The sequence below is a fragment of the Hippopotamus amphibius genome, chromosome 2, assembly GCF_030028045.1.
Source record: "Hippopotamus amphibius kiboko isolate mHipAmp2 chromosome 2, mHipAmp2.hap2, whole genome shotgun sequence".
Classification (NCBI taxonomy): domain Eukaryota; kingdom Metazoa; phylum Chordata; class Mammalia; order Artiodactyla; family Hippopotamidae; genus Hippopotamus; species Hippopotamus amphibius.
Genome location: NC_080187.1, coordinates 51172322 through 51275169, shown reverse-complemented (window position 1 = coordinate 51275169; position 102848 = coordinate 51172322). Strand labels below are relative to the sequence as shown.

Sequence of the window (102848 nt, the reverse complement as noted above, 5' to 3'; positions counted from 1 at the left end):
TCAAAATAATTTTGTTAGATTGTTTGTGACAGCTGTCATATCAGCATACATTTAAAAAAACATCAAAATGGTGAATTTTTCTGTAGCCAGTTTAATATTGAAGGTGGAAGGAGAAAAAGCAACATTTTTGGCATATTATGCTTTATTATTTCAAGAAAGGTAAAAACAATTGACATGCAAAAAAAGATGTGTGCAGTGTATGGAGAAGGTGCTGTGACTGATCGGACATGTCAAAAGTGGTTTGCGAAGTTTCGTGCTGGAAATTTCTCAGTGGATGATGCTCCACAGTCTGGTCGACCAGTTGAAGTTGATAGCAATCAAATCAAGACATTAACTGAGAACAGTCAATGTGATACCATGTGGGAGATAGCTGACATACTGCAAATATCCAAATCAAGCATTGAAAATCATTTGCACCAGCTTGTTTATGTTAATTGCTTTGATGTTTGGGTTCCACGTAAGTTAAGCGAAAAAAGCCTTCTTGACCATATTTCTGCATGAGATTCTCTGCCTAAATGTAATGAAAATGTTCCATTTTTAAAACAAATTGTGACGGGCAATGAAAAGTGGATACTATACAATAATGTGGAATGGAAGAGATCGTGGGGCAAGTGAAGTGAACCACCACCAACCACACCAAAGCCTGTCGTCATCCAAAGAAGGTGATGTGTGTATGTGGTGGGGTAGGAAGGGAGTCCTCTATTATAGCTCCTTCTGGAAAACTAAACCATTAATTCCGTCAAATACTGCTCCCAATTAGACCAACTGAAAGCAGCACTCAACGAAAAGCATCTGAAATTAGTCAACAGAAAATGCATAATCTTACATCAGGATAACGCAAGACCGCATGTTTCTTTGATGATCAGGCAAAAACTGTTGGCTGGAAAGTTCTGATTCATCTGCCATATTTGCCAGACATTGCACCTTCAGATTTCCATTTATTTCGGTCTTTACAAAATTCTCTTAATGGAAAAAATTTCAGTTCCCTGGAAGACTGTAAAAGGTACCTGGAACAATTCTTTGTTCAAAAAGATAAAAAGTTTTGGGAAGATGGAATTATGAAGTTGCCTGAGAAATGGCAGAAGGTAGTGGAACAAAAGAGTGAATATGTTGTTTAATAAAGTTCTTGGTGAAAACTGTGTCTTTTATTTTTACTTAAAAATCGAAGGCACTTTTTGGCCAACCCAATACCAGGAAACTGCAGTGGAAGACCAGAACTTAATCCCCCCAGGAAATGCTAGTGAATGGTATGAAACATGTGCCTCAGAGTTTTCCCACCCAGGTAGGAGGTGAGGGGCGGGGGGCAAAGGAGAGTGGTCACCAGCTGCCTTCAGACGTTGAGGGCTGCTCAGTGCAAGTATGCTTGCATTGATGGGGGAGAGGGTATCCTGACCCTCCTCCCTCTCTTTAATCCCTCCCCCCCCCCCCTTCAGACAAAGAAATGCAGAGGCTGGCAGTAGACAGGCTGGAGCAGGCAGCAGTGCAAGTCCTGAGGAGCCCTGACTGTGTGTATGATGATGCTGATTGGGGTATGAGTCTACTGAGTCTTCCAAGGTGAGGGAGTTTTTCTGTCTAGTGTCTTAGAAAGGGCTGGGAGAACATGAGAAGAATGATGAACTATCCCCTAGGGAGAGCGGAGGGGGAAAGCCTACATACCTGTATTACTCAGGGTTCTCCAGAGAAACACAACCAGCAGGATAAGTGTATACAAATAGAGATTTATTTTAAGGAATTGGCTCACACCATTGCAGAGGCTTGATAAATCCCAATTCAGCAGGCTGGAGGCCCAGGGAAGACGTGTAGTGTGAGTGCAGAGGCGGTGGCCTACTGGCAGAATCCCTTCTCGTTCAGGCAAGGTCAATTTTCTCTATTCAGGCCTTTAACTGACTCGATGAGGCCCACCCACATTACAAAGGACAGTCTGCTTTACTCAAAATCCACTGATGTGAATGTTAATCTCATTCCCCAAACACACAGAAACATCCAGAATAACCTTTGACCAAGTAATCTGGCCACCATAGCCCAGCCAAGTAGACACAAAATTAATCATCACAGTATCCTTGTAGGCTCCCCCTGCGGCCGTACGTCTTGTCCAGTGTGAAAGCATGACTGGATGAACGAACGGATGAATGAATGAACCAAAAGAAGGAAAATTACATAAATTTACACATCTTTATAGATTTTATATGATATATATTCACATATGCATATATTATATATCTGTTTATATTTTGTTTTAAATAAAGAGTTAATAAGTAGAAAAGCCTTAAAAATTAAGAGAAAACGGAATTCACTGGTGGTCCAGTGGTTAGAACTCTGCACTTTCACTGCCTTGGCCTGGGTTCCGTCCCTGGTCAGGGAACTAAGATCCCGCAAGCTGTGCAGTGCAGCCAAAACAAAACAAAACAAAAAAACCCCCAAATTTAAGAGGAACAAAAATGAATAAAAAGGATTCAAATAATAGAGTTGAGAAATCCCAATAAAAATAGAATAGTTGATGTTTTAATATGTAGTGAAATAAATGAGATTTAAAATAAAAGGCTGAATGACAATTAAAATGTGTGTAAATAGAGAGGGAGTTAAATACAACTCATCTCACTGTCCTCCTACCTTGTATTTTTTTAATTTTTACATTTTTTTATTATTTCTTTTGGCTGCGATGCATGGCATGCAGGATCTTAGTTCCCTGATCAGAGACGGAACCTGCGCCCCCTGCAGTGAAAACACCCAGTCTTAACCACTGGACTGCCAGGGAAATCTGCTGCCTTTTATTTTAAAACACATCTATGTATACATAGGTATAAAATTGGCACAGTCGACATTCTCCAAACTAGGGATTGCAACGGAAATAGTATTTTGGTATTTATTTTGTGCAGGAGAAAGTGAGATGTGGTTTCATTACTGCTGCCCTGTCCTCAGATGCTGTTCCAGCTCAGAGAGGGCCAGAGTTCAGATTCCTCTGTCCTGAGCTTGAGTCTTTCCAGGAAGGATGGTTGGGGAAAAGATATTGACTGATATAAATCATCCTGGGAGAGATGTTTTGAGTTAATGAGAGTAGATCTGTCTCTGAGGACAAGAGGAAAGAGGAGTAGAAAAAATGAGTACCTGGAAAAAATGAGGGGGAAGGGCTAGAGCTGGACTAGAAACTTTACAAACCCCCTATCTCCTCCTTCCCAAATCCCCTGCTGAATGCTCTCTTTTCTCTCTACCTTTCCCACGCCCCACGCCCCGGCCACTCTAAAACAACTCCATTAGGGACTACTGTAAATATAGATGGACCAAAGGGTCTGTGGGAAACAAATGGTGAATACATAGAAACCTCATTAGAAGCCCAGGAAGAAGGGATTATAGCAAGATACTTTGGAAAGGTTTGAAACAGAAGGATGGATTCTGAATCTTTCCAAATGAATGCACATTTGAGCCAGAATGTAAATGACTCAAACTTCAGGCATTTAAAAATATTACAGTGATGTCTTATACCAAGAAACAGGCATTTTATTACTCAAAAATAGTATGATGGCCAGGATATAAAGTCACTAATCCAGTCCCTTCTCCAAATCAACTGTTAGTTTCCCCCAGAGATGGTTCCCTTATTATCCCTGCCCTGCTGAGATAGCCCATAAGAGGTTATGAGCTCAGATTCTGGAATCAAAATCAAAATGATTTTACCAGTTTTGTCAGATAGTGGCTTGGAACCTTGGGCAAGTTACTCAATTATCTTAAGGCTCAGTTTTTGCATTTATAAGATAGAGATAGAAAATTATAACATTGTATCATGGGTTTTGTGTGGCACTTTAATCAAATGATATGCATAAAATATTTGTAATAGTAGCTGGCACAAAATAAATGCTCAGTAAAAGTAGCTAGTGATATTTTAATTCTCAGTGGTTTTCCCATATCAACTTAGAGATCTGAGTGGTGTCTTTGATTTTCTTACTCTTCATCCAAATGACCTACTTTATTCTACGTTAAGAACTATTTTTGTCTCTCTGTCCCTTTTCCCACAGCCACTACCCTAGTTCAGCTGGTTGTAAACTCTCTAATCCTCTGCTAGCTAACAGGCAGAATCATCTTTCTAACAGATCTGAGACTGTCTCCCTGCTGCTTAAAAAAAGTGGTGACTTCTCCTTGCCTAGAACAAAGTTTACTTCTTTCATTTTTTTATTGAGATATAGTTGACATATAACATTGCACAAGTTTACAGTGTACAGCTTGTTGAATGATACATTTACATATTGCAATATAGTTAGCTAACACCTCTATCATATTATATAATTATCATTTCTTTTTTGAGGTGAGAGCAATTAAGATTTAGTCTCTTAGCAACGAATTTTAATCTTTATCATGGCATTCAAGTTTTCCTACTATTTGTTCCTGTTGAGTCTGTTCTTCACCCCTCTCTGAACCTATGTTCTTTGTTTTGTGACTTTACAATTCCTTCCACTCCAAGAGTCAGAATGTATCTCCCCATGTGACTTGGATTGACCATGTGACTTGCTCTCCTGCACTTCTGCCATCATATGCCAGGGAACTCCTCAGGCTACCTTCTGTGTCCCAGGCAGGGTGAGAGGGATGTATAACAGAAACATTCTAATTGAGCCCAGCTTAGATCAGCAGATATATGAGAAATATTACACAAGTGTTTAGCCACTGAGTTTGGGGTAGTTTGCTTTTTTTTTTTTTTCTTTAAGAACTTTTATTGGGATACAATTGACATACAATAAACTGCATATATTTAAAGTGTACAATTTTTTTTTCTTATTAGTGATGTATATATGGCAATCCCAATCTCCCAATTCATCTCACCCCAATCCCTCCCCCTGCCCCCCTGCTTTTCCCACTTGGTGTCCATGTTTGTACTCTACATCTGTGTCTCTATTTCTGCCTTGCAAATCAGTTGATTTGTACCATTTTTCTATATTCCACATATATGTGTTAATATACGATATTTATTTTTCTCTTTCTGACTCACTTCACTCTGTATGACAGTCTTTAGGTCCATCCATGTCTCTGCAAATGTCCCAATTCTGTTCCTTTTTACGGTTGAGTAATACTGCATTGTATATACGTACCACAATTTCTTTATCCATTTATCTGTTGATGGACATTTAGGTTGCTTCCATGTCCTGGCTATTGTAAATAGTGCTGCAATGAACATTGGGGTGCGTGTGTCTTTTTGAATTATGATGTTCTCTGGGTATGTGCCCAGTAGTGGGATTGCTGGGTTACATGGTAATTCTATTTTTAGTTTTTCAAGGAACCTCCATACTGTTCTCCATAGTGGCTGTATCCATTTACATTCCCACCAACAGTGCAAGAGGGTTCCCTTTTCTCCACACCCTCTCTAGCATTTACTGTTTGTCGATTTTCTGATGATGCCCATTCTAGCCGGTGTGAGGTAATACCTCATTGTAGTTTTGATTTGCATTTCTTTAATAATTAGTGATGTTGAGCAGCTTTTCACGTGCCTCTTGGCCATCCATATGTCTTCTTTGGAGAAATGCCTATTTAGGTCTTCTGCCCATTTTTTGATTAGGTTGTTTGTTTTTTTGATATTGAGCTGCATGAACTATTTATATATTTTGGATATTAATCCTTTGTCTGTTGATTTGTTTGCAAATATTTTCTCCCATTCTGAGGGTTGTCTTTTCTTCTTGCTTATAGTTTCCTTTGCTGTGCAGAAGCTTTGAAGTTTCATTAGGTCCCACTTATTTATTTTTGTTTTTATTTCCATTACTCTAGGAGGTGGGTCAAAAAAGATCTTGCTGTGATTTATGTCAAAGAGAGTTCTTCCTATGTTTTCCTCTAGGAGTTTTATAGTGTCAGGCCTTACATTTAGGTCTTTAATCCATTCTGAGTTTATTTTTGTGTATGGTGTTAGGGAGTGTTCTAATTTCATTCTTTGACATGTAGCTGTCCAGTTTTCCCAGCACCACTTATTGGAGACGCTGTCTTTTCTCTGTTGTATATCCGTGCCTCCTTTGTCATAGATTAGCTGACCATAGTTTATCTCTGGGCTTTCAATCCTGTTCCATTGATCTATATTTCTGTTTTTGTGCCAGTACCATATTGTCTTGATTACTGTAGCTTTGTAGTATAGTCTGAAGTCAGGGAGTCTGATTCCTCCAGCTCCATTTTTTTCCCTCAAGATTGCTTTGGCTGTTCGGGGTCTTTTGTGTCTCCATACAAATTTTAGGATTTTTTTTTCTAGTTCTATAAAAAATGCCATTGGTAATTTGATAGGGATACCTACAGATTCAATGCCGTCCCTATCAAATTACCGGTGGTAGTTTGCTTTTCAACACCTAGACCCCCAAATCCTTTTTCAGATAACTTTCTCCTGCAAAGTCATGTATCTTCTAATTTCATGGGAGGACATGTCCTCACTGCATTTCTTGAATTCTCCACTAGGAATACGCTTCCCTTTTCTTCACTGTTTTTCAAAATCCTAGGCATTTTTCCAGATTCAGCTAATATGTCACATTCTCTGTCAGGCATTTTCTGATGCCCCCAATCCAATTTAACACTGACTCCTTCAGTAAGTCTCCATAGCCTTTCATCTGTATCCTCTGATATTCTAGTTATCAATGTGCAGAACTGCTCTCCACTCACTTCTAAATGCCCTTAAAAGGAGTGTGTGTGTGTGTGTGTGTGTGTGTGTGTGTGTGTGTGTGTCTGTTATTCATCTTTGTATCCTTTTCAGTGTCTTGCATATATTCCAGAAATGTTTGTTGGAAAATGGAATGAATGAGTGAATGAATGAAGAAATAGATTGAAATGCAATGTCTGTCTTTTGTCACAAAAGCATATTAGTGACATAAGATTTTCTAACATTGTGCCCAGTTTAAACTTCAACACTGATAGCACTGATATAAACTGGAGGACATTAGTAAAACAAGTTGAGAAAAACTATTAAGAACTTAGTTTGGGTAGCAAAAGACAGACTAATATCAAAGTATAGTTTTCCAAAGGATAAAATTATGATTCTTATGTAAATATAAAATGAATCCTTGTCAGAGATTTTTTTCAGATTTCTTAATGAGGGAACCAGTAAGATATTAAGACTGGTTTAAAGAGCATCTGAGACTGGGTATAGATAAGCAATTAATTAAGAAATTTAGAATGAGAATTCAGAGTTAAATAAAAAAGCTGGTTAATATTCTACAGAATAGGAAATGATAACCTTTGTCTTTATCTTTTCTACCAGGCAGAAATTATTTGCATCTCTACCAAACAAAAATCTATACATTAGTGTGTAGTTTGACAATGTCTGGGAACTTTGATCAGTAGTTTTAGCACTCATCAGTCACTATGTGAATTCTTATGCTTAATAGTCACACAAAATATTTTGTAGATCCTTAGAAAGATTAGTTCTCTAAATTTGGATTATAGCAGGAATTTTGGTAAGCTAAGTCAATGAAAAATATTTACTGAGTGCCTCTGTGTGCAGATAAACACAGGCACTATGTACTGAATATGAACTATTCTCTGCCTTTCAGAAGTTTACATTGCAAATTACTTTATTTACCTGAGAAATGCTTAAATTGATAGTCTGATTTGTTCTTTGCAACAGCCCTGCATAGGAAGAATGGCAGGTGTGGCTGTGCCAGTTTTATAAGTAATCTATAACTTAGTCGTATAACTTGTTCAGAATCTTTCAGCTGATAAAAAAACCAAACAAAAAAAACACAAACATGTATAGTTTAGATTCAATACAGAGTTTTCTGCTTCTGAGTCCAGTCTTCCAGTCTTTCTTTCTAGAGTCCCTTTCTATAGGATCTCTCAAAATGATTTGTTGATCATGTTGTATTGTTTTCTATTTACAGTTTAAAAAACAAAAAAACAACAAAAAACCCCCAAAACACTTTGAAGCTGAGTCAGCAAATTGCCAGAACCTATGGGACTAATCTGGTTCATAAACATGTTTTGTTTGCCCTGCACAGGGTTATGACATTTTTTTTTCATTTAAAAATCAGCAGGTTTTACCTACAAGTCCAGATTGCGGGTGTTCCATTTTAAAATGGTAGACTTGGCAGTTCTGGGCTCACATCTTTATGTGACAACCATAGGCTGGAGCTGGGTGTTTGCTGCCCCCTATAGAACCCACCCAGGCTCATTTACTAATATGACCTTCATAACAGGTGAGGGCATTTAGTCTGCAACCACCCCCCTCACCTCTTCCCTGCATCCCCTCCTCCCGTGGATGCTGACTGTGCAGCATCTACACAATTAAAAGAGATGCCAGCGTTTTGAACATGCAGAAGGAACTTTTTGCATGTTTGCAACTTACTCTAAAACATAGGCCAGAAATTTCACCTGCCTCTAGAAAGAACTCATGAGGATATCCCTTCAGGTTCTGTTCTCTGTGGCTACTACAGTTGAAATGTGTTGGAATAAGAAATAGAGATTTGGGAGAGGGTGGAAATTATATTTTTGTTGCTTAGAAAATTAGCTCCCAAAACTCTGCTGAAAAGGACCACATGGGATGTCAGAGGGATGGCTGTCCACCTTCGTTAGCAGGATACATGCAGAGGTCACATCTGTGGACCTGGTCTGGGGAAATGCATTTTGAAAAATTCTCTATAGAAATAGAATGTAGTCCAGGACATTACAGGAGATTAGATAATAGTTTCAGGCCCAGCTGCTGGACCTGTCCCTGGGTCTGTATTCCCCTTCAGGACTAAATGAATTAACATTTCATAAATTAGTCAATACTTATCCATCAATAGATATGCATGTGACAGAGGGGACTGGCAACCAACTCTCTAGTCTTATGCATTTGTACTAACTGGGTGGAAGGATGGTGACGTTCATTCTGTGGGACAGGAAGGGGAGGCAGTGCCTTCTCTCTATTTGTCACTTTCTTATCTGCTGCACAGATGTTTGAGCTGAGAGAGGGAAAGGGTCCTGTGAAAGAGAACCTGAGAGGCTGGGGTGGAGCTAGTCATATCCATCCTCAGTTCAGAGCAAGGGCTGATGTCTCAGCTGATTTGGCTACAGTGACTCACTGGTCCTGGGACCTGGGGTAATTTGCCTGAGCCTCAGGCTCCTCATGTACAAAATAAGGATTGTAGTTGTTCCTTCTACAAAGTGTGGTGTTAAGAATTAAATGAAGAGGACTTCCTAGGTGGTGCAGTGGTTAAGAATCCGCCTGCCAATGCAGGGGACACGGGTTCGAGCCCTGCTCTGGGAAGATTCCACATACCATGGAGCAACTAAGCCCGTGCGCCACAACTGTTGAGCCCGTGTGCCGCAACTATTGAAGCCCACGCACCTAGAGCCCGTGCTCCACAGCAAGAGAAGCCACTACAGTGAGGACCCTGCGCACCACAATGAAGAGTAGCCCCTGCTCGCCGCAACTAGAGAAAGCCCGTGTACAGCAACGAAGACCCAACACAGCCAATAAATAAATTAATTAATTAAAAAAAAATTAAATGAAGAATCTACCTAAGTGACTGTCCCAGGGTAGGTACTACAAAAACGTTAGCCCAAACCTACCACCAGTGTATGTTAGCTTCCTTTCTTTTTCAACAAAGCTTAGGGAGTAGACTTCCTCTGAAGGCACTGAATTCACAAAGCACAGTGGTTGAGGATGGTGGCTCCTGAGTGGACTACCTGTGTTTGAATCCCTCTCTGAAAACTACTGATTAGTGACCCCGGGCTAATTATATAACCTCTTTGTTACAGCCTCAGTTTTCTCATCTGTAAACTAAGCATAAAAATTGCATCTATCTCAAGAGGTTAATTGTGAGGGTTACATGCTATAATACAGGTAATTTCTTAGCATGGGACCTGGCATATGGTAGGTGCTCAGCAGAGGTAAGCCTTTTTTTTTTCTTTTTTTGGAGTATAACTGCTTTACAATGTTGTGTTAGTTTCTGTTGTAGAACAAAGTGAATCAGCTGTATGTATACATATATCCCCTCCCTCTTGAGCTTCCCTCGCACCCCTCCCATCCCTCCCAACCCACCCATCTCGGTCATCACAGAGCCCTGAGTTGGGCTCCCTGTGCTCTACAGCAGGTTCCCACTAGCTATCTGTTTTACACATGGTAGTTTATATATGTCAATGCTACTCTCTCAGTTTGTCCTAACTGTGTGGAAGGACGGTAATATTCTGTCTGTGGGACGGGAAGGGGAGGCAGTGCCTTCTTCCTGTTTGTCACTTTCTTACCTGCTTCACAGATGACTGAACTGAGAGAGGGAAAGTATCCTGTGAGAGAGAGCCTGAGAGGCTGGGGTGCAGCTAAAAAAAACCACAAACAAAAACAAAACCACAAAACAAACGAACAAAAAGAAACCTAGATGCAAAGTTCTTTTTAAATTGAGGTAAGATTCACATAACACGAAATTAACCATTTACTATTCTAAAGTGTACAATTCAGTGGCAATTAGTACGTTCACAAAATGTTGGACAGCATCAATTCTATCTAGTTCCATGACATTTTCATCACCCCGAAAGGAAACCCTGTACCATTAAGCAATTACTCCCCATGCATTCCTACCCCTAAGCCCCTAGCAGCCATGAGTCTGCTTTCTGTCTCTATAGAGTTGGCTATTCTGGATGTTTCATATAAAAGGAATCATACAGTATGTGACCTTTGTGTCTGGCTTCTTTCATTTAGCATAATATTTTGGAGGCTCGTATGTGAATGGAAATTGACTGAGGGGCTGTGCCTCTTCGTTGCAATTCATTCAAGTCTCTTCCCAAGCCTAAAGATTTTCGGCTTATACAAATCAAATAAGATTTTTGAAGGCTAGCCATCTACATCACCATGATCAACTAGCCTATGTCAAGAACTTTGCAAATCAGGTTGCTGACTACTGATCCACTCTTGCTGCCTGTTACCATAGGCACACCCACCATGTCTTTGAGTCTTACCCCGGGATCCCATCATTTCCCTCTCTGAGAAGCCCACCAGCAGGGAAAGGACAAGAAATTACACTTTCTAACTTCAAAAGAATGTCTGAAGGCTCGGATATAGATGTCTGGGTATTGATAGAATATAAATGTGTGAGTTAGTGCTCTCAATCTTTTTTTTTAAAAAAAACCTTCCTTCAAGTCAATAAGGAACGCTGAAAGCTGAAAGAAAAATGGGCAAAGGATAAAGTTGCCTTAAAAAGCAATACATATAGTTAATAAAGATATGAAAAAATATTCAACTCCACTAATAATGACATGAAAAATAAGACAACAAAGGGATACATACTATTTTTCATCCGTGGGGAAGGAAGTGGAGACTTAGAGTCTCATTTTTGAAACTGGAGTATAAATCAGTACACATTTTTTGCAGGATGACATAGCAATATACATCAAGACCCTTCAACATGTTTACATGTGATAAGCAGTTCCACTTCAAGAATTTATACTAAGAAAATAATAAATTAAATGTATGCAGATAGCTGTTTTTGTGAGCAAAAACTTGGAAACAACCTAAATATTCAATAATAGGAACTTGCTTTAAATAGATTATGGCAGGGCTTCCTTGGTAGCACAGTGGTTAAGAATCCTCCTGCCAATGCAGGGGACACAGGTTCGAGCCCTGGTCTGGGAAGGCCCCACATGTGGTGAAGTAACTAAGCCCGTCGCCACAACTACTGAGCCTGTGTTCTAGAGCCCATGAGCCTATGCTCCACAACTACTGAAGCCCACGGGCCTAGAGGCTGTGCTCCGCAACAAGCGAAGCCACCATGATGAGAAGCTTGTGCATGGCAGCAAAGAGTAGTCCCTGCTCTCCATAAATGCAGAAAGCCCGTGTGCAGCAATGAAGACCCAACATGGCCAATAAATATAAGTAAATAAATAAATTTATAAAATAAATTTATAAAGTAAATAAATAAAATTAAAAAATAGATTGTGGTATGTACATGAAATATTATTCAGACATTCAGTCATGTACTCAGTAAGCACTCACTGAGCATATACGTTGTAAGAACATCATTGTAAAATCTAGGGACACAAATGTCTTTTTATGGAGCTTACATTTTCAGGGTTGGTGACCTGGAATAAATAGATAAAAGCTTTTTTTTTTTTTTAAGATAGGTCGTGTAAGTGCTATGATGAAAGTGAAAAGGGTGTTGTGATAAAGAGTGATTAGGGACGGGGCTACTTTAGACTAAGTAGGAAGCCTGACTGAGATGACATTTAAGTAGAGCTTTACATGGCAAGAAGGACGTTAGAAATCACTATTATGTAGGCCTATATTTCTTAACCTGAAAAGATATTATAGTCCCTGGTTTGTTTGTTGGTTTGTTTCTTCATAAAACCATACATGTGGGGGTGGGGTCGGGTGTATGTCAGAAAGAAGTCCAAAGGAACTGCTATTGATTAGAATACTTTCCCAGCTGCTAGCTGCTAGTAACTGAAAGCCCAAAGCTGATTTAATAAGGAAGTCAGTTGATTCCTGGGACAGAAGAGGCAGGGTTTCCAGGGGCCCAGTGACATCCTGGAGGACCTGGTTTCTTTCTCTCCTGCATTCTGTGGAGCTGCTTCTTCTCTCATGATCCCAAGATAGCTGCCAGCAGTCCCTGGGGCCACATTTCCTCATTCACGACCAGTAGAACTTAGAGTGCATTTTTGTTTCGGCATCCCAGAAAGACACACTTCACTGGGGTTGGTCTGGCTTGGGTCACATGACCACTCCTGAACCAAATTCCTTGGCCAGGGGCATGGGCTACAGTGGTGAACTAAAGCCATGAAGGACTGGACAGTGGACCTGAGAGTGAGGCAATCCCTAACCACCAGGCTGAGAACTAGAGGAGAGAACAGGTGCCAGAGGAATTTGGGCAGACTTTTCCTGGAGAAAGAGGGAAAGTTTTGGGTAGCAAATACCAGTTATTTACATACAACAACAACAAAACTCATCATAAAGTGAATAGTGTTTGTATCTCTGAGCTTTGGATAATGCAATTACTGCTAATTTTTACTTTCCTTTTTTGTACTTTACTGTATGTCTGATTTATTTATTTATTTATTTATTTATTTATTTATTTTGGCTGTGTTGGGTCTTTGTTGCTGCACGCAGGCTTTCTCTAGTTGCTGCGAGCGGGGGCTACTCTTCATTGCAGTGTGTGGGCTTCTCATTGCGGTGGCTTCTCTTGTTGCGGAGCACGGCCTCTAGGCGTGTGGGCTCGGTAGTTGTGCCTCATGGGCTCTAGAGCACAGGCTCAGTAGTTGTGGTGCATGGGCTTAGTTGCTTCTCGGCATGTGGGATCTTCCTGAACCAGGGATCGAACCCATGTACCCTGCACTGGCAAGTGAATTCTTAACCACTGCACCACCAGGGAAGTCCCTGATATTTTTTTTTTACAATGAGAATATATTGATTTTATAACTGCAAGACAACAAAGCTAGTTCCACGTTTTAAATCTGGCAAAATGAAGAAAAGACATTAAATGAGTAAAGACTCGTTTTGGTCTTTGTGTACTAGCTCTCTACTTTGAGTTTGTTTCTTTTCCCCTAAAACATTGTTTTTGCAACAAAACCAGCTATTCCAGCCTTCTCCCTGAGTGAAAAGGAAGGCCTGGTGACCCGGCTCTCTGTGTCCACAGACTCTCCCTCCTCCCCACCCAGTTTCTCTTAACACTGTAGCACTGTGCCTGCGGCGTGCTCTTCCCGGCTTCAGATGTGCTATTCTGAGCCACTGTAATTATTCAGCCAGTTGAGAGTTCTCTTCAGTGACAACTGAGATACCTCAAACTAAGAATAGGACTCTGACCGATGAAGGAGGGCGACAGCGATGGGGCCGTGAGGAGCTTTGCTTGCTTCCAGCCAGGGATTCCTTAAGACTGAAAACTCAGTTTTGTTCTTGCTCCTAGGTTTTCCATTGGTCTGTGGTTTTGCTGTCCGTGTATTTCTGTGAAATCTTGTCAGCTGCATCATCACAAAAATAACATGGGCTGGAGAGGTTTATCAAGGGTCTCAGAGAATGTTCCTTCTCAGCCAGCCTTCCAGCTGGGAGCCCTGGGTGTAAAGTATGCCAGACAATTCCTATTGTACCTTTGCGGACTTTTTCCTCAGAGGCCTTTTGATTTGAGGCCAAAATGATAATTTTGCATTTTCTAAGAGCTTCTGAGACAGACAATGAAACCCTCTGCCCTCTTTGCACAGTAGAAGCTGTTCTAAAGTGGCAAAGGATTTTGAAGTTAGAGGGTAGGGCTCCACCTCTGCCTAGCTCTGTGGCCTTGGGAAGTTTAAGCTTTTTAAGCCTCAGCTTTGTCATCTATAAAATGGGGATTATTAAAACCCGCCTCACGGTGTTGTCTGGTGATTAAGCAGTGTTTGGAAATACTATCAGTGCGCAGCAAATGCTAGGCAATATTATTCTACAGTGGAGAAATCCTGTGTGCTTCTCAGGAAGTGCCATGGAATCACGCTCCACGATCTGGAGTAGCAACTTCAAAAATGTACCCTTTTATTAGTTTTCCGCCTTCCAGATTTTTCTCCCCTCTCCTTCCCTCTGGCTCCTGGGATCACCTCCCACACAGACCACCTGCACGCAGGTCCTTGTCTTGGGTTCTGCTTGGGCGACCCAGGGTAAGATAGCTGCAAAATGAATAAAAACAGCAGAATATTCTCAAGTGGTTTAGAGTTACACTTTTCATAAGGTTAAGCATCATTTGGTCATATCAAAGATTGTGATGACAACAACATCGATAATGATTATGATGATTGAGAATTATTGGGGGAATTGTTGATGATGCCACCACGATTGGGTATGCAGCTCATTAAATGCCATTAAATTCTGTTTTTAGCAAACTAAGCAATAAAGAGTAGATATGTATGAACAGGAGAGGGGCCTTGGAGGGAGCCAAAAAAGCTGGAGGTAATAAGGCCCAGGGGAATGAAATGATTCAAACCCCCACTGCCCACATATCTTCTCTTCTTTCTTAAAAAAAGTGGGGTAGGGGCAACTATCAAATACCAATGCCAAAAAATAGAGTTCTAGCAAACACAGCATCAGGGTTAGAAATGGTCAGGGTTGCGTAAGTTACATCCTAGACACTGTACAGTCAATTCCCAATTATTCTTATGCTTCTGCAGGTGTCTTCCCATTTTCCATGTCTTTGCTTCCCTTGTGGCTGGCTGGCTGTGGCAGCAGGACTGGTGCGTTGCTACTGTGACACAGGAAGAGGAGGAGTCTGCAGATGCCAAGGTAAGGACCTCAGAAGGCTTCACATTTTATGCTTGGTTTGCTATCCTAGTTACTCTGGCTCTCTAATAAATTACCGTAAAAATGAGTGGTAGAAATAGCCACGTATCCAGCTCATGGATTCCATGGGTTAGGAGTTTGGACGGGGTGCAGCAGGGACAGGCATCTCTGCTCTGCAGTGTGTGGGGCCTCAGCTGGAGGCCTTGAAGGCTGGGCGCTGGAATCACCTGAGGGCTCATCCACACAGACGTCTGGCAGTTGATGCCGGCTGTTGGCTGGAGCCTCAGTTCTTCTCCACGTCAGCTTTCCCATGTGGTTCCTCTGTGAGAGTTGGCTTGCACTTCCTCACAGCAGGGCGGCTGAGTTCTCCAGGCAAGCACTCCAAGAGAAGGAGTCGGGAGGAAGTTGTATCTCCTTCTCTGACCTAGCCTTACAAGTCGTGAAACATTATTTCTACCATATCCTATTCACTGAAGCAGTCACAAGTCCCATTCAGGTTCAAGGGGAAGACTAAATAGAATCTGCCTCTTCTTGGAGAGAGGCAAGGTTCTGGAAGAGTGTAGGACTGGACATTTTGCTGTGACCTTTTTGGGAAAATACAGTCTGCCACAATTACATATAGGTCACTAAAGGAGTACAGTAAGTCCCCTACACACGAACCTTCCAGTTGCGAACTTTCAAAGATGTGAACGTGTGTCTGCATGTCCAATCACGTAAGTTAGTTCACCTGTCTGGCGTACATTGTCACGTGTGTGCATCCTCTACAAGTGGTTGTGCTTTTGTGTACTTTTACTGTACAGTACTGTATAGAGTACAGTAGTACAGTATCTTTATTTCAAGCCCAAGGTGTCTGGAAGCAAGTGTAAAAGCAGCAGTATATAGCTGATTGTGTTAGTTGGGTACCTAGACTAACTTTTTTGGACCTACGAGAAAATTGGACTTATGAATTCACTCTCAGAATGGAACTCGTTCGTATGTAGGGGACTTGCTGTATATACCAAGGTACTTCCAAAACTGGATAATTACACCTGAAAAAGGGAAATGAGGTGATGTTGGAAAGGAGTAATGGCTGGCTCTTCTGCGACAAACAAGGATAGATGTTTGATCTACGTTTCCTGTGAGACCCCTGAGAGAAAGTCCAAGAGAAGGAGGGCCAAAACAAAGAGCCTAGGTAAATAGTGTTTACTAGATTGGTTGAAACACACTGCCCCAAGACAGGGACCTTAAGTTTAAACAGTTGAATCTTCTGACAAACTTGCAGGACAAAGCCCTATGAAGGCAGAGACTAAGTCAGCCTCATTGTAAGATGTGTTCAAAGAGCCGCACACATACAGCTCTGGCAACGTGTGTGGACAAGGGGGCCCTGGGGAGGGCTGGGTGCTGGCGAAGATCTAAGAATAAAGATTGTGTCCCTAGCAGGGTTACATTCTGAATGTCCTAAGGGAGGACTCGTGCTGTCAATGTATTGATATTCCAGAGGTCACACAAAGATTGCAAACCTCTAAGGTGCTCTAGGAAGAGGACCCTCAAGCCTTGTATGTACTTTGGGGCCCAATTCTTCATTCATGCCCATTTCCTCAGGGAGGGGCCTGAAAGTTGCAGAGATTCCATGAGATATTCAGTCCCTGCTCAGAGGAAGCAGGATCGATTGCCTGTATTCACATACTCTGAGTGGACTTACTGGGTGACTCTTAGGCACCAGATGTTGGATATGGGGAAGATTGTGTTTCACTGACTCTGGAGCCTGAACAACGCTCTAGAGTCTGACAGGAAAATGCTAAACAAAACAAGGAAGAACGAGAGACAGGCAGGGTTGGGGAGAGGTGGCCTGAAGGAGGGGGAGGAGACTGAGGCTGAAGCTTCTGCTCCTTTCCTTTTACTAGGACTTCTGGGCTACCCCTTAGCGAAGAGTCCATGTGGAAGTACCCAACACTGTGACTCTCGGGTAACTATCTGCTGAGAGCAGCCAGGGCCTAAAAGTAGATGAGGGTGGTTGGATGGGGAAGGGGTGCTTCTCTCCTGGAGACCCAGGCTTTACAGACTTTTCCTTCCTGGCACCTGCCCTCTGGTCCCTCTTCATTCCTTCCTTTATTCCTGGAATATGGACACGATGTCTGGATCTGAAGCAGCTATATTATACCATGAGGCAAGAGTTATGTGCATAAAATAGTAGAACAACAAGATCAAACAAACCTGCATCCCTGATAACTTCATGATGCTATCTACCATCCTGTACAGGCTGCCCCTGGAATTCTTTTATATCTCAGAGAAAAAAACTTTTAGCTTGTTGAGCCAATGGTATTTTGGATTTTCTGTTAGCCATTAAGAGCACTGAAGATGTAGCACTTATTAAAGGAGCGCTCAACTATTGATTACAGGATTTTTTGGCTAAGTTTCTGACACCCATTTTGAGAAGTTTCTTAGTATGTGATGGGCAATTCTTTTGCATGCACTTTAGTCACAAAATATAACACAGTGTTATCTAATCCTTTCTTAGGTCTCATAAAGCACAGATATGCAAGGATACATCTATCTAATTAAGGTCATTTCTCCAACAATGAAAATTTGTCTCACTAATATCAATTTTCTATGCAAGTGATCTATTTCATCACCTTTCTCAGTACACAGTAACTCCTCATTTCCATGCGAATTTTAGTGCAATCTTTTTGAAGATCACTTAACACATGCATACAATAATGCATTCTCCTCAGCTGAGGTGATGATAATGTGAACAGCCATGACCAAGTTCAGTCTTGTGAAGGTAACAACAAATATGTTCTGACTGCTGCCTGGTGAAGAGTAATTCCACAATGTCATAGATCATTAGATCCATGCAGCCTAATTTCAAAGATAATAAAATGTGTCTTAGGACCAATGACATACAGTAAGTTTTGATATCTAACAGAGAAAATCCTTCCATCTTAATCGTTGTTGTTTTAAATTACTAAATTTTGGGGGTGATTTGTTAAGCAACAAAAGCTTAGTGATACTATCATTTGTGAGAATAACCAGGAAATCCATGTGTCTCTAAAATTACACAAATTCCTCATTAAATAAAATTAGACATGTATACAGCTTCAGTTCTTGACCACACATTTTCTGTGCTTATGATAAAAGGAGAAGTAACTTCTTAGCCATTGCCTTTATTTAAATGTCAACTTGTTCTTTCTGTAAACAACCACCTGTGTTGGAAAAGTCACCCAGATTTAGGGCAGGGAGGAAAGACAAGTAAGCTCAGATACACCACGAATCACATTATGGCTGAGAACTCAGGCTGATATTTATGATCATTTATAGCAAAGATTCAGTCATTGAAAAATATGTGCTTTAAATGATGAGTAATAAACCTTTCCAGAATTAAAAGGGTTCTTCTTGCTGTCAGCTCCATTCTGATTCCTCTTCTCTCCTCCAGAGGAATAAAGTGTCGGATTATCATTTGAGCGATCTTATGCCTACATTTTAAAAAGGAGTACCATTTTGCTTCTGATAGTCATCGAAGCTGGGTGATGGGCACACGGGGGTGGCTTGTTCAATTTTCTGCAGTCTGTAGCATGTTTCAAAATTTTTATAATAAACATTTCTTTAAAAGGCCACCACTTTTAACAAAGCTTCAAACAATGATTAATATCCAATGAGTACCCGTATTGGGATTTAATAGTTAGGCACTCACAATGTATGTTACTTCCTAAAAAATATCTGGATGATTTCTGCTAGAAGTAAACTCTGAAGTATTTGCAAACATAATGATAGGTGTCCGGGGTTTGCTTTAAAGTATTCCAGTGGTAAAAGGAGTAGAGGGTATGAATACAACAAGACTAGCCTTGGGCCAGTAGTGGTTGAAACTGGATGATGGGTACATGGGGCTGCTTAGACTGTCCTCTCCACGTCTATGAATGTCAGACACTTTCCATAATAAAAATATTTTAGAAAGATGTGTCTATGAGCCAGCTCTCCCACTTCAAGGTATATACTCCCAAAGAATTGAAAGCAGAGACTTGAACAGGTATTTGTACATCTATGCTCGTCGCAGCGTTATTCACAGTGGTCAAAAGGAGGAAGCAGCCCACGTCCATTGACGGATGAATGGGTGAACAAAATGAATCACAGACCTGTAATGGAACTTTATTCAGCCTTAAAAAGGAAGGAAATTCTGACATATTCTACAACATGGATGAACCTTGAAGACATTATGCTCAGTGAAATAAGCCAGGCACAAAAGGACAGATTGTATGATTTTACTTATTTGAAAAATCTAGAGTCTTCAAATTCCCAGAGACAGAAAGAAGAATGGTGGTTGCCAGGGGCTGGGGGAGGGAGAATGGGGGTTATTATTTAATGGGTATAGAGCTCAGTTTGGGAAGATTGAAAAAACTGTGGAGATGGATGGTGGTGATGGTTGCACAGCAATGTGAAAGTGCTTAGTGCCACTGAGCTGTACACTTAAAAATGGTTAAAATGATAAATGTTTTATATATATATTTTACCATATAAAAAGACATTTAGAAAGATATGCCTAGTTTTAAAGAATGATAGAGAGAGAAAAATGGGAAGTATATAATATGAGTGTGATAAGCATTGCTTGGTCCTAAAAGCAATGGTAACCCTTTCCATCCTCACAGACACCCATCCGTTCCTTGTACAGATGCTCTGGGTTGCTCTTCTGCTCTGACCTTCTTCCCCTAAAGTTCCTGTGTTTTGGAATCAGGAGATGAGATGTCGCACAGCACCCGTCACAGACAAAACTGTACAAGGAAGCTCTCCTCCGCCTGCCTCTCAACTATGCTTTCCCTGTCCCCTCAGAGGGTGCTCTGGGCTCTTGCTGCCTTTCTCTCCTCCTCACCAGACCAAACCACCAGGCAACTCTCCTTATTCCTCTGAGGAGAAACCTGAGGCCCGGAAGAGGAAGGTGGCCCATTCACTGTGGCCAAAGGAAGGAGGCTGCAGGGAGGGACGGACACATGTGACCTTGTCCTACTTTCTGCAGATCACACATGTGACTTCAGACCTCTGGGTTCTTCCCCTCAGCTGTGCTCACATTCCCCACTGCCCAGGTTTGTCGGTGCTCCCTGGGCCGATCTAGAAGTCTGTTTTTTTGTGGAAAACACTCCAGAACTCAGTAGAAGCTCTCCATGACACATCATTTGGAAGGAGTTCCATTGTGGGCATAAATACACCGAAAGTTAAAAAAATCAAGATTGTTTAAAAACACTTTCTACACCTCAGTATGGAAAATATTGGTTTGTAAACAGAGCCATCGAAAGACAAGGCAAGATTACCAAAAAAAAAAAAAAGGAGGTGAAACTATTTTAAAACAAGTTGTTTCTGCCAATTACTTGTCCGATTTGTCTTTTCCCTTGTTCATATCTCTCCCTAGCAGAATGTTTAAAGTGGCTGGCAGAGATGTGTAAAGTAAAATAGGATTAAAAAAACTGTCAGCACCATCATGCTGAAGAAAGCCTGGTGCAGGAAAAAAAAGATGGTGCCAGGGATGACTTGGGTATACACACTGCATGCCATGGGATCCTTCACTCTCTGCTGGTGATACAATACCAGCTGGATTCCGCACGACTCGGCAGCCAAAACAAAGTGGGCCGTGCCATCAATAACAAAAATCACCCAATCGTTAAAAATAAACCAGCGATTCAGGAGAGGCAGAACTTTTCCTGGAACTTTGTTTCCTACAACTCCCAGGAGACCCTGCCTGATGTAAGGGACAGTATCCGCATGATCACCCCACAGCAGAAACAGTAGATAGTGTCAGTGTGTCACTGAAACACATTTGTATGTGTGTTCTGTGTGAGAAAGGAGTGACACAGAGGTGAAAGTTAAGGAACCTCCAGAAGTGGCTGGAAGGGTGCAGTCCAGGTGTGTAGCTCTCAGATGACCGGATGCAGGTGAAAGTCAAGGTTAACTTGTGGCTATCAAGTGCACTGCAAATAGTGTAACATTCCTATCATCCCCCATAATAAAACCCTTGGCAAAAACTGGACAACAGGGAGACCCATCTGACGGACTCTGGAACTTGTCTATGGAACTCGCTCCTTGCCTGGACCCTTCCTCTGGGTACGGAAAGCCTTACATTCAGCTTCTGTGACCTGGTTCTCTGTCTTGCACTCTGTACTGGCCTGGGCCCACCCACACCCTGTGGGGTGAACCCTCATGAACCCAAAGTCCTGTCCCTCTAGTGGTGCTGGGCTGGCAGCCCTTGCATTGCTCTGATCCTCTGTCGACTAGATACTCAAAGATGCTTCCTAGGGAACGCTCAGCCTCTGTATCCCTTGATTTGACAAAAAGGTTCGTGCCAAGGTCAAATCTACTTCCTCCACTAGGCTCTAAATTGCTTTGTTATCTTCCTGGCAGTGGAAGTGATAAAAGAAAAGCCTTCTGATTTAGAACTAGAGCAGATATGTTTACGGGAGTGAAAAACTATAGGGTTTTTTTCTCCTACCACTGTCATCAATCTAAACAAAAAAGGTTACATGCAAAATCCAGAACAGAAATAATAGTTTGTTTTGAATTTTGATTTAATTGGTGTTTTATAGATCAGTAGTCATTAACAAAAACTCAGCCCAGGGCCACACTTGGACCATACTCAACCCTGCACACTTGCTATTTTCGTGGGCCTGATCCTGTGTGTCCCATGTGGGCTCTGAGTGTTGGTGGGGGGAATGACCAGACACCATCCATCACCGGGAGGTGCTGGAAGCAATAGGCTCTCTGTGTGCCAGGCGCAATGAAGGAAGAACATCTTCTGTAAAGGATCCCGATCCTGGATCCTAAATAGCCCAGACCAGAGAAGGCTCATCAACAGGCACTGCCTTGTCTTTGGAACTTCCAAGAGCTGAAGGGAAGGTCTCAAAAGGGGGTTTTGCCTCCTCAACAACAGATATTGGGTCTAGTCAAAGCACACACAACTGGCTTCTGGCAAATGTGATGGGCTTACGGAGTCCCTCACAAGGAATAAGGGAATCACACTATGCATTGGTCCCCTCTCAGCCCCCTTCCCGACGTGCTCGCATATGGGGCTCTGCCCCTCGTTCTTTGGGAGGGACGGAGGGTTGGGAGTGGTCAGGAGGGAGCTGTGCAGATGAGTCTGTATGCAACTTTCCTCAGCGCTGTGCATGGGCGCATCACTTAGATGTTTCATTGTGGTAACTTCACAAAACCACCAATTTTCAAGAAAAACCATTTATTTGAACACATGAAAATTTTGGTACATTTGCTTTAAAAATCTGTAGTCACAACCTTCAGTATATTTAAATAGGTACAACTCTAACTTGCTTAATAAAAAAGTTGACTTTTGATATGCAACCCTATTATTTTCCTATCTTTATTGAGGTACAATTAACAAATTTAAAATGTACACATTTAGGTGTACAACTTGATGTTTTGATATGTGTGTACACTGTGAAATAGTCGCAGCCATCCATCATCTCACATGCTTACCATTTTCTTTTCTTTTAACTTTTCTTTTTTTTCTTTTTTTCCTTTTGTGTGTGTGTGTGTGGTGAGAACACTTACAATCTATCCTCTTAGCAAATTTTAAGTATACAGTGCAGTGTTGTTAACTGTAGTCATGTTGTTGTACGTTACATCTCAGAAGTTGATCACCTTGCACAACTGACTCTTTGTACCTTTTGACCAACATTTCCCCATTTCCCCTCCTAGCAGCTGCTGGAAACCACCATTCTACTCTCTGCCTCTGTGAGTTTGACTATTTCAGATTCCACTTATAAGTGAGATCATGCAGTATTGTCTCTCTGTATCTGGCTTATTTCACTTAGCCTCCAGATTCATCCATGGTTAATGTCCTCTGGGTTTGTATGTGTTGTCTCAAATAGCAGGATTTTCTTCTTTTTTTAAGGCTGAATCATATTCCATTGTGTATATATCGATATATATATGTATATATACATATGTATATAATGTGCATCCTGTGTATCAAAATGCCCATTGTGAGTACCTATACAAACGCAGTCATATACAAATATATATACATATATGATGATATATAATGTGTGTCCATTCATCAGTCAGCGGACACCTAGATTGTCTCCCTATCTTGGCTATTGTGAATAATGTTGCAATGAACATAGGAGTGCAGGTGCCTCTTCAAGATTCATCATTTTCTTTGGATATATTTAGAAGTGGGGTTGCTGAATCGTAACACAGTTCTACTTTAATATTTTGAGGAAATTCCATACTGTTTTCCATAATGGCTGTAACTATTTGCATTCCCTTCAACAGTGTACAAGGGTTCCTTTTTCTCCACATCCTCATCAATATGTGTTATCTTTGTACTGTTGTCAGTTTCTCCCTTCAGATCCGTCAATATTTGCTTTATATATTTAGGTGCTCTAATGTTCAGTGAGTATATATTTATGATTCTTATATCTTCTTGTTGAATTGACCCTTTTATCATTATATAATAACTTTTTTGTCTTTAGAGAACTTTTGATTTAAAGTCTGTATTGTCTAAGTGTAGCCACTTCTCTCTCTCTCTTTTTTTTGCTTACCATTTGCATAGAATATTTTTTTCATCTCCTCACTTTCAGCCAGTTTGTGTCCTTAAATCTAAAGTGAGTCTCTTGTACACAGCACATCACTGGATTTTTTTTTTTTTTAGTCCATTCATCCATTCTATGCCTATTGATTGGGTTGTGTAATCTATTTATGTTTCAAGTAATTATTAATAGATGAGGACTTATTGTCATCTTGTTAGTTGTTTTCTTTTTTGCTGTTCTCTTCTTTTTTTGCTGTCTTCCTTTGTTATTTGTTTTGTTTTGCTCTTCATGGTGATTTGCTTTGATTCTTTTCTCTTTGTCTTTTGTGTACCTGCTTGTAGGTTTTTTCTTTGTAGTTATCCTGAGGCTTGCATTAAAATAACTTGTAGTTATAACCATCTATTTTAAGTTGATAACAACTGAACTTCAATCACACACAAATACTGTTAAATCATGGTTTTTCTGGGGGAATGAGGTCTGGGACCTCCTAGCCTGCCATCTTGCTGATGTCACCTCTGTGATATGTGACTTTAATTTCCTAAAGTATCTTGACACTTTCTGTCCAATCCTTCCTCTCCTCTGCTGCAAAACACCTGGTAATTTATACTGTGGTCATTTTGTCTGTCCTTCTCATGTGTGTATTGGTCATGCATATATCCTCTTCCATCAAATGTCACCTCATGTCTTCTCATTTTCTAATTGGATTGTTTGTCTTTTCAATGCTGAGTTTTGAGAGTTCTTTGTGTATTCTAGATATAAGTCCTCTGTCAGATATACAATTACAAATTTTCTTCTCAAATTGTAGCTTATCTTAGCATCCTCTTAACAGATCTTTTGCAAAAGTTTTTAATTTTAATGAGGTCCAATTTTCAAATTTCCTTTCATATATTGTATGATTTGTGTCAGAACTAGTAATTCTTTACCTAGATTTAGATTCCAGAGATTTTCTCATATTTTTTTCTGAAAGATTTATAACTCTAATATTACATTTAAACCTGTGATCTATTTTGGATTAATTTCTGTGTAAGGTGTGAGGTTTAGGTCAATGTTCTTTTTTTCCCCTTCCTTCCTTCCTTCCTTCCTTCCTTCCTTCCTTCCTTCCTTCCTTCCTTCCTTCCTTCCTTCCTTCCCTCCCTCCCTCCTTCCTTCCTTCCCTCCCTCCTTCCTTCCTTCCTTCCTTCCTTCTTTTCCCCAGGTATTTCCTATTGCCCCACCACCATTTGTTTAAAGGATCCTTACTTTTATTTATTTCTCATTCACAAACAGGAGAGGAGACCAACAGACAGAGAAACAGATTTTAATGACATAATTGGGTCTAGGCTGTGGCAGGTATAGGAACACTGGGATAAAGATGATAATTAGGTAAGAGGGAAGGATTGCCCAGGGAGTAATTAGCTTAGTTATATGCTGTTAAAAACTAAGGAAAATAGGGAGACATTTGATCTATGTGTTTACCATTTTTAAGGGGGAGAAAGATTGGTGGGAAAGAGAACAGAAGAAATTGATCTGCATCTTTGTCACTAGGTGAAGTAGCAATGTTGGGCTGTCATCTAATTCCATGGAGTAAGGAGGAAGGTGGGGAGTAAAACAGTAGCATCCAGGTGGGTGTTTGAGGAGATTGTATGCAGCTGATTAGAACTTGGAGGCGTCGCACAGACTATAGCAGTGGCAACACCTCTTGCAGGACACCCTAACTCTTTAGGGCATGGCCAAACTTGGTATCTCCCTGGAGAGGAATGCCGGGGCTGCATCTAACACTCTCCTCACTGCATTTGCCCTCTTCAGCTTCCTTGTGATATTGGAATGTAACTACTTAAGGACTCAAGAGCCTTCCACAAGAGACAGGAAGGTTTTGCATTCCGATGCTTGGTTCCCTGCCATGTAACCGTCTCCAAAATTTTCTGTTATTTTTGGAATGGTAAAACCAAACATGATACAGCTTCTTTGGAAAAGCAAGGTGATTGCTCTTCAGCTTGTTTTCAGAAAATAGACATTCTGGATGGTTCTTTTCAATAGAAATGTAAAATTCAAGAAGAGTGAGGCTGTGAGGAAGAAACTATTTTGACAAAGTTAATTCTGTGTGTGCACTTTGTTCATGGTTGTAGTGGCATTTGGAACAGAACATAACTAAACATTTTGGCACGTATATGGGAGGAGCAAACAATAGGATGGGTGATATAACTCACTTAAAATTTTTTGTTTAAAAAAAAGAAAGAGCCACCTGGTTAACTGATTAGCTCTGGGATTCTTCCAGCATGAGTTATTAACATGAAAGAGGAAAGGATGGGACTATCTAAGTTGGTAATGGTTTATTTTCTGTCTTCATTATACACCAGACTGGGTTGCACCTGTAACATACATTCATTCCATATGATTCTTTCACAGTTTTTCTTAATGTAATTTCTTCACATTCTCTCTAACACTTATTATTGTCTGTCTTTTCTACTCTAGCCATTCTGGTAGGTGTGAAGTGCTATCTCATTATGATTTTTCCCCAATGTTGAGCATCTTTTCATGTGCTTATTGGCCATCTGTATAACCTCTTTGGAGTAATGTCTATTCTGATTGTTGCCCATTTAAAAATTGAGTTGGTTGTCTTTATTATTGAGTTGTGAGAGTTATCAGTGAGTTCCTTAGCATACCAGTCAGATGTGTTATTTGTGAAAATTTTCTCCCAATCTGCAGGTTGTTTTTTCATTTTCATCATGGTGTCCTTGGAAGCTCAAAATTTTTTAACTTTGATGAAATCGAATTCATCTGTTTTTTCTTTTGTTGCTTATCCTTTCAGTGTCATATCTAAGAAATCATTGCCTAACTCAAGGTCAGGAAGATTTACTCCTGTGTTTTCTTTTAGGGATTTTATTGTTTATTGTTTTAGCTCTTACACTTAGGTGTATGAGGTAATTTTTGTGTATTGTGGAAGTTTAATATTCCACACACAACAAGCAGCTTAAATACGAGTTTTCTTATTGCAGAATTTCCCAAAGCTGTTCATTATTAACAACTTAGTGATATTGACTATGACACAACTCTTCCTCTGTGGGCTGGGGTTTTGCTGCTATACAGCTCTTACCTGAATTTGTCAAGGTCCCTGAGAAGATTGAAATGTTTGTGTTGCCAGGGGCAGAAATCCAAATCAAAGTAGCCAGAAAAGGCAATTTTGTTGGAAAGATATCAAGGTACCTCATTGTAACTGAAGGAAGAGTTGAAGACCCTGAATGCAGGAAGTGTAAGGTACAGGTGGTCCTGTGGAACAGCTGGAACTAGGACTTGAACACCACTAGGAAAATTCTCTCTCTCTTGCTCTCTCCCTCTCTACCCTTCTCCCTCTTCTCGCTCTCACTCTTGTTCTTTCTCTGGGTCTTATGTCCATTTCTCTCTGCCATCAGCTCCACTCTCCAGACAGGCTGGGTTCCTCTATGAAGCCCAAGACAAGCCTACAGGCAGCTCACAAGACCCTGGACTCCAAGCTCACACCAGAGACTCGTTTTTTCCCCAGTTCCAGTTTGAAAAATTCTCAGTAAGATCTCTGATTGGCCACTTGGGGTCATGTGCCCCTCTGGACTGTCAGTGCAAGCTTTCTGGTAACATTGAGGGTGGGTTTTATGTGTAGAAAAGACTCTTCAGAAGTTTACTTTTGGTTTAAACAAGTTGTTCGCAATGTATTATAGCTCTAGTTCTTACGGAACTTTTATTCCTATTTATAATCTTGCAGTTGTTAACAATCACACTTTAAGTGACTTAAATATTGTTTGGTCTGTTTAAAACTCAGTTAATGAAACTCTTTCAACGTTTCAAACATCCTTTATCAGTTCAATATATTTGATTTTCTTTTAAAGTATTTAAGTTGCTTGACCAAACAAGCCAACTTTCCTGAAGAATTAAATAACTCTTATAAATGCAATAAATTAGCCTTATGAAAAAGGGAAACCTAAAATTCTCTTAAGCATTCCAATCTTGTGTGTGAACTTGGTAGGATTTCAACATAGTATTGTAAGTCTAACTTACTATTATTCAATTGAATGTTTTAAACTGGAGTTACAAGGCTGTCACTCTAATAGACCAAATTTTCTTCAATATTACAAACATATAGGATATCAAATCTGTTTAGAGTCTTTCTAAACACCAAAGTATTAATACCATGGTTCTGATCCCCTTAAAAATTTTAATGCGTAATTTAAATCCTCCCAGAATTAAAACCTGATACTTATTAAGGAATACTAGTAGAATTCCAGAAAGCTCAGAATATTTAATTATTGTTTAAAAATTAATTAATTAATTTTTATTTATTTTTGGCTGTGTTGGGTCTTTGTAGCTGTGTGTGGGCCTTGGGGCTACTCTTCGTTGCAGTGCAAGGGATTCTAATTGCTGTGGCTTCTCTTGTTGCAGAGCACATGCTCTAGGCTCGAGGGCTTCAGTAGTTGTAGCACACAGGCTCAGTAGTTGTGGCTTGAGGGCTCTAGAGCACAGGCTCAGTAGTTGTGGCTCACGGGCTTAGTTGCTCTGAGGCAGGCGGGATCTTCCTGGACCAGGGCTCGAACCCCTGTCCCCTGCATTGGCAGGTGGATTCTTAACCTCTGCGCCACCAGGGAAGCCCAGAATTTTTAATTCTTAATCCTCCAGGATTAAAAGATGCTCATTCACTAAGGAAATTTCATCTTATTCTAAGATGTGTGCTTTTTTTAAAAATTTTAACGTCACTGAAATTGGGATGTGTCTTATAATCAATGGCACCCACTTTAACTGGCAGTTAGTCTTTCTCAATGGTACTTAAAATATTGGTGTCTTAAATTAGGTGAGATACGGTACCATCTCAGTTAACTGGGATTACTTAAGCCTAGAAATGAAGGTTGCGTGTGAGGCCAGGGGCTGCAGACATACAGTGCATTTCTTCTCACCCACACCACCGTCACATTGAGGTTGCTTTTTTTGGTTTTTGTGATTTGACTTCCAAACTTTAAAAAGAAATGTGGCTCATGTAGACCACTAGCTGGATTCAGTTTATCCAAATACTTGAGTCTCTGCCTGCTCACAAAATCCAGGAGTCCAATTCCAGATGATCATTTGATTGGATTTGCACTTCTCTGATTTTAGTGTCTTTTTTCCGTCCAGCCTCAAAACTGATGGGAGTCTATGCTATTTAGTTTTCAAAATTTAACTTGAAAGATATTTGAATGTGATAGATTCTTTTATTCTTTCATGTTCTGAATATTTAGGGTTATCCTACTTTGTCCAGGTATGTCATGTATTTGAAATCATAGTAATTATTCTTTTTTCAAATATTTGTCATTGCTTAGCTAGAAAGCTAGAAAGTGGGGAACATGGACATTCTTAACTTTTTCTTAAGTTTAATGAAATTGTTTTGATGATGATTTGAGATAGATGTAATTCTAAGAAATTGTGCCATTTATTTTATTAAGAGATTAAAAAACCAGGAATGGATTTTAAAACAACTTTATTGAGATATTATTCACATACAGTATAACTCACTTGTTTAAAATGTGCCATTCAGTGGTTTTTAGTATATTCACAGATATGTGCAACCATCACCACTGCCATGTGCAACCATCACCACTGCCAGAACAATTTCACCACCTCGAAAAGAAACCTCATACTGTTTAGCCTGATCCCCATTCCCTCCCAGCTCTGAGCAACCACTAGTCTACTTTCTTTCTTTATAAATTTGCCTTTTCTGGACACTTTATATAAATGAAATCATATAATATGTGTTTTTTTGTGACTGGCTTCTTTCACTTAGAGAAATAGATGCTGAGTTTGATCAAACATCTTTAGAGGAAATATTAGAGGGATATCCTACTTTTATTTTAAAATTTATTTTATTTACTTATTTTTATTTATTCATTTATTTGGCTGCATTGGGTCTTCATTGCTGTGCGCAAGCTTTCTCTATTTGTGGCGAGTGGAGACTACTCTTCCTTTTGGTGCATGGGCTTCTCAGTGTGGTGGCTTCTGTTGTTGCAGAGCATGGGCTCTAGGCAAGTGGGCTTCAGTAGTTGTGGTTTGCAGGCTCTAGAGGGCAGGCTCAGTAGTTGTGGTGCATAGGCTTAGTTGCTCCAAAGCATGTGTGATCTTCCCGGCCCAGGGATCGAACCCGTGTCCCCTGCATTGGCAGGCAGATGCTTAACCACTGTGCCACCAGGGAAATCTGCTACTTTTTCCTTGGACATTTCATGTGGATTTGTCTGACTTGCAATCACAATGATGAGGTCATTCTATTGCAATGGACCAAACAATTGTGGACCTGAGAGGAGGTTCTGGAAGGGCCCCCTCAGGTCAGGTGCCTGCCCCAGACCCAATCTCCAGATGGGGGTGGAGTCAGGCAAGAACATGGCAGCCCTGACTGGGAATGTATGGTTGTGGTAAAGCAAAGAACAGTCCCTAGAAATTAGGATAGATAGAATTGAAGATGGTTTCCTTAATTCAGCTCTTTGAGGGCCCTCTCCCATGTTTTCTGCATCATAAGTAATGTTGTGCACAAAATATTGCTGTGGTGTACTGGGAAAGGGACTGAATTAGAAGTCAGAAGGCCTAGGTTTTTGCTTTGACTTTGCAGTTTGACTTTAAGGAAGTCACTCCGTATCTCTGAACCTCAAGTTCTTCGTCTATTTAAAGAGTAAAAATTTACCACCCAGCATGGTTGTTGGTGTATTATATAAGATGATGTAACTGAAAGATTTACACAAACATGAGATGTATGAGCGTCCAGTGTCTGTCTTCTCACTCTCTCTGATTCTTGGTCTCCTGCAAGCTTGCTCCATAGCCCACTGCTTCCTGGAGCTGTTTCAGGTTCAACTCTTGTTAAGTACAGCGTCTACCCCTCCACTTCATGTTGCCATTGGGGGTTGTCTGTTTATAAGGCCTCTAGGGTCCTCAGAGGTTTTCCCCAGGCTGCATCTGTCCACCACTTCCAAGAACACTGAAAACCATGCACCATTGCCCCCCACTCCCCACCCCCACACCACTCCCACCTTAGGTCTCCACTCACCCACAGCAAAGACAGTTAGGTTGTTAGTTTACATCAGTCCCCTCAAAGGTCTGTCATAGCCAAACTCATCCTTAGTCACATTCTAAGCTGCAAAACCTGTGAGTTGAACAGGGGCATAGCTCCTGCTCTCTGGGCTAAGTTCTGAGGCTGACACATAACATAGCCACCACGAGTGGGACACCTGATATGTGGGTGGCAGGTAGCCTGACACCAGGGCCATGGGGCCCTGGCTTGTCTTTCAGCTTCATTCACACACACACACACACACACACACACACACACACACACACCCCTTTCTTTGTACTTCCCCATTGAGATGATTCATAATCAGGATTTTCCTCTTCAAAGGAGACCAATGCACCTGGAGAAGAGAGAAATTCTACATGATGGCATTTAGAATTATGTCAGAACTGAAAAGGACCGTGCGCACAATCCAGTCTAAACCCCTCCTCACCCACCCCCATCCCACTCCCCATTAATGGAAAAGACTGAAGTCCATTGAGGTGATGTAACTTGTCTAAGATCACACAGCAAGTGAGAGAAAAAGCAAAGATCATTCATTCATTCAATAAAAGTTTGTTGAGTCCTATTTACTAGGCACTGGTCTAGGAGATGAGAATACAGGCTTATTCCACACAAAGTCCCTGTCTTCATGGAGCTTGTATTTGTCATATCACCATGGAGACAATAAACAATGTAATGTCAGATGGTGATAAGTACCAGGAAGAAATCCAGAATATGAGGATAGGGAGTGAAGGAGGAGGGGAAGTGCCTCATTTAATAAGAAGGTCAGGGATAATTTCTCTAAAAAGTGAATGAAATAAGGGGACAAGACATATCTGGGAGAAGGGTATTCCAGATAGAGAGAACAGCATGTGCAAAGGCCCTGGTACAGTAAGGAGGCCAATAAGACCAAAAAGCCTAGATTCACCATCTCATCTCATCACCATCCAGAGCTTCTTCATCAAACCACACTGCCTCCAAGTCATCAGGGGTGTCCCAAAGGTCTTCAGGTCACATACCATCCAGGTTTGAGGATGACTATATAAACCCAGGATCACCATGCTGCCCAGGTTGGAACACAACTTGTGTACAACATTGACCCAGGACCTCAGTGTAGCATAATGAGCTGGAGATCAGGAGACCTGTTCTCCCATGGAGCAAATGATCTAGGTCAAGCCCTCTTGCAAGATCAGATTGCTGTTTTTAAAATTTAATGTTTAGTTTTAAAATGAGTGTATACCCAAATTTTTCATGTATCCTGACCTTTTTTTGTTGTGGTTGTTATAACTAAGTACAGAGATACACACAAATCTTAAATGCACAGCTTGGTGAATTTTTATGCATGTATATATCTGAGACTCCATTACTCATATCGAGATGTAGAGCATTCCAGTGTCTCTGAAGTTTCCTTTATTATGTGTCTCCCCTTACTCACCTCCACCCACAATACACCACCCTCGCCCTCTGGCAAAGATCATCATCTAACCTCTCTCAGCATATGTTAGGGTTGTCTGCTCTTAAACTTCATATGGAAGGACTCACACAGGATGCATTTTTTTTGGCCATGCCACATGGATTGTGGGATCCCAGTTCCCCAACCAGGGATCAAACCTGGGCCCCCTGAAGTGGAAGTGTGCAGTCCCAAACACTGGACCACCGTAGAATTCCCAGGATGCATTTTTGTGTGCATCTTTCACTCAGCATTGTGTCTTCTTTCATTCAGCATTGTTTTTGAGATTCATTTATGTTGTTAGAGTAGCAGTAGCTATTCTTTTTCATTGCAGTACAGTGTTCCATTATATGAATATAACATATTGTATTTTTCCAGTGTCCTATTAATGGCCATTTGGATTGTTTCCAGTTCGGAGTTCTTTGTTTTTATATGTGTGTGTGTGTGTGTGTGTGTGTGTGTGTGTGTGTGTGTGTGTGTATTTATTTATTTATCTATTTATTGGCTGTGTTGGGTCTTCATTGCTGCACATGGGCTTTCTCTAGTTGTGGCAAGTGGGGGCTACTCTTCATTGTGGTGCGCAAGCTCCTCATTGCGGTGACTTCTCTTGTTGCGGATCATGGGGTCTAGGCAGGCGGGCTTCAGTAGTTGCGGCACTTGGGCTCAAGGGCTCTAGAGTGCAGGTTCAGTAGTTGTGGCACATGGGCTTAGTTGCTCCGAGGCATGTGTATCTTCCTGGGGCAGAGATCGAACCTGTGTCCCCTGCATTGGCAGGTGGCTTCTTAACCACTGCGCCACCTAGGAAGTCCTGGTTTGGAGCTCTTACGAAACAACTGCTATGAACGTTCTTGTGCACATCTTTTGTTTAGACAATAAGCACTCATTTCTCTTGGGTTTATACTCAGAAGTTGAATTGTCTGAGCTTTTTTTAAAAAAGTTTGAGTATTTCTCAGAAAATCATATGACAGTAGCTATTTTTAGTATCTGTTAACCCTAGATCCTGGAGTCATTATGCTTTTAATGACTTTATTTTATTAGTTATGAATATACCTGTGTACATTTGGAAAAACAACCATATGAAACTCTTTTTATTCAGTCTTCAGATAAGGCATGGTGTCCAAGTGGTTCTTGAGCTACAGGTGGAGAATCATGGCCTTAACGAATGACTAAGGTGTCCTTGAGATGTAATCCTCTATGATTCTAAAAGGCAGTGTTCCTAAAGGTACACATATAATTTGATTCTCAATAGAGCTTTCTCCTCTTGAGCTGTAGGCTGGTACTTAGAAACGGGGCTGCATGCTGAAACTGTGTGGCCTTTTGACTCACAACATTATTCTAGTATTGAGTGATGAATGTTGAGTGATGAATGTATTTTCCTTTAATCAGGGACCTACTGATCTCCAGATTAGGTCCAGAGTGCCATGGAAAGGTCCAGCGAATATAGTATGCTAGTTTATTCTTGGGGATCAGCAGGGAGTAGGGGCCCCTGAGACATCCTGTGACCAGGGTGATGCTCCTCAAGGGGTGTGATGTGCAGGTTTTGCTGAAGGAAGGACAGATGGCAAACCTAAATGACAGCAGACGGGCTATGCCAAGGTTTGATGTGGCAGTATGGAAGCTACTTGTTTTGTTTGTCCAACACATTCCATTCTCCACTCTCCATTTCTAGTACAGACCCTACTTCCTAAACACAAAGTAGGAACGTGACCCAAGATGACCAATTATAGTCCTCGATTTTCCTGGCCTCACAGATTGGTCAAAGAATGGGCAGGTACGCTGTGTTGCACCAATCATGATCCTTCTAAGGACTCTACTCACTAGAGAGATGGGAGGATTCTTCCTTTTTTGGATGTAAGCTGGAAAGATGAGATGCCAGAGTTCCTGTAGCCATGTAGCACAAGCCTGGTAGAATGACAAACCTGGTAGAGAGATCGTCCTGGCAGGTTGCATCCCTGTTTCTTGTCTCTGATGGCCAAAATGCACCCCCTTTCTAATCAAACTGGTATGGATTAGACTGTTGAGCTTTGGTGGAAAGAATCTGAACAAATACACAGCTAACTCATTTATAACCAAACCTACTTCTTAGGAGATGGCCTGGGTGGACTTAGGCTTGAGAGCTGGCAAGGAGAACACACATGGCTGGCTCTTCATTGGATAATCACTGCCGGGGCTGAGCAGAAACAGAAGTCCTCCCATGTTTCAAAAATGATCCTGTCTTGACCATTGCCACAAAAATATGAGCTACCATTATGGAGTGTCTCCCACATGCAGAGTCTAGACAGGAATCTAGGCAAGAAGTCAGGTGATCACAGTATGGTGTGGCGAAGACTGTGAGGGGAAGTAGAGAGTGAAACAAAACACGAAGCAGACTCACCTTACCTGGCTTCTGGGCGGCCTTGCGGGGAAGTTGAAGACAAACTTCTGCAGCAAAGGAGCTCCAATCTGTAACCTGGGGATGAGTAGGAGTGTTTTGGGAAAACGTGTGTGGGTAAGTTGGGCACCAAGGAGGTAAGCATGGAATAATATTTTTGGCAGAGGGAACAGCACATTTAAAAGCCCAAAAGTAAAAATGAGCCTGGAATAAAAGACTGATATATGTCAAGATGCCAGTTTATAAAATCAGAGCAAGGTGTGCAGGCAAGCAAGTGAAAGGCTATCAGATGCACAGAGCTCACATCTGCTATCAAGGGCAGCCTGTTTCTCAGATCAGAAGAGGTGGGAGAGTGATTTAGTATTATACCATTTCATGGAGAGCAGCTTTGTTTCCGTGCTGTGGACTGTTGAAAGACAAATAGTGACTATGAGCACAAGAGGCCCAAAGGTGCATACTGCTCCTTTCATTCCTTTCTCTTCCTTTTGGGACCAGTTCAGCCAAGGAGCTACCTCACAGAGATGTGAGTATTACACATAACACATGCAAAGCCTGGTCACAGCAGACTGTCAAGACCAGTAGCTAGTGTTATGAGAAGGCTCAGAGAAAGCACAGGGTCGATCCTCTTCCTACATCTTAAGCTCCACGTTCCTCGTGCTCAGTTCCTGTTCGAGGTGCAACCTCTCACTGGATGACTGACAGCAGCTGTGCCCTCTCCTGGCAGGGGAGACCCCATCTCTTTCTCCCCACCACTACTAAGTGGTCTTCCAGTGGGTCAATGGCTAACATGTTTTAAATCCAGTGAATTTGTACATTGCCCATAGTTAGTCAGTCTTGAAAAACCCAACATATGGGGACATCTACAGCTCAGTCTACATGGGCTGTGTCAAGCCCAGGTCAAATTCCTCTCATCCTCTCTCCTCTAGTTTGACGGGCAGGAACACCCATCCTCTGATTCTCTTTCGGAGCCCAAGTTTTTTGTCTTCTGTGAATAGTTGCTAGAGAAAAGAAAACATGGACACACACACACACACACACACAGATGGAGAGGTATATTGGTCTCTGAGACATAGCATTTGAGGGTATCTCTAACCTCTGGGGAATTTTACTAAATATATATGCAAGGGCCTTTCCCCAACACACACCTCATAAATCAGTATCTCTGTAACTGGGGGCTTAGAAATTATATATAGAATTAATTATTTCTTTTTTGTTTTTATTGACGTGTAATTGACTTACAATATATTAGTTTCAAGAGTACAACATAGTGATTCAGTATTTTTACACATTACAAAAATCACCATGATAAATCTAGTTATCATCTGTTACCACACACAGTTATCACAGTTATTGACTCTGTTTCCTATGCTGTACATTACAGTCCCTGTGACTTATTTATTGTATAACTGGAAGTGTGTACATCTTTTTTTTTTTTTTGGCCACGCTGTGTGGCATGCGGGATCTTATCTCCTTGACCAGGGATTGAACCCATGCTCCCAGCATTGGGAACTCAGGAGTCTTAAGCACTGGACCACCAGGGAAGTCCCAGAAAGTGTATACCTCTTAATCTTCTCATCTATACAGAGGTGGTTGACAGAGGGGAGGGGGGATGTGGGATGAGTGGAATAGGCGAGGGAGAAGTTAGATATATATTTTTAAGCTCTCTTGGTGAGTCTGACAAGCACCCCAGGCCAAGAGCCCATTAGTGGAGGATATGAACCCTGCTCACATCTGGCAAAGACAGCCTCTCTTGTTACCCTACAGCTTTTTCCTAAACATCTTTGTTCCTAAAGGGTCTAGGCTTCACATTTGCATAAGTAAAAGGCTTGTTCAAGAGATTTCTTCAGAACAAAGGAATGGTCTCTGCTCAAAGGTGTAGAAGTCAGCTTTGACTTGTATAAAAACTTGAACCTGCAGGAAGCTCTGATATTACAAGATTTCTCACACACACACACACACACACACACACACACACATGCGCGCGCACACACACACACACACAGTCTCTCTCTCACACACACACACACTTAAAAAACACACTTTATTACATATATATGTGTAGCTTATCTCCCCTAGAAAGTTATAAGCCATAAATAATTTTTAGGGCAGTGGAGTTGTATTTTGTGAGATTTGCATAATATGAAGCTCTTCAGTATTGAATTTAACAATGAGAAAAGTATGCCTGTAGCCCTTCTATTTAACACATAAGTCTGTCTTGGGGCCAGTGGCGTCAGAAACCCTTAACAACCAGTCTGCACCATTATTTCAGAAAAATGGAGTGCCCAGTTTGCCCAGCCCTGCTCAGGGTTGCTTTCTTTCCTTCCATTCTCTCTCTCTCAATCTCTCTCAAAAAAATTCCACAGCTCTTTCCTTGAAAAGTGAATTGTTGTAATGGAAGTTGCCACTCCATTTCCTGGAGACAATCCTTGTACAAAATCCTACCTCATGGAAAAATATGAGACCATGGAACTTGAGGCCTCACAGTTTAGAATGAAGGATTTTTCATTTTGTCCTGGCTATATGGAGTCTGAAAGTTTGACCATTCTGCACCCCAGTTCACCTCTTTTCTTGGTCTCTGCTCTCTTGCTGGTCACCTGACAAATCATGGTGATGAGAATGGCTGAATTTCAAAATTACAGGCCTTGGGATTTCAACTGAGTGCACGGTCCAACCAACCTCAGGCAGATGAAGCACTGCATATTTGCACTTGACAGATGAAGCAATTAAGGCTAGGGAAGCTCAGAGCTAGCTCAAGATCACAGAGTGGAGGCGGGGCTAGGGCCTTGGATGTCTGGCTCCTAACATGGTCCCCAGTCCATTAGAACCCAGTGGTCCAAGTCCTTCCTGTGCATAAGAATCACCTGGGCAGCAGTGCCTGGCTGGGGACCAACAAAACCCCTCCCTCCAACATATTTACATCTAAGTTTGTCTTCAAGCCAAATCCTCTGCCTTCCCCTTCCAGGTAATATGGTACTTCCAGTCCCCTCCCATATAAAAATCCCCAGGTAAAGACTCTTAAGTCTGACTACTACCATCCATTAATGTTTTTTAAAAATTTGTTAAAATGCAGGTTTCCAGTCTAGAAAGCCTGTGAACCTGCATTTTGACCTGCTTCCCACGTGGTTCTGTAGTCCATGGACCAAAGTCCAGAGTCACCATATTAAATGAGGACTTGTAGATTCCACTCTGCCTTACTCAGAGAAGCTCTTCTCCTCCTAAAATGTAAGCACTGGAGGCAGGGTGCCAGGAAACATGTTTTGAGGAGTTTCTGTAGCAGCCCCCGCTCTAACGGAGAATAACCTCCTGCGATTAGCTGGACAGGTTGCGGCTTCTGAGAAATGGTGGGAAGAACTGAAGAGTTTGTATAAAAGCGTCCAGTGTAACCTGAGTGAAACAGCCTGAATTCCTGGGCGGTAAAGGCTTTGAGTGTGGGGAGTGGAAAATGAGGTATGGGGAAGGGAAGAGCTGATGGAAATTTCTCCTTGGAATTTGGCATTGACATTGAGGAAAGCTGGCAGCTGGGTTCCATCCAACAATACACTACAACCATTGTTTCCTTGAACTTTCACCTACATTAATGAAATGCCTGGTCAAATTTTCCACGTATTCTTTAATTATTTTAAATATTTTTTGGTAAGGGCTTTATTGAGAGATAAAGATAGATTCACATGTAATCTTTATTGAGATACAATGCACCCATTTAAAGGGTTCGATTCAATGGTTTTTAGTATATTCATAAAACTGTGCAATCATCACTATAATAGATTTTGTGTATCCATTCATCCATACTTGGGTTGCTTCTACCTTTTGGACTATTATGAATAACGATATCTGTGTACAAGCTTTTATGTGGATGTATGTTTTCACTTCTCTTGGGTATATACCTAGGAGGGAATTACCGGGTCAAATGATAACGCTATGTTTAACGTTTTAAGGAAGTGCCACACTGTTTTCCAAAATCCTCACTTAATTTTTTAAAGCCAACCTTTAATCAATGGCTCCGAGTCGTTCTATAAGAATTTAGTTACATACAACTCAGCATGGTCAGGTATAACTAAGGACTTACTGTAAACAACTGTTTGGGGGATGCAAAGAATCAAGCTTGGGTTATAAAACCCAAAGCTCAAATCCTCAAGAGTGCTATCTGGCATAATCTTAAAGGTTGGGGCAATGTTTCATGGATTTGTGTTTATGAAAAAGGATCTCACAGCTATAAATGTGGCCAGTAACAACATAAAATTACTGAACAACAACTCAATTAGCAGCTCTGAAAAAGGTTTAGTGGCCTGAAAAAATAAGTAAAGCTACTGGATAAAACTATCTATGGATTTTAATTACCTCTGCTATCATCTGTTTCTGTATAGGGAAATAGACAAAAAATGCAAGGGTAAAGTACTTAGAAATACTTTAAAGTCTTTAAATATAAAATGCAGAGAGATGCACAAAATGTAACTCCATGAATTTTCTCAAAATGAGTCTCACTCATATATAACTGGCACCCACAAGCAAGAAACAGATCGTTAGCAGTTCTCCCTTTCCAGCCATTAACTATCCAAAGGAACAGAAGATGGCTGACTTCTAGCACCAATTTACCTAGTCCCAAAGAATACATTTTTGACAGTACATTTCAGGTGTCATTGACCCACCAATGGAATAGATTTGTTAAGCTGACAGAATTTCTCAAGACTCAATCAGACATTTTTATATTGCACCATGTAGTAGAATCTTAAAAATGAAATACCTTTAAGCTTGTGCATAAAATAAAATGTGCGAACTAGCACACAAGAAGCTTTCAATTTAACATAACTTGCAAATTAAGAATATGTACTGTAAGATGTTTTAAAGTGCTTGAAACAACATACATACTTTAAACGTTTATTTTAAAAGACAGCTCTTTTTTTTTCTCTAGGATTTTAAGTTTATTTCCAAGAGGAGTTTGTAAAAAGTCCTTGGGACTATTAATCACAGGTGCTTTAATAATTCAAAAAGTGTACACGTAGACACACATGCACATTGGCAATGCATCACATTGTGGGTTGAAGTAAGTAATCACCAAAATAAATGCAGCCTTTGCAAGCAGAGCATAAAAACGGATACACATTTCCTTCGGTTTACTGGACAGGAGGATATAAAATATCCTCACCTTATTGATAAAATGAGAAGCCTAATACAGAGACTGACTTACTGCAAAGCGACACTGCTGTGCTTCTTAATCTGGAAAAAAATCTATTATAATCATTTTACATATAAGAACACTTTCAACACATAAGAATTCTTCCTTGGGAAGGGTAGCCTATTAGGCAAAATCATTTTACAAAGGCGAATCATTTTTTTAAGCTCTAAATATATCTTATAAATTACCAAAAAAAGATTAGGATCTTATCAGGGTATTTCTCTGGAAATCTGGGATTCTACGTTCTACCAGGTGACGCCTAATACAGCTCAAGAGTCAAGGTGAGGCGTCTACAGAGTGCAACCCTTGCCATACATTCTGGTCCGCTTCCGGTTCTTTCTTTCTGGATGCTGGATACTTCCAAGATAACCTCGGGCTCCTGCTCGCTCCTACTCGGGTGCCGGGAAAGCACCCCCATCCCCCACCCCCGAACTTCCAGGCGGAGGGGCCACAGCGCGATGTCAGCGCCCAGAAGCCCCACGCGAACGGTGACTTCGCTCTGCGCTGTCCTTCCCCGAAGCCCCGAGGCTTGGACTTTTCCCACCAGGTCACCCACAGCTCCTCTTCCTGCCATTCTCCCTCCCTCGGGGGAAAAAGTTTAAAGCCGGGCTCGCTTCGTCTTAAAGGTTGCCAGAGTCGCTCTCTGGGCTGGACCGACCGGAAGAAGACGAGGGTCCACAGCACTTCGGCGGCGCGCCTGTCCCGCCCCAGCTTGGCGGCTGGGGACATTCTCAGACGGTCGGCTGCCTGGACCTCCGCGCCCAGACCACCGTTTCCTCCTAGCCCGACGAACCTATTTGAAAAATCGGGGCAAGGCACCTTTCCCGGAGCCGCGGGAGCGAGCGCGGGTTCGGCCGGACCCCAAAGGGTGCCGGCGCTGTGCGGCGGGAGCGCAGGGCGCGCGGGTGTGCGCGGGTGGGAGTGGGGCGCGCCTGGGCTGCCGGAGGCAGGCCGGCCGGCCGGCAGGTGGGTGCGGCCGGCGGGAGCCGGGGCAGTGGCGGCGGCGGCGGCGGCAGCAAGTGGTTGGGCCGTGCGCATTTCCTTCCCTCCCCCTCGGCCTCGGAGCCCGCCCGCGTGCCCAGTGCGCGGCGCCCGCGGCTCGGCTCCGCGTCCCCTTCCCTGCCGCCACCGGCCGCCCCTTCCCCACCCGCCCATGTCCCTGCCCGTGGTGCTCCCGGGCTCCTGCTGCCCGGTGGCCGGGCTCTCGGGCGGGCCGCAGGCCGGGGGCCCGGGCGCCGCGGCCGCCGCCCAGGAGCCGCCGCTGCCCCCGCTACGACCGCGCTGGTCCCGGGCCGCGCTGCAGCCCCCGGCGCGGCCTCGCTGCGCGGCCACCGCCGCCGCCTCCGGGGTGCTGGCGGCGCCGCCCGCGCTCTCCTCCCGCCGGGCCGCCGCCGCCGCGGCCGCGGCTCCCGGCTCGGCGCTGCTGCCCGCTCGCCCGCTGTTGTCTCTCGGTCTGCTGCAGCTGATCCTGGGCTGCTGCATGGTGGCACTCAGCTTCGGGGCGCTGTCGCTGAGCAGCTCCCCGCAGGTGAAGAACTCGTGTCCGTTCTGGGCCGGCTCCTCGGTGAGTGCCGCGCGCGCCCCGCTCGCCTCGGTAGGGCAGGCTCGGGGAGCACAGGGGGCTCAGGCCGGTCGCCTCCACTGCCCTGTGATTGATCTCCCCAGGGCTGCACTTGGGGAGCACAGCCCTTAAGGCCAGTTGAACTTTTTGGAGGCTTTGAGGCTGGGAAAAAAAAAAAAAAAGGCGTAAAGAGAGTGGAGTTCTGGGGTGAATCGGGTTGCACCTGGACAGTGTCTGTTCCTAGTAGGCTAAAGGGTTTTGTTGGTCCTGTCAAACTAATGGAATAAACCCGATTTCCAGCTCTTTGGGAGATGTGAAGGATGGGAGTGGGTAGCAAAAAAGCGGGAAGAAAATGAGTAAACTTCTTTCAGCCATTGAGTATTTACTTCGCTGACAACGTCCGCACGGGGAGGGCAGGGATCTTGATGTGTTTTGTTCACTGATATATGAACAATGCCTGGCACATAGTAGGAGTATTTGTGGGATGGATGAAGTGACAGTTTGGGGCATTTGTTTTTATTCCGCACTAAGGTACAAGTAAATGTGAATTATCTGGTGTAGGGTTGCTCCACTGTATTTGGGGAGTTCAGGAGGTAATAACAGGGTGTGTAAATGCACCCATGTACTTGGTCATTAAAAGAGGGCCCTAAGCCCGCACTAGGTTCCTGGAGCCACGCAGACTGCTGGGCAGAATTTAATTCTCGAGAACCCGAACCCATCATTGTGGATGAGCTTGCCAAAGCCTCAGCTAGCTGGAGATGTCTGCCCCGCTCAGACAGGCCCTACTGGCCCTGCCTTCTCCAGCAGGGAAGGCTGATCTGGGGCAAAAGGCTGCTGCCCTCGGGCATTTACGGAAACTGGTGGCTGCTCATCTCTGCCTCTTGAGGATTTCGCAGCTTCCAAGGCATCCAGTTCTTGAGTTTTCCTGAGGATTGAGAGACTTGGGAGCAGAAATGATTGTGGAAGATGAATATTTAAAGTAAACAGCCTTTCTTTAGATCGAAAAGCCTGGCAAATGCCTATAGTTTTTACTGAGATTTGTAATGAATGTATATTTTGAATGCCTAAAAACGTCCTTGCAGGTCCACACAAACCCAGATTCAAGACTAAATTTTAAGAATTTAGGGAGAACTAATTGAACCCAAAGTAGTTGTTTGAATAAGAACTGTGAGAACATTAGGTACCTAGAGCCTGGCCTGACATTTTATACTTAAACTGATGCCAGTTTGTTCTCCTTTTGAAATACTTTGATGCTGGTTGATTTTACTGTGGCATAGCGGGTGCTATGGTGGGTGGAATTCACAATCTGTGCGTTATGTAAAAGGAACCCCACCCTTCTGACCCTGTCCTTGGGCTTTCCCACTGGCCTCTGGGAGTCCTTTAAAACTTGAGGAGGAGTATTTGCAACAGGGTAGGGATTAGATCCGTTATGCACCTTAGTCTACTTGTCAGACTAAATTCAGCCAAATGGTGGATGCATTTTATTTCTCTAAATACACCCATGGGCCAGAAGTAACTCTTGCATACATTTTTAGGGATTTGCTCTTTGTAAAACCATAATCTCTTGTCTTCGCAAAGATAGCTAGTTTAGGATTATTGAATACTATTTTTTCCCTCCTGAAATTAAACCCGTAAATCAGTGTACTGTTGTGAATTATTTCAGAGGTAAATGCATGTTAGATGTCAGTCAAGTCATAGTTAGATTTGATGAACTATTAAAAAAAACACACGAGGAATCAGCCAGAAGATAAAGGCTGCTAGCGTGGCCCTGCTGGCTGGGCACATCCTTGTCTCCAGGACCCAGCAAACCAGAGCAGGGAAAGAATCTGTGATTTGGAACTAAGTCTCTTCTGTAGGGTCCTTTTCCCACACTGTGCCCCTAACTCTATGCAAAGTTGCAATTGTTTGTCATTCTCATTATTTTGTGGCCTCTTTCTGAGGTTGTCCTCAGAATTTGCAAAGTGACAACAGAACCAACAGATAGTACATGTCCAGGACAACTGAATAGGATTTGAGGATGGCATTAAGCCCCATGACTGTCTTGATATTGCAGGAAAAAAGTCTCAGCAGTAGCATACCTTTTGAATTTATACGTGTGAGAGAGGTTTTTTTTTTTTTTTTGCTTTTTTTTTTTTGAACTCTGTTTTATGGAAAACGCTGTACAATGCATCTTCATATACCCCTCACCCAGCTCTAACAGTTGTTTTATCTTCTGTACCTCTTCCTAGCTCTGCTGCTGGTTCTGTGTGTTTTTTTGTTTTGTTTGTTTGTTTTTTTGGCTGCACTGCGTAGCTTGTGGGATCTTAGTTCCCCGGGCCCTTGGCAGTGAAAGTGCCGAGTCCTAACCACTGGGCCACCAGGGAATTCCCTCTGTGTGTTCTGATAAATTCAAAAGGATGGGTGTTCCAAGCAGGGTAGAAATGAGCTTCAGCATGCTCTCTAGTCCATTTGTCAGATTCACTTCCCAGGGTATTTTGAAACAAATCTCAGACGTCACATCATTTCACCTGTAAATATTTCAATACATGTATATTTTTAAAAAGAAAATATAAGTGGACTAGAGAGACAGCATAGAAGTGACCAGGAAGTCTTAAGAACCCCACTCCGTTTTTGATATTTTATTGTGAAAATTTTAAATCTCAACAAATGTAGAAAGAATAGTATAATGAACCCCCGTGGACCCATCACCCAGCTTCAGCAGTTATCAACACTTCTATGGTCACTGTATACTCACACCCACTCCCCCTTTGTAATACCCAATGGATTATTTTAAGGCAAATCTCCAGTACTGTAATTTCAGCATTAAATATTTCAGAATGTATTTCTAAAAGAAAGGGTCTTAATAGTTAAAAGGAAGGGGCTTGAAAGCACGTTGTAACTAAAGACAGCTAAACTAAAGTTTTTATGAAAACTTAAAAATTATGACTTGAGGATTTCAGAAGTTTTTTTTTTATGACAGCTTTATTGAGGTATAATTCACATTCCACTTAAATCAACTTATATCACCCATTTAAAGTGTGCAATTCAGTGATTTTTATTAAACTCACAGTTTTGCAACCATCCCCACAATTTTAGAAAATTTTCATCAGCCCCCAAAAGAAACGCTGTACCCATTAGCAGTCACACCCCATTTCTTGCTTACTCCCTTATCCCTAAGCAACCGCTAATTACTTCTCTTTCTGTCTCTATGGATTTGTTATCCCGGACATTTCATATAAATGGAATCACGCAACATGTGGTCCTTTGTGACTGGCTTCTTTCACTTGGCATGACATTTTCAAGGTTCATCCATGTTGTGTCATATACCACTAATTCATTCCTGTTTGTGACCAAATGAGATGCCATAGTACTGCTATACCATGTTTCATTTATTACTCAGAAGTTTGACTGGCATATGAAAGTAGGTAGTTGAGTGGCAGTGCCAACTTAAGTCTAGGGTTACTTCAAACCCACGTGGCAACGCTGTAGAAGGATATCCTCATATTTCAAGCTTTGAATGACCATTATATGCCAGAGTCTGCTATATCAACTAAGTCAGCAATCTTTTGGCTGCAGTAAAAATTTTGCTGATATATTTGATACAAAATTAAATTCAGGGGACAAATATATTCATTTCAAAGGACTATTTTGTTAAACACACTATAGTTCAAGAATATTTTTCCATATATACTGCTGTAAGTGTTCTTCTCCCCTTGAGCCTGAGATTTGGAGGCTTCCTTCACTTGTCTGAACCTTGAAGGTGTATTTTATCTATTGTAATATATATTTGAGGATTAGCAAGCCCTGTAAAGACTCTTTTCCCATACTTTACATTCATACTTTCAGCAACTGGAAGGGAGTGTTTTTAATGTGCTCGTTGTTTTTGAGCACTCTGTGATCATTTATTTTCTTGCCCGTGTCCTTGGTTAATGACTCAATCTATTATTATTCCTAAAGTTCGTGAAGCTAAGAGATTAGACACTTTAAAAACATGCTGAAGTTTGACCTAGGTGGGTGGCAGAGGGAAGGATCTCAATGTCTGTGTTCAGGCCATGCTGTCCTGGCTCCTGATTTGGAGACATAATTAGTTAATATTAGTTAGATTCCACTGGGATTATGGGAGACCAGCCCACCACACTGTTTTAGATCAGTGAAAGAGTTGAGAGAGTTGCATTGGTTTGTGTCTCCCTCAAAAAAACAAAATTCCTGACTCTGATGATGTATATGATCCTTGGGAGATATTTCGTGTCTCTCTGTTGAAGTCACTGACCTGAACTCATGGTCACCCCTCCCTTGAGTCTATGATTCTTTGGCAAGATTCTAGTTCCTTATAAAGAGACAGACATTGGTGAACCTTAAGGTAAACCTTTTTAAAAAAAAAATTTACAATGACAAAATGTGAAAAAAGAATGAATGGTCCAAAGGGGGAAACTAACACAAAAGTTCTAAAGTCTCTACTAGTTAAACAACAGTAAATACATTTTTTTTGCTATCATAATCATCAAATACTACTTCGATATTGAAGGAGTATTTTTAAATATAACTTTTGAGATGAATTTAATTTTCTTCGGTCCTTTATTTTATACAACAGCAGCGTCACATGATAAGTTCTTGAGCAAGTCCTTGAGCCTCTCAGCCTCAGGTACTCACCTGTAAATGGGTGGGGTGATTCTTGCCTCTGAATTGATTTTGTGAGAGTGTAATTAGAGAACATTTAGGAAAATGCTTTGTTGCTGAACCTAGCACCAGGCCTGGCGCATACTAGAACGTCTGTCGATGTTTCGATGCTTTTTAAACATCAAAGCAATACTTAATTAAGGGTTGGTTTGTTTGTTTTTATTTTTGTTTTTTGGTGGGACATTGTGGTAACCAGCAAGCATACACAAGAAATACCCAGTTGTCCACTTTGTCAGATCTTTTACTGAGTTACCCTGGGCAGATAAAGAATGATATGTGTACACATACATTAAAAAAAATTTCCAGTGTAAAATACATAGGGCAAGTAGGTTATTAAGAGGTGTGAATATTGTGTGCTTTTTTACTAGGTGAATATGGGGACACGTATAACATGGCTCTTTTTAACTCTATGTTTATGTACAGAAACTTTTGACAAACAATTCAGAACATTTTTGCCCTAAGGCATGTTACTGGATTAACAGAAAAATAAAGTAGTAGAATTATATGCTTTTGACTTTAATGATTTGATTTTTAAGCTGGAAAGTTAAGGCACATTCACCCTATATGTTGGGTAACAATGATTCTTGCCTGGAGTAACTTAGAATCCTTCTTTGCAATATCAGAAAAAAAACAAAGGCCTCTGCTTTTTCCTGTAAGCTACAAGGAAGGGGTTACAAGTGAGTGAAATCAAAATTGTAACAAATCTCTTTGTTAATTAAACAATAATATAGAGATAATTTGGTGTTAGAAAATAGGTTCTCGCCTGTTTATTCAGAGCAAGTTGCATCTCGTATTGGGTGGAAAGAATGCTGATGGAGTTGCTTTTTGCTGTTGATGTACTCTTAAGAAGCACAGGAGTGAAAAATGTGTTTAGGCTTACATAGTCATCTTTAAGCAAGTTCATCTACTGTTTTTGACCTTCATTCATTTATTTATTCATCATCCATTCATCGATACTCGTTGACTCTTACCATAACTGACTGAGTGCCTCTAGGAGCCTTTAGTGGTACTTGGGTGAATATTCAGAGATCCCAGCCCTCATGAGATTGCAGGTGAGTTTAAAACACAATCGAACAAGTAATAGCATTATGGTGTAATGAAAGGCCAGTATTAAGAGATCTTCTTGAGTCCCTTCTGATGGAGCTCCAGCTGCTGCTGCCACCAAGGGAGGCGGAGGCATTGAATAATCTGTCTCTTCCTTTTTTACTTCCCCATCCTCTCTCCCCAGGCATGAATTCCACATCCCTCCCTGAAATGTGAACCTCTGTTCCCTTAAGTCTTGAGCTCTTAGAAGATTCATCCCCAGCTGCAGCAGTTTTATTAACATTCCAGAGGCTTCTACCTGTCCAGTCCTACTTCCTCTGTTTCCTATCTCCATCTCACCACTCACGGGGTTCCCCAAGTGTGTTAGGGCTTCCTTAATCTTGAAGAATGGGAGAAATTGAGTAGAAGTTGGTGTGTGCCTTTGTTGCAGGGTTCAGGACTGAGGTGGATGTAACTACAACTCCCACCTGTGACTGGAATGTAGTTTCTTGAAGCATCCTTATAAAGAAGGGTGGTTTACAAAAACCCTGTTGAAATTTAACATGGGTGTGTGCCTGAGTCTACAAAACAATTCAAATGGAAATATCTTTAAGTATTTTGTCTTCCAACCCATGAATGTGGTATATGTCTTGATTTATTTGGGTCTTTATTTGATGCTGCTCAATAAGCTTTATATTTCTTCCTACTGAGGTCTTAAGTTTCTTTGTCATATATATTTTGAGATTATTGATATTTCTTACTTGTCAAATACATTTTGTACATTTTTAATAATTATGTTTTAAATTTAGTTTGCTTATATATGCAAAGTCCTCCCAGAAAGAAAGGAGAGAGAGAGAAGGAAAGAAAGCTTAGTTCCTTTGTCCCGGAGATCCTTCATTTGAAATGCCAATTGTATCTGTCATGATCTATCAAAAACATTTATTTATGTATTTATTTATACACATGCCCCTTTCAACTTAGCAACGCTACTCCTGAGACTTTATTCAACAGATAAAAAGCATTTATTTGTAAGGATATATGTTCATGATGTTTATTGCAACATTGTTAGTGAGGACAAAAAACTGGAAAAGGAGTGAATGTGCATGAATATGGAAATGACTGAATACATCAGGTACTGGCTGTACCAAGGAATATTATGTAGCCATTAAATGGAAATGAATGAGAGCCAGTCCGGGTAAACATGAAGCGATTTCCAATGAAGTGTTTGTTGAGAGAGAAAAAGAAGAGGAGGAAATGTATCCTTTATGTTTCATTTTTTGAGTAAAAATCATACCTCTGTGCATGTGTGTGTATACTTAAAAACTAAGTAAGGAAGTAGACCCCAAGTTCCAGTTTGTAATTAGACGCAAACCATACCCTCTAGAGGAGCCCCGCCATGTGTGTTTCCAGGAAGAAATCGTTTAGAGGAAGGAAATACCCTATTGAGTTTAAGGTGATGAAAGGATATAGTGCTCAGTGAGCAGGCAGCTGATAGTATGTTTAAACATAGATGTGATACAAAGAAATTGTCTCCTGTCTGCCCGTACATGTTTTTTGGTCCTTGCTATAAGCGGGTAGACTTGTTCTCTACTGGTTTGTAGTGAAATGACTACCCTCAGTCAAGAAGTGGAGAATGGAGAGTATCGCAAGCAGACCTGTGAGCTTTGGGTTTCAAGTAGCACTGTAATCCTTACTGATTTGTAGTTAAATAAATGGTTATTGTGAAATGGTGCATTAGAGTGATTTGGGTAAAAAGTGCACTTGGAAGAAAATCCTCATAACTGCTTTCAGCAGATGCACTTTATTACATATGCAAAAGCAAATGTCCTCAGATGGCATCAAAATGACCCTGGGCTGAATAATTACTTTGCTTATCCTTTCCTAACTGCTTAGTGAACTGTATTATTCAAAGGGCTGATGTTGGTTTCCTGATTACGTTTCAGCAAAATGCTGGTTCTTCTTTACTGAGGATTTTAGGTTGTTGTTTATTGAGGTGTCATTTTGCAACATGAGATATTTCTTACTGTAGTTCCTCCCCCTTTGTGGAATAAATATTCAGGGACATTTACTAACTGCCAGTCATGTGATAAGCACTGTGCTAGGAGTTGGGGATTCAGAGAGACAGGACAGGAGCTCAGTCAGTGGGCAAGACAAAAATGCAATGAGGTTTTTTTGGGGAAAAAATTTATATGTAGAGGGCTTCCAGGAGTATGGGGTGTTGGGATTAATAAGGCTTATCAGAGGAGATAACTGTGAGTTGGGGCCTCGTAGAATGCATAGGAGCTCTCAGGCAGCAAGAAGGGGAGTTGGGAGGAGAGGACTATGTGGCAAAGAGAAGCACAGAGCTCTGGAATGTCTAGAGCCTGGCCAGTCTGAGGAAGGACAAGTATGCCTGGAAGGAGGGTGTGTGGTAGGTGGGTCAGGGGTACATGGAAACCAGGCTTGAGAGGTGGGCAGGGGAAGATCCTGAAAGGCCTTGTTTACCATTTGGAGGAACTGACTTGTCCTGTGAAGGATGGGTACCTACCAAAGGAAGGGAGGGTTGCAGTCGGACATTCTTCTTATGAGGCTGACTCTGGCGACAGAGTAGGTGCTACTGGGGGGGCAGGAAACCTGGATGGGAGATACTGATTCCCTCTCCAACCAGAGGGTAGGCTAATTTCGTTTGTGTGTTCTCAACTGACCATAAGAAAAAACAAACACAGTCAGTAAAAATGTTTTAGGAGCTTGCACATGAAAAATAGTCCAAAATGATATACCGGGGCTCATGTAATCAACAGGAATATTAAATGTTTGAGTTAGAAGCCTTTGAAATTTCAGTATTTTTAAAAATATATACTTTGGAGACTGGGGATTAGTTTATTGGAATTGGTCCCTTTTCTAGATTTATGATCCTGTTTATCCTTGTAGGTGATACTCTCTGGAATCATAGGATTAACAACTTGGAAACGGCCTATGATACTCCTGGTATGTACTGATCTTATAAATTTTTACCCTTTATAAAATGTACTGTTTATGCAGTCTGTTGAAATAAATTGTTGAGGAAATGCTAAAGCTTCCTTGTTGGTTAAAAAAAGAAGTTACAATGGGCAACATTAGAAGCCAGATGTTGTCATAACAGTAAAGTTAAATGATGATTCTGCTGGTTTTCTGATTCACTTTAAGCTTCTTATATACCCAATGCTGTGTGTTTCAAGTTCCTGGATTAGATCTATTGTAAAAATATAGCAAAAGCAAAACAAAACTAAACGGCTTGCTCTGGATGTTTTGAACATACACAAAAGTGGAGGGAATGATACAATGAACTCCCTGTACCAACCATCCAGCTTCAGCAGTTATCAACCCTTAGCCAATCTTGTTCAGTCAGACCCTCACCCATTTCCCTCCTCCCTCAACATTCTTTTTTCCTCTACATTCTTTTAAAGCAGATCTCAGCTTAAATCATGAATATATTATTTTTATTATCATAATACTTTGCTTGGACAATCTCAGAATTTCCTTGCTTAGATTTCTTATATTGTCTCTTTATCACACCTGTATTATATTTTCATGGTGATAGAGACATACGTTAACTTTATCTTTTTTTTAGTTATTGAGGTAAAATTCACACAGTATAAAATTAACCATTTTAAAGTGTACAGTTCAGTGGCATTTAGTACATTCCCAGTGTTCATCCTTTATTTTTATTTGCTTTGTCCTTTTGATTCAGGGAATACTATAAAAAAATAGACAAATGCCAATGGAGAGGCCAACTTGCAAGGATGAGGTAGAGGATCTAGGAAATTCGACTTGAAGTATGCTTAAAAATTATTTTTTCTGTATAACATCTCTTCTTATTTTTCTCCCATCCGTTTTGAAATAGGATTAATTTTCTAAACTCATTCTGTATATGTACATAACACAGCCAAGCTGTCCTTCAGACCATTGTTTGCTAGGTGATGGGTAACAAATATAAAATTAGTTAAATTCTTAAATACAAGGAGATGAAGCACATTTTAGAATACAGTCAGAATAATGGAGCCCAATACTTTGTTGATGGTCTTGAAAAATGAAACTGAAGAGTTTTCAGACCCACAAGACAATTCAGGCAACATTTTACAAGTCCATCAATTATTGCACTTGGTGAAACTTTGTTAATATTTACAGAAGGAGTAAACGATGGATGCAGCATTTTAATATATTAGACAGCAGTATAGGAGAAAATGAGGCTTTGGATGAATCTTATGGCATGTTATGAGTGCCTGTGGTTTGTTTTACAATTCTCTAGATTTACAGTCTCTGCAGAAAAATTTTTGACAGTGTTTCAATGTTTATACTAATATTTGGCTATAGACATCATCTTTGCACTGTCCTTTCCCACTGGGTCAATATTGAAATGCTTAATAATACTAACCTCAGGTATTTAAATTAAAATCAGAAAACTGTCTAATCTAATGCTGTTTGTACTTTAAAAATTCCAAATGGTGAAGAGAATGTGAGTGCTTATTCTAGATAGATATGAAGAAAGTCCACCTTTTAAAACATTTCTTTCTTAAATATTGTTTTCTTTTGGAAAGATGCCTTGTAAATTTATTATGTGAGCTCAAGCAACTTTAAATGAAAATGACCTTAATAAAAATGTATTTCTCAACTTTAAGTATTTGTACTTTGCCACAAAGTTGTAACCAGTTTGTATATACCATGCTGTGCTCTTCTTTTTCTCTTTAATATGAAATTAAGTTCATATCAGTAGCTATTATGTTTCCCTGTATGAGTCCACATGGCCTCTCAGAATTGCTACCTAGCATTTTGTCATATTTCTGTATTACCATCAGTTATAAGCCTGTTGAACATTTGAGCTTCTGTGTTTTGACTATTACGAATTATATATATAGAAGGCCATTTAGTGATCATTTTGAAATGTTAATTAGCATCAATTTATAAAGAAGATAAGTTAATTGACAGGAATTGTGCAAGGGAAAACTTTCTGAGTGTATCAGTAGGTCATTTGAGCCTTAGTCAATATCATAAAGCAAAAAACAGTCCACGTGAATCTTAGTAGAATATCATTATAACCTGTGCCAAATGCTTTTGTTGTGTAAAAGGCGAGATGAAAGAAGCTCACCCACGAGTCAGACACTCCTAGTTTGAGTCCTAGTTCCCCCATGGAAGAGCTGTGTCGTTCTGTGCAAGCCACTTAGCTTTTCAGAGTCTAGTTTTCTTTTCTGAGCAGAGAGGATAATCTAGTGATCCTCAGTGGATGCTTTACCTTTTTTTTTTTTTGGCCCCCCACACATCCCCCTTCCAGAGTTTAGGGCATCTGCCATCAGATGATGTGAGTGGGAGGCTGTGTTCATTAGAGAAGCCAGAAGGGCCTGTGTGTTTTTGCAGACCCAGGCTGGGCTGGTCACCGTCACAGCCCTACCCCCATTCACGTCCCGCACTCTACCCACAGGGGTGCCTTCTGACTCTGACACAGCCAGGCTGTCCTTCACAAACCTAGGACCTTCTTCCCCTAGCTGTTTGCTTGGCTGCCTCCTTCTCCTCTGGGTCTCAGCTCAGCAGTCATCTCAAGAGAGAGGCCTTCCTTGACACTCGGGCTGTAGGGGCCCCTCCTCTGTGCGCCTCACTGGGTCCCAGCACTGAATACTAGCTTCTTGGTCTATAAGTAGCCTGGGTGCTTTCCTGGGTGCTCCCCACCTGTTTCCCCTGGCAGATGGTCAGTCAGTTCTTTGAGGACAAGAGACTCTCCCCAGGACCAGTGCGCTGAGGACAGACTTACTTTTGAATGGTGAGGTTAATTTGGCAACCAATAAGAAATTCGGATCCTGGGTTCGTTCTCAAAATTTCTCTTTTACATTTATCTTAATTTTTTCTCACTTGTTTTCATTCCCTTGAATTTTGTATTTACCACCTTTTAATTTCAGGGTGGTTAGGGAGTATTTTGGTAGCGGAGTTTGGGAGGGGGCTGGTTGGTCTTTTTAAGGGCTTTCGAGAGGCAAGCTGCTGTCATTTTGAGTTGTTGGGTGCACACCGGCCTAGAACACCTGAACACTTCCTTTTGAGAGCTGTTTACTTTTGTGCTCCCTCTTTGTGTTTGTTTCAGTGATTACATCAAGTTTATACTGGTTTGAACAAAGAAGGGTCAGTTTGACCTAGTTCCTTCAAACTCAAGTTTTAATGGAAACTCATGAAAGAGTTGCAAGCTTTCATTCACTGGGTCCTTTTCCTTCTATTGATAAAATATTCAGGTGTCCAGAACAAAATAATAATCTTGGGAGATACTTTGTGAATGTTTGTGGCTCTTTTGGGCTATGCCTGGGATTAAGGTTGGGGGTGTATACATGCGCATGCGTTTGTGTGTGTGTGTGTGTGTGTGTGTGTGTGTGTTTATGTGTATGTGTGTGTGTGGTATTCTATCAAGATTACTGTGTATTTTCCATCAAGAGCAAACATTTTCCATTTTCAAAGAATGTTCTTAATTTTCTAGATATCATTCATTTTTTCATTCTAATAAAATGTTTCATACTTGTTTAGAAATCACAGACTCAGTGCTGGGAATGACCTCAAAGATTGTGTTATCTAGGCACCTCAGCTGGAAAACAGAATTGTCTTGATAGGATAGTTACTGAATTGGTGGACTTGACCTGGGCTGGTGTCCTAGCCCAGGTGAAGTCCCCCTTTCTCGTCCAAGGAGCTTCTTTTTCCTATTGGACTTGCACAGCTGGTAACAAAACCGATGCTGAGACTGGAACAGCACAAGCTTTATTTAATGGCCAAAGGGTAGAGAAGAGGGAACCTAGTTCCCAAATTAACTTCTCAACCCAGTTTGGGCGAGAGACACCAAATATATTGGAGGGTCGAGGTAAAAGGAGGGAGGGAATTAGAAAGAGTGGGAAGAACGCTCATGAGTCATCCAAGAACAGGGGTGTGTTTTGGACCTGGAACTGATGCCGCTCTCCTTTTCAGTCCTTGTGTGGGCTTTTCCGGTTGTTATCATGGCAGTTGTCAACTGTCATGGCACTGGTGGATGTGTCATAACCTGCTAATGTGTTACAGTGACTGTATAATGAGGCTCAGGGTCTGCTGTAAGTCAGATCTTCCGCCATCTTGGGCCTACTTGGTTCTAATCAATTCTTGGTTTTTTTTTTCTTCTTTGCAGCGTCTTCCTGAAACTTAGATTAAGTGTAATTGGTTTCTATTTAAGGGAGGGGCAGAGGTCTGATTCTGGGGCAACAGCCTCAGTAATAAGATGTTTTTCTTTGGTGGTACATTTGGTAAGAATTGCCACTGTGAAAACCCAGCCAGGCATTCTGCCTGCAGTTTTGGTAGCTTATGAAGTGCTAACTTGAGCTATAGTTATTTTTATTTTTCTCGTCAGTTTGGAACAGAGGGGGTGAGTATGACCTTCAGGCTGATAAAAGACAGCTGTATCCTTTAGCCCCAAGAATGAAGGTTCTTCCCTGGTGATGGTCTTGGGTCACATATGTGGTTTATTCTCAAGTGCGGGTCCTGTCGATTTGAACCCCAGGCTAAGAATAGAAGAGGTAAATGAACTGCCCAATTTTAGAAAATGATCCATCAGTTTCTCCCCTAACTTCAAGATTATGGTATTTAGGGTAAAGCCTCCCTCATTCCCCAGAGAGACTCAAAAATGGTGTCAGTAAGATATGCAGATATTTTATTCCCCCTCAGTGAACAGTTCAAGTAGGCTGGGCTGGGAAGATGGTTCTGCTCCATGAAGCCATTTGGGAATCCAGGTTCTTTCCATCTTATTGTGCCTCAAAGAAAGGGTCATGAAATGTCCAGACACTTTGTCAAAAGAGATTGAGGAACTGGCCTCACCAGATAGTCAGAAATACGTATAGGTCGGTTATGCTGTGGGATAGATGGTGGCCCTGTCATTCCTGATGATATAAAGAACAGGAGGGGGCAGAATACCTAGGCACAGTTTAGGAATCTGTACATTTGTAGAAGGAACTCTGAAGTCTGGTTCTTTCAAGTATATTTCACAGTTGTCAGTCATTTGGAATGAGCTCCCTGGTTTGAGAGTTCAAGAGACCTGAATTTTGATGCTGACACACTGCCACTAATTATTGGATGATCTTGGGGAAATCCCTTGATTTCCGCGGGTATAAAATGAGGGGCTTATATAAGAACAATCTTTTCAAGAGTCCTTCTAGCTCTCATAGTATAGGTTTCCAGAATTCTTTGTAGTTACCTAGATGGTGTTTTAACTTTAGATTGGCATTTCAAGAGGTCATTATAAACTTCTGTGTATAAATTGAAATGTTATGATTATTTCACACTTGGTGTTTTAAGGCATAAATATGGAGGGCTGTTCTCACTCTTCAGAATTATTAGTAATACTCTTTTGCATGCATATAATGCATAAGAGTTTAGCAGGTTCTTTCACTTACCTTTTTTGAGTGATTTATATGGCAGGTATTATTCTTGTTTTGTGGATAAGGGACCAGTGGCTCAGGAGTTAATTGGCTTGTCCAGTTCACAAACAGATGTACTATTACTAGAAAGAACCTAGGGGTTTTGACTCCTAGTCCACTGCTTGTTTCATTGTGTGATTCCCTCACCTCCTCCACTGGCAAATTGGTAGGTACTTCTCTGTGGCCAAAAATGCTGTGTGTGTGTGTGTAATGTAATTTAAATAAGTTATTTCCTTATTTCTGACTGTCCGATTTTTTTTTAAGTTCTAAAATGGTAAAAGTTTCAGGAATTTTGCCCTTGACTCAAAAATACCAGAGGCAGAAATGAACAAGGTAATACAAGGTCCAGTTTTGAGTCTTAGTCTTGTCACTTTCAGTGAGCAGACAAGGAAATTATCTACTCAGTTTCCTCATCTGTACAGTGGGAAAGCACCCATCCCCCAGGATCGTAGTGAGGAACAAAAGACATGAATCCACACTGCAACTGTGAAATGTGAAATGGGATCTAAGGCGAGGTTAGCACATTATACATTATTTTTCATCATCTGTTGAGAAAATCTGCAAGAGATCTGGTCTCTCAATTTGATGTGTCATTAAGTAACCCATAGCGCCAAGAAGTGCACTTAGACACCGTGAAGGCCCCCTGGGCTGGGCTTGGGCTTATCTGTGACCACATTGGCTTTAGTTCATTGGCAGTAGAGCTTTTATTTCTCTGTTCTGATCACCTCTCCCAGGAACTGTGTATTAGTAAGAACCTGACACACTCAGAAATGAGAAGCAGTTGTGCAGCTCCTCTCTGGGCAGAATCCAGGCTTATTTGCAAAATGATCTAAGCCATTTGGTCATGCTCTTATTATCAGGTTTAGTTTGGTAGCAGCAGGTAACTGCGAAAGCTTTGAATTAACCTTCCTGTCAAGTCAGTTGTTGCAGTGAAAGTGAACCCCCAACCAAATTTTGCTGTACAAGCAAACACTTACTAGCCAGCAGACAAAAAAATTGTTCACGTACTCTGTTCTGCAAGCTTAAAGGATAGAGAGCTGTGATTTTCATTGAGCTTATGGAACAGTGTGAACACTTTTTTTTACCTGTAGTATTTGTTGCCATCCCCTTGTCTGGAATACCACTGTTGATTCCCTGAAATCCTGTTGATGAAGCAAAGCTAAGTTTATTAGACCCGCTGAAGAAAGGGAGAACACCTTACCAGTAGTTCTCAGGAGTGAGTCTGAGAGAGGATATTTATAGTATTTTAGGACCCCTGCTGGATGATTTTAAGGTGAGTCTTACAGGATAGGGAATTGATTGGACTTGGGCAGAACCTATGAGATGATAGCTTTGGATTGGTGGGCAAATAGAGGGGAGGACCTGAAAGCAAGATTTGATGAGTAAGTTGTTCGTTTTGATAACTTTTAATTAGTTCATAATCTTGCCTTTGAGGAGCAAGTATTTCTTGAAGCGAGTAGGTAAATTCTCTTTGCTTGTTCTCAGTATTGTTTACTGAAGGGTCTGAAGAGTATGGCCAGTCCCAGAATTAGCACAGGGACTGGAAATTATGTTGTTTTAGTTCTCGTCATAAATTTCATGCAGGACCCATTTCTAACATCCATTGTGCTAATTAAGCAAACAAATAATTTCATCAATTGGACAACTTATTTCCATTGTTACTCTGCTAATTTAGCAAAGCTGCTTGGATATTGTTGGGAGATAAAGATAAAAGCAGCAGCTCCTGGAGTTTGGCTTTCTTCATAAATGCTAGCTGAGTATCCTGGAATTTGAATTCTTGATCATCCTGAGGGTGTAGCTTGGACCAGTCAATATGTACATGATATCACCCTGTCTCTTCTGAAGTGTCTGGAAGTGTATTTCAGACACACTGTGATATGTGAGTGTCTGGGTTGCTGAAGGGCCTTCTGATCATCCTGTATCCGGGCTTTCTGGGCCCAACAGGCCATAGTGATCATTTCTGAATATGACTCCCAGACAGCTCCATGGACTGTGAGTGATTTGGGGCAAGGGAGGATACCATTTTGAATCAGGGAGCATCTTAAAATAGGTGTCATGTGAAAAGCTGTGTAATAATGTGTGTGGTTCCACTTGTGTTATTTGGAAACATCTGGGGGATCGTACATGTGTTTGTAGTTACGTGAACACTTCCTGAGAAAATTTACAGGAAACTGTGTAGAATAGGCACCTCTGTGGAGTGCAGTGGGAATCAGAAGGAGGGAGACTGAATTTCCACTTTATGTCTGGAGAGGACATGTGTTGTGTGAAGTGGAGGACGTTTTAGCTTCCCTATTTTGTTTGAGTTCTGGCTGCTGGTATCTACGTGTCTCTCTTTTTGGGGCATTGCTTGTGTCTGCCCTTGTGGGTCTTGATGAGAGGCAGGACCCTGCCTCCAGCTGGAAGCTTCTGAGGCCCGATGCTCACACTCCTGAATGTCGGCAGCCAGGGTGTGAGCCGTGACCTCCCCCCGCTGAAGCTCCCACCCAGGGCTTGGAAGCTGGAGCCGTTGATGCCGAATAGCTGGGGCAGCTTAGAATTCATTAGGCAAGAGAGGCAGCTGATGTCCAACGCTGGCAGCCAGGGGCCTGGCTTTCCTGTGGCATGACCTTGGTAGAGGTCCCAGCACCCAGCTTCCCTCGGCTCCTTCCTGGATTTCTGAGCCTGGTTCCTGTGGTTTCTGTGAACTACCTGATAGCCTTGCAGGAAATTCCTTCTCTGCTTATTTAGCCTAAGTTGGTTTCTGTTGTCCATAACATAATTGGGAACTCAGACTGCTATGGGGCCATGATATTTTTCTTCTATGAATGTTACTTTTTTAAGAATTTTTAAAAAACTAGTTAAAAAATAAAGAGATTCGTTTTAAACGTTTGCTCATTTGTGGAACTCAGTTGAAGAACAAGAAATCCAGTGGGTGCTCAAGTTACATTGATTCATGGTGAGTGCTTGAGTGGGGTGGAAGGTGTTGGATAGAGGAGCTGGGGGCAGGGAGTGTCAGGGCTGGGGTGGTGGTGCAGTTATGTCTGACTAGTTGTAACTTCTCAACGAGGATACCAAAGGGGGGCCTTGTAGAGCTCTTTAGTGAACAGAAAAGAATAATTTATAAACGGACATAGTGTATTAGCAGATATTCTGCATACTGATGGAGGGGAAAGAGTATAGATTTGAGTCAAACCTGGATCTGATTGGGGTCCCACAATCAGATGTATAATTTAGGGCATAAAAAATAAATCATCTCTCTGAGACTGGTCCCTATTTATTTTACATCTGTGTCTATAAAATATATGATATATATACATAACAGTATATATATATGTATCAAACATGTGTATATATTACACACACACACACACAGACACCATATGTATATACGTATTTCAAACATACCACTGACATTGTGACATTTTATAATTTACGAAGTGCCTTTTAAAACAGAAAAACCTTTTTTATTTAAAAACGGGGGGGGGCTCTTTAGCCTTCTTACTCTTATTAAAAGTAACAATTAGACCTCTGTGCATTTTTCCCAGCATCCAACCTGAGTACACGCCCCCCCGAATTAACCGTTTTAATTTCTCTCTGATTTTAGTGCCCCGGTGGCTGTCTCCATCTCACTAAAAGTGAGGCATGGGTGACGTTCTCCTACCTATCCTCCTCTCCTATTTTTTTGAAATTATTTTTATTTCTCCTATTGATGGCTTTATAATTTTAAATAATATTAGAAAGTTCCGTTTCTTAATTCATCAACTTTGGGCAGTATCTTTTGATTCTCTCTTTCAGAAGACGACGAAATTAGACGTTAGCTCTGCTTCTTTCCCCCTTATGCCTCCCTTTGATGGTAACACCATTCATTTCCCCCTTCTGCCGCCTTTGGTGGTAACACCATTCATTTCCCCCTTCTGCCGCCTTTGGTGGTAACACCATTCATTTCCTCCTTCTGCCGCCTTTGGTGGTAACACCATTCATTTCCCCCTTCTGCCGCCTTTGGTGGTAACACCATTCATTTCCCCCTTCCGCCGCCTTTGGTGGTAACACCATTCATTTCCTCTGTATTGTCAGTGATTTAACATTAACATTTTGCTCTTAAACTATTTCATACCGTTCAAGCTTTGTCTGTAAATTGTTTCTCAAAGAGTGGAAACCGATAATAGCATTTATAGTATTTTCATTATATGAATGTGACTGAAATAGGATTAGAATTGGATTCTTGCTTTCCAGATTCATCTGAGGCCAAAATACAGCCCACGCCAACAGCTCCCACATTCCAGTGTGTGTTAGACTATCTAAGCAGGACTTGCAAAATTTCTGGGGGAAAACCAGTTTTGCAACCCTTAGCTAATCTCTGTCCCCCAGCCTATGAAAAGATTAGGGGTTAAAGAGACAAGTGTTTGGAGAAAGTTACTGAATTGCTGTGGTGGTTTAAGTTCCACCTCCGCATGGGGGAGGGGAGGGGTGCTTAAAGATAAGCACTGGAGAACCTGAGACAGGTCTCACAGTGGTTGACTGGACTGGTGTCAGACTCCTGGCTGAGGAATTTAAAGGGCTGGCTGGAGTGCTGTGTGGCCTGAGAGTTAAAGACTGAAGTTGGGAAATAATTGTACTTTTATAGACCCAGCCCCAAAAGCATACTTCCAGCTGACCAGATGGGTGGGGCCCGTAAGAGAGGGTAGGCCTGGGGTGAGGTGAGCTTGTATCCTGCTCCGGGGAGCCCCTTAGAGGAGTGGGGGGACCAAAGCCGAGAAAGGCCCGGCCTGTACTGCATGATGCCCGCATTGAGGGAACTGCAGGTTCAAAAATGGGTATCTCAGAGGAGCCCATGGAAGCCCCATCCAGGAGAGCCTCCTGTAAATACTTGCCAAGGCAGTTCAGGAACAATCAGGGGAACTCTCCCTGCCTCCCACCCTCCCTCCTTGTTTACGCTCTTGGCCTGGACTCCCGCTCGCTCTCTCCCTCCTCTCCAGAATGGCAGAGCTGTGGCTGGCGGGCTTCAGGAGGAGAAGCGGACACAAAAAGCAGGGAAATAGAGAAGATTATCTCTTTCCACTGCCTTTCCCACTGCAGACTTGTTTGCCCCCCTGTAATAAGAAGCCTGATGAGATGGAAAGAAGCTGAAAGTTAAATGCAGTTTCAAGTTTTGACTGGGACACAGGTCTGGATATTTTAATTACCAAAATGGGACTTTCAGTGACTTGAAGTAACTGGAGCACTTTTTGTATCTTATATTGTCCGGAAGAGTCATATGTTCCAGCCTCAGATTTCATGTAAGGGGTCAGGAAGAACTAGCTCTGCAAAGTGGGAGTGAGCCGCATTGGGGTAAAAAACAGAGTGGTTTTCTGTTGCTGCCCATGAGTCCTGCTCGTTCAAGGGATCACCTGCATTATTTTCTGTAGCATCGGGAAGAATGATTGGATCTAGAGAGAGAACAGTTTTGAGCAGCCAAGTCAAATCTATTCTTCTCTTTTATTCTCTGTCATTTGCTCAGTATCATGTCATATTTTAGTTTGTTTCAGCTTTGGACCATGACTCTGATATATAGAGAGTTATGTTTTTCCTAGAATTTCTAAATGACTCCTTTTCTTGTTGACAAAAAAAGGTACCTAATCTCAGAGATCATCTAGCTTCTTCTCATATTTTTAAACAGCTTTTTGGAGATATAATTGATGTACCATAGCATTCACCCATTTAAACTATACAGTTCAATGGCATGTTCACAGACATCACCGAAATCAATTGTAGAATATTTTCACATCACCCCAAAAAAGAAACCCTGTACCCATTAGAAGTCACTCCTCGTTTCCTCTCAATATTCCCAGCCCTAGTAAACCACTGATGCACTGTCTGTCTCTATAAATTTGCCTATTCTGGGTATTTCAAATAGAATCATATAATATATGATCTCATGTAACTGGCTTCTTTCACTTGGCATATATTTTTAGCACGGTATTTTTAAGGGTCATCATGTTGTAGTGTGTATCAGTACTTCCCCTCCCCTTTTTTTGTTGAACACTGTTCCATTGAGGGATATACCACGGTTTATTTATCTATTCATCAGTTAATGGACATTTCCACTTTCTGTCTCCTATGAATAACGCTGCTTTGAACATTGATGTTCAAGTTGTTTTGTGGACATGTTTTCATTTCTCTTGGCTATATGCCTTGGAGTGGAATTGCTGAGTCATATGGTAACCCCATGTTTAACATTTTGAAGAAGAGTTTTCCAAAGCGACTGTGTCATTTTACAGTGTATGCAGGTCCAGTTTCTTTGCATCTTTGCCAATATTTATTATTGTCTGTCTTTTTGATTATAGCCATCTTTATGGGTGTGAAGTGGTATCTCATTGTGTTTTTGATTTGATGTTGAGCTTTTTTGTGTGTTTATCGGCCATTTTCATGTCTTCTTTGGAGAAATGCCTATTCATATCCTTTGCCTCACCATACCTCACTATAATAACATTATCACAACTAAGAAAATTATCCAATTTCCCTTTCCAGTTCCCTTATCAGATATATGACGTGCAAATATTTTCTCTCATTCTGTGAGTTGCCTTTCAACTTTTTTGATGACGTCTTTTGAAGCACAAAAGTTTTTAATTTTGTTGAAGTTTTTTTGTTTCTGTACTGTCATATCTAAGAAGTCTGGTCTAATCTAAGCTCATGAAGATTTACTCCTATATTTTCTTCTAGGAGTTTGTTTTAGCTTATGCTTAGGTCTGTAATCTGTTTTGAGTTAGTTTTTGCATATGGTGTGTCAGTGGTCCAACTTCATTCTTTTGCAGGTGGATATCCAGTTGTCCCAGCACCATTTGTTGAAGAGCCTGTTTTTTCCTTATTGAATTATCTTGGAACCCTTGTTGAAAATCAGCTGCCTCTAAGTATGAGTTTTACTCATCTAGCTTCTTAATCATACTTTTTGCTACTTGTTTCACCTTCTCCTTTGGACATTTGTAAGACTATTAACTTCCTATTCTAGTTTGGATTTAATTGTTTTCTATGTCTCCTATACAGATGTCATCTGACTATTTCTTTCCTTGGTATTCTTGGATTAAAGCCATTGTTTCTTAGATCTCATGCCTCATGCAATCTTTTTTCTTGAATTCCTTTTTCATTTTTCCAGAGAATATTCTCAAATAAAAATCCATGAAGAATGTGGGGGAAAGGAGCTCTCTAAGGGTTTGAATGTCTTGATGTGTCTTTGTTTTGCCCTCCCTCTTGAATGATAGTTTGGCTGCGTATAGAATTTTGGGTTCAAAATGATTTTCCTTCCAAAATTTGAAGGCATTGTTGAATGCCTTTTGTCACTGATGCTGACCTGATTCTTGTTCCTTAGTGGGCAACCTCTTTTTTTCTCTCTGGAAGCTTCTAGGATCTTTTCTTTATCTTGGTATTGATAAAATTTAAGTTTCAAAAAGATAAAATCATGACTCTCAGGCAAATATAAAATGAACATGTCAGTAACAAGGGAAAACTGGTTCAAAGCACATTTGAGAAGCTAAGTACTTATAGGTGATGTTGGGAGGAAATTGCTGGGATACATACAAAACTGGTTGATGTCCAGGAGAGCCATACATAGTAACTTTTGAGGTTTTCTGTTGCATTGGACAGAATTTATTTCCATCTTTACTGAAAAAAAAAAATCTACAACTGAAACTCTGCCTCTACAGAGTTGTAAAATAGCTAATAAAATAACTAAATAAGTAAATGGAATACCCAATAATCTCTTTTGCCCATTTCCAAATTTCAGATAATTTTTCTGACAGTCTTCTGAAATTACATGAAGGTATATTTAGGTGTGGGTCTTTTTTCCTTCATACTTTTTGACTGCTTTTACCCTTGAGTATTTGAGCTTTTAAAACTTTGAAGCCATGTGTCTTTCTTCAACACCCAGCAATTTTCTTTATTGTTTCTTTATTTCCTTCCCTCCATTTGCTCTACTTTATCTTTCTAGAACATCCAATAATCAGATGTTGGACCTCTTGAATTGAGCATCTTTGTTTCTTAACTTTTCAAAGTCTTACACTTTTTGTGTCTTTGTCTTTTTCTTTGCTGTTCTCTGAGTAATCAGTGTTTTCTCCATGGGGGTCAGTAATTCTGGTTAACATCTTGGTCCTCCTTGTTTTGTGCTGTTAGGTTTTTTAATGTCTGTTGATCCTTGATTATACATCCTAGTTATAACTGAAGAACTAGGTTGATAATATTTTTAATGTCTGCAATAATCTGTAATAATAATAAACACATAAGTGAGATGCATGTATTATCCCACTAATCCTGTAAGATGTTATTAGTGTCTTCCTTGTGAGGAAACCAAGGCATAGAGAAGTTAAGTGATTTGCCCAAGGTCACATAGCTAGAAGTGACAGAGTTGGGATGCATTTTCAGGTGGCCTGTCCCTAGAGTCCATGTTCTTAATTGCTACCCTTGCTTTTGTGAGTCTGTTTCCACAGCAGGCTTGTGTGTTAAGGGGTGGAAGAATTGCTTGGGAGCTCCGTGCAGCTGAGCGGGCCTTCATGATGGATAGGCTTCATTTTAAGGTGTGCTTGAGAGAAGCTGATAACCCTGTTATGCCAAAAAGAAGACTTGACTTGGAGTGACTGTTCCACCATAATCCCTGTATCCTCAGGCAGATTACTCAGCTCTTTTAGAAAGAAGTTCATTAGTAATAGCTGGTGTGCACATGCTTCTGCTTCTTGTTACTTTTGCACCTGCAGAAGCCTCTTCAATATATTTTTAAAATGTTTTATTATGAAAATTCTCAGACTTACAGAAAAGTTGAGCAAATAACATAATGAATTTTCATATACCTTCCATTCGGATACAGTAGCTTTTAGCATTTTGCCTTACTTGTTGTGTTTATATATAAATATTTTATATTGAACTATTTCAGAGTGTTAGACGTCATGGTACTTCACCCGTGTATGCTTTAGGAGGCATCTCCTAAAAATAAGGCATTCTTCTACTTCATCATCATAACATTATCATAACTAAGAAAATTATGTGTGATTTCCTAATGTCATCTACCCCATATTTAAAATTTCCCAGTTATTCCATAATGTTATGTAATTTTTCATTAGTCAAAAAGCTTTTCAACTGAAGTACAGTTTGTGCATATTTTTGTATGTATAAGTGTACAGCTTGATGGATCATCTGAAAGAGAATACTCCTGTGTAACCCTGTTCTTTTTTTCAAAATCCAGGAGCTAGTCAAAGTTCAGTCATTTCATTTGACTATTCTGTCTCTTTAGTCTTCTATTTTCTAGAATATTCTTCCTGCCACTTTTTTTTTCTTTTTCCAGGATTGACTCTCTAAAAATTTTTTAAAAAATCTTTATTGGAGTATAATTGCTTTGCAGTATTGTGTTAGTTCCTGCTGTACAACAAAGTGAATCAGCTGAATGTATAAAATATCCCCATATCCCCTCCCTCTTGAGCCTCCCTCTCACCCTCCCCATCCCTCCAGGATTGACTTTGTGAAGAGAAGAGTTTAATTGGTTTCTTTATCTTATCTCCCTCCCCGTCTCCTTTCCTCCTCTTCTACTTCTTCTTCTCTTCCTTCGTCTCCTTTTCCTCTTCCATTTTCTCTGACTCCTCCTCTCCCTTTTTCCTTTGATATGGAAAATTTCAAATATACTTCTAACTTGAGAGAAGCACAGCACCCCCGCCCCCCACACTCATTGCCCAGCTACACATGTTCAAACTTGTCTCATCTACATCCCCAACCATTTCTCTTCCTTATCCCTGTGTTGTTTTCACATAAATCTCAGCCTTCACAACATTTCCTCCTTAAATATTTCGGTACATGTTTATGAGAGACACGGCTGGGAGCCCAGCAAGGGCTGTTGACTAGAGCATGAACATGTGACCTCCTCATATACCAGCCACCGGGCATGGTGACTGGGTTCTGGGAGAACGTGTCTGTGATGAGTGTCCCAAGAGGCCCAGGTGGCCCAGACTTCTTACCGTCTAGCCTGGATGTCCCAGAATGTCACCTCTGCTGCATTCTCTTGGTCACACAAGTTCCCAAGGCCACCTTAGCATCACGGGGAGGGGAATTGGGAATTGGACGCCGCCTCTTTTCCTACTTTTTAAAATTTTGTGATTTTTAAAACTGTGGTAAAATATACATATGTACAATTTTACAGTTTTAACCATTTCAAAGTGTGCAGTTCAGTGGCATTAAGTACATTCACAGTGCTGTGCAACAATCACTACTATCCATTTCCAGAATTTTTCATCATTTTTCCCAACAGAAACTCTGCATCCATTCAACCAAAACTCCCCATTCTCCCCTGGTAATTACCATTTTGCTTTCTGTCTCTGAATTTGGTGACGCTGTTCACCATATAAGTGCAGTCATACAATATGTGTCCTTTTGTATCTGGCTTATTTCACTTAGCATACTGTTTTCAAGGTTCATGTGTGCTGTAGCATGTGTCAGTACTTCCTTTTTAAGGCTGGATACTATTCCATTGTATATGTTAAGTCTTCACCTCTTGATGTGAAGAACAGTCTGTGAAGTATGGAAGGAAGGGCTTGATGGCAGCCATCTTTGAGGACTGTTAACTCTGGATAGTTTCTCAAGAGTTGTGATCTTCATTGATGGGAAGTCATAAGATCTGCCTCTAACTTGCTGAACCTTGAGAAGCTAAGAGCAGTGGAGAAGGGGCTAGAAGCAGGGAAAGAATGAAGGTTAGAGACGCACAGATGAAAGAAGAGCGTAACGGAGAAGGAAAGTGAAGTCTCAAGAATCATAGATTTGCAATTTTGTTTAAAATTTTGTGCTGCCTTTCTTATCCTAAATTCCAAATTTACTTCTGCCACCTTATTCCCAAGGGGCAGAGCAGATCACGTTCCTGACCCTTTCATCTTGTTCAAAGAGCACATCTCCTGTGTCATGTCATCCTCTGACTGTTTCTCTTGAGACTCTCATTAGGATATTTTCCTCATGGTCCTGTGCCACATTCCTGATGAGAACATGTTAATTTAGGGTGACAGAGCTGTCTAAGTTGTATCAGGGAATTATGGAGCCAGACACATGATGAGGACACTCCCTTCTCTGCTACGCCGGATTGCTTGGGTCATGAGAAGAGTCACTTTCCTGAGAAATGAGGGGTGCGATGTTCTGAAAGGGAGCCCTGGGAGACGGGATCTGTAAGAGAACAGGGCTGGAGGAGGTCCCCGGGTAAGGCAGAATTTCCTCTTACAAGCTGGGAGCCTTGAGAATACCCTGAGGTTTGTATATTTTCATCAGGAATTTGCAACTCTCAGTTATAAGTGCTTTTAGCTCACCTTGAAGCTGTGTCCCAAACTAATGAAAATTTTTGTCTCACTCTGGTGGGGAGAGGAAGAAGCCCTTCACTCCTGTTGAAAAATGAATTCGAAATAAATGTTATTATACTTTAAATATTTTACAAAAAGAAAATCTGGGATAGCCATAACATGAGTAAATCTGACACTTAAACATCTCTGAGAGGGAAGAGAGACAGCTGGTTCTGTTCACAGCAACGGACCTGTGTTTGGCTTGTTGGCAGGGAGAACCAGTCTGGACGTTGGTAATATATCTGCCCAGTTTCTGGAAGAAGTTTAAAAGATGTCAAGGGAGTGAAGCCCAGGAGCAGGTTCTCTTGGGATCTGAGGATTAAAGGCACACTGGCAAACCAAGTCAGTGCGAGCTCCCGAAACAAGTTTAGAGCGGCAAGTGGCTGGGCTTGGTGAGTTGCTGTGATTTATTATGTTATGTTGGTTGCCATGGTGCTGAGCGGTCTATCAGAACGTTCATTTTACTAAACTAGTTCAGAAAGATTTTAGTTTGGTGTCTCGTCTTCAGGTGTTTTTTTTTCCTGGTGTCATTGGTATTATATACAGATAACTTTGCTCATGATTCTAAATCTTTGTATTAAAATGATTCTCCAAACTGAATTAAAATTGTAAATGTTAAGAGTTAAATAAGTGGTTACGTTCATTGTCATGGGTCCTATGACATTCGTCCTATTAAACAGTGACTGATCAGTGGTTTGAAGCTTGGACTTCTTGTCTCTGAGAACATACGAGGGTGAGTCAAAAATTATCCACACTCTGGCTGTAGAATTTATTTTAATTAACTTTTAGAAGAGACAGATGCATCATTTTTTGACATAATCTTCTTGCTTTTCAGTACACTTTGTCCATCTATCAACAAGCTTCCATATTCCCTCATTAAAAAATGTTTTAGGCTGAGCTGTGAGCCACAAATGCGCCGCTGTCTTCACGTCTTCATGTGGACGGGTGTCCGGCTCCTTCTTGATGGCTAACACTTGTGCGAATTTTCTTGAACTTCTCTATACATCCGTACACACTTCTTCGCAACAAAACACTTTCTCCATACCGCGCACAAAGTCTTCGATAAGTAACGACACCAGGTGCACCCTTGGACCACAAAAAACAAATCACTGCATGCTGCTCTTCTTTCGTGCAGGTCACACGTGGGGCATCCATCTTTCTTGCACCTCAGTTACAAATGAACTGATGTATCATATTCGCACCTGCATAGCAGTGACTTGGGAGACAGTAGCCTTGAACAGAAAGCACTGATAAGATCGTGCGGCCAACAGAAGTTTTAATATAACCAGAGTGCAGGTAACTTTTGACTCACCCTCGTAAATGTTAGCATGTTGGTCACATTCCCAGCTAGATCACACCTTGTTCTTGTTTCAGTGGGAAAATGTAACCTGAATTTTAAGGACTGGGTGTTTTGTTCTTCCACCCACTCACCCACCACCCCTACTCCTTCTTATGAAGTGATGGGACAGGAATCCCAACCCTGCCCATCTTCGTTCCCCAGGAAGTGGTGAGTTCCCACCAGGAGCAGTAGCGGTAGACATTTTCATGCAAGCAGTGATAGTTAATCTGGTGTTTACCTTTCAGGGCCTGTCTGTATATGTTCCAGAATATTGGTAAGGGTGCATGATACCTCCATATAGTGTTTATCATAAGAATCAGTTTCCTTTCATTTGTTCATTGATCAATCGATCGATTGATTCATTCATTCATTCAGTAATATTTAAGACCGTCTATGTTTTTGTGCCCCACTGGAGAAGAGTGTACTCTGTTTTTCATTTATTTTGAGCAGTATCAAAGGACTGCATGTGGGGAAAAAAAAGCATAGTAACTAAATGGGTACCATAGTGATATTTTCTTGGGAAATTAAAAGAAGAAAGAAAGTGTGAAAGAAAAGGATTCTGAGGCAGTAGTAGTATTTTTTGAATTAAAAGGTTTTGAGAAGTTTCTAAAGGAAAGAATTTGATGAGCTTTTGATATTTAAATAGAAAAACACACACACATATACACAAATTCACTAATCCCATGAGGAATAAATTCTGTTGCTTTGGCTTTCCTCGTTGCTTTTGTAGGATTCCGTTTTCTCAGAACCACTGAGTCAATTTATGCTTGTGGTGCTTTCTCAGAACCACAGAGTCAGTTTGGCTCTACCCTCATGACCTAATCACCTCCCAAAGGCCCTACCTCCTAATACCATCACTTTGGGGTTAGGATTTCAATGTATGAATTTTGGGGGACACAAACTTTCAAACCATAACAGTGGGTTTTATTTCATTTATGAGTGTACTGCAGTTTGTTCATCTCTTTCAAATTCTTGGACACTTGGGTTGTTTCTAGTTTTTGGCTGTTATGAACTAGTTCCTATGAACATTCTTGTGCATGTCTTTTTGTGGGCATATACATTAATGTATGTACCTAAAAATGAATTGCCGAGTCATAGTATGGTAGATATTTAACTTTATTAGAAACTGCCAGTAGTTTCCCTTAGTGGTTGTACCATTTTCTAATCGCTGCTTAGACTCTCAATCTATTTTTAGCCTCACTTTCATATCTAGAGGTGTCCGCTGCCACCCATTTATGAACAGTTGGAGATTCTGAGGAATGAATTCTGCTGTTTTGGCTTTCCTCATTGCTGCGGTAGGATTCAGTTTTCTCAGGGCAACTGAGTCAATTTATGCTTGCCCGTTGACTTTCTAACTTCTAAAATTTTACTGCCATTTTCCTGTCTCTGTCCTTATGGATTTCTGCACTTAAAATGTTTCCTTTATTGCCATTTTGATGGGTTTTCAGGAATTAGTAGAACTAAATGCTTATGTTCAAGTCACTATTTTAAACTTACTCATTTTTAAGCTACTCTACCTTCACACAATTACTGGAACTATTTATTTGTTTAAACATATATAGTTGATTTTTCAGCTGCATCTTGAGCTGGATCAGTAGGGAAGTTAGAAGCAAAATAGAAGTCCTTAAGCAGCAGGGAAAGATCCGTCTATTTAGAGAATGAAATCTTGAATCAGAAAAGACACTCAGCAATACCAAGCTGTGCTGGCATAATTATTTAATGATGTAATGTGATGGAGATTGTGAGGAACTTTCAGCAGGTAGGAATAGGCAAATTGAAGGTGATGTTTCTTTTTGGATAGCTTCAGATTCCCCCGACATTCTTTTCTTGGGCCACTTAATTGAGACCTGGAGTGAACTGGGGACACAGTTGCAAGAGATCAGTGTCAAGGTGAATTCCAAATACTCAATTGAAAAACATACATTTTGTGCCAAGCTACCTGGTATGTAAGTATCAGAAAATGCTCATGATTCAAGTTAGTAACAATAAAACCAAAAATATAAAATGCTTAACTCGTGTTGCCTGTCCTTGTGAGAGGACCAGCTCTTTGGATCTTGAATTTTGCATTTTACCCTTAAAAGCCACAGGATGCAATGAGGCAAGCTCTCTACTTTTTGGGTCCCACTGTCTTTCATGTCTAAAGTACAAGTTCTAGGAAGACATTTCTCTATCAGCTCTGGGCTTTTCTTTTTCTTGATGGTAAAACCCACTGGTCAATTGGCTTCAGTAGAATTCAGGGACTGTAACCCATGGGGTTCACTTCTTTGAGCAAGTAATGTTGAATTTGATGTGAGAACAGTAAGAGCTAGGCTTAAAGAGCAGGAAAAAATTAGGTTAAATCTAAAGAAAAGTTTTATAGAGAAGTCGTATTAGTCAAGGTCTTGGTAAAACACAGATGACAATAAAGCTATAACTTGATGAGAGGTTAATTAAAGGCTTATTCACAAAGGTCTTTGCAGGGCGTAGGGGACAGTGAAGCTGTTACCATCCCTAGTCCTGATGGGAGAACGGTGGTCAGAATCCGGAAGTCGGGGTTATGTACAGAGGACCCCTTGAGAGGACCTTTGGCTTTTTATGAGGGACACAGCCGGCCTGAGGCTGCAGAGAAGGAACCAGGAGAATAACACCCCCAACCTCACTTTCCTCCCTCCCTTGGATCTTCTGCCAGCCCTCCCCATTGGCTGAACCAAACCAGACACCAGAGGGCAAAGGAGCCCCAATGATATGGTCTGCAGGTCAGTCTCCCTGGGAGGAGGGGAGTGTGGGGAAGTGTAGAGAGAGGATATGGAGGGGCCAACAGGAGACACCCCGCACACAGGTGTCAGTGGTCAGCATGATGGAGTGAGTTCCTAAAGCAGGTCACAGAAAGAGTTCTTTATGGAAAAGTTTGCAAACAGTATACCTACAGATTATTCTTTTGTTTTTTAATTAATTAATTTTTTTGGCTGCTTTGGGTCTTTGTTGCTGCATGCATGCTTTCTTTATTTATGGCAAACGGGGGCTGCTCTTCATTGCGGTGCATGGGCTGCTCATTGTGGTGGCTTCTTTTGTTGTGGAGCACAGGCTCTAGGTGCCTGGGTTTCAGTAGTTGTGGCATGAGGGCTTCAGTAGTTGTGGCTCGTGGGCTGAGTTGCTTCGTGGCACATGGAATCTTCCTGGACCAGGGCTTGAATCCGTGTCCCCTGTGTTGGCAGGTGGATTCTCAACCACTGAGCCACCAGGGAAGTCCCTACAGATCATTCTTATGGTTTAAATATCCTTTCCTGCCATAAATCCAGGTGTGTCACAAGTGTAAGGACAAGGTGCTGGTATCAGACCTAGTGAAATTCATTTTGTGAAATTCATTTTATAACAAAAAGCTGCTCCCTCAAAGAAGAAATGCTGATTATTAATAATAATAAAACTGGTTGCCTAGCATTTTGCAGCATACAGAAGATTTTCATATATTGCAATACCTCATTTTGTGTGATTCTCTCATTAATCTGGGTGGGACCTAGGATGATAGACTTTTTTTTTTAACTTTGTTGAATATAGTTGATTTACCATGTTGTGTTAATTTCTGCTGTACAACAAAATGATTCAGTTATACATATATACTTTTTCATATTCTTTCCCATTATGGTTTACCATAGGATACTGAATATAGTTCCCTGAGCTATGCAGTAGGACCTTATTGTTTATTCATTCTATATATAATATTGAGTTTGTGTCTGTTAATCCCAAACTCCCAATCCATCTCTCCCTCCCCCTCCCTCCCCCTTGGCAACTACATTTCTGTTCTCTGTGTCTGTGACTCTGCTTCTGTTTCGTAGGTGAGTGTGATTTGTGTCATATTTTAGATTCCACACAAGTGATATCGTATGGTATTTGTCTTTCTCTTTATGACTTACGATAATCTCTAGGTTGTCCATGTTGCTGCAAATGGCACTATTTCATTCTTCTTTATGGCTGAGTGATATTCCATTGTATATATATACCACATTTTCTTTATCCATTCATCTGTCCATGGAGATTTAGATTGTTTCCATGTCTTGGCTATTGTAAATAGTGCTTCTGTGAGCATAGGGATGCATGTATCTTTTTGAATTATAGTTTTGTCCAGAATATGCCCAGGAGTAGGATTATTGGATTGTATAGGAACTCTGTTTTTAGTTTTTTGAAGAACCTCTGTGCTGTTTTCCATAGTGGCTGCACCAATTTACATTCCCATTGACAATGCAAAAGGGTTCCCTTTTCTCCACACCTTCTCCAGCACTTATTGTTTATAGACTTTTTGATGATGGCCATTCTGACTGGTATGAGGTGGTACCTCATTGTAGTTTTGATTTGCATTTATCTAATAATTAGTGATGTTGAGCATCTTTACATGTGCATGTTGGCCATCTGTATGTCTTCTTTGGAAAAATGTCAGTTTAGGTCTTCTGCCCATTTTTTGATTGGGTTGTTTTATTGTTGTTGTTGAGGTGTATGAGCTAGTTGTTTATTTTGGAAATTAAGCCCTTGTCAGTTGCATCATTTGCAAATATTTTCTCCCAGTAGGATAATAGACCTTTTTAACAGATGAGAAAAGCAAGTCTCAAAGAGGTTGTCTAAGATATCACGGCAAGCAAGGGGAAAGCCTGAATTTGAACCAGGTGTCCTGATTCCAAATTCAGGTGCCTTCCACAAAAGAGAAACTCAAATCTCCTGCAATGATTTTTTTAAAGGCAAGAATGATGACAATAGAAGAAAATATGAGAGATTCTTCTTATTTTCAGGTATAGCTGTGTGGGCTTTGTGACTGTGATGTCTTCACTAGTAGCTGATTTTTTACTGTCTTCTGTTTGAGGGGGTGCCATCTGGTGATGGTTGGGATGATATTAGAGTCTTGGGAGTTATACCATTATAACTAGGTGAAAGCCAGAGGGGTCCTTTCTGAAGGTCTCTGTATATCCTGAGTCCCTTATAACTCCAGTATTTTGTACAGTTGAGCCTGATCCAACCTCTGAAAGAGATATGCTTGGTATCCTAATAGCTGCCGTGTCTGATACATGCTACAGTGGTCTACGCTAGAGTACAGTAAGTCCCCTATGTACGAACCTTCACGTTGCAAACTTTCAAAGATGCGAACGTGCATTCAGGCTGGAGTGAAATTGCAGCTTGCCCTCTGTCTCGTGTTGCTAACGATTCTTCAACTCTGCCCTCTCCTCTTCTTCCTCCTCCAGTCATTAACTTTCTTGCCTCTTCACTCAATGCCATCCCCTATAAGCCAGCTGTTGTGCTGTACTACTGTACTTCTCAGGGTCCTGTACTGTGAGATTAAAAATGTTTATTTTTTGTGTGTTTTTTAAAATTTATTTATTTTATTGGCTGTGTTGGGTCTTTTTTGCTGTACACGGGCTTTCTTTAGTTGTGATGAGTGGGGGCTACTCTTCGTTGTGGTGTGCAGGCTCCTCATTGTCGTGGCTTCTCTTGTTGCAGAGCTCAGGCTCTAGGCCTGTGGGCTTCAGCAGTTGTGGCACATGGGCTCAATAGTTGTGGCTCACGGGCTCTAAAGCACAGGTTCAATAGTTGTGGCGCACGGGCTTAGTTGCTCTGAGGCATGTGGGATCTTCCTGGAGCAGGGATCAAACCTGTGTCCCTGCATTGGCAGACGGATTCTCAACCACTGCACCACCTGGGAAGCCCATTTTTTGTGTTTTTTTATGTATTATTTGTATGAAAAGTATTATAAACCTATTACAGTACAGTACTATATAGCCAATTGTTAGTTGGGTACCTAGGCTAACTTTGTTGGACTTAGGAATAAATTGGACTTAGGAACACGCTCTTGGAACGGAACTTGTTTGTATGTAGGGTACTTACCATAATTAGATGACCGTTTGGCCAGAGTTTTGATAATAGTCATAAAAAAGCCAAATGCAGGGATAAATTTGGGGAAGAGTGGATGGCGATTTTTGTACATAGCCTGTGTGCCTTGGCCCAGATCCTCATTCTGGGGTTTGCAGGGGGGCATTCTGGTGATGTGACTTTAACTTCTCATTAGCAGCCCCTCCTGTGTAGAAGAGAAGCCAAGCCCACCAGGCGTGAATCCCTTGGGGCCTTCTCTCATTTTGTTTGTTGTTCTGATATTTTAAAAGTAGCCCTATTCACTGTATGATCTCACACTCCCATCTTGGCAGCTGGACTCTGGATTTTCTTCCTTATTTAAAAAATATATATTAAATATAATTTATATAAATCCCAGACCACAAATGTTCAGCTAGCTAAGTTTTAACAGTTGGATACACCCATATAGCCAATATCCAAAACAAGATATAGAATGTTTTTTTATCACTCCAGAAAATTCGCTTATCTCTTCCCAGTCAATCCCCTCACTCCATGCCTCCTCCCCAAAACAGGCAGCTACTCTTCCAATTTCTATCATTATGATTGTCTGTTCTTGAACTTCATGTAAGTGGAATCATACAGTGTCTAGCTTATTTTACTCAATGTAATGTCTTTGAACTCCGTGTTGGTTTTTTTTTTTTTTTTAGAGAGGTTTTTTTTTAATTTTTATTTATTTATTTATTTTTTTGGGGGGGGTACACCAGGTTCAATCATCTGTTTTTATACACATATCCCTGTATTCCCTCCCTTCCTTGACTCCCCCCCCCCCCCCCCGTGTTGTTTTTGTGCGTCAGCAGTTTGTTTCTTTTTTATTGCTGGAGGTAGTCCACTGTTTGAAAATATCACAGTTTGTCTATGTATTCTCCTGTTGTTGGACATTTGAGCTCTTTTCATTTTTTGATCTGATTTGAATAAGGCTAATGTAAACATCCTCTGTAAGTCCTTTTGTGGGCAATTGCATTTCTTTCTCTTGGTCTGTTCCTAGGAGTGGTATTGTAGGTCATAGGGTAGGTGTATACTCAGATTTTTTGCAGTTTTTTAAATAAAAAAATTATTTTAGAATAGTTTTAGATTTACAGAAATATTGCAAAGATGGTATAGAGAGGTCCTCTGTACCCCATACCTCGTTTCCTCTATTATTGACATCTTACATTGATATGGTACATTGGTCACAATTAATGAACCAATATTGATATATTATTATCAACTACAGTTTATACTCTTCAGATTTCCTTAGTTTTTACCTAATACCCTTTTCTGCACATGATTGCATCTTAGGAGACCATGTTACCTTTCGGGGTCATGCTTCCTGGAGATCCTCCTGGCTGTGACAGTTTCTCAGCCTTTCTTGTTTTTGATGACCTTGACTGTTTTGCAGAGAAATGGTCAGATATTTTGTAGAATGTATCTCGGTTGGTATTGTCTGATGTTTTCTCATAGTGAGACTGAGATTATTATGGGTTTGGGGGAGGAAGACCACAGAGTAAAGTGACATTTTTGTCAGAGCATATCAAGAGTGCTTGCCATCAATATGACTAATCAATAATGTTAACCTTGGTCACCTTATTGGTGTAGTGTTTGTCAAGTTTCTCCACTGGAAAGTTACTCCCCCTCCTCTTTGCATACTGTATTCTTTGGAAGAAATCACCTTCTATAGCCCACACTTGAGGAGTAGGGAGTTGAGGGTGGCGTATCTCCTTAAATTATTTGGAATTTTTCTGCATGGGAGATTTGTATTTAATTTTAAGAAATGGATAAACAGTTTTCTAAAGTGTTGGTACCGTTTTATACTTGCACAAGCAATGTCTGAGAGCCCACATGCTCCTCATCCTTATCAACGCTTGCTGTTGTCAGTCTCTAATTTTAACCATTCTAGTTGGTGTGAAGTAATATCTCACTGTAGTTGTAATTTGAGTTCAAGATGACTAATGATGCTGAGCACTTTTTCATGTGCTTGTTGGCCATTCATATCCTCTTTTGTGAATTCTCTGTTCAAGTCTTTTGCCCAGTCTTTTAAATTGAGTTGTTTGTCTTTTTAGTATTGAGTTGGGGAATTATTTGTATTTGCCATTTGTATTGATTTATTCATGGTGTCTTTTGATGAGCTGGATTTAAGATTTTAATAGCAAGATTTGGGGTCCAGTGTTGGGTAATGGACCCTCACCTATTCTGTATCTGATGCTGCTAATTTTCAGTTATGAAGATTAGTGGTGGGCTGGTAGGCATAAGGACTATAACCATGTTTTCCTTTCAAGGCATCTGATATTGCATTAAAAAAAATTTCCAAAGGCAAGTTCAAGACTTCCCCATAGAACGAATAATTGTGTTGCTGGGTGTAAAGATTCCAGATGTGTTAAGTCTCTTTGAATAGCAACTGCCAGGGCATAGAAGCAGCCCATGTAAGAAGACCATGTGCTGTCTTTTGCCAATTGTGCATTCTCATTTTCCAAAAAGCTTTGGCAGTACAAGAGGGGGCTCTTGCAAGGGGGCACAGTACAAGTCAAGTCCTATGGACACGGAGGAATCTAGCCTAGGAGACAGGAACACAGCAGCCGCTTCCAGTTTTATTCCCCAAGATTTGGTGACAGGGCACGTAGTCCTTTTACAAATTAACTAAAAAGGAAAGAAGCAGAAGCTAGACTCCTCAGTGAAAAACAAGTCACCATGTTCATTGGTCAGAAAAGAGTCTTTAGTCAGGTCCAGGAAGGGTCTGGATTCCTGGAGTCACTCAGTGTTTATAGTTCTTAAACTTCTCTTGGAGAGGAAGGAAGAATTCCTTTTGAGAAAAGGGGCACCATGTGGTATTAAATATTGACTCATGACCTGGGTCTGGGAGATACTTTCAAGCTTCTTGGAATACCAGCAATAAGGAATGAGCTTTCTGTTCCAGAGTTCACGCGTGAACTCACTTACCAGCCAGTTCAGACATATCAGCTCCCTGAAATAATGCTTGGTTCTAACATGGATCATCATTAGCTCCAATCTTCTATATTTGCAATAAGGTTTGATTTGGATAATGATCAGAGTTCTCAGGGTGAAAAGCCTTTTGTAGTCTCTAATTTGCACTGAGTATATACTGGCTTCTTGGTTGATTTCTGTCAGTTCTTAATCATTTAGGGTAATATCTGTAATATTTATCTTTGGGTATGAGTACATGGAAGATCACTGCACACCTTTGCTTTAGTACCAATACTGTTTGGAACTGAAGAAAGATTCATCTTTATTTTCACACGTATGCTGTGATTTCTGGCTGGTGATGGCTGTGAGCTCCTTGAGTTTCCTGGGCTCCACTTATATTCTAGAATTCTCCTTTTGTCTAGTTACCATGATCCCGTAAAATTTGGGAAAAAATAACAATGGCTCAAGGAGGGCATAGCCATGGCTTAATGCAGTGTACAGCTAACAGAACTCCCTTATTTGCAAAGAGAAAGAAAAATAGGGACTTGAAATTGAGAAGACGTGAGGGTTAGTGGCATTCCTCAGCACAATTTAAAACATTCTAAAAAATGGAAAAAAAAGTTTGTACATTAAAAACATGGTTCTAACATTTGTTTGTTTGTTTATAAATTTATTTATTTATTGGCTGCATTGGGTCTTCATTGCTGCACACGGGCTTTCTCTAGTTGCGGTGACCGGGGGCTATTCTTCATTGTGGCTTGCAGGCTCCTCAGTGTGGTGGCTTCTCTTGTTGCAGAGCACAGGCTCTAGATGTGTGGGCTTCAGTAGTTGTGGCACACAGGCTCAGTAGTTGTGGTACATGGGCTTAGTTGCTGCGCGGCATGTGGTATCTTCCTGGGGCAGGGATCGAACCCATGTCCCCTGCATTGGCAGGCGGATTCTTTTTTTTTTTAATTTTATTTATTTATTTATTATTTTTGGGGGGGTACACCAAGTGGCAGGCAGATTCTTAACCACTGCACCACCTAGGAAGTCCCTAATGTTTTTTTGTAAAGTTTCCTCTAGGAAAAGAATGTGAATTTTTCTACTCAGATAAAATTATCTCTGAATTTAGCTGTCATCTTTTTCTAACTGCCTCTTTTTTTATCGTTTCAGGTGAACCTCTTTGTGCTGCTCTCTGTAGTGTGTGTCCTCCTGAATTTAGCTGGATTTATCCTAGGCTGCCAAGGGGCCCAGTTCGTGTCCAGTGTGCCCAGGTGTGATCTGGTAAGCAGTCTTGAAACCTCCCTGTGGGCCTGGGCCGACCCTGGCCTGCTCGGCTTTCCTGGCAACACCCAGGACCAGGCAACATCCTAAAGCGAAACCTGAAGTTGGGAAAGGAAGCAGGAAAACAAAACAAAGAATTGCCTGCTAATTATTTTACTCAGGTTGTCAATTATTTTTTCCAAAGCACGGACCAGCCAGTAGAACCCCAGAACCACAGTGATAAAATACATCATTAGTTAGTGAATAAGTGGATCACTTGTCCACAATCAATATCTGTCTGCTCTCATCTAAAGAGGAAAGATGGATATTATCAGAATTCAGGTCAGCAGTCCTTTATCTGAAACATTTGGAGGCTAGCTGTGTTTCAGCATTCAGAATTTTTCCAATTTTTAGAAGATAAATGTGACACATAGACTGTTTATTCTGTAGCACCCCAGTGGAGTCTGGGACAGCAGTCTGTAATCAGAAGTTTTGGTGTCCAGAGCTTTTTGGATTTCAGAATTGTGGATAAGAGATTGTGGATCTGTAGTATACCATTTTTTTTCTTCTAATTTTTAGTTGTGGTAAAATACACGTAGCATAAAATTTACCATTTTAACCATTCAGTAGTGTTAAGTACATTCACATTGTTGTGTAACCAATCTCTAGAACTCTTTCTGTCTTGCAAAGCTGACACTCATACATTTTAAACAGCAAGTCCCTGTCCCCTCCTCCCCCTGGGCCTCTGGCAACCACTCTTCTACTTTTTGACGCTACAGATTTGACTGTTCTGGTTACCTGATATAAGTGGAATCATGCAATATTTGCCTTTTAGTAGTTGCTTATTTCACTTAGCATAACATCCTCAATCTGTACGCATGTTACAGTATGTGTCAGAATTTCCTTCCTTTTTAAGGCTGAATAATAAACATTCCACTGGATATAGAGGAAACATTTTGTTTATCCTTCATCCATCAGGAGGACACTTGGGTTCCTTCCACCTTTTCGCTGTTGTGAATAATGCCACCATTGAAATGGGTCAGTTCTCTGGAGTATATGCCCGGAGGTGGAATTGCTAGCTATCTCTGAACTTTTTAAGAGGACTTCTCAGTAACAAATATCAACCTGTGGCACAAAGCAAACGAAGTGGACCCTTTACAAGTTGTAATAAATCTCATCTACTTGGAACTTGGTTCCATGACAATCTCACCTTTCAAAACTAGCAGAATGCAAGTGAAGAAGGCTGCCGCATTTCTCAAAACACTGTGATCCAGTCCTTGCAGTGAAACTCCTGACCTTCCCAGACAGGAAAACTCCTTGTGGACTCACTGAAAACCTACTGCTCTTTCTTAACAACCCTTCACCATTTTTTTGATTTTTGTCATTCCCTTGCTTAAAAACCTTAAGCTTTGGAAGCACAGGCTCACAATATTTTCTGGTTTTTAAGGCTCTACATATTTGCCCTCATCCTGCCCTTCCGCTGCAGGAGCTCACACTCCCTGTAATGGAGCCCAAGCTCGCATGTCATTTCCCAGACCCCTGCCTTACTTTCCTGTGTCTGACAGTGCTCTCCCGACCATTTCCTGTCCTTTACTTCCCTGTTCATCCAAGTGGTGTCAGCCTTTTAAAACCTCATTCAACAATGATCTTCAGGAAGTAGTCCCTGATCCCCAGAGAAGATAGTCTTCCAGAATTCCTATCTGTACATCTCTGAAGCATTTCTCCTTTTCTTTTTTGGGCTGAAGGTATTCATACACCTGTCTTCTCTGTTCTACTGGTCTGGAATCTCCTTAAGAAGAGTATCTGGCTCTCTATTTTCTTGGGAGTTTTCAACCGCACCTCCCACACACTTCTTTACATGCATAGAGTTCCCAGAAAATAAATTTTAAACAAGGCTTGATCTTCCTGTTACTAATCACACAGAAAATTGGAAGGGGAAAAGAGAACAGACACCTACTAGAAGTAAAAAGTCATAATATATTGAAAGACAGTTCAACAAAAGAGTGGCGTCTATTATATGCAAGACACCATGCTAGAGACTGCAGAGTAGAAGGAAAAGTCAGACATCGTTTCTGACCTAGAAGTTTATCACATAGCAAGAGGAGTAGGATAACCATGGCAAGTGCTTGATCATTGTTTGTGGAGGGAATGAATAAACACCCAACTGCAAAGCAAGGGAGACTGTGATCGGCCATCAGAGTGAGACATGGTGCTCCGGGGATGCAAAAGAAGACGAGCTTGTACCCTTGGGAAGACGGGCAAAGGATACCTGGAGCATTGGTATTTAAGATGGGCATTGAACGATAAATAAATAAAGGGAGTGGGTCAAAGCCAAGAGAGGAGAGGATTCCAAGGACAGTGGTCAGAGGTTAGTGCAAGCGGTTAGATCACTGGTGGCACTGGAACAAACAGAAGCCAAATTGCAAGACGTAAGGGTCTGTATGGTTGACTTGTCTGGGAAACTCTGTGGTTCTCCACCCTGACTGCCTGTTAGAATCACCTGGGGGAACTTTTTAAAGAAAACCCAAGCGTGGGCCCCATACCCAGAGGTTCTCAGTTGCCCTGGAGTGGGGGCCTGGGTGTCAGGATTTTTAAAGCTTTTAAGTGTATTTTTAATTAAAAAATTTTCCTACCACAAAACCAACTCTGAGATTGTTCCTGATTATATAATTGTAAAAATTGGACAAGCCATAAAAGTATAGGACAGAACTTAAAAATCATTTGAAATCTCACTATTCTGAGATATCATACTTAACGATTTGGCAGGTTTTTTTGCATGTCCCTATGAATAAAAAAAAAACACACCTAATTTTTTCATCAATAGGACCATATTGTAATTGCTTTTCATTAGGGAGCCTATTTGACAAGTGGAATATTTCTGAGGAAGGGATGCTCTTCTTCCTTCTTTGCCTCGCCACTCACACCAGTCACCCCGAATCCATGGTAACAAGCTGGGGGATTTCCTTTCATGTTTTCATGCTCATGTAACCTTACATAGATGTGTATGGGTTGGGGTTATTCATGACTTATTCTTCAAAAATGGAATCTGTTGTATCTACTTCCTTGCATATTGTTTTTCTCACTTAAAGATACATTAGGTACAGCTCTAACACCCTTTTTTCCTTTGAACAAGTCAGTTCTCTATTTTCTTGTCGTCTGTTGTGGTTTGGGTTTTGGCAAATAGAAGCAGTGCTGCTACGAATACCATTCTGCAGATCTCCATCAGGGCTGTGACCTAAGCAGAGTAGGCTCCCAGGATAAGGATTGTTCTGTTTGTCTCTCTCTTTTTTTTTTTTAAATAACGAATTCAACCATTTGATGATTCTATCCATTTTTTTTTAAATTAAGATAAAATCTACAGACAGTTAAATGACCAGATCTCAAGTGTGCAGTTCATTGAGTTTTGACCAAAGTGTACAAATCCTCTCATGTATACACTCCAGGTAAGACCTAGAGCATTTTTATCACTTTAGAAAGTTCTTTGCTGTCTTCTTTCAGGCAGTCTTGACTCTCTCATAGGCAACCACTGTTCCAGTTTCTTTCACCATAGATTCTTTTTTTCCTGTTCTTGAACTTTATACAGGTGAAGGCATGTGGTACGTACCTTTTTATGTCTGACTCAGTTAGCTCAGCATGATGTTTTTGAGATTCATCCATGTTTTGGGGTAATATCAGTTGTTTGCCCTTCTCTCTCTCTTTTTAACCAGGGTAATATTTCATTGTATAAAAATACCAAAATTTGTTTTATCAGTTCTCCTGTTGATGGACATTTGGGTTGTTTTCAGTTTGGGGGTATTATAAACAAAGCTGTTGTGAATATTTTTATATAGTTTTTCTTTTTTGGTGGGCCTATTTTCATTTCTCTGGAGTAAATACATAGGTGTGGAATTGCTGGGTCACGTGGTACATGTTTGTCTAACTTTATAAGAAACTGCTCAACAGTTTTCTGAAGTTGTTGGGGAATAACTTAAATATTTAATTTAAAATGTATGGACAGTTCCTTTATTAAAGGGATTGAACTTACATTTCTACTAGTAACCCTCCATCTACAAGTGTTGCTCTCTAATTTCTTGCCAGTGTGATGGGGCTAAATCGAGATTTCATCATTGCTTTAATTTGCAGTTCAGTAATTGCTGAAGATGGCATCGTCATTTTTGGGAATACTTCCCAGAAGATTCTAATGTGCAGCTAGGGTAGAGAGCCATAATATTGATTGATGACGGGAGGAAGGAATGGATCTGACAGCTTCGGGTAATAGTATCAAGGATGAAAGATGGATGTTTTTCATTTAAGAATGGGGAGATTTGGGACTTCCTAGGTGGCGCAGTGGTGAAGAATCCACCTGCCAGTGCAGGGAACATGGGTTCGAGCCCTGCTCTGGGAAGATTCCACATGCCGTGGAGCAGCTAAGCCTGTGTGCCACAACTATTGAGCCTGTGCTCTAGAGCCCGTGAGCCACAACTGTTGAGCCCAAGTGCCGCAACTATTGAAGCCCATGCGCCTAGAGCCCGTGCTCCACAACAAGAGAAGCCACTACAATGGGGAGACTGCGCACCACAATGAAGAGTAGGCCCCGCTCGCAGCAACTAGAGAAAGCCCGTGTGCAGCAATGAAGACCCAACGCAGCCAATAAATAAAATAAATAAATAAATAATAAGTTAAAACAAAAACAAAACAAAAAAAACGATGTAAGAATGGGGAGATTTGAACAGGGTTGTTTGCAGATGGTTAAAGGGATTGAAGAGAAGTTAGAATAAATTTCCAGAAATACTGGGCAGAGATGGGATTAAAAGGGCAGGAACAGGAAGAACAAGGAACACAACATGCAGGGTTGGCTAGAATCATTTTGTACGGAGCCTCAGGGCTTTCCTATATCAGCTGGGCACAATGATAGATATTCATTATTGTTTGCATAAGGACTAATTTATAGATAGGATCCCTTGTTTAAAGGGGTTAATTCTCACTTATCTGGAAAATTTTGCCATCTAGACTGTCTCACCCCAAAGGTTCCAGATAGTTGAGGTTTCTGTATATTTGTGATTCTGTAGAACCATCTAGGGAGTGGATTCGTGATCTCCAAAGGAAAAGAATTTCTCCTTGGGATCAATAACAAGCCGCAGCTCAGGTTTAAGTTACAGAATAACAGTTTATTAAGAAGAGAGCGTACAACAGCTTCTGGCACAGACACCAGAAGGGGGTGGAGAGACCCTAGAAGGGGTCTTACATGAGCGTGTTATATACCTTTAGAGCAGAGTTAATTACGGTCCCCACCTTAGGATTATTAGGGTTGATTGTTAGGACTGATTGTTTCTATAGAAACGTTCGTGATACTCAAATAATTTCATTACTCGGTGATCTTGTGACGTCCCAGGTAACCCCCACCCTAGAGTCATAACAATCGGTCTTAAAGAATGAGTGAGGTTAAGTCACGTTTTTCCAGTTCTTCCACCCCTCCCCCAGCCAAGTCAGTCCCTGAAACTCTTATTTGGATGTCCGGGTTTGTATGAATAAGGGAGCCATGTGTGTACAGCCCACAGAGGACTGGTTTCTCTCTTAAAATAATGCCTTGGATCAAGAATGAACTCATGTGGGAAGGGAGTGTTTGTAAGATGACACGTAGTCTTACCTGAGGGAGGTAAAGTCCTCAGGTAAGATCTTGAGGCTTACACAAGTATAAGAAATGGAAGTTGCACTGTGTCACATTGAAAAATGTGCGCTTGGTTCCTGCTTGGGGAGAGAGGGCCTTGTGTACATGAACAGAATGAAGACATGAGAAGAATGAATCATCTCTATTAACTGCTTCTTTGTTAAACTAAATAATGCTGTTAGTATTAAAACAGGAAGTTCTCAGCTGGAAACTTTCAAGGAGGAAGCCCTTTGGGAGTAATATTTACCTTCTGAATTTAGCCCAGTGTAAGGATATTATTAACTATGGAAGAGGGGCCAAGAGAAAGTCAGCAATCCCTGAGCGGAAAGGATAGTTCCCACCTGCCTAGGGAAATCCTGTTTGAATGGCCAGAATAGTTTTCCTTTAGAAGGCAAGAATCTAGTATAGATATTAGCAGCAGGATGTACCTTCAAAAATGTGAGACAATGAAAGAAAAATTCAAATACAAACAGCCTTGTGCCTTTGTGTGTGGAGTTGTGGATCTAGGCGTGGGGATGTTGCTGAGATAACAGTCTCTGTGGACAAACCAGGAAAAGACAGAAACCAAGTTGTTATGAATTGATAGACTATGGAGTCCATCAGGGTAACTCTAGTTGTAATTCTTTGTATCAGAGGCAAAATTTATATCAAAATCTGGGCATCAGTGTTTAATATAGTAATGCATCCCTTTCAATATGATTTAAGGACAAGGAATAAAAAATGTTCTAGGATTCATGGAATTCTGGAACAGGCAAAACTAATCTATATGGAAAAAATATCCAAACAGTGGTTGCCTCTAGGGGATCGATGGGGACGGGGCATGAAGGAATTTTCTCTGGTGGTGGTATGTTCTATATGTTGATAAGGATTTGGGTTACAGAGGTGGAACATGGCTCAAAATTCCTTGAATGGTATGCTTATGATTTGTGTATGTAAATTTTGTGTGTGTGTGTGTGTATGTAAATTTCAGCTCAAAAGAAAAAACCAAACCAAAAAATGTGTAATCCAGTGGTACAAATTTTTCCCTTTGGCTTCCTAGTCAACTTGTATTAGAAGGAACTAAGTTTCCTCCTGATGTGGAAAATATCATGAAATTTACCACTGTGACTAGAGGGTAAGAATCTTAATTCAATGAGAAAAAAGACTTTTTTTTCTGTTAAGTAACTAAAACATTGTAGATGTTCAGTCATTCTTAAAGATTCCTGAAGAATTTTGCAGCTAGTGAAGTCAAAGCCACCTGTTTAATTTAACAAGTATGAAAGAGATGTGACCTTTTTAGCCAAAATAGAATAGTGAACTTTAACAGCTCAAGCTGCAGAGCAAGTGAGGATGAATGAATGGATCTGCTCCCAAATTATGGGTCTTATTAGCTCAAATCAGCTAGTACATATGTTCCCAACCGGATTCAATGGAAACTTGGAAAAGTGACCCAAAGTTTGCAAAGCATTTCACTGAAAATATATGACTCATCAGTAATGTTATCACTTCAGATAAAGAGAACTTGTACTAGAATCTGTGAGCACAGTGAAGATGTAAACTAAGAGATGTCTTTAATCCCTGCATGGTTTAGGGCTACTGTCCACCAAACAGACCCTGTGTTTCTTCCAGACACATGGTAGATTGAACTTCCTTGCTCTCTTGAATGAAGTGGAACCATATGATTTGTTTTGGAAATGAAATTGAGTTTGTGTGAGGAGTGTCATTTCCAAGAGGAAGATTTAAGCTAGGGTGACCAGATTTAGCAAATGAAAACACAGGACACCCAATTAAATTTGAATTTCAGATAAATAGCTAATAGTTTTTTACTATAAACAGATCTTGTGCAGTATTTGGGACATACTGACCCCAAGGAATGACTTGTTTATCTGAATTCAGATTTAACTGAGTGTCCTGCCTTTTACCTTGTAACCCTGTTTTAAGTGCCAATGTGCAATTCATCATATGCTCTCTATGTCTCTAGCATAGGAAGTAACAGTCCTCAGATAGTGGATGCTCCATCGACCTCGGCGCCTAAGGGACTGTAAAGAGCAGAGCCCTCTGCTGATCTGCACTGGACATGTAGCATAGTCAGGAGAGAACCTTGGTTGATTAAGCCACTGAAATTTGGGGGCTGGTTGTTACCACAGCATACCTTAGCCTGTCCAGACTGGTGTAGATACTGCCTGACACTGAATCTTGCCATATCTCGTTCTGTAAGATTGGTACTCTGTGGTGTGGCCTCTGTATTTTTACTTGATAATTAAATGACTGTTCTGCCTTTTCCCCTTAAGGTGGACTTAGGTGAAGGCAAGATTTGCTTCTGTTGTGAAGAATTTCAGCCAGCCAAATGCACAGACAAAGAAAATGCCTTGAAACTCTTCCCGGTTCAGCCTTGTAGTGCTGTTCACCTTCTACTCAAGGTATCTGGCGTGGATTCCACCCCACACCCCCCTCCCAAGTAAATACACCACAGTGACCCCAAGGCAGGCAAAGCTCCCTGAAGTATTCCTCCTCTGTTACCTCCTTCAAATAATACTGCTATGAGCGACCCCCTCATCAGTGACCTGGAGGCAGAAGGAACCACAGATTATTGGGTCTCTCTTAAGTTATAAATGGATGGCTTCTTTGTGTTCAAGAACTATAAGCTAGTGAAAAATGTAAAGGAGCTTAAATATATAAACGTGTCTATATGTATGTATATACATTTATGTGTACATATACAATACATGGCCACGTAGGCACACATATACACCCATGATGTAGCTACACATATATGTTGTAGTTTTAGGAGAACTTCTAAAGTGCTTGCCCGTTTGTCACTGTTCTGATGCTCCTTTGTTGGCTTAAATGAATCGTGTGGGCTGTTGAGGGCTGCTGTTCTAGACATAGACTAAGGAGACGTATTGGCTAGACAATACAAGAGAGATTCAAGACACTACCTCTTGTTTAATAGACTGCAGCTATACTAAGCAAAAGAGACGAGAAACATGATACCAGCTGAAGAGAAATACAAAACTAACCTTTATTAGGGAATTGGATAAAAATCGTGTCCTGACTTAAGGTCTGTTAGCCCAGTGAATGACAAGATCCGTTGGTGAACCCTGAGATACTAGCTTTTGGATGGTCCATCACCGATGGCTTTCTTTAGATCTTTGATTTGGGTTTATTTTTTTTTGTGAGAAAGAGGAATCTCTAAGCAAATAGAGAGGAGCTGCCAGCTCTCTGAGTTATGGAGGATATATAAAAACAGCCTTCTTTCTTTGGCTTTTGGATTTTTGGTAGCTGAGTCACCCCCACACTTTCTGAGTCAGGCCTTTGCTTGGGGAAAGCCCCGCTAAGGATCCAGGACTGCAGCAACAGAAACTTTTGGAATTGGCTTTGCTGCTATTTTGAGACGTGTGTTTAGAGGAGACAAGCCCTATTTATACTCGGGCTGGCCTGCCCCCGTGTTGTCTTAGTTGGGTGCCCAGGGCAGCTCTGCCAATGGCTCCTGAAATAGAATCAGTGGCCACAAATTAAGCAGCGTGCTGTCCTGCTGGGAGGCTGTGGGAGGGGGGGAGGTTGGGATTCACCATCACTGGGGACACCAACTTCAGAAGAGAAATTCAGTACTTTCCTGGAAGGGACATTTCCAGACAGGATTTTGTTGCAAAAAACCACATGGTAATACCAGGTCTGCCCAAGACAGGAAGCTTCTAAGATAAGTGTTTAAAATTAAGTTCACACTATGGCAGGAGAGTCAATAATAACCAGCATTTGTTTGGCACCCAGCCTGAGCCAAACACCATCTCAGTCCTTTACGTGCATTTTCTCATGAGAATTGTCTTACTGGGACAGTATTATTATTATTTTTAAAAGTTTTTATGTTGCATTCTGCTCATCAGTTTTGAAGTACTCAGGTGCGTCATTGTTTCCTGGTTCCAGAAAGTCCTTTTCGCGCTGTGTGCCTTGAATGCCCTCACCACCACCGTCTGCTTGGTGGCAGCCGCCCTTCGCTACCTCCAGATCTTTGCAGCCAGAAGATCCTGCGTCGTAAGTGCATGCAAGGTGGCAGCATGTCTGTGACTCCGCTCCGCTCACCCCCTGACCTTTTTGTGTCATCTGTTGCTTTTCTCCCCGAGCCTTTGTAGCGAAGGCTGTTGACTAACTGGGGTGCTGTTTAATTAGGATGAATCCCAGATTTCTGCAGAAGAAGTGGAGGAACACAGACGCATCCCAGACCCCGACGACTTTGTGCCGCCCGTGCCTCCCCCTTCTTATTTCGCCACATTTTACTCGTGCACACCCCGGATGAACCGCAGGTATCCTCCCTAAGTACTCCCACCCAGGTCTCTTTGGGCTGCTCTCAGTTTGAGGCTGAAGGGTCTCCAGAACTCACAGCACTGGCTCTGACTTCTCTCCAAAATCTAGATATTGTATCATTTTCTAGGATCTTCTGGTTTTTCTCTCTCTCTTTTGGTCTGACAAATTGCATGAAGCCAAAGAAAAGTCAAACCTTGACCTAAGGATCTAGTTTTTCAATTTCAATTAGCTTCCTAGGAAAACTGACACCCAGTGAGATAACTGCTGAAATTTGACATGATTGAGAACTGCTGTTGCCCTGGAAACGCTCTCAGTTGGGCCAAATCGATATTCATTGTAACACCATCAGCAGGGCCTCAAATCGTGAAATTCTTCCCAGCCATTAAAAAAGGATTAATTATTAATTACATCTCCTTGGTCTAGAAAAAAATAGACACCATGTTTATTTTCCTTTTCAAATTCTAGCTCAGGATGTGATCGTCTATTTCTTAAATCTTAGAAATCATTATTTGTAGAATGCAGTACTGCATGCATTCATTTAGTTGTTATCCAGTTCTAGAATTCTGCTTTTCTAAAGAAGGACTTCATTTATTCATTCAACAAACATTTAATCCATCCTTTGCTGCTTACTAGTCACTGTGCTGGGTTATTAAAATTCAAAATGAGTTATACCGACTTCCTCCCCCTTTCAAGGAGCTTACAGTCTAGGTCATTAAAAATGAGTGTTGAAAGGATCACGGTGGTACTCAAAAGGGAGATTATGAGTGCAAGAGGAGGACTATCTAACCCAGAATGGTGAGTGGGCTGCAGAGAGCTTGAAGGAAGAGTCAGCTGGTCAGGGTTGGCTTCCTGGACAAAGTGATGATCTTAGTCTGAATTTAAAGGCTAAAGCCTATGTTTAAATTTCTGAAAAAAAAATCTCTGAATTCTACAAGAATGACTAGTGTCTTTTCCTTGCTATTGAGAGGGCCGTGAATGTCTACTTTATAACCCTGAGGTACACGTGGAAAGTTGTCAAACAAATTTGGTGTCAGGCTTGGGGTTTTTGGAAATCCATTTTCTGGTGCTCAGGGCAGCCACACGTGATTTTGAAAGAGGTTACCAGTGGGAGCTCCCACCCAGATGCTCTGAATCTTCTTTTCAATGGATTTTCTTCCTGACTTGTCCCTCAGAATCATATCTAAAGCCCGCTCCAGCCTGTCCCCTGCCCACCCAGCTCAACGGAAGTAGAGATGCCCACAAAGCTGGAGGGGGAATCAGCTGGCTGGACAGGTGGCCTGGGGGACAGCTCAGCAACCCTGCTGTACAGGGACTGGTGGACTGGAATTTTGAAGCTTCAGGGGCCAGGATGGCTTCCCTCGTCTTTTAGGAAATGAGTCAAGAATTACAAAGGCCAGAGGGACATAGCAACAAAACACATATTCTTTGTGTTCATAGGACACGTTTGCTAAAACCATAGCCCAGTCTCAGGCTGTCTACAGAGGGCACATTGAAGGACAGTAAAAGTGCCTGTTATTTCATGGTTGGGGAGAGAAGTGCCCTCTTCAGGAAGAATTCCTTGGCTCTCTGAGGTTGTGGGTGAGTAGTTGGTTGACCTAAGAGGAGGCAACAGACAGATTTAATTTCCTGCAGTGGCAGAAAGGGAAAGTGACTCATGTGGGTTTAGAAATCGTGCTGACCTGTGGGATCCCCTGCCCCCACCTTCCCTTCTTCTCTCTTTCCGTTCTCTTCTCTGCGCCTCCATGCTTATAAGTGTGGGTCTTTGAGGATCTGGGTGCATCCCTGGATTTGTCCTTCTGAGTCCTGAGCCAGGCCCTGGCCAAATCTGAGTTGGAAGAAGACATCAGCGTCTCATCAAAGGCTTTATCAACCAGAACTTCCTGGGAAGAACGTGGGGAGGGGGTAAGGCAGAGTACCCTTGAGAGAAAAGGAATGCTTGGCCCAAAGTATATACCTAGAGCCCTAGCTCATTTCTCCAGTGGGCAAATACCCTCACTTTCTAAAATTCTACCAATATCTGAGGGTAGTCCACTTTTTTTTTTAACCTTTTATGTGTATGTTTTAATTGAAGTTGATTTACAATATTATATTAGTTTCAGGTGTACAACGTAGTGATTCAATATTTTTATAGCTTATACTCCATTTAAAGTTGTTACAAAACAATGGCTATATTTCCCTGTGCTGTACAAAATTTCGTGTTACTTCTCTATTTTATACATAGTAGTTTGTGTCTCCTAATCCCATGCCCCTGCCTCCCCCTGCCCCATGCCCACTTTCCTTTTTAAAATGGTTAAATTTGTTCACCTTTAGATACATATTCTATCAGAGATATTTTTAAATTTGACTGACTTTGCTAGATTCTCAGTATAAATCAACTTCATAGACACTAGCTGTTTAACCCCAGTTGGTAATTTTCTTTCTTATAAGCGGGCAGGCAGGAAGATTAACAGATGTTTTCATTAATATTTCCACAACCAGTTATGTTAAGAGTTTTCACGCAACACAGGCTCCGCATTTCCTGTAAGGTATTATGAGACCTCTCAAGAGGTTTATTTATTTAACTTCTATAAATACAGCCATTTCATGCATTGGTATCTCCTTGAGAAAGGGCTTCTCAAGTTACTGTCATAAACAGAAGCCTGATTGCAGTCAAGGCTTCTGTCCAAAGATGGTTATCTACTCTGTGAATCAATTTGTAAATACAAGAGGGCACTGTGTACCTCATCTTCTCTACTCCAGGGAGTCCCCCAGTCTCAGAAATTGGCTTGAGCCAGGACCAGAAAAGAGAGTCTCCAACCTGTTTCGTGAATGTGGAGCTGGTTGTACTGTGGGGATGTTACCTGCTAGAGAAAACTGAAGATGAGGGTGGGGAAGCCAGGTCAACTTGGGCATTTCTTAAAGGGGAAGGCAACAAGGCCCATTCATTTCCTTTCTGAATGAGCTTCAAAACTCAAACTCTAATGGAGTTGGGCTGTGCCAGGGCTTGACTCTGTGCTCAGCTGTTGGGCTGGGCAACGCTGCCTCACTCCCTGCTCCCACACCCCTACCAACATGTGCCCCATGGAAGGGCCAAGCTTTCCCAGCACATAGAGGAGGGTCATTCTTCGGTCAAGGTCATGTTAGTTACTCCATCAGTCTCGGATAAGTTCTCAGGGCCTATCTGTAGCATCAAAGCAGAACACATTTTGCACGATCTGTTTGGGTTTCCTGTTCATCTTCAGGTCTCATGAGCATGAACCAGCCAAGGTTTCCTGGAGACTTTGGGATGAATTTGAATAAGCCCAGGCTCTGGAGTCTCTTAAAAAGGTCACCCTGGGTGGGTCTCTTACTGTTTCTGAGCCTTAGTTTCCTCAGTCACCTGCCTTGTCACGTGGCTCCTGAGAGAATTGTTATGAGATAATGGGCTAAAAAAATCTTTCTAAAAACAAAAGCCCAGACTGTGCTCTATCATTGTTAGTTGCATAGTTTAAAATGCTCTTGGCATGTGTCTTATTCTTAAGAAATATTTAGTCCTTAATCTTACCCCTGCCTTATCAGGCAGCAATTTTCTAAAGAAACTCATTCTCAATAAAAGTCTGGTCACCTTTCCCAGATATAGTAGGGTTTTGATTTCAGCCACTGTAGTCCATTTCCTTTAGCAGTGGTCTCAATCCTGGCTGTGTCTTGGAACCACCTGGGAGCACTGACAGCATACAGATACCTGGGCCCCACCACAGGCACCTAGGGCAGAATTTCTAGAGGTAAGGTCTGGGCCATGCGCAGTTTAGGAACCCTCCTAGGTGATTCTACTCTATAGCTGGGTTGAGCACCATAAGGGATCAGGAACAAAACCTGCAGGAGACAGCAGACACATTTCTCTCCGTGGATCCTTATTTGCCCCAGAGTGATGCAAATAAAGAAAAGTTGCTTAATATGAAAGGAACTTTCCTTCTGCATCAACTCTAGCAGCATCTTCCATCTAAATGAGGCTTTGCTAGTCATTGTAATCACCACCAGAGAAGCCATTCATTTTGCAGCCAGTGTAGATAAAGTGTCCCCCCTCTTACCCGCAGTTTTCCTTGAAGAGATTCTGTAGTAGTTTAGGATCTAAAGTGGAGCCCGTTCCTCCCACTTCTTGGCCCTAATAAGCAAGCCCTCTCTTCTGTAGGAACATACAGGCAGCCACTGGGCTGGGAATATGAAACAAACAGCACCAGAGCTAACAAAGCTAGGGGATGAACTTTCCAGGCAAGGACACCGCAGTGAAGAAGCCCATGGGGAGTTGGCGGTGGGGTGGGGGGGGTGTGGGGGAGGCGGGCAGGAAAGGGTTTGTAAGCGCTGGAAAGATGCTCATGGGGTTATGCTAATGAAGGATTAAAGATTGGCTCTCTGGAGAGGAGGGAAGGAGTGCATAGGTCTCAGTGAGTAAAACAAGTCGCCTTGTTCATTGGTCAGGAAAGTCTTTAGTTGGGTCCAGGAAGAGTCTGGATTCCTAGAGTCACTCAGCGTTTATAGTTTTTAAACAGCTTTGGCTAGAAATGAAGAGTTGGCATGAAACCTTTGGGCAGGTCCTGCTCTAAGGGAGAAGAAGATCCCTTTCTTGATGACTTTACCAGGACTCCTCCCAGCCAGGCCAGAGAGGGACCGTTCCTGCACGTGCCACTCTCAGATGTGCCCTGTGTTACGTGCTGAGCTTGCACGCATCCCTGCCTGGGGTGTCAGCACGAGACCTTCTCCTTCCATCTCAGGTCAAGCCGGGGCTGAGAGTCTTGCTTCTGAAAAAAGATGCAGGAAAAAAGGGGAGCACTTTCTCATCTTTTCATTTGGGCTGCAGGAGTCTCATCCTTCCAAATCCCAGAATTCCAGAAGTTTTATTTTTAGGAAGACAGAATATCACATCTTTTTCAGTTTTTTCCCCCACCAATTGTGATTTTTGTAAATGGGCACAAATGAAACAACCATAAATGCAGAGAGCACCTTTCTAAAAAAAACAGAAAACAGTCCCTTGCAGGCAGCTGGCCCCAGAATTTGTCTTTTCATCACTAGTCTCCTTTAGTTTATGTCCATTTTTGCCTTTCAAGAACAAACATTCGGGACTTACCTGGTGGTCCAGGTAAGACTCATGCTTCCAGTGCAGAGGTTGTGGGTTTGATCCCTGATTGGGGAATTAAGATCCCACATACCACGCGTGGTGTGGCCAAAAAATTAAAAAATAAGTAAATAAAACTGGGACTTTAATAATAAAAAAAAGAGCAAACATTGAACTTTTGATATTCTCTCTTCTTTTCATTCTCCAACACTTCATGGCCTGAGTACAGGTTTTTTGGTCTTCTGTGTACTTTTTAAATAGTGATATAATTGACATATAACATTATATTGGTATCAGGTGGACAAGTAAGTATTGACTCAATATTTGTGTATATTGTGAAATGATCACCACAATAAGTCTAGTTAACATGCATCACTACATAGTTACACGTTTTTTTTCCCTTGGGGTAAGAATCTTTAAGATCTACTCTCTTAGCAACTTTCAAATATACTGTGTGATATTATTAACTATAGTCACCACGCCATGCTTTACACCCCCAGGATTTATTTACATGTATTTTATAACTGGAAGTTTTGTCATAGGTGCAGACTTTCATGTATTTTTAACTGTTATTTTCAAATTTAGGTTCCTTGTTATCTGGATAATTTGTGTGTGTGTATAATTTTCTGTGAATGCTGGCAGAAAATCTTGTGGGTTTTTTGTTTTTATCTTTTGCTATCAAAGATCCCTCACTCGCAGGACAAAAGCCACAGTACCTGGCACAGAGCAAGCGCTCCATCGGTATTTTTTGAACGACCACCTTTAGGAAGAGGCACTAGGTGATTGCTCCTGCAGCATTGCTGCTTTGCCTCTGAGCTGTGACATTGTTCACTTTTTTTTTTTTTGAAAAATGTATTCATTGTTTCAAATATTTATTTAACCAATAGTGAGCTTCTACCATGAATCAGACATTAGGGAAAGCTAGGCAAGAAACTTTTGTCATGTACTAATGTAACAAATAATTGTTTCCCTGAATTCTTAGTTTTTTTAAAAATTGAGGTAAAATTCACATAACATGAAAGTAGCCATTTGTAAGTGTACAATTCAGTGGCATTTAGTACATTCACAATGTGGTGCAGCCGTCACTTCCATATGGATGGTTCTAAAGCATTTTCATCACCTCCAAGGAGACCCCTACTTATTAAGCAGTCACTCCTCATTCCCCCATCTCCTCAAGCCCCTGGGCAACCACTAATTCGCTCTCTTTCTCTTATGGATTATTGTTTGCTTTTTGACCAGTGAATTTAAAGGGAATGATGGTATTGCATTTTCTATTTTGTCACTTGCCTAAGAATTCCGGGCACTCCATCGGAGAGCAGCTTAGGTTATTTTCCTGCTCCTGGACCAGGAGGTTGTAGCATGGAGGGGTGTGATTTTCCCCATTGTCAGTGGATAACCCTCCAGAGGTAGAGGCCAGTATGCAGGAGCCACTACCATCAGATGGCCAGAACTTGCTTCCTGATACCAAGATGCTCTTCCTAGGATGGTTGGTCCTGATGTTATTCCACTGCCGCATATCTATGGAGCGCGAATCAAAGGTGTGGAAGTGTTTTGTCCTCTGGACCCCCCACCTCCCTATGAAGCTGTGGTGAGCCAGATGGACCAGCAGCAGGTACTGTCCGTAGAATTTCTCTTTGGTACATTGAGGGCAAGTAGGAAAAGCAGCCGCACAGAGAACAGGGTGGGGTCGGGACCGTGTCCTATAGGTGTTTTTAAGTTCATGCCAGTCCAGATGATGGTTGAGTTGAATATCAACAAATAGCCTTCTTTTTTCCTGTGATTCAGGGATCTTCATTCCAAATGCCAGAAGGCTCAGAAGTTGCCACCAGCCCGTTGGAACCGATCTGTGCACCAGTGATTCAAGGTAATACATACGTTACTGCTGCCCAGACTCAGGATTCAGTAGATTAAAAAGGGTACAGTAGTGATCTGTATGATATTTTGTTTGAGGTCAGATATTCTTGGAGCAAATGGTTCAAGCTACAGCCTTTCTTCTGGGTGTAAAAATAGTATCAACTCTTAGGGCTTACAAGTAGGAAATAAAATGTGAATAGAAATAAAGATATCTTTAGAATCTTTTATGAATAACCAGACTGTTTTCAGAAATGGATTACAGAGTTTAATTTGGCTTTCCTGTGTTTTCTGATCTAAGATTTTTTTCTCCTGTTAAAATAAGATGAGCTCTTTTAAAGGGACAAAAAAAGTTTCATCTATTACAGAGCAGTTTGCTCATTTGTAACGAAGGACCCAGGTCATGCTGGCTTCACGTGTACTGAATGCTGATTTCCAATCCTGCATTAAATACTAGAATCAGTTTACATTTATCCTTGTAACTTAAGGGAGCATTGTTATCGCTTTCTCTCTTTGGAGAGGTTTTAAATGGCCCAGAGAACTGTCCACAGGACAAAATTGCAAACGACGATAAATAATGGACAAACTTTTAGCTATTTTAGATAGAGGTAATTTTTCAGCAGCACCATCTGGAATGGGCTTCGGCTCTGTTTACCTTCCATCTTAAGTAGAATTATGCAGCAGGGTTCTGTTTCTTAAGTATGTTTTTAATTCTTCCATTTCTTTTGTTTTTAATTCTTTTTTGGAAAAATTTTAATTATTTATTTGTGGCTGCCTTGGATCTTTGTTGCTACGCATGGGCTTTCTCTAGTTGTGGCGTTGGGGGGGCTACTCTTCATTGTGGCACACAGGCTTCTCATTGCAGTGGCTTTTCTGGTTGTGGAGCGTGGGCTGTAGGTGCGTGGGCTTCGGTAGTTGTGGCATGCAGTCTCAGTAGTTGTGGCGCATGGGCTTAGTTACTCCATGGCATGTGGGATCTTCCCAGACCAGGGATCGAACAGTGTCCTCCGCATTGGCAGGTGGATTCTTAACCACTGCACCACTAGGGAAGTCCCAGTTCTTCCATTTCTTAAAAAAAGTTTCCCAAACCACAAGTCAGTCTCACAAATGATGGGATTTTATTTTCCTGAGCAGCAGTCCCATTCCAGGTTGGTTTGACTTATTCATTTAGTGGCCACTGGCTCTTTAATTTGGCTTTCTGGGAGTTTCACAGCCCAGCCCGCAAACACCTCCTCTGCCTGCATTTGGCCTGAAGCCCCAGGGCAGCCACCTCACCTGTACCGGTATTACCTTCTATCTAATCAAGGTCAGCCTGAATTGTCAGAAAGGGTAAGATGGCTAGGACCTTTCCAGTGCTGCACAAGGATGCTTCACTGGAGAAGATTCTAAGCACCTTTAGGCATTTTGGCATAGTTTCTTTTTCTGCTCTTGGATTTAAAGTTTTTTGTTTGTTTGTTTTAGGTGTGGAGGGGTAGTTTGGAGAGGCAGCATTTCTTTTCCCACAGTGCTGCAAAATAAAAACCTAGTGGCGCACAGCCTAAACAAATATTATTAACTGTATTACCCTTGTCCCAGCAGATTTGGGCTCACAGGTGTTTCCTGCCCAACATTTCGAAGGTGCCAGCTGGTGAAATAATTTCTGTTTCTCCTCTTTAAAAAAAAATTAGGTGGGGACATTCCTAACACACCTGGAGAAGAAAGTGTGTCCATATCAACTGCCAACTCCAACCAGCTACGTCTGGCGAGGAGCCGGAGAGCCCTCCAACCCCTGAGGACAAGATCCAAGAGTGACCCTGTGCTGCATCATTCCGCAGAGAGAGGTGATGTCATTTCCCAAGCTCTTCGCAGAGTGCTGTGCTTGTTTGCCTAAAAGTGCCGAGTGGCTCTGACCGCCCAAGGCCCTTCGGTTCAAGAGAGAGCTTGGAGGGGGCTAAGAGGACTTGGGAAAATAAGATATTCTGCATGCACATTGGGGAGAGACCTCTATCACATCTTTTGAGGCTGTTAGGAATTTTTCTTGTCAAGTCACTATCAGCAGAAGCATTTGGTTGCACGTGATACTGTGCTGGGTACCACACGAAGAAAATAATGTAAACCAGTTCTGATTCCTAGATGCTCACAGTCTTGTGGGAATGAATATCTTCTCTTCAGGCAAAAGTCTAAGGGGTATGTTTTTTTACCCCCTCTTTTATCATTTAACAGTAGTTATCTTTTTACTGTGCATGAGTAGATTGAATTATTTAAATCTGACCTTGTTTTAAGAACTTTGGATAGAGTGAAACTCTCACACTCCGTCTCCCTTTCTGTTTTGAGTTTGTGTATCGATGTTATTTGAATAATTTTAAATTTTAACAGTTACAATTTTTTTAATTAAAAAAATTTTTTTAACTTAATATTGAATCTTCTTTTCTGAATATGTGACTACCTGAACATCTCCAAATACCTCTTCATTGTAGAACATTGTAAAAAATGAAGGAAATAAAGGAAGAAAATGAAAATCTTCTGTAATCCCACCAGCACAGACTTCTTCCTGTTCTAACAAGTGGCCTATGCTCTCTTCAAGCTCTGTGCAAATACAGCTTTGCAAACCCTCTGGCCCTGCTCTGTCCCAGGCCCCATGTCACCCCCTAGTTGGGTTCTGTCCCTCTGACAGCCTGTGTTGTTTGCCACAGCTCTGGACTGACCGTGTGGGAGCCAGAGAGAGCACTCCTCTTGTCTCTCCAGCGGCTTCTGCGCGGGGAGGAGTCCCACCCGGGACTTGCGCACCCTCTGCCCCCCAGGAGGCCAGCAGCCCAGCCCCTCAGCTCCCTGGATCTGTCTTCACTGTGGGGTCCTCTGCCCCACCTGGCAAGTTGAGGACTCGAGATGGCCACCTGCAGTTTCCACGAGAACTTGGCTGTCTGCACAGCTTAGCGAGATCTTTCCAGAACCCACTCCCCTTCTGCAGAGCTGCAGGGGCAAGGACGACACACCTGTTTATCTGTTGGAGCTTCTGCTGCTGACGGGACCAGGTTGCCTTCAAGTGACAGTGTAGTCCCTGACTCTGTCCTCACACATGAGTGTCTGTAGCGAGTGGTCCCAGAAGACTTGGGTTCTCTGTGTTGTGCACGTGGCAGCCAAGGAAGACAGCTGCCAACCCCTGTTTAGAACTCCTCAGGCCTACCTTTCCCCAGAGGAAAAGGAATGCTCCCCTTCCTCCACCCCTTTTCCCACCCCTGCCTCCTTTCTTCCTCGAAGATCTAAATTCCTCTTGTCAGACCTTCACAGACTGAAATCTCCGGCGTCGTGGATACTGAAGGCTGCTGGCTGGCTTATGGACATGTGGAGACCGGGCCTGATTTCACTTCACCCACCTGCCAGCACAGAAATGTTCTGCTAGCCCTTATGCCCTTGCCGGAGTAGGTAGTTGTGGAAATTAGAGCCTGCGGTGGATGTCCCAGACCCTCTGTTGACTTTCATAATGACGTGTACTTTTTCTGCACTAGATTTCTCTTTCTGTAATAGCCGTAGCGCTGCCTCCCAGCCGTGGCGTGACATCAATACTAGGAGTCAGTACAGTGCCCCTGAGGGTGTTTAGGACAAAGGTACAGTGAACCTAAGCAGAGCATTCCATTCATCCCACAAGTCTCATGTCTCCTCAGTTCCTCTCTTTCAGTGGCTTCTCCATCCCCCCCAGTAACGTGCTTCCGTCGGTCAACCATGTTTTTTCTGCCTGCCCGAACCATCGCCATGTGTTGGTCATCACCCTGTGAAACCATTACTCCGTTACGATTTGCATTCTGGATGCTCTTCTCTATCATCCTTTACCTTGATGGTTGTGTTTCATGTGGCACAATAATATATTTGGGGGACGTGTCCTGTTGACATTACACTTCAGGGAATAAGCTCGTGTCAGAGTTGTTGTTTTTCCTCTTCCTTCTGCAAGAGGAAAAGCAAGATGTGCATGGCTGTCAGCATTTGTCACACGTTTTCCACATGGAGTTTCGCGGCCCGTGCTGTTTCAGGTACAGATGTGTGTTCACGGGGCTTGGCCAACAAGTGCGTGTCGTTTGTCTCTGCCCACAGCCGTCCCCGTGCTCAGCTGTGAAGCTGCGACTCAGACTGAGGGAAGACCGGACCTGGCTGCGGTGACCTTGAGGAGAGGGTTGAGATCCCGAGCTTCGAGATGCAGACCGAGGTCTTTAATAGACTACAAATCTTACATGGACACCAAGCTGCTGGTGGCGAGGTTCCTGGAGCAGTCCTCCTGCAGCATGACCCCGGACATCCATGAACTGGTAGAAAACATTAAATCTGTTTTGAAGTCCGATGAGGAGCACATGGAGGAGGCCATCACAAGTGCCAGTTTTCTAGAACAGGTAGTTTGATTATTAATAGCAGGCATGAATCAGATAACTCATTCCCATAGCAGCTGGAGCAGCTTTTCTGGTTTCCTGTCCAAGGCACAGAACGTTCATGGTCACTGTATCAAGGGGAATGGGGTGAGGAGGTCTGGGGAAAGAGAGGAGGAAGTTGCATGCTTTCTTTTCAGATGTGGTGACTTTTGCACAGCCTTCTTGGCCCAAGAGAAGAGAAACCGATTTTTCCGGGATATGGAAGTGAGCCTGGAAAAAGAAAAGGGAGCAGCTCAGGGATGAAAGCAAGAGCTATGGGCAGTGTGGAGTACATTCAACATTCCATTTCCTAAGTTGAAAGTTTCCCTTGATCTGGCATGTTTTTTCAGCCCTTTGACAATGATGGACAGACGTGAATTTTAATACTGGCAAGATTCTGGGAGCTGTTCACCTTCCCGTGAAACGTTTGGCAAGATGACCTAAGCTGATAGACTTAAAGGAACAAACACCTTTTCCCTTCCATGGATTAAAAAACACATGGCAATCCTCAAAAAAGTTGCTGGTGAAAAGATAAAACTGGGCACGTAAATATTCCACTTGGGTGTCCGGTTTCTCATCTTTAAAGTGAAGGCTTGGGCTAGGTGGTCTGTACACCCATATCTCTGAGTGAATGGAATTTCCCTCTGATGCGAAGTGGGAATGGGTTTCAGCTTTCCTCACCCACCTCTTTCAAAAGCAGGATTTGCCTTTTGGGCGTTTGCTCTGTTGCTCTGTGTATGTGGGGTGGCATCGTAGACCTCAGTGCACAGTGGCTCACGGGTGTTACTTGACTGTGCCTTTGGGTGTTACCTGCCCATCAAATACCTCTTGAGTTGAATTGGTCTGATTATCAGGGTCATTGCCAGCTACCAGATCCTAGGTACATTTTTCAGGCAGATTGAACAAATCCCCATCTCACTTTCCTTTCTGTTCCCCTCCCCACCTGCTGGCCTCTTCTTACAGAAGCCAGGAGCCAAATTCTATCCCATCCCTCAGGACTGTGGGGAGCAGAACAGTCTGATCACTCGTGTAAAGAGATACACGAACCATGGGCCCTTTTGTTGTTTGCGTTCTGAAAAGAGTGGTCAGCCAGCGGTCCTAGGTCAGGCTCCAGTTGGTAGCCTGTGTAGGAGAGAGGTTTACATCTGCATGTGCCTGGTCTCCTCCAGGTGTCATGCCCTGCCTCCCTCCCTCTCTTCACCCCAACTGCCTGATAAACAGAAGCAAGTATCTGCAACTCTCAGGTTCTGGTGAGGTAAGAGCTGGAGCATCGGCGGAGCTGTTGGTCTGGACCTTCTGCAAAATCTTGCTTGATGGAAAATAGCTGGGGAAAATGAACAAGGGCTTATAGTCCAACAGATGCTTTCACTATAAATGTTTGCTAGGTCTTTGTGTGCAAACTGGATCAAAGTTCAGGTACGGGGATTGCTGCAGTAGACTCTGGGCCGCCGGCAGGGGCTTCCGGAACTGGACCCCAACGGTGAGATATCGTCATGCCACACCGCCACCTGGACAGAAGGAGGCAGAGACGAGGGGAAGGGGCTTTTGTTTCTGACTCTACCCAGCTTTGCCCATTTTCCCCTTCTCTAGTGTTACTGGGATATGTTTTTATATCCATTTTAATTTTTACTAATATCAAAACTGCTTGTCCTAACTTACCATGTAATAATCGTAGACATCTATGAATGTTGGAATTTTCTTCTTACTCAGGAAACAAAGATAGCCTTAAAGACAAATATAATAATAGCGCGTTAGAAAAATTTAATGTCCCATCTTTTGGGGGAATTAAACTTTAAATGACCTTAAAAATCTCAGAGTGGTGCAAACTAAACAGAAAGTCATCTCAGTGATTGTTCTTTTGATGTTAGATGGTAATAAAGCACTTGAGTTTTTCCCAAGGTGCTAACAACAATATGGGTCATACAGACATGACTGTGTAAATTTAAAAAAATTTTATGTACACGACAGTTCTCCCCTTACCGACCTCAGCTGGATCACAGATGGCCCATTTCTGGTATTGTATGATATATTTAAACTTACGTATGTGCTACCTTGCAAAACAGATCTAGCAGTAGAAACATTCTTCAGAGTTTTTCACAAATGAATTGGCCTAGTTTTTGTTGTTTATCATGTTTTTTTATTGAAGAGTTAGATCAGTTGGAAGCATCATTAGTTTTGGTTGACATTTTGTAAACTTAACCAGACCAGTGGTTATAAAGTTTTCAAGTATATCGTGATCACCTAGGTTCTTGTTAAAAATACAGATGCCCAAGCCCCATTCCAGGTTCCCATGTCAGAACTGCTGTGGAGGGAGCAGGGAATCTACATTGCTCACAAGCTCCCCTCGCCTCGTGATGTGCAGACCCAATAAGAATCACTGGCTGAGACCACAGGGAAGCTGGAAAAAAAGCAATGAGAAGAATGTTAAATATAAAGCAGAAAATTGCAGTAGACACATAGTTAAGCATGGTAGGTCTGCAGTGGAAACAGTAGAAAATTGGGGGTATTTCTTAGAAACTTCAGAAAAGAGCCAACATGTTAAAAGATTGAAATTCTAAGTGGGTTCCACTTTGGGAAAACACCCTTTTCTCTTTTCCGAGGCAACTAAAGTACATATCACATGGATGGATATAGGAGGCAGGACCACATCTGGTGAAGCTTAACCTCTTGTCACCCTGTTCATTCTCCCACAGATCATGGCCCCGACGCGGCCCAGCACTCCCAGGGCCCTGGTGCTGCCCTCGCGGAGACAGCCTGGCCTGTTGCACCTGCGGAGCTGTGGAGATCTGAGCACCTTTGTCCCCGCAGGGAGGCCGAGAGCTGATAGGAGGCCCCGGAGGGCGGAGGCTGAGCGGCCACACAGCCTCATCGGCGTCATCAGAGAGACTGTCCTGTGAAGCTGCGGGGCCAGGGCTCCTGAGGAGCAGGAAGGAAGGTGGGCCCGGGAAGGCAGAGAGCCCCTCTGGGTACTCCTCAGAAAGGGGGGCACTCTGGACAACATTTATTCCTGCCCTTTGCCTCCACTTTCTGCTGGTCGAGGGCACTCGAGGGGAAATGACAAGTTCTTCCGGACCCGTTTGGCTTTTGGATGTGCTGAGTTGGAGGCCGTGAACGAAGCCACATCTTCTCTGCCTGGGTCTGCCCTGCTGTGGGTGGAAACAGCTCAGGATTCTGTGCCCACCACACCCCTCCCGGCCCCCTTCCTCACTGAGTTCTTTCCCTAGCTGGAAGGCAGATCAGCTGGGCGGCTATTTGCTGCCAAGTGAGAGTGGAACTGGCATGGAAGCAGGCTGATTAACCCCGATATTCTGCAATCGTCAAGCCTCATGTTTAGATCACTTTCAAATCACACTGTCTTTTGGAAAAACAGGAAACTTGTTCGGTGACAAAGTTTATTGAAAGACATTTAGGGAGAGAATTCTTGTTGATTCCATTTATTCATGCTTGCAAAACTAGAGATGGCTAAAGCAGAACTGAGAATAAAAATGTTTACCTTGGACCTCCGGGCTCACTGTGCAACATTTGTTTATGTGTAGGTGGCCAGGCCTTACCTTACAGCGGGTTGGAAACTTAGAACGGTGGTGGTCAGGTGGTCAGGTCCGGGCAGGCCACCAAGCCAGCTTAATCTTGAAAGCACCTAAGCCCCTGAAC

General features: G+C 41.7%; 1 protein-coding gene across 1 annotated transcript; it reads left to right on the top strand.

Moving 5' to 3' along the window:
• The first annotated feature begins 40811 nt into the window (after positions 1-40811).
• Positions 40812-102195, top strand: ENTREP1 (endosomal transmembrane epsin interactor 1). Its single transcript, XM_057723360.1, has 11 exons — positions 40812-41222; positions 49809-49865; positions 77888-77998; positions 85895-86023; positions 87528-87635; positions 87771-87904; positions 94456-94585; positions 94759-94837; positions 96492-96644; positions 98890-99182; positions 101891-102195. The coding sequence occupies exons 1-11, from the start codon at positions 40812-40814 to the stop codon at positions 102092-102094; spliced, it is 1809 nt and encodes a 602-aa protein (XP_057579343.1). The 3' UTR covers positions 102095-102195.
• The last annotated feature ends 653 nt before the right edge of the window (positions 102196-102848 follow it).

Excerpts from the sequence above, each read along its gene's own strand:
- ENTREP1 (XM_057723360.1), top strand. The coding sequence starts at position 40,812 with ATGTCCCTGCCCGTGGTGCTCCCGGGCTCCTGCTGCCCGGTGGCCGGG. Across the intron at positions 86,024-87,527 it reads CTGTTCACCTTCTACTCAAG|AAAGTCCTTTTCGCGCTGTG; the intron begins GTATCTGGCGTG and ends TCCTGGTTCCAG. Across the intron at positions 94,838-96,491 it reads CTGTGCACCAGTGATTCAAG|GTGGGGACATTCCTAACACA; the intron begins GTAATACATACG and ends AAAAAAAATTAG.